The sequence below is a fragment of the Podarcis melisellensis genome (assembly GCF_964234715.1).
Source record: "Podarcis melisellensis genome assembly, chromosome: 4".
Lineage (NCBI taxonomy): Eukaryota > Metazoa > Chordata > Lepidosauria > Squamata > Lacertidae > Podarcis > Podarcis melisellensis.
In genome coordinates this window covers 67,262,133-67,406,311 of record NC_138531.1, presented here as the reverse complement: position 1 = coordinate 67,406,311, position 144,179 = coordinate 67,262,133, and the positions used below count along the sequence as shown (strand labels likewise).

Sequence of the window (144,179 nt, the reverse complement as noted above, 5' to 3'; positions counted from 1 at the left end):
TTTGGCCTAGGACCCTCGTACCTATGGGACCACCTCTCCTGGTATGTGCCACAGAGGACCTTATGGTCTGCAAATAACAACACCCTGAAGATCCCGGGCCCCAAGGAGGTCAGACTGGCCTCGACCAGAGCCAGGGCCTTTTTGGCCTTGGCCGCAGCCTGGTGGAATGCTCTCTCACAAGAGACCAGGGCCCTGCGAGATTTGATATCCTTCTGCAGGGCCTGCAAGACGGAGCTGTTCTGCCAGGCCTTTGGTCACGGTTCAGTCTGACTCATTTTCTCTTTGTGTAAGAACAAGCATGAAGGAGGTTTCCCAGCCTGCTCACAGGTCCTTATAATATCAGTGGAAACAGTTGGTCCTGGCGAGTATTAACCGCTTTCAATTTTAACCTGAGGATTGTCATTTGTCCAGTTTTAATTTAATTTAAATTAATTTGAATTAATTTTGGGGTGCATTTTCATCAATTGATTGCTTGTTTTTATGCATATTGTATTATTTATATGATGTTAGCCACTCTGAGCCTGGCTCCAGCTGGGGAGGGTGGGGTACAAATATCATTATTATTCATTCCTGTACATTGCATATTAGTGGGGCAGGTCCCCATAGATGAGGGGGGCAGCACAGCCACTATCGTGCATCTTTGTATCCTTTGGCCCTCATAGCAGGAGTGCCAATTTAGCCCTGTGAACGTCAGGGCTGTGAGTGTCATGCAGTTTGCATGGCCCTGGCACTAAAATTTGTGGGTGCTGGGTCCCTTCATGTGGAATTTTGTGGGTGTCCGGGCACCCAGAGCCCCAAGGAGTTGGCACCTATGCCTCATAGAATCATAAAGTTGTAGAGTTGGAGGGGACCTTGAGGATCATCTGGTCCAACCCCCTGTGGTGCTGGAATATGCAGCTGTCCCATACGATGATCAAACCTGCAGCCTTGCCATTATCAGCACCATGCTCTAACCAACTGATCAGACCAGTTGTGACCCATCTTCTACTGCAATGGTTTACAGAATACTATTAATTCAGCTACTAACCTTCTTTACCAGACCAAAGTTAAAAGGTAAAGGTAAAGCTAAAGGTACCCCTGCCCGTACAGGCCAGTCTTGATAGACTCTAGGGTTGTGCGCTCATCTCACTCTAGAGGCCGGGAGCCAGCGCTGTCCGCAGACACTTCCAGGTCACGTGGCCAGCGTAACGAAGCTGCTCCGGCGAACCGGCACCAGCGCAGCACACGGAAACGCCATTTACCTTCCCGCTATAAAGCGGTCCCTATTTATCTACTTGCACTTAAGGGTGCTTTCGAACTGCTAGGTGGGCAGGAGCTGGGATCGAGGATAATTGCCCTCTTGAATGATCCTTGAACATCTGAACGTTCCTGACATTGTTAGAGTGAACAGCAGGCATCTGTTTTGAAACTCCATTAGATGGTTCTATGAGGATTTTATTAGCATTATTTATCACCGTTCTTCTGCCTACTAGTAACCTCATGTTTGTTTAAAACTGAGAAACCAGACACAAGGATACAATCAGGCAGCATCCTCAGACAAAAGCCCTTTCAAAGCTAAAAATAGCTGCTCAGAGACTCTGGGGGGTGGATTTTAGCCCAGGTTTACATTTTTTTTTTTACCTCATTTGGTCATACAAAATAGAATCCAGAGGGCTTTGGGGATTCAGCTGTATGGAGGTGGAGTCTCACTGGGATGAAAGGGGATTCTTCTTTCGCTGTAGATACATTGCTAAATATGGCTTGCATTAATAACAAATGAATCAGTTCACTGGCAAAGCTGAGGAAAATTTCTCCAGCGTATCCTAAGACATGTGGCAACAACATTAATACTGCGTGCAACTGGGTAAGCAAGATCGCTGTTTTATACCAGCAAGAATTATGTAGATTGGAGATGAGATTTGTCAAGCTGCTTTTTCAATCTCCTCTTAAAATGGTTGCAGCTAAAATAAAACAAAAAGCCCAGAAAGTTACACTTCTGATATGAACTTTTGCCAGGTTTTCTTCTTACTTTATTGCATTGTTTTATCTCAGAATGCACAAAATAACATGAATTATGCAAATATGAGCTGAAGTAAACAAAACTTCAACCAACAGATAATTGTGGAAGGCAAGAGAAGGTGTTTTCAGCAATGCCAAAAGGGCAAAATAAGGAATCTGGGGTATCAGCACATGATAAAGAATTGAAGGGAACTCAGAGCGAGGGTTGAGTGGTTGTTGGATCCTGTGGATCTCCCTCTCCAGGGGCAGAGAGGGAGATTTGTTTGTGGAGAAGGAGATCTACATGCATCCTGGAGATGCCTTGGTGTGGTAGCAAGCTCTCTCATGGTCCTGCAACACCACCTGCATTGAAGGCCAGAAACATAGTTCTCTGGCAGTGTGTCATGGGAGACTGTGCATTCAGCAGATTCTGTGCTGCCTTATTCGCCCAACATGATACACCCAAACTGGCCAATGCAGGCAATGGGAGGAAAAGATTTTAAACCAGACAACGGAAGGAAAAGTTGCTCCCTCCCACCTTCCACAAGACAAAGGGGCTTGGGAAGTGGTGGTTTCTTCACTATGGATTTTCCCCACTGCCTTATGATCACTCTGCCCATAAAGTATTGACCCTGTCCAATGGAGCTTATCCTGGGATAAGAGTATGGTGGCAACCTTCCGCTAAACAGATTTCTTAGGGAATAAGTTCGTACGGTACTTGCTTCTGAATAAACACACACAGGTTGCACTGATAGTCTGGCTGAAATCTGAGAATGAGGATGCAAAGAGGATTGTGTATGTCATGTCCAAGTCATCTCTGCCCTGGAGAAATGAAACCATGGGCCTGTGAAGGTGCCTTCCATATGATGGGAAACCAGATGACCCATGTTCTTCTTTCGCCTGGTCTTCCTAGCCAGCTGGACTCAATGAGAAAGTTTGTATGATGTTTACTAATTTGTATGTAAGGATTTGTCTTCAGGAACACAGAACCAGAACCAGAAATGAGAAAGAAATAGGACTATTCTGCTTTAGTGACAGGGAAATGGTTTAAGCTGCAAACCTAAACTCACTCACCAGGAAGGAAAAGCAAGTTAGGCTGAGACATCCAAGACTTTGCCCAAGACTTCACAGAAAATTTCATAGCTCAACAAGGTTTTGAACATGAATTTCCCAAATTTATTGCACTTCCTGGTTCTAAACATTTAGATCTTCATTTTTGTGTGTGTACCTGATGCCCACAAGGCTAATGTATGCATGTATGGATCTGTCTATTTCTGATCGATGTAAGATACACATGTCCTGAATCATGGGTCCATTTTCTCCTTTTTGCAGGTTGCACACAAACACAAAGACACACACACACACAAACACACACACACACACACTGCACTGTACTTAAATTGCTCACTTTTTGTACACATTCTTCCCTTAAATGTTCCACATTTTTATGCGTTTTCCAGTGTGTTTTCTTCTAAAACAGCAAATTTTGGTACACATTTTTAAAAATACATATATACATTTTTTTGAACCAAAAGTGCACTGCAGAATTTGGACACAGGCATAATCTTAATGGCGGCTGCATTCTGATCTGCATATAAGTCAAGAACTGGCAAGTTAGACCAGTTCATTTTAAAATGTGGACTGAACAAATTTCTGTATCCCTAGATGAATGCCAGCTGTTAGATACATTATTATATCATTTGTTGAAAGCCAGTGAGCAAAGCACAAGAAGCGCTAAGGATGCTTTTGGAATGTACCAAATACTGTTGATGTGGCTTGCAGTACCGAAGAGGTCAATAAAACTGAAAGCATCTTTTAGTTAACAAAGATTCTTCATTCCAGTTGAAAAAGTCTAGCCAGGAGAAGAAGTAATTTAAGTTGTCTCTTTGAAAAAGGTCTCAGAATTTGTCTCTGTATGTTCTGTTCAGTAAAAATTCTTAAAATAAGTCTCTGGACCAAACTGGCTTCTGTAGCTGAAGTGCCAGAAGTAGAAATGGGCCCTGGGGGATACTAAGAATATACTTACAAGATTTACACTGACGGTTAAAATATTTATTTATTTTGACTGCGCGCTACAAGATAAACACATTACATAGTTGGCACAGGGCTGTAGTGCGGTTCTCATGATGCCAGGTTTCCATATATCCCTTTTCACCCAGGTAAGAAAATGTTAGGAGTAGTATTTGCATCTGGGCTTGCAAGGTAGGTAGAAGTGCACTATCCATTTGAAGAAATAGATGGAGAACTGCTATAGTTTTAATGGGAAGTTTGCCTGGACAAATTTGTAAAAAGGTCCTGTGTTGACCTTTGGAATCCCATTCTTTGTCACTGCTGATTCTGGGAATGCCTCGTTACAAAAATCCCCTCAGAGAGGGCAGCTTGTGGGCAGGTGCTTTGATACAGAATACAGCAGCCTCAAATGTTATACTTGGAAGCTTCTCATGAAAAAAGAGCTTGCAACCCAAAGATGGGACTGTGTTCTACTTGTTCTATAACAACCACCTTATTTTTTAAAAAGTATAGTACCACCACCTAAAATGAATCTTCGGCTTTACTGACATAGTGTTTCTCTTTCCTGTTCTTCTCTACCCCAAGGAACCTGTGTGTCTCAATTTAGACTGGAGACAGGTCTAGAGGAACTGCTAGATTTTGGATCTTTAGTAGTACGGGATCAGCCATTGTGTGTTTCTTCATGCTAGGATCACAACTGTAACCTGAAACCTACATAGTCCAAAGAGAGCCAATCTAGGAATGGCAAATCTGGGTTCTCCAGATTTCCAACTCCAACCACCCCTGGCTGATGGGAGTTGGAGCTCAACAGCAACTGGATTGCCACAGGTTCCTCATCCCAGGTCTAAAATTATTAAGTCTATGGCTTCTTCCTGCACTCCATCTTAAGACTGACTTCAGTGTAGCTGTTGCGGCCTTAACATTATGACACAGTTTTCTCTTCCTTCTCCCACACCTTGTATAATATTGTATAATATTCAGCCAAATGAAGAGTCCTGGAGAAATCAAAATCTTGCTCAATATTTTGTGACTTTTCAGTCAAGCTGCTAATTATTTTGCCCTATTGTGGATTTTGGAACTTTTCTTATGAACCAACACAGTTACCTTTGCTTTCAGGGGGGAAAACTACTGAGAGTTCTATTCTGAAGCTCTCTCTTTGTGTGTTGGACTGTTTGCTTATGACTTTTGCAAAGAGGAGGAAGACACTCCATTCAGATTCATGTTGTGGGAGGCTCAAAACCTGGTAACCATTTCACTATTGGCTAGAGCTATGGACATAATTCATGAGGGCTTCCATTCAGTCTTCTGAATGGCACCACTGGCATTCCTAGCTGTCTGGAGATACACTTAGGCAGTCTTCCTCTCTGAAGCTCAGCCGTGCCCACGCATTGAGATGCTATGAGACAATGCCTGATTTCAGATCTGGAATGTTTTAAGCATGCCATCCCACCCACTCCCACTCCAGACTTGTTTGGAGAAAGCACTTGTAGACCAAAGGGCCATTCCCCGCCTCTGATAAGCATGCAAGCTAATTGTTTCTGGCTAAAATATTCATGAGGTGGAATGCACCTTCCTTTCAACGGCTGATGATAATAATAAAATGTTGGGAGCATTGTTGGATGAAGGAATAGTGTTGCAAGGCTGTGCATAGCCTAGAACACTTAGGAGGGAGCAGTTTCCATGCTCTTTTATAACAACACTGAAGCGGCTTTAAAATATTTATTAATAGAACACTGGATCTGGCTTGCAAAACCTCCCAGAGTTGAATGCCTTATTCATCCACATGCAATGTCCCGTGGAGCCTGAAGCTCAGCACTTTAAAACCACAGTTCCTATTTTGAAGAAGTCCACTGGAAAGAGTCTTCTTTTTCCTTTTCTTTTGGGTCTTTTCCTCCCTGTTGAGAGAAGCGATAAAGTCAGCAATATTCCCTGGAGGCTGTCAGGGACATTTGGCATGAGTCCAGAGACAAGAGCAGCAGGCAAGGTTCTGGTCTTCTCGGACGAGTTGGCCGCCAAGGCAGCGGGTGCTGAAAGTAATACGGTAGTGGCAGGAACAATGCAGTAAGGAAGGGGCAAGGATTGCCAGGGCAACTCTCTCTCTCTCTCTCTCTCTCTCTCTCTCTCTCTCTCTCTCTCTCTCTCTCTCTCAGCAGCACATGGGATTGCCCATAGCCCATAGTCATGAGATCACAGGTCCATTTCTCAATAGCAGAGTATAAGGAGAAGGATTGTCACTTAGTGATAGAGCAATATGCCTTGCAGCCCAAAGGTGCTAGGTTCAGTCCAGGTAGAGTTACGGCTAGTCAGCTGACAATACTGAGCTTCAGCAACCAATGAGCTGACTTGGTGTTTCTTATTTACTTATTTATTACAATTTGATACCACCTTTCTTTCAAAGGAGCTGAAGGGAGGTGTGCATGGTTTTCCTTCTCCTGATTTTATCCTCACAACAACTGTGACGTAGGTTCGGCTGAGGGATGGTGATTTATCCCAAGGTTGCCCTGTAAGCTTCATGGCTGTGTGGGGATTCTAACCCAGGTCTCCTAGGTCCCTAGTTCAACACTGTAACCATTACACTACACTGGTATATAAGGGAGCTTCCTAGGTTTCCATGCATGTTTTTGCATGCAGGACGTCCCAGGTTTAATTCGTGGGATCTTCCGTTAGAAGGATTATCTTAGAAGTGTTGGGAAAGGCTTCTGAACAACCTTTGCCAACCAGAGTAGACCAAACCAAGGCAGATGGAATGATAATCAGACCTAGTATAAAACGGTTTTTTATATACTGGAACCAGCTCTTTCCCTGTGCTCCTATGTCATTTGTCTACAGGTTAGATTACACTAGTGTAGATGGAAGTGAGAGCTGGACCATAAAGAAGGCTGATCGCCGAAGAATTGAAGCTTTTGAATTATGGTTCTGGAGGAGACTCTTGAGAGTCCCATGGACTGCAAGAAGATCAAACCTCTCAATTCTTTAGGAAATCAGCCCTGAGTGCTCACTGGAAGGAGAGACCGTGAAGCTGAGGATCCAATACTATGGCCACCTCATGAGAAGAGAAGACTCCCTGGAAAAGACCCTGATGTTGGGAAAGATTGAGGGCACAAGGAGAAGGGGATGACAGAAGACGAGATGGTTGGACAGTGCTCTCAAAGCTACGAACATGAGTTTGACCAAACTGCAGAAGGCAGTGGAAGACAGGAGTGCCTGGCGTGCTCTGGTCCCTGGGGTCACGAAGAGTCGGACACGGCTAAACGACTAAACAACAAAGTGTAGATGGACCTTTCTTCAAATCAGTACCCGGTAATTCCTTCTGAGCTAGAGCACACGATTGTGCTGTGTGATCATTTGTCTGTGTGTTCCAAGAAATCAATATATGAAATACGGTAAGCAGAAAAGTCCTCTGTGCCCAAAACACCCACTGCTAGAGCTGTTTGCCAATCATATCTCCTAACAATAAACTGCTCAACCACACTTTTTTTTCTGAGGTATGTCTACCTGAGGTGGGACTGCATAATCAGATCCCTACTGATTCAGAGAAGCAGCCGCATTGCCTGCCCTCAGAGGGAATTCCTAGTTGTACTCTGCAACTGTAAGTTACTGTAGTGACCTTGCTTCCTCCTAATCAGGATGCTTAGGCAGAGCAACGATTCACACAGAACAATCCTTACTCTTGCACAATCTGACAGCAAATTTCTATGCTATCTTCTCAGAAGTAAATTTGCACATGCTTGGCATTCCAACCTAAAAGTAAATATGGGTGGAATTCAATGTCTTACTATGGTGTACATCACATCAGTACAACCTCTATAGCTTGCCAGCTGAACAATCCCCCCACCACCCCATGTGTGCTGTTCTGGGGGATCTCCCAATACCCACAATTTGGTGGGGGGTGTAGGAAAGGAGCTGGGGAAGCCCTGTTGTGCAAGCAGAAACCATCCCACAGGGCTTCCACGAATGGGACTTGTTAGATGAATCCCACCCCATGGATGGAAGCCAACACTAGTGCTACTCAGAGTAGACCCACAGAAATTAATGGACATGGCGAACTTTAGCCCATTAATTTCAATAGGTTGACTCTGAATAAAACTTAGTTGAATGCCAGTGTGTCCCCGTCCCCCACAACAAAATGTTGCAGGCTGAGGTGCTTCTGTTTATAGAATGGGTAGGCAAACAAAGGCCCGGGGGCCAGATCTGGCCCAATCGCTTTCTAAATCCGGCCCATGGATGGTCCTGGAATCAGCGTGTTTTTACATGAGTAGAATGTGTCCTTTTATTAAAAATGCATCTCTGGGTTATTTGTGGGGCCTCCCTGGTGTTTTTACATGAGTAGAATGTGTGCTTTGATTTAAAATGCATCTCTGGGTTATTTGAGGGGCATAGGAATTTGTTCATTTTTTTCCCCAAAATATAGTCCGGCCCCCCGCAAGGTCTGAGGGACAGTGGACCAGCCCCCTGCTGAAAAAAGTTTGCTGACCCCTGGTTTATGGTACCGGCTACCCCAGCCCATTCCCCTTTAGCAGTTGCAGTGCACCTTCCCTTCTGCAACTGGTAGCACTGCATACCCAATAAGCATGGGCTGTTTCACAGGATGAAAGTGATGACCAGACACATTGAAATCTTGGATTTCCCCATTGATTTCTATGGGCTGCTCTCTCTTCCATCTCTGGGGACAAATCCTCATTTGCTCCATTCACTCCTCCACATCATTTTCCATAGCCACCCTCTTAGTCAACACTCCATGAGCACTGAGCATGCTCAGTCCCCACTGGGCCATTGGATCTCCCCCACAAGGCTTCAAATCTTGGGGGCACCCCAGGTCTTCTGATACCTCCCATGTGCATGTGATGCCATTTTGACTGTCATATTTTCTTATCTCAATCCCCTCATTGCAGAACCGGGCAGAGAACAGTTGATTCCTCAGAGAGGCCAGGGTCAGAAGCAGACCTCTGCATGCTGCCGAGACAACTGCATGCTTTGGGTGACTTCCAGCCATCATCTGCCACAGTGATCTGACCAGGGTCCTGACACACACTGCCTTGCCTGTTGTGATCCCATGTATCGTATCTTGACTCTCCTGGACATGACCCTGCCCCGCCAGTTAGTGCCAGTGCTGGAAATCAGACTCTCCAGGGTCCTCCAGCTGATTTAGGGCAGGACGTAAACATGCAAAGTCTTGAACCTTTATTAGTATACAAAATAAAGACTGCAAAACACATTCATGTTATTAACTGCACTGTAGACTTTGCAACCCAGGCACCTACTGCTTGAAAGGGCTTTCAAAAGAATTATAAGCATGCCATATGTTTATCTCCAAACACTGATAAAAGTTAGTGAAACTTTTCGGGGGGGGGTTCCCCCATTTAGCATTTGGCCAAGGACAGGATAAATGGGCTAATTCTTTTTGAAAATTAAGGTAGCTGCAGCTAGCAAATCAGATATATCAATGAATAATGCACAGATTTGGCCCATAGCTGTTTATGAAGTTTTTGGGATTGTCAATGAATTACTATTGATTATAGTGATCTATTCCTCACAAACTGTAAAGAAGATTGAAACTGGCCTTGGTGTTAATTCCAATAAAGCTTCAGATTTCAGAATTTCACGGGACAATGTCTTTAAAAATCCCCTAGGAAGAGAAATCAGAAATGGTGGTGCTCCATATTTTAGGGACAAAGGAAGTTTCCTTATTTTATGCCAGACCATTGGTCCATCTAACTGAGTATTGTTTACACTGACTGGCAATGGCTCCAGGGTTTCAGGCAGGAGACCCTGCCAGTCCTATCTGGAGATGCCAGGGATTGAACTTGTGAACTTCTGCAAGGAAAGCAAATTGTCTACCACTGAGCAATGGCCCTTCCCTACATCCTTAAAATGGCAGAAACTGTCCAAGCTGTGATATTGGGCCTTCCTATGCTGATCCAATGGCTTAGGCTGTGGTTCCTGTACTTAACAGACCTTCCGGAGCCATAAGAAATGCTTTGGAGTAGATTAGGAGAGTGGATTAAACTTTGAGGGCCTGAGAAAGGGCATGTTATTCAGGGGAGCATACGCATTAGTCTCTGCTGTATAATCTTGTTTTACGTACCAAATGCTTGACTTGGAGCCAAGCTTCAGCCACCTAAATGCCTTCCATGTTTCACATGCAGTGGTTTTCTTTTAGCTGCACAGATCAATCCAAAGTAAAACTATTTTCCTCAAGGGAAAGTTAGATATGAATAGAAATAATTCTGAAGGCAGTAACATTGTCATTTATCACTGAAATAATTACTTTACTTTAAAGGGGGGGGCAAGGAGTAGCTTAGTCAGTGAAAGTTTCTCACTGCATTGCTGGTAAAACTCCAGCAACAAAAGAAAATACATTGGCCTTAAATGTGCAGAATTTGTAATTTAGAAGAAAGAGCAAGTATAACTCATAGGAATGTACTATATTTAATTACAAGGATGTGTCATTTGTTAATCAGTATGTTCTGGGGATTTAAAAGTCAAGTTTAGCTTCTTTATTTTCTTCTTCCAAATCTAGGCTGTGAGTCAAGAAAAGCATACCTTATATAGGTCTCCTTTCCCACTTTCCCCTCTTGAAATGGAGCCCCTTGCATACCCACACGTTGCACATGGCTTTTGAAATGTGGCGGAATGATTTTCAAAGCAGCTTGCAATGCAGTGTGGAAGGGCAGCTTTCAGGGGGGAAATACGTCAGAAGCTGTAGCATGTGAACCCAAGTTTTTCCCTGCACATGAAGAGGCTCGCTGGAGTGGACACAAATCCTAAACTGCACCACTGCAGTTCCTCAGTTCACAGACAGGAAATAGGGAGAGGAAATAAAAAGAAAACAAAAGGGCAAAGTTCAAAATGTGGGAAATGGAGCACAAAATGCAACATGCCCAGTGCTTTTCAGTGTATCTTCTTTTTCAGGAGAAAATAGATTTTTCTTTCACTTCTTTTATGCTCATTTTATTGTCTTCTAGTTCCAGTATTCAGCCTCATAGAAATTATACCTCAGCTCCTTAGATACTTCAGCAGCCGAACTCCTCTCGTGTCTCCTGCCCCGCCTCTTCTCCAGTCTCTGATTCTGGACCGCTCTCTGTCATAGCCTCTTCCTGCTCACTAAACTCTGTTGCCCCTTCGGTTTTCAACACCTCCTCCTCATTTTCTGCTCCATCTTCTCCCTCTGACCATTTATCTGTCAGTTTGCATTTGTGCTGGTCCAGGGGGGAGGTTACCGTGGGGCGAGGTCCAGGACCTGAGTCAAAGGTTGGCAGACAGTCCTCCACAGGCGAAGCGGGGTCCACAGTGAGGAGCTGGGCAAGGACAGGAACTCTGGGGGAACCGGACTGGGTGCTGGCCAAAACAGCTCTTCAATGACGTTGCTCCCGCAAGCTGGGACCGGGCTGACTAGCCTTTATCTTCTCTGAGGCCAGGGATGGTCCTGGCCCCCAGGAGACCCGCCTCTCCTGGCCTTAAGGCGAGCACTCCTCCTGGGAGAAACCAGTTCCCTCCGCCTCTCTGCCCTGAGCCTCTGCAGTTCAGAGGAGAGGCTGAAGGGTTACTGGACCCAGGGGGAGACTCAGCTGTAGGCACTGAGTCCTCAACCACCTCCGGAGCCAGAGTGGATTCACCTGGTGCAGTGGCGTAGCGTGGGGGGTGCAGGGGGGGCTGGCCGCACCAGGCGCAACATCTTGGGGTTAGGGTTAGGGGGCGCAAATCCACAGGTTAGGGGGCACAAATTACTTGCCTTGCCCCAGGTGCTGACAACCCACGCTACGCCACTGACCTGGTGCCTGCTCCTGAGGATCCGGCACAGGTGCAGGTGCTTCAGAATCAAAGCCCTGCCCCAGTTCAGCCAGCCCTGGAGGCGGGGACTCCTGTGCAAGCTGGGATTCCTCCGGTTCAGCCTCTGAATTGGATTCCCAGGCCATCACAGCATTTCTTAGTGCAAAAAGCATTGTTCTCATGTGTAGAGTTTCCCCCCTGTTCTGATTAGTTCAAGAAAGTGCTAGAAGCTTCTCTGTGTGAAAGAGACAAGCAAGAAGGTTCCTGATGTTTGGGTTATACCTTCTGGGAAGCTGCGTACAGCTGGTTTTAACTGGTTCTGTTATTATAGTCATGCTGACTATAATAGTGAGGCCAAAAGGAGCCTAGGTTTCACACACTTCGTTTCTGTTTCTCTTTTTGTTCTGGTGTGGTGTTCTGTACATGGTATGCTATAATGTTAAAGTTTAGACTTATTATAATTAACTGTAAGTTTGTTAAGTCTCCTGCAACTGGATTTCTTCTGGGCAGTGCCAATCCTGATTGTATTGGATTTGTGACCGTTATGCTCATTTGCCTTCAGTAGCAGTAAAGCTCTGCTGGATGAAATACAATTGCCTCTGGTCTATTTTGAGGGGAATCCTGCTAACTATACATTGGAATCTACTCTGGATCAATATTGAGTAGACTTCCAATGACATTATCATCGTCCCACCACCGATCCCCTGGCTCTGAGCCCTTTTCTCCTGGGGGTTCCACAGTGGTGCCACCCCTGCAGCCAGCCAGTCCATGACACCTGCTGACTGGGGGAAAACTAGGGAATGCATTGTAATACCTGCTTCTATACCCGACTTTCGTTCAGCCCTAAGAATGATGATGATTGAGGAACTGTGAGATTTGTATTGCCACCCTTCAGTTTAGCATCTGTTGACATGTACTAGCTATCTGCTTCATTGGCTGGGTGTACAGGGACTGCATCATTGGCTGGGTGTACAGGGAAATCAGCCCTGAGTGCTCACTGAAAGGACAGATCGTGAAGCTGAAGCTCCAATACTTTGGCCACCTCATGAGAAAAGAAGACTGCCTGGAAAAGACCCTGATGTTGGGAAAGATTGAGGGCACAAGAAGAAAGGGACAACAGAGGACGAGATGGTTGGACAGTGTTCTCGAAGCCACAAACATGAGTCTGACCAAACTGCGGGAGGCAGTGGAAGACAGGAGTGCCTGGTGTGCTCTGGTCCATGGGGTCACAAAGAGTCGGACATGATTAAACGACTAAACAACAACGCAGGGACTATAGTATTCTTTATATAACCCCTTGGTCTCATGAGCAACCTAGACAGGTCAGAGTGCTCCTTTGCCAGTTCAAAACAGTCTATTTTATGAGTTGATCTGTGCGAATATTCAGTCTAACTTGACACCGACAACTCGAGAAGTTTCTGAGAAGCAGGAAAACCCTTTCCAGTATTGGCTATGCAGAGAAGGCAAAGTAACTCCCTCTCTAACTTCTTGATCTGCTTATACCATGAAGTGTGAAATGTGATTACCATTCTCCAGGGCTGGAACTGAAAGGTTGATGTCAGCATTATAAGCTTGGGCTAAAATGTGAAGAGGAACAGACAGGAAACAGACGTGACCACAGTGTGCCGTCTCACAAGGGGTGTTCACATCCTACATTCAACCGGTATACAATTGGCCTTGATCACTACTTCATTTTCTTCTAATGTTGATGAAGTACTAATCAGGCTTAAGCACTGAACCAAAGCCACAAGGAGACAACTAGACAACTCTAGACAACAAGAAACTAAAAATAACCACCTTAAAATTTGCACGGAATTCTGGTTATAATTTATAAAAGTTTCCATTTTGAAGTCATTTATAGAAGTAACTGTATTCACTTTTGCCCTCTCATGGACATGGACATCCATTAAACTAGCTCTAGGAGCTCTGCAGCCTCAAATTCTTTCCTTTGAACTTTAATGTCCATATCACCACTAGATCTGGGATAACAATACACCATAAAAGACCAAACCATGCAAAATTGCACTTGCTACAGAAAGAAGAAAACAGACCCAGCTGCACTGCAGTTGGTTTTCTCTAGACTTTTAATTGGCAAAGTCAAACTGATGCTTTGTAATGGAGTCAGGCTTCAGTGAAGTTCACAGCCATCAGAGTTAATTGGTGGCTGCTTGAAGAACAAAATAATTGAGCCAAGCGAAATAAAAATAGCTAAACAGCAAAATAAAATCCAGTGGAATCTACACGTTCTTCTTGGTTGCTCATATGGTGTGATGTGTTGATCATATTTGCCAAAATACAGCAACACATGCTCATATTAGCATCTAAACACTATAGATAATACCAGAAATTTGGTCGTAAAGTGTGTTTTAGTTGCAGAAGGTTCTATATTTAATCCCTGGCATTTCCATCTTAAAAGGATCGGAAGAGCTCACCTGAGACCCTGAGGACAATACTAGCCTAACAAACAAACAAAAATATGACCTAATTAAAGGCAGATGGTGGGGAGAAACTATTGTCCTTAGCTTATGCAACTTTAAGACATCTGAAGGCAGCCCTTGAAATGGAGCCCTTGCAGCTTTTAATGTTCAATGCATTACTGTATTTTAATATTTTGTTGGAAGCTGCCCAGAATGGCTGGGGAATAATAATAATAATAATAATAATAATAATAATAATAATAATTAGCATTGTTCAAACATTCAGTGGGGAACTATCACCCTGCTGTAACTATTCCAGAACAAAAAATTAATGTCTGCATATCTTCTCAATCTTGCTCTTCTGCTTTCAGCTGACAAGCAATTGCCATTTCCCCCATAACTTCTCCCTGTACAACCTGTGACCATCCAAACCCGTGGCCTTCCAGGTTCTGTTGGACTCTCACTCCCATCAGCCTCAGTGAGCAGGGGTGATGGGAGATGGAGGACCACTGTTTCCCCATCTCTGTGCTAAACCAAGTGTAGGTCAACGGCCATGTGCTGTGACCTGCCATCTACTGTGTGTGCTCAGTAAGACTTCTGCTTGGCAATCCAGTGCAGACACCTAAATCAGTATGGTTGGCAAGCACCAGGGAGGTTGTCCTGCATGGGTAGAGGGTTATATATTTGGTCAGGAGGGTTCCAAGATGCAGCACAGTGCATTTTTAAGCATCATAAAATTGCAAGGTCTGGGTAGAAAATTGAAACTCTGTGCAATTTCCTGGCCAGTGATGAGGTGTGCGGCTGAGTCTATCTGTTGTTGGTCATAAAGATGAATATACCATAGCTCTTATTTTCACCACTAAAATCACTTTGGTCATGGAAATATGGCCAACTCTTTTTGGTTGCTAGTTAGGAATGAGAATTTCAAATGGATTACATTTGATAGGAATTCCTATGCCTTTAGGGAACAAACCAGCAATGAAAGGTTTGGCGTGTGTGGCTTCTGCCACTGTCTTGCTGGACAAAACTCTCCTAGGCAAATAGCAGTGAAAGTTGGATAAGCCCTCTTTGGGTCAAAGATTGGCAAGATGGGTCAAAAACTCTCTACCACTGCATTCATGACGTTGGAACTGTTTCAGTAGCAAATCTTCTCTCTTTTAGGGCACCATCAAATTTGCTAAATGTTTGGCCCAAACGTTCCGGATGACAGCAGGCTTATTTATTTTATGGTTGTAAAAAAAATTGCTGTCTGTGTGACTTCAGATAATAAATCCCTTTGTAGGGGAAAAAATGTTCCTTTAGGGAAACTGGTTATTAACTTCAACCTTCCTAGAAGGTTTAATAATACACTGTGTACAACAGGACAGCTGTGGTTGGAACAGGAAGAGCCAATAGGAGAAATAGCATTCTGTGTTTGCATATTAACCAACATCCCCCAAAGAGCATATGAGGATGGTTGGAGCCCAGAGTTATTTGGCAAGCAAATGGGCCATGTAAATATGAGCTGCCTCTGGTAGGAACAAACATACAATATTCAATTGAATAAAGCTTGATTTTCATACGAATATCTACAAGTTTTTTGTAACAGAATATATACATATACCTATAATATGTACTGTAACTGAGAGATTTGTCTCAGGACAGCCTCAAGGAATATCAGGGTGATATCAAATAGCCACATGTAGCATGGGAGATGCTTTAAAAGCTCCTCCATCAAGGCTCAAACACTGTAATCTTTCCTGAAATTCTTTAATATCAGATCAGTCCCCTCCATGCCTTCCAAAGGATGGAATCTGTATGTGTTAATGCATCTCTCCTTTTCAGCAAGCATACACACACACACACACACACACACAAACACACACACACTGAGAAGTAATTGTTTCCACTCTTAGACTGTGACAAATGACTCATGCTTTCCAGCAGAGCATGGGGGACATTTAAACATCCCTCCCAATGATGTTATGTGGGCTGAGTCCTAAACAGTTACAATTAAAAAGGTTTTCCCTCTTGCAAGCTTATCAGCAAAACATTTGTTTCTGAGCCTTGATAGCAGCAAGGGTGTGTAACCTGTGGTCCTCCAGATGGTGTTGGACTCTAATTCCCACCAGCCTCAGCCAGGATGGCCAGTGGTTAAGGTTGATGGAAACAGCAGTACTCCAACAACTGGAAGGGAAATAAACAGAAAAACACACACAATCAATTTTTAAGAGAAGTCATAAATAGTGGGTGATATCTCATGCAACCTACTCAGAGTGAACCTATTGAAGTGAATGGATGCAACTAACTTAGGTGCATTAATTTCAATTATTATTGAGTTTTATTCAGCTCCCAATCATCATCATCTTCTGCTGTTGTTAGTGTCCTCTCTTCTTATGTCTCACCAACTGTGGCTTCCCACAGATACATGGCAAAAACTATAATGTGTTTGTGCATGTATATATTTTGAAGATTTATACTATACCTTCCAATCAAATCATTCTCAATGTGACTTAGAAACAACAGGTTATTTTTACAACCTCGTCCCTGAAAAAAGGTCATACATATGCACTCCCAGCAGCTATCCCTGATGGATCGGGCCAGAACATCTTTTCTGTCTGTTTTGCAGGCTGAGGAAAATGGTTAGTTGGGAGCAGAGTGTCCTATCTGGCAGGGAGGGGGGGGGGAAGGAAGATCTCTGCAGCTGCTGCTTCTCTAACCAACACTTGGGCCAAGTTGATCTTCCCTTTGCCATGATGTTCTTCCTGGGAGGCAGGGTGCACAGACTCCCAATGGTCCTTGGTCGCCTGACCAGTGGCAAACATCAGTATCTCTACCCTGTGTCTCTTTGAATAACCTTACAATGCACACACATGTTTTATTTCAGATTGACGCCATGCAGACTGAAACAGCTGGATTTCTCTAACATGCACTCCTCTTCCCAAGGGATGCTTACATTCAGTCAAGCAAACAATGGACCTTTTAGTTTTGATTTATATTTCCTTAATGGTTTGGCTTTGTTTTATTAAAAGCAGCGACCGAGCATAGCCATTCTAAGTAGAGTGACTCTTATTTGGAAAGCGCATTTAATATGTACATATCCCGAGCAGTGCACGCTTAAGTAATGTAGCTGAATGTTTGAGGAACAACAGTGTAGTGTTTGTGGGAGAAGTGGGTGGAATCCCTAAGGAGAAGAGTGAAGCTTGTCTAACAGAGAAAGCCATTCTCCACCATGACATCCATCTCATTCAACCTGAAATGGAGAAATCAAACCATTATTGTGGCAAAGTTCTCTGACCTAAATCCGCAGGTCCAGCAACCAGGGAGCAGTCAAACAAGAACCCAAATTGCTCGGAGCAAGGTTTCTGTGGCCTTAGGAGTGCAGGAAGCTGCCTCACACCAAATTAGGCTATTGATCCATCTCAATATGGTTGACACAATATGGTTGATACTCTCAGGGTATCAAACAAGAGTCTTTCCTCCTTGCTCTCTCTGGAGATGCTAGGTTTTGGGTCCAGAACCTTTTGTATGAAAAGCATCAATCTATGGGTAGAGCTGGTGTATCCGTGCAACAGACTCTTCACAATGTAGAACCATGGAGGATGTTGACATTTTGAGCATTGTGTTTTGAAGTGTTTTTCCCACAAACCAGCTTCTATCTGCAACTTCTGTCCAGGTAATTTGTTCTATTTCTCCATGGGTATGCCCTTTAAGGATGAGGTGGTGTGTGTGCAGTTTGGTAACATGACTTATTAGCTTTGAATTTACTCTAGTTCCTTTATTTCGAGCCAGTTGGGTTACAGAGGCAGAAAGCAAGACATATGTATAGCCTGTGGCCAAGCAACTTTAATAGGCTTAAGGTTTATGCCACAAATAAGAAAGTCGAGTTATTATTGTCTGGTGATTGGAATAAATTCACCCCGGAGTGGAAAAACAGTGAAAAGAAGTAATGAGAAAAAGAGAGAGAGATTGGCAAGCAACAAGGTGTGTGTGCAATTAAGAAGCCCAAAGTTTTTTGTTTTGTTTTTAGTTAGGAATATTGTCTTAATCCAGTATTCAGGGAATATTAAACTTCTTAGATCAAAGACATATATCCTGCTAAATTGCAACATGATCAAAGTCTCCCCCTCTCCCCCTCCCCCACAGATATCTCGCCAGGAAAAACCTTTTAGAAATCCATGTTCTACATCCCTTCACTTTGTTCTGATCATTTTATAACTCTTGTGGTTACATCTGCAGAGTCTTGTGTGCCTCTTGTATAGGAAGACACATACGTCCATGAATAATCTATTTTTTAAAGTTACCCCCTCTAACTATGCAGCAAGAGGCCTTGAATTAACAGAGTAAAATAAGAAACATTTTGTGGCCCAGTGGGGCTCAATAACTCTGGAAGTAGTTATTTAAAACCGCAAGACATCTGTACACTTTATTGCTGTGTTTTGACCTTTTCTGCAAATGGTATCTGATACCAGAGAATGCTGGAAGTTGGAAGAGTGTTCCAATCTGATATGGATTAAGCATTCCTGTATAAAAGAGAAACTTGCTGTCTGGTTACTCTTACTCATATTATTCGTTCAGTTCTATACCGTTTTATATTTTAAAGGGAAAAAATCTCAAAGCAGTTTACAACCTACATCAAATTAAAACATCAAATAAAACAATCCAGTATGAAACATAAAACATAATCCAGTAGTCAAACATAAAAAGGATAACATTCAAAGGAACATGATGGTGTTCAAGCGATCTTAGGATCCAGGCCATTTAAAATGGTCTAATTGTTTCTTGTTTGCAACCCCCCCCCCAAAAAAAAAGACCTCACCCACCCTCATTTGTGTGCATTTTGTAATGGTAGTAAATACAAAACGGCTGGAAGACTTCCTGTTTCTAGTATTGCATTTAGTAGTACATGTATAAAATGTACCTTATATGCTAATTGATTCCTTGCAGTGAAAGAGTGTTCTGATTGCCCTCTTGTACATTTGCTGTGGTTGCTGTTTAAACAGCAGTTATGATTGCAAATATAGATCTCAATGAAATTCTTTTTATTTCTTGCTTTCCTCACCTGTGTCTCGGAAATAGGTGACTGAGCACTCCGCAGGAAACAGAGCACCCAGTTTAAATAACCATGTGGATCAATATTCTTCCCATGTTAAAAATGTGTTTCCTGAAGGTGCTCCAAGCTTGCGGGTTTGTGAAATGTTAATTATAGAGGCACTGACCTCATGCCAGAAGTGAAGTTTCTCTTCACTGCGTGAACCGGATTTCCCTTCTCGATTTATAAACTTTATAAATAGCACCTTATTCCCCTGGGAAAGTACTGTCAATGAAACAGTTCAGTTCAGTCAGTTCAGATGTACTGTTTATAAGCAACCGTAAGCCATCACAATGTAAAACAAATACTAGTGAACTAAAAGTCCCAGTTTTTAAAAATCAAGCCAGATTTGGCAACCAGCTGCTTGCTTTGCAACTCAGGATTTTTGCACACTTGGACTACGTGAGGCATAATCACAGATTAAGAGCCCTGCTGGATTGGACTATCTAGCCAAGCATCCTGTTTACTCAGAAGTAAGTTTCAAGACCTCATCACAGAGAAATGCATGCAGCTATACTCATTGTCTTCATGACCTCAGTTCAGGGCCTTATATATGTGACGCAGGGGGTGTCGTGGTCTAAACCACTGAGCCTCTTGGGCTTGCCGATCAGAAGGTTGGCAGTTCAAATCCCACTGACAGGGTGAGCTCCCATTGCTCTGTCCCAGTTCCTGCCAACCTAGCAGTTTGAAAGCACACCAGTGCAAGTAGATAAATAGGTACCACTGAGGTGGTAAGGTAAACAGTGTTTCTGTGTGCTCTGGTTTCTGTCACGGTGTTCCGTTGCACCAGAAGCGGTTTAGTCCTGCTGGCCACATGACCCGGAAAGCTATCTGTGGACAAACGCCGGCTCCCTCGGCCTGAAAGCAAGATGAGCGCTGCAACCCCATAGTCACCTTTGACTAGATTTGACCGTACAGGGGTCCTTCACCTTTACCTTTTTACCTATATGTGACTATTTTATTTATTTGTCTCATAAAATACAATTGGGGAAATCAATAAAAATCCATATAAAACAACAAAAACAATATTCAAATAAGTATCCTTTTAAAGCTAAAAGAAAGCAGGCAAAAGCTATATACGACAGATAAAACTTAGCAGGGCAGAAAAAAGAAAATATTAGGAATTAGGAATCAGAGGCAGAGAGATGTGTCTTTAAAAGGTTGTTTAAAGCTTAAGTTTATGACCAGGATGTGCCTGCCTCCCGTCTTCATTACAACTCTGGCGCTTAAGCATGCAGAACACTTTGAAGTTCTGATCGCACCACCTCTCCAGTTCAACAGTTCGTCCTTCGCTTTGTCACATTCCCAAGTCTTTTTGTGAGAGAGGGTGAAGCGGTCATTTCCTGGAAAGGATTTTCACCACCACCCCAGATATGGAGCTTTGTACTGAAGACATCTAATGATTCAAACGCCACCTTCCCCAAAGTGATGACTTCTTCAGAATCGCCTTCAGAAGTTTCTGCCATCAAGAGATGAGCTAAAAGTATTGATGCATATATGAATAACGACGTTGGCTTTATTTCCTGTAAACTATTGGGCTACAATGCAGTCTGATGCAGTAACCCAAGAAAGTCACGTGTATCATATATCTCGGGGAATGTCTTATTACTTGTTCCATGATTGCTGTTTGAATCTCAGCTTGTTTTGAGCAGAGCCGAGTGTGACAACTGTAGAGGATAAAGAAAAAGCCCTAATGTGAGAGGCATTAATACAGAAAGCAGCAAATCAAACCAGAACTGATGAGAAAGCCGGCATCTTTGCCTTTATGTACAAACAACACCTTAAATGGAGCTCACAAAAGAATTGGCACACCTCTGGGACATTTTTTGTGCGCAGTTTAAAAATCTGCTGACTCAAACAGCAAGGATGCTTCCAGACCACTGCTATTTGGGGGGTGGGATTCAGTCATACATCTGCAAACTTAGGTTGTTCAGTTAAAGCTGCTTTGGAGTTGTTGCACAACAAAGCCACACACACACACACACACACACACACACACTGCAACTTTCACCCGCTGCCTGAGCTTTTGAGATAATTCATATAATGGGAAATGCACAGAAAAGTGTATGATAACTTTTGCTGGAGGCATCATTGTCTAACCCCTCTACAAACAAATTGTACTGAATGGAAGTAAGATAGCTCAGTTGGTAGATCATGAGACTCTTAATCTCAGGGTTTGAGCCCCACATTGGGCAAACGTTTCCTGCCTTGCAAGGGGTTGGACTAGATGAGCCTTGTGGTCTTTTCAGATTCTACAAGTCTATGATTCTATGAACTCAACATGGTTTTTATTATTGTTACACAGAGAGAAATAAGTGCACCCCACCTTTTCTAATGGACGTAATTTAGATGTACAGAATTTGGGGCCCTTAATGCCATAACTCACTGTTCTTTGCAAATTTGTTATTCACCATAGCATAAAATACTGGTAATATTTAAAAAACCTCTCAACTGACATTCAGTATTAATACCCAAACCTGGCAGCTCAATCAGTGACTCCAGAAACCTTAAGGCACCATTTCACAGACTATTATTAAAAATCATAAAATTAAAAATCGCAGCAAATTGCCTTATATCAGGTCTGACCAGTGGTCCATTTAGCCAGTGCTCTTTATCTAGAAAAAGAGGTGCCGGAGCTTTTAGAATGGCAATGGCACCCACCTGAGAAGTGCTGAGCTCTGGTAAACTCTGGCTGAAAAAAAGACCTTGCATTCAGCTCAGGATTGTCAATTACAGTGGTACCTCAGGTTACATACGCTTCAGGTTACAGACTCCGCTAACCCAGAAATATTACCTCGGGTTAAGAACTATGCTTCAGAATGAGAACAGAAATCATGCTCCGACGTCACAGTGGCAGCAGGAGGCCCCATTAGCTAAAGTAGTGCTTCAGGTTAAGAACAGTTTCAGGTTAAGAACAGTTTCAGGTTAAGAACAGACCTCCAGAATGAATTAAGTACTTAACCCAAGGTACCACTGTAATGGCATTGGCTCTCCAGGATTCCAGACACGGAATTTTCCCTTGTCGTACCTGGAGATGCCAAGAACTAATGCTAGAACTTTTTTTCATGCAAATCATGTGCTCTGTCCCTGAGCTACAGACTTCCTTCCAAAAATGAAAAAGACAGTATAACAAATCCCTATTAATGGGGCAAAACTCACAGTTTTTTTCAGTCACTGCAAACTGTAGAAGACAATATCTTTTACTTTCATGTTTGTGTACGTGTGTAGATTTGAAATATGAGTTTCTCTGCTTAGAAACAGAAACTTTGGAAGCCGTACTTGCCTTGCAGCGTTCCAAGATCTGCCTTGGCCAATGTAGAATAAAATGCCTGGAGCTGTTGCTGATTCACTTTTGACTTGAGTCGAGTGCTGTCATCGTACCATAGGAAGGAATTGAGAAAATTTGCATGTGAACCTGTCAGTTATTATTCTTTCGATGCTTTTGCCGAGGCCAAGTTTCCAGTTTATATATATTCAGCATGACTCCATTTTGTTTGGAATTCAGCACCAAGCACATGCCATTTCAATTTTGACCTTAAAAGTCTAATCAGGTTTTGGTACACATTTTCCCCTAGATAAAGTATGTCTTAAAGAAAGTAGTAGAAATGTTATGGGTATCATATGTTCATGCAGGTATATGGCTATCATATACTCCTGCAGGCACACAGACACAAAATTAAGTGATTTGGAATTTTGTACTTGCATTACATACAAGTCAATACTCATTTGCAGGGCTGGGGAGAACTAGTGTAGTGCAAAAAGCAACAACAACTTAAGTAAAGTTATGTTTTCTGAAAGCATCTCCTTATAGTTTGTCGCTGAGAAACACAAACTAGTATTTCTATCTTGCTTTCCACACCAGTGAAGTCCCATAGATAACTGCCACAATATACAGTATGAAGTTTCTAATTTCTGTGTTCATATGTTCATAAAATCACTTTGAAAAAATTCATCCTGACATTGTAGAGCATTGTTGAAGGCCCTATGCATCAATTAAGTTGTAGCACATAAGCCCTCTTCTTGTACTGTTTGTGTGGAGAGGTGTTGACAGAGATTTTGACACAGCGCATTTAGCTCCTCCCCCAAGGCTATGCTCCGCCTCCTGCCCCTGTTGCTGTCATTAGGTTCAGCATTACAGTGGTACCTTGGTTCTCAAACTTCATCCGTTCCAGAAGTCCATTCCAAAACCAAAGTGCTCCAAAACCAAGCTGCACTTTCCTATAAGAAAGTAATGCAAAATGGAGTAATTTGTTCCAGACTTTTAAAAACAAGCCCTAACACAGCAATTTAGCATGAATTTTACTATCTAACGAGACCACTGATCCATAAAATGAAAGCAATATTCAATGTACTGTAAATAAGTAAGATAGTATTGTAGATGATAATTTTTTTTAAAAAAAAAATAACTTACCTGCACTGATGATAATCATTGTTTGGATGGGGTTTTATTTATCCATTTCGACAGTCACACAATCAATCAATCAATCAATCAATCAATAGCTGAACTGCATTCCACACAGTCACAAAAACAAATTAACTGAAAAAGCCTCAAAAAACAAAAATGCAAAATAAATAGCAATATCCGTTCCAGAAGTCCATTTGAAATGTTCGAAAACCAAGGCGCAGCTTCTGATTGGTGCAGGCGCCCCGGAAACAATAGCCGACAACCGCATCAGATGTTCGGCTTCCAAAAAATGTTCAAAAACCAGAACACTTACTTCCAGGTTTTCGGCTTTTGAGAACCAAGGTTTTTGAGAACCAAGGTACCACTGTACATCAGCAGTGGGAGGCCTTCACAGTGACTGGAGGCTCCCTCTGTGATTTTGAACCCTGGCCAATCAGGATTGGGCTTCCCACTGCAAACAAGCTAAACATTAGAGCAATGGTGGGGGCGGGTGGAGAAGCATTAATTCTGGATAAGCACACAGGCTCTACTTTGTGACCACGTGCATGGAAAATTTGCAGAACAAAGTAATTATAGAAGTACTGTAGCTGTGTCACCATGCATCCTACATGGTTAAATAATCTAATAGCTGCCTGAAGAGCAATGCTTGTGTGATAAAGCACTCTGTCTTTTGGAGCAATCCTGTAAATGCATTCTCCCAGGTAAGTGGATATGAGATAGCAGCCTTAATACCTCTTCATGTAGAGGAATACTTTACTTAATGACATGGTAACTGCATTCTTCACGTTAAAAAATAAATTTAAAAAGCACTGGTAACTGTATCTAAACAAGTTTCTGTCTTTATTTTGAATGGAAAAACTCCAGAATTCCTGCCAAATGTGTGTTCCAAGTTTCAGAAACTCCAACAAGTTTGTCATGCCAACTGGGTCACTGAAAGGCTGCCTCCACTGTGGTCCAGGATTGTATCTGGCCTGTGCTTTTGGGTGTGTTTTTTCTTGCAGAACTTTAGATAAATATAAAGATTGTTTGTTTGTTACATTTTTGACAATACTCCATATGTTGAGAGAGAGAGACGAGACAGCACTCTTCAGCTTTAGGAAATGTTTGACAAAGCTGGGCTGGTGTTTGGGGGAATCGGTTTGAAATACATTCTTTTTTGTCATAAACAAGTTCATAAAGAAGTGACTTTTATTTTAAAAATCAACAGTATGTTTTTGGAAAGGGGAAGAAATGTATACAATTATTTCCCATTTCTGTGGTCTCTCTATACGAAGAACAATGGACCAGTTCACATTATCGGACTAGCATGGGACATTGTGTTCAGAGCATATTATGTGATAAAGAGATTATCTCATTTCAGACCCTTATGCTGTTCCTCTTAAGCACACATACATTGTAGGATGTGACCCTAGTCCTGATATAAAGGTAAAGGGACCCCTGACCATTAGGTCCAGTCGTGACCTGATATAGACCTTGATTAAAAATATGTTCCCATTTGCAACATATCCATGCATGTGCACACACCACAGAAATGTGAGAAGCATGCATCCATTTCACTTTGCCACTGTTAGCCAGTTCCTTGCTTGACTTGCTATTTAAATGCTAAGTATTATTGTTATGACAATTATATTATTATTATAATCTTGGAGACTGTGGTTTATTAAGTGTGCTGGGAATTGTAGCTCTGTAAAATGTAAACTACAGCTCTCAGATTCTTAGGGAGAAGCTAAGTGCTTTAAATGTAGGGTGTGGGTGTGTTTGAGGGGGGGAAAGAAACTTGGAATAGCTGTAATCTTTTGGTTTTTTGTGGTGGACAGTCTCTGATTGTGCTCAGGTTTGAAAAAGGAATCGGTGGTAGTGTTGTTCTGCTATTGCATGATGTTGTGTTTTAATTCCATCTCCTGCTGGCAAGTTTTCGTGTGGCCCTAGACCAGCAAGTCTGATGAGTTCTTATGTATAAGCTCCTACCAGCATCTGTCCTGCAGGGCTGGTTTAAGATGGGTAATTACAAAACAACCACAAAATCAAAGATTGAGTAATGGCATAAAGAACATACGGTAAGTAAATAACTGCAATTTGAGGGGTTTCTTTTAAAAAGAAGCCCCAAAGATGTCTTTCCCAGCAGCAAAAAGGCTGCAAAACCAGGGCCTCAGATGTTTCTTCACATAGATGTGCTACCCAGTTTCCTCAGTCAGATCACAAAGCATTCTGCCGACCTAAATAAACTTACCCAAGATGCCCTTTCTTTGCACATAGAGTCTTCTGTAGTTCCAGGACATCAATTGCAGTTTTGGAATCCCCAAAAGAGAATTGTTGAAAGAAAAATAACGTATCTATCCAATTTCTGGTTACTGTCAGGCCCAACTGTAATATTGCAATTGCATTGAGGACAAATTTAAAGCAGACAACCAAAGATTAAATCCAGACGGGGTAGTGATAGAGAATTTCTTCAAGAGATTTCAGATATTTATACCCTATCTGTACTCCAAATGGGTTTGAGTGAAGTTCATGTTCCATTGTGGTCAACAGCAACATTTTTAGATGTTGCTCGCAACCTTTGTATCTGCTGCAGCAAATATTTAAATTATGTCTTTTTCATATCCAAAACGAGCTGAAGTCACAAACTTCCAAGTCAGTGGGAGGATGTGAACTGCGGGCTCCTGCATGTTTATTCAACATCCATTCTGATTTTCTGGCATAAAGCCTATGCAGTGATTAGACTATGTCTGATCTTCACTGAGTGTTCATTCTGATTTGTTTACAGGGAGGTTATATGAGAGTGCACCCTGCATCTGTCCGGATTTGCTTGTGAGGCGTTTACACATCTTCCCAGGAAATGTTCATTTTTTCACAAACTTTTCAATGCATTTCCCAATCACTTTCCAAACTGCAAAAACCTCCAAAGAGCTGAAGACTAACATAAAACTAAAGGATCACACAATGGTGAGACAGCAGGTAGCACACTACCCTAGCATATGCATTTTTGTACATAATACATGGCTGGGGAACTGCATTGCAAAATTCAGAAAAATATGAATTTCAACAGTGTTTGCATATTGGTTTTGAATGTGTGAATTAGTTACGTTCACCTTTAAATGAATCCTAGCTGAATCTTACTTAATTGTTCCAGTCCTCAATAAACAGACTCTGTTTTTCAATACATGCAAATCTCCCAGACTTTTAACTAGTTACTAATCTAGAGGAAGACATGTGACATTTTCCTAGTTTTGGCATATTAACACTCTGGGAGCTGCTAACAAATAAGTTATCATTTCCATTCACTCTGGATCTTGTTGATGATGGTAACGCAGTATTTATTGCTGCTGCTGCTGTTGTCATCATCATTGTCATCATCATCACCATCACCATTTCCGATATAACTAAATCCCAGATTACTTGAATATTAGTGTGTGCCACATAATATGAATTACATTAGCTCCTGGCATGTTGCATCTACAACAGTGGTCTGTATTGTTGCTCACCATCCCAATCTCCGAGCAGTGTGAGATTTCAGGGGTTCCAGGTACGCTTACTTAATGTTCCTGTTTCCTTTGGAATGAGGGACAGCAGAGATCTTTAGGATATATGGTTTATTTACATGCACACACATATAACTGGAACTTGTGATGGAGAGGTTCTTCGTTATTCCAGGAATTGAATCTGTACTGGATTCAGGAATTAGAAGGGGGCTCAGGCATACTGCCTACCCACCCTCCAAACTCACAATAGTATATTCTTAGTATATATTTTTCAATCTAACTGGATTAGTAACTTGTAAAAATTTCCTTAACTTTCATACATATAAACGTGAAACATTATTTTTAAATATTTTGTTGGGTCTAAGTTTTACTTCCTTTTTAAAACCCTACTTTCATCCATGAGATTCTTTTAAAAATTGAGTGCCGTAGATATTGGACATAACATTATGTTTGAGGACTGGGAAAGGTTATGGACCACCGGAATAAAATTCACGGCATGTAATGCCTTGAAGGAGAATATTATGAAAATGATATATAGGTGGTACATGACCCCAGTCAAGCTTGCAAAAATATATCATCTGTCTGACAATAAATGTTGGAAATGTAGAGAGGCTGAGGGGACATTCTTTCACCTCTGGTGGACATGCCCAAAAGTGAGGGCCTTCTGGGAAATGATCTATAATGAACTAAAAAAGGTATTTAAATATACCTTTATTAAGAAACCGGAGGCATTCCTCTTAGGCATTGTTGACCAGAAAGTGCTAAAGAAGGACAGAAGTTTCTTTATGTATGCGACAACAGCAGCAAGAATACTTATTGCAAAGCATTGGAAGACACAAGACTTGCCCACACTGGAAGAGTGGCAGACGCAATTGATGGACTATATGGAATTGGCTGAAATGACTGGCAGAATCCGAGAATTGGGAGAAGAAACAATGGAAGAGGACTGGAAGAAGTTTAAGGACTATTTACAAAAACAATATAAGTTGTATGAATGCTAAATACTTGCACGATTTAGAAAGTAGCAGCCCCAGCAAATTAGATTCTGCAAAATAGAAACAAGGTAATAATTTGCTGATATTTTTATTATAAATAATGCAGGGTAAAGGAGATGTGAGGAAGTCCAGTTAGTTATGTAAAAAAAAAAATTGTGTTGAAGGATTGGTTTTTCTCTTCTTTTTCCTTTCTTTTTCTCTTTACTTGTTATTTCCTTCTTTCTATGTTGATCTGTTTTGGTTTTTTTGTGTGTATTACTTATGGATGAAGGGATTTTTTATGTACACTGTTCATTATGTATCTGAAAACTTAATAAAACATTATAAAAAATAAAAATAAAAATTGAGTGCCGTAATAGCTAAGAACTATGATTAAATAAACACAAAACAATATCAACATCAAAGCAAAGTGTTCAAATAGCCATAGAAATGATGATGATGCCTAGAGGGGAGTGCAAGATGGCAAACATCCGATTTCATCCTCAGAACTCTATGATGTAGTTATCCTGAAAGATCATGATTGGTGCACGGTTAACCAGTGAGCTTCATGGGCAAGAACTGAGGTCTTCTTTGTCCATACCCTTATACTATCTCGCTTACTGGCTCTTTGTGAGCTTCGAAAATGCTCCACAACAGAAGCACAGCAAGAAAGATGTGAGGAGTCTGCACAATAAATGAGAAACAAATGTGCACTTAATATGCTGTAAACCTGATTATGTGAAAAGGCCCTTAATCTTGAACTGATAAATTGAAAAACAGCAATGTGCATTAATGTTCTACTTATGTAAAACTAAATGTAATTTAAAGCATATGTGCTATTTTCTCTTTCTGTGCGTCAGCATATAAGAATCTTGGCTATAGGATAACATGACATGATTGAAACCATATGTTCTCTCACAAACAGGTGGGGGGAAAGCTGATTAAAAATGTGTGAGAAAAAGGATGGAATTGTTAGTTCTTCCAAAAAGGTGAAGAACCGTGGGCCGGCACTGTATTCCAATTAATTCTTTTAAATTATTTAATTTAAAGAATGGTTTACTTACCACTTACAAGAGCAAAAAGCTGGACAGGAGGTTTATTATTCTGCTGCATTTTTGGACCCTACTGGTTGGTCCTTCTTCAGGGCAATAGCATGAAAAGAAGAGAGACAGACAGCACACCTAAATGTTTAATCTTCAATTCTCCAAATTTCCCTGAAGAAGGACTAGCACTGTGTTGACATATTGGAACACTGAAAACAAAGCAGGTACTCCAGATGGATGGAAAGGCAGGCAATCTCACTTTGCTCCTCAAATATTGGCTGGATCAGAACTGTCCAACCCAGAGCCATCACCAAAGCATGATAGAGATGAAGCCTAAGGCTTATGTCCTAGGCACACTTATTTGTGGAGAAGCCCATTTAATTCAGTACACAGTGTAGTTGATGTATCATGTTTTCCTGGGATTGTGACCCAGCAAAAAGTCTAATGGTCACAGCCTGTGTGCACATTATTGTTCTGGGATTAGGGCTTTGCGCAGATGCTAGAGCTGGCGTTTGAGGCAGTAGCCAGCTGTTGCTGAGTTTAATTGTCACCTGTTGTTGGTGACAGCATGACTGCCTAAGTTCCTGCTCACCCGCTTTTCATCACCATTGCATTACCCATTGCACCATTATTTTAAATCTCATATGTATGCATAGACATGTGCATACCTAAAAGGTAGACAAATGCAGAAGTGCTCCTGCCTCCTAGGAAGTGATAGTAAAGGAATGATATACCCTATCCTTGCATGTTGATATGCCACATAGCTTTTTACTGGGCTCACATGAGGTCTCTGACATAGGATTTATGTCATGTGGCGGATCTGAAGGAAATTTCTGGAGCCATTCTTTTTCAAAACCACATCCCTATAGGAGAAAGTGAAGAGAGAAAAAAGATTTGTTTTGCTTCCTGTTGAGTGTGTTCCATTTGTAAATGGAGTCCCCCCGCTGCTATGGGAAAGCACGCCTTGGTTTAAGACCACTTTGGTTTAAGAACGGACTTCCGGAACGGATTAAGTTCGTAAACCAAGGTACCACTGTAATGAGTTTTAGCACATCAAAGGAGGGACTTTCCCCTGAGTTATAACAGAGACCAGAACTTAGGGCAGGGGAGAGGAATGGGGTTAGAGTTGGGACTGATGTGACCAGGAAGCAGAGAGAGAAACTGTTATGCTGTTTTGCTTCTGCTATAGAGTAAGCGAGCACTTTTTGGGGTGCTGCTTCCGTGAGCCCCTACACTGAAAGCTCCAGTAACAGACCATATATCATAAAGACACTAGCCTCTGCTGAGCCTCATTTCCAAAGAAAATACTAACCCTGGGTGAACGCTAACACCAAGTGTACCACTCGGCGATAGATTGGGGTGGTGCGTAACAATATAATGCACGGACCATGAAATGGCTGTGGCAGTGACTCCTATCGGTGGCCTGTCATGTTTCGCCATCTGAGGTAAACAGGAGGTGCCGCTTCGCGCCACTGCTGAACCCTTGGTTGTGTGGCAGTGGCAGCATCCGGATTCTGGTAAGATCTTGTGAGAGAACCCAGAAGCTGATGCCACTTCTGCCCTGGTAGGGTGGCTGCCTCAGTCTATCTCTTGAATAACCCAGTCCTGGTGATTCCTGTTAGCTGCGGTAACACGTAGAAGTAAACCACCAATAGGAATTTAATCTGGAGATAACCTGAAATCAGAAAGGACTATAGCTTATTGCAATAATTTCTCTCCTTCTGTGCAGTTCATGTTATATTTTGCTTAGGTTTCCAAAGTCATATTTTAATGTGCAGATGGAGGAAGTGGGTGGGTGCTATCCTATTATTTTCCCCCTTGTTTTATGATGCTGCCTATGGAGGATACAGTTGCAAATAATCTTGAATATTCTTGAGTAAAACAAATTTTGAAACAGCTACGAAAACAAAAGCCCACAGATAATCATTAGACAAAACTAACATACTGTTACAGTAAGTGTGGCCTTTTAATTTTAAATGTTTACCATTTGATGTTGGTTTTGTAATTTTGCTTAGCAAATGAAGTCCATGATCCATTTCCAGAAGTTAGTTTTGCTTGGTGACTGTGCGGGACTGAATATGCCTTTTGTCTGACCTAGAAGAGCTTGTCTTACAGTCTTGATGCTCTCAACAGTTCTGGTAGATATGTGAATCAGTCTGTGTGTTTGTGATGGGAGTAAAATAACAAATATCTATAGCTGGTAACATTTGCCCTTGCAGACATACGTACAAGGCTGCATACACCACCAATTTTGTTTTTGGTTTTTAATACTTTCTGAAATATAAATTGGTGTGAAATACATCCAGATATTTTTCAAGCATTGTACATGAATAACTCCTGCTAAATATTTTGTAGAGGTAAGTTGTGGGTTCAACAACACATGGGAGTGTTTTTGCATTCCAGGCTGGTTCCGTGTAAGGCAGTTGCTGTGAAATGGTCATGCTTTGTTCATTCATTTTATTAAGGGTGTGGAGAATTAAGTGGCCTTAAAATATTCACATGAACTAGCATAAAATAGAGCAGACAGAAAGAAGGAAAGCAAATAAAATAACCCACTGTTTTTCTCAACGTCGGAGCTTATCCCACATTGAACAATGCCCTTTTCAATACACGACCCCAACACAAAAATGGTATTGCAGTCACAAAATGTGTGCTGGGTTCACTTTACTACAAATAAACTTCTCCAAATAATTTGATAGTATTTATATTCATTTGTCAACAAGGGTTCTCCACTTAAAATATTTATTTAAGGTTTTGTGGAGGAAGGAAGGGGGAATCTAAATATTAAAACGTGGAGCACCAATTATGTTGACTGTCTCTTGGGCAATGCAGATTTTTGAGGGAATATGTCCTGAGATCTTTTGTGGGAACTGTTGGAGGTCCTGACAGGAACACCATTGGCTGTAGGTGCCATATTGGTGACACCTGCCCTTACCTCTGAGCCACACAGCAGCAGCAAACATGAAAGACACATGTTGTAGAACATTTGTCTTGCCACCCAGCTACTAGACTCAGCCATAGATGCCGTCTCAAGGGAAGTAGTAGTAGAAGGAGAAGAGTTTGGATTTGATATCCCGCTTTATCACTACCTGAAGGAGTCTCAAAGTGGCTAACATTCTCCTTTCTCTTCCTCCCTCACAACAAACACTCTGTGAGGTGAGTGGGGCTGAGAGACTTCAGAGAAGTGTGACTGGCCCAAGGTCACCCAGCAGCTGCATGTGGAGGAGCGGAGACACGAACCTGGTTCCCCAGATTACGAGTCTACTGCTCTTAACCACTACACCACACTGGCTCTCAGTGTGTCTTAACTGCCTATTTGTCACTTCCAGGGAGAGGTTAGAAGTTCAAAGCAATGCTTCTGAATACCAAGAACTGGAAACCACAGGAGATGAGAGTGCTCTTGTGCTTGAATCCTGCTTGCAGGTCTCACACAGGCATCTGGTTGGCCACAGTGAGAACAGGATGCTGGACTAGATGGGCCATTGGCCTGATCCAGAAGGCTCTTCTTATGGTCTTAATGCTAGAAGAACAGTGGATTCAGGAGGAGTTCTAGCTGCCTGGAATTGTTCTGCCCGTGTATCTTTTGTGCTGGTCTCATATCGTAAATTCGCCTGGCAAGGTGTGGCTTCTACCAAATCCTTTAGTCCTTCAGCCAGCACACTCTAAATAGAGGTTGACGTGTGACTTGATGAATCACCTTTTTCAGTCTAATATGGTTTTGTGTGGGCTAGTTTGGGTATATCTTTAGGATGTTTTTGCCCAGCTTGTATAAAGCACGTTCACTTACCTGGAATAGTTTTAATATTTGGTTTAGGAGACAGGAAAAAAAATATTTTTATTTCTATGGAACAGCCTCTGTCCACTTATATATTAAAAAAACCACACCAAAAACTTGTCAACATTGGCAAAGGTTCCCACTTGTTTGGGTTGTCTCAAATGTTTTGATGAAGAAGAAAAAAGGTACCTCAAGGTCAGAAATGAAGGTTTGGAGGCTACCAGGCTAATATGTTTTACAACCACATTATTTATATATTCAATATTTATCCATAATATTATAATGCTCTTTTATATTGTAAACTGCTCAGTGATGCTTGAATGAAGGGTAGTATATAAAATGAATGAATGATGATAAGATAAGCATTGTCTCAATTTGAGCCGTAACCATATCTGGTAAGTGGTTGGTGATGGAATACTAGCTATTTGGGGACAATTGTACATATTAAATGTGCATCTGTAAGAATAGTTTTATTGTTTTTAGAGTTTGTATTTTATTTCATTTTTATTGGCCTTTTGTTTTATAGGCCTTTGGTCTGATCCTCTTACACTTTAAGGCTCTTCTTTAAGGCATTTTGCACATGCTCAAAGGTCTGCTTTTTCCCTGGTTACTTCACATGAACCAAGCCGAAGGCTTCTGGAGCAAAGTCTGGGTAAGCCTTGGCCCCAAATAATTCTTGATTTTACAGTTGCAGAGCAGGCTGGCATAAGGAATTCAGAACAGATCTGAATCAGCTGCACCCCTAGAATGGAATGCTATGCTAGGAAAGTATTTTATAAATGTCAAGGACCTCATACTCCACCCCTTCTCAACTGTGAGTGGCTATGTCCAGTAGAAGCAACTTGTAAAACACAAGCATCAGAAATTCAATGCAAAAAGTTTTCTCTTACTAGTTAGGCAAGGACAACCACTGGTGTCTGATACAATGTATCAGTGCTTGGTGCTAATGAACATCACCTACTATTCTAAATAGGTTTTTTAAAAAAATAACATCCTAAGTCAGTGACATTTTTTTTTCCTGAGTCAACATGTTTACCACCAGGTAGTTGGTCATTTACATTAATCAGGAGTCTGATTAAGGGAATGTTTTGACTATTTTCAGGAAGCTCTTAATGGCTTAAGTGAATGGAAAACACATACGATTGCTGTAGCAACAAAGACAACAATTTTGTTGTGGCTGCAGACTGGCTTATGCACTAGCCTACTTAAGCAGTTTCAAGTTATCAGTTACTATGTTCCTTGTCTCACACAACCCCCTCTTTTTCATCCCTTCTCTTTAGACACACACACACACACACACACACACACACAGTCATTGTTGATCACTATCATTTTAATATTTTATGTATTTGTTTGCTTGGCACATTTATGGCCCATCCCTCATTATTGGAGATTTCAGGGCAGGTTACAACAGACAGGGTGCTTATTAACTAAGTTTTACTCTGAGGAAACTCATTGGCATAAATTAACATTGCAAAGTTAGGTCATGTTATTAATTTCAGTGGGTCTTTGATGAGTAAAACTTTGTTGAGTATCATCCACAGTTACACGACTAAGCCACTTCTGGCAAACCAGAGCAGCGCAAGGAAACACCATTTACCTTCCCGCCGGAGCGGTACCTAGTTATCTACTTGCACTTTGACGTACTTTCGAATTGCTAGGTTGGCAGGAGCAGGGACTGAACAACGGGAGCTCACCCGTTGCGGGGATTTGAACCGCCGACCTTCCAATCAGCAAGTCCTAGGCTCAGTGGTTTAACCCACAGCGCCACCCACATCCACCCTAACGCATACCACAGGATAAAATGAGGAAGGAAATTCCTACCTTGAGATTTGTAGAGAGAAAGTGAGGTGCAAATGTTTTTCTTATACTGCTTTAAACAGTTATGGCTTCCCCCAAAGTATCCTGGTGTAAACAGTCTTCACGAAGGCTTCACTCAACTTTATTGAAGTTGGTTAAATCACAGTGCTTGCCTTGCCAGGTCGTAACCATCACACCATGAAAGTATATGTGAAGCATATTGAACTCTCTCAAATCCTACAAGCTAGTAGCACATTCGTAACTTGAACGTGGATCCTTACATAAAGAAAATGGCACGATCTAGGAATTAAGAGGAAGTCTCAGCTGGCTTGAGGGAGCCCCAAAACTGACAGAAGTCCAATATCTCTTGAGAGGAAAATACTAAAGGGGAAACCCAACACAGTGAAGACTAAACGTGTTAAGTAAGCAAGGAATGATGACACTGTGTTGATGGGGGGGGGGGGTCAAATGGAATGGACACTGGCATGCTTGGCTTCAGCACAATTGTCCTGTCATCATCGCTACCATGCTGATGAAATGCCAGCTGGCTAATGGATCTGCCATTTTAAAAATAGTTCTGAGGGGGGGAAACACACAAACAGTTTTCAAAGAGCATTAACATCGGAATCCTATACATGTGAACTCAGAAGTAAGCCACATTGTGTTCAATGGGACTTACTCTGAGCTGCAGCCCAAGTGAAGTTATACATGCCTTGGTAAATGTGGCATCTGTACAGAATAAAGTTTGGAGTGTGCATAATCTGGCATATTTCATCCTAGTTTCTTCGCTGGAGTTCTAAGAGCTGGCAAGACTACTAATGCTTCAGGATTTGCATCATAGCCAAAACCTATTCCCTTCTGAGTATCGCTTTTATTTTATTTTAAAAAGATGAAACAAAGCAGTAGAGAAGGGCATGACAAAATATTTATTTTTGTTCAGCAAAGTAACAACAGTACTTTTAAATATACTAGAGGTGTTGTTGTTTTTTTTTAAAAAAAGAATAAATGTTTGTTTTGTTCTTGTGGATATTAAATAGGTATGCTTCTGTGGAATTGCTATAAAAGAACAAGATATGTGGGCTTTTGCCAGTTAACATTCCATGTCAGGGATCTTTTATAATCTTATTTATATAATTTACAGTAAATATTATGATAACTGTGGTTCTTTTGACTTTTGTCTAGACATTAGGAATTTTATGACTAGTTTTAAACTGCCATGCTACACCATGTTGTTTTGTAGCCACATGAGATATCATCTTGAATTAACAAGTCATTAGCTAACAACTAGACACGATTTACAAGACACTTACCAGAAAATGAAACCTAATTTCCCAGCAGTTACTAGACCTCTTTGCTGGATTCTGCATTTTGCACACAGCACTCAATGGCTTCTGATAAACAGTAATCAGAGTATTGCTTGCATGGCAGATGTTGGTGTGTGGACTAGAATGGGAAATGGGGAGAGAGGAAGGGAAGAGAGTGTATCCGTTGTCCTTGACAAAGCAGGCATTTTAAGCTGATGCTGTTGCTGTGTTCAAAACGCCAGATGGCCACCATGTGGGGCAAGAGGCACAATAACGGTGGGCATAAGACCACTTTCTGGGTGAGAGCCAGGATGGGATGTCTATAGTGCCCTAGTTGAAAGTTGGGGTGGAATCTATGAATGTTTGAAGATGGAGTCTTGGATCCAAACTACAGATACATCATCTGGACCATGGTAGTGCCTTTGTGCAACAATTCTACTTTCATATTGGCATCATTTTCTCCTCTGTTTAAACTTTATATTGATTTTATATTTATTGATAAGATTGTTTATAATTGTTTCTATTTTTTAAAAGCTATTGTTCATTTTATATGTTGTGAGTGAGTCGCTTTGGGCACAATTTGTGGGAGGAAAGCTGCATCTACGGCGATGGTACTTTTCTGAAAACAAAGGGATTTTGTCAAAGCCAGAGGTTGCAGAATGCACCCAAAGCAATAAAACAGCAGCCTGGAGCAGAAGCAAGAGCTACAGGCAACCTCTTGCCTTAGTAATGGAGGAAACTCTGGCCAATGTAGGCACAGACTTAAAAGGATTATGTTGAACTCAACACAACATTGTCTGGGCCAACTAAATGAATAATGACAAAACAGAAAAGGCCCTCAGCGTTTCCTGTGTAAGGTCACACATGACCAAAACAAACCCTCTTTTTTGTGTGGGGTTGCTATAACTGTTTTGCAAGCAATTTGAAATGGCTCTCTGGAGCTCCTTTAGAGAGCAAGAGTTTCAAGGAGGCGAACTTATCCCAATCTTTTTTCTAAGGAAGTGATATTGAAGGGTTGCTGCTTAAACAGTCCAAAGGGTGGATGCTAAGCAGTCCCCCTCTGAAATGTCCTCAAGTCTCTGTGCAAGAGGGGAGAATAAACACAGCTGGATTCCTGAGAGAGTCCGGCTGCAGACATCCTTTTCCTGCGAGTCTGACTCCAGTCCAATCTCTGGACAGGAGGAGGAGAAGGAGAAGGAGAAGGGGGAGTCTTCTGAGACTAGACTCCTTTCCCTTCCCTCCCCTCTTTCTGGCTCTCCTCCTATTTTTCTTGCTGATGTCACAGATAGGAAGCTGACTCATGATGAATAACTATTTGTTGTTCCCCGACAGCCTGCCCTTTTGCAGAAAATCTGTGCAAAGTTTTACAAGAGATTTCTCAACCAGCTCCCCTAAAGCGCTCCAGGCACATTGCTCCTAGCATGATGTCACGGGGAGTAGTCCTGGAAAGGGGAATTGTATTGCCGCAATCCAGGACTTTAGCCTGAAAAGGCTCTATCTGCAATGTGCTCTCCAGCAGCAGTGAGAAACTTGCACCCTACAAGTCAGCCAGGGGAGAGAGTAGGAAGTGTGGCACCAGTAGTGCAATGACATAATTTTGCACTCCAGAGCTAATGCTTTTATGTGGCCTTCCTCTTTAGATGGTAATAGGTCAGATTCAGATTTACACTGCAAGCCTAACCATGCCAATGGGCATTCTTACTCCCAGGTAATTGGGGTTAGAATTGCAGCCTCGTTCAGGTTAAGTGTGCTTAGGACAGCAGACACACTTTCTTGGAAGTAAACCCCACTAATTTAAGCCCCACTGATTTTAATTGGGCTACTCCAAGTATGAATAGGTCTGGATCCAACCCTTATTTTTTAAAAAAGCGACAATCCAGCCCTGCTGCTTTTGGGTGCCTTCCTGCTCATCTTGCTTTCATTGAATTGTAGAGCTGGAAGGGACCCCAAGGGTCATCTAGTCTAACCCCCTGCAATGCCTTGGTTTTCTGCCCCCATCCTGTCCTAAAGTGGGTGTCACTGCAGCATTGGCAGCCACTGAAATCTACTTCCCAAGAGCCTCAAGGGAGGATTTCACTTGTTCCCCAAATACAAGCTTTCTTCTCCAGAACTGGATTCTAGAAGGCCAACCTGAATTTCTTCTCCAAACCGAGTCTTGTAAAGACATAGCGGATTTACAACCGCAGCCAATAAATGTCCATTCAGAAGAAAATCCCACTGACTTCAACGGCCTCCTTCCTAAGTAAGTGTGACCAGCACTGCAGTTTATTACTCGTATTGCATCTTTATTCCAACTTTTCTCCAAGGAGCTCAATATAGCGCAGGTGGTTGCTCCCTCTCCGCTTTATCCTCCCAACAACCCTGCCAGGTAGGATAGGCCGAGAGATAGCCACTGACCCTAAACCTTTGGGGGCCAAAGTGCAATCAGATGCAGAGAAAAGTATTTGGAAGTATCCCCTCCCCACTCCTTTCCCCCTTTCTCCCAGCTCGTTAGCAGTGCTCGGAAAAATCCTCTTTCTTCCTGACTCTGCGCGCGTCTCTCGCACCCCTCCTCTTTCGATCCTTCCCTCTCCCTGTTATCCCGGAGGGAACGAACCATTGTAGCCGGGAGGGGGGGTGAGTTTGTGTGGCGGCGCTCTTTGGCTGGAGCTTGGATACCCTAATGGGCGGGACTGGCTTCGGCTGCGCGGGGAGGAATAGGAGCAGCAGCAGGAGGAGGAGGAGGATCCTGTCGAGCTGAGGAAGAAGGCGGGAGGGGGGTGTCTCTTTTCGTAAGGCGCCCGCGATGGGAGTCTCCGGAGTGGCTGGGGAAAGCGAAGGATGCACAAAAGGCAGCAGCGCCAGGAGGTGAGTGAGGCGCTGCCTGGAGCAACTGCTTTTGTCCCGCGCGCGTTTGGGTATCTGCGCGCCTGAGCGCGCAACGTGCGAGGAGAGGGAGCGCAGAAAGCGCGCAGCAGGCAGCTTGTGTGCCGGGCAGGGAGCGCTGCTTGAGAAAGGCAAGTCCGTCTCTCCGTCCGGAAGCTAAACAAAACCCAAGAGAGGATTGTAAACTTTGCCCTGAAGTTTTGTTTTTGGAGGGAATGAATTTTGGAGGGCATCTCCTGAAAAGGCACCTACTTAACAACCCAAAACCTGTCTCTGTTGCCCACCAGGACTCCCTGCTCTTTTATGCTCCGTGGCAGACAGATTTGTTTTGTCTTTCATGGGGGAAGATTTACTGGTCGCTTTGCATGCATTTTAATCTTGCTGGGCTTTTTGCTTTTGCAAACTGGCGCGTTTGTTTTTCAACTTCTACAAATTTCTGCTAATGGTCTTGCTTAGATTAGGCTAAAAGCCTCTGCTGAGAAGAAACGGGGACAGCACAGCATTTGTTTTGTTTTTTTTGAAAGTCCAGGACACTGTTGACTTAATGTAAACTGTTCCCTTCCGCTGAGAATCATTCAGCAGAGCTTTGGTTAGGAACCCGCTGTAGCTGAAGAATTAGTGCTTGCCTTGAAAGAGACTTTGTACAAACACAGCTAGGCAGTTTCCTCTCACCCACTTGCTGTTTCCTCCTGTAGGGTTTCCCTCTTTTGTATGTTATCCCAGATGATTGTTGCTTTTTAAAAATGTCTCAAAGCTTTTTGTGGTCTGTTCTCTCTTTCTCTTTCTCTTCATAAGCTCAAAGACTTCATCTGTGCATTCACAAATAGGATCTGTTTGGTGATGCTCTCCTCAGTTTTGCGTAGAGTTTTTCTAAGCAAATGAAGATGTGATTTTACTGCTCTTATTCAAGCAAAGTTCATTGGTTGTTGTCAGGAGAGCACAGGACAGAAGTTGAAACATGTGCTTCAGATCACATAATCCAGAATTTGAGCCTGGAAAATGATAGCTGTGTTTGTCTGTTACAGCAAACACGCACACACAAAGAGAGAGAGAGAGAGAGAGACGTCTTGTGGTGTCTTAAAGACTAACAGATTTATTGTGGCATAAGCTTTTGCGGACTCGTCAGACATACAAAGTGCTAGTCATGATAGACTGTTTACGTATTTTAAATCTGTAGGATAATTTACCCAGAAATGCTTATGAAATGCTGAATCAAGTTTTCTCTAAGATGTCACTAGACTGTCATTTTTGTGACCAAAGTGTAACATGCTGAACTCACAATCAGGGTGGTCAAGAGATGGATAGCCCCTTCACCGCAGTTTGGTCCAGTACATAGCCTGAATGGTAGCCAACATAAGGTCTTTCCAATGTTACTGGATTCTATCTCTCGTCAGCCCCAGCCACTATGGGGTGAATGGCCAGGAATGATGTGAGCTGAAGTTCAACACCTGGAGAACAACGTGTTGGCTCTGCCTGGCATAGGTTGCTGAACTGTGATCTTCTGGACTGGAGTTTAAGTCTCAGTTGTGTCAAAAACACAGAATGTCTTTGGATAATACAATCAGTGCTACCCTTATGTCAGGCATGGGGAATCTCTGGCCCACTGGATGTTGTTAGACTCCAGGTAGCATAGCCAGTGTTCTGGGAGGGGACGAGCTGTGTCCCCATTTCTGCCTTAAGTGAGTGCACAGGTTCCTTGCATTGACATTTTTGCTCTTCCACTGAAACTTGTGCAAAACTGGAGGTCACTCATACAGCTTGCACATCTCTGTGCAAGTACTGCAGAGAGAATGTGAGCACAGAGAGTTCATTCACTTGCTAGTTAGCACTTCTGGTATCATCCAAAGTTGCCACAGTGTGTGGTAAATCTCTGATCATCTTTTAAACAGAAATAATGGAAACCCACTTCAAAGCTATTGTGAAGACAAGAAAGACTGCTAAATTCTTTACAGAACATAAAGGCTATGTGCATAGGTTGTATAAATGTAAGCAGTAACTTTCCTTAAGTTATACTCTAGTAGCTGTCTTCTGCAGGTGTGGGATTCGGTGAAGTGTGTCACCTTCAATGAGTAGACCTTGGAATTCAAACATTATCATTGACTGACATGAGAGAACTGGTTGGGACTGGTTGACTATTATGGGAAGCAAGTTACAGTGTAGCACCACCATCTAGATTCTGGTTCTTATGGTGATTAGCTATATGGGAGGTTAAGACTGTGCCTGCACCTCAGAATATTCTAAAGCTCATAATATAGCAGTTGCTTCTTCATAAAATTAGGGAACTGAATAAATGTTTTCAAGTTAGGAAAAACGTCAAGGTATGAATAGCTTTTCCAATTGGAGGGGTAGAATGCTGACTATATTTTAGACAATTTCAGAGGCTGAGCAGAAGGAAAGGAGGCTGTGTGAATCTGAATTTATATTCCAGGACCAGCAGGGATAAAATAATGGGTGGCAGACTGATTGGTTTAGCATAGGATCCCCTATTCCTTTAAGCCTCAACAGTCTGCTGAAACAAAGACATTTGCAGGCTTTCAACCTGTGAAATCGACTTAATGTTTGCATGCTTTCAACTTGCTTTGCTGTACTTCTTCCTTCTTGATAATTATGAGACATAATTAATTCTAATTAGTTTGCACTGATGCATCTTCTATTTGATAAGGGATCTTGTTTGCCCTTCTGGTACAGGCTCCTATATAGTTTAGTTTGACTGGTCTTGCTGTGGTTCCCTGAACCACAAAACCACTGTGGAATGAAACCTCTTGGTGGTGGTTGGCCTCTGTACAGTGCAGCCGAATGCATTTATGACAATGTCACTCAAAAATCAAGGGGGAAATAAAGCATATTCAGCTTGCATTGCTTTTAAAATTGATTTAACTTTAGAAAAAGGCAAAGGGATCACTGACCTTACAAAGAAGGGCGATGTCTGCTGTTGGCACAGGTCTTTTCACAGCTCAGTGTGAGGTTTGGGAGATTCCAGGAAATCTAATGAGAATGAAAAATGCACTTGGTGAGAACACTTAGGAACTTATGATATTTTCACTGGAAATTCTAACCTGGGAACAGGTTGCCTGAAATTGAAAAAGGTAATATAGAACCCATAAAGATTCAGATGTTGCAGCTCTAAACCTCTATTGAAGTGATGTACAGTCGTATCTTGGTTTTCGAACAGCTTAGTTCTCAAATATTTTGACTCTTGAACGTTGCAAACCCAGAAGTGACTGTTCCGGTTTGCAAACTATTTTTGGAAGCCGAACATCTGATGGGCTTCCACGGCTTCTGATTGGCTGCAGGAGCTTCTTGCAGCCAGTCAGAAGCCACACTTTGGTTTCCAAACATTTTGGAAGTCAAATGGAGTTCCAGAATGGATTCCATTCGACTTCCAAGGTACTAGGTTTCCAGAACTCTCTTAAGGTTTTCTCCTCCCACAGGGGTGGAAGATATGTTGACTTGTATTATCTCTGAAGCAAGGGAGCTATGAACTCTTAACTCCTTCTCCCACTGAAGCAGCAGTGGATCTTCCTATGGTAAATGGAAGCCCTGAAGTACAAAATAAATGTCAAAAGCTAAGGTTGCAGAAGACTTCTACCCAATTTGGCATAAAGTTCTTTAGAAGGACCATGTAATGACAGTGGAACGATCTTCATCACCACCATTGCATAGTATCATCCTTCAGTCCTTGGCTGTAATAAAGAGATTGATAATATTACTTTGGCATGTATTGCGTGGACTTCTTTCTTCCCACCTGGGTGTCAAATTATCGGTCGTTTCTGCAACGGATTTGGAAGGCACTATACAGATAAAATTCGCTAATCTCCATTCTGACTTTGATAACATATTTGAACCAAAGTCCTGGGATTATTTTCAGTTTGTTTCCCCTTTGACAGATTTTTTGGTAAGAGGGAGTATCCATACTAAATTCTTGCCCTTCCTGGGTGGTTAAAATACATGGGAAAGACTGGACCTCTTATAACAAGAGTGATTTTTAGTTCATGAAGGGAATGGAAGTTTGCAACTGCTGAACACAGGGTTCATTTAGCTACTGTGTTAGAAATATTTACTTTATGTCAAAAAGCTCATTTTCATTCTGCCTCCTCCTTTGTGGGAAAATTGGGGAAATGGTTACAGCATGTAGTTGGCGTACAGTTCTAGGCATCTAGGCATTCTGCCTTGTCCTTTTTTCAATCCTGCTTCTAGCTTTGGGACACAGTTTGCTTCAATTGTTTCGAGATTAAGTTAGGAAGTTTCTGACCACTCTGGACCATCTCACACTATTGATGTCCAGATATTGATAAACCAAAATCTTGATTTTGTGAGCATACAGGGGTTATCCTTGAATACATGTGTGAGTTTCCTGGTTGATAACCTGTGGGGTTCTTTAGTGATCATATCTGCACTTGTTGTTACCAGCTCTGTTTGTTGAAAGATAGCAAGCAGCCAAAGGTTCGGAGTAGAGTGTGGTAATACCACTCATCTCATTTTCCACTGCTCTAGGGGCACAAACCTCTCTTCTGAACCACTGTCTGGGGTCAAGGTCAAATTATGACCTTGGAACTGAAGCCATACAATACAGAGGCGGTGGCACTGGGGATTTTAAATACTCATTTAACATATGGCAAAGATGTGACCTAACACAGCTATCCTTCTAGATGGATGGGACATGGGTGGCGCTGTGGTCTAAACCACTGAACCTCTTGGGCTTACAGATCAGAAGGTTGGCGGTTCGAATACCCACAATGGAGTGAACTCCTATTGCTGTGTCCCAGCTCCTGCCAACCTAGCAGTTTGAAAGCATGCCTGTGCAAGTAGATAAATAGGTCCCACTGTGGCGGGAAAGGTAAACGGCATTTCCATGCACTCTGGTTTCGGTCACGGTGTTCTGTTGCACCAGAAGTTGTTTAGTCATGCTAGCCACATGACCCAGAAAGCTGTTTGTGGACAAACGCTGGCTCCCTCAACCTGAAAGTGAGATGAGCGCCGCAACCCTATCGTCGCCTTTGACTGGACTTAACCATCCAGGAGTCCTTTACCTTTACCTTACCTTCTAGATACTGTAAGCACTGTAGGAGGACCTTATTATTTGGGTTGGCTTATATCACTGGAACTATTTGTAGTGGTGGAATTTACCTTAAAGCTTTATATGCTTGGTAAATAATACCTGTGTGCTGGTTTTAGATGTGCTCTAAGCCTCTGAGATAGGAAGGAGTACAAGTCATGATTAATAAGAATAAATGTTCTTCAGTTTTAGAAAATGGGTGTGAGTTTGAAAACTGAAGGAAAACTATTTTATAGAAATATATGGCTACTGCCTACGAAGAGCAGTTTGTTCTGGGATTGTCTTATTAACATTCTGTAGCACTCAGACATTCTTGAATAAGTACCTTGATAATTACAGTATGTTATGTTAACTGCTGCTTGCCACTTCCATCGCTGATGAGGTTTACTTCACATTTGGCAACACTGATGCTGTAGTTCTTGCTCTTATTAAAATGCTTTGACCATATGGAGCTATGAAGTAGTCAAACATGTTCTAGTTGTTACCTCGAATACATTGTCAGCATATGAGGGAGCATATTAGGGAGAGAAAAAAGAAGAGGAGGTAGTAGTTGGATCCAAGTATAGATAACTATTATGAGTTAAAAACAAGATGGAATAAGGCTGCAGTCATAGGCACACTTGCATGGATGAACTGAGTAGGGTTTTCTGGGGAAATGTGTAGGATCAGGCTGCATGTTTTGAACAGGTTCTTCAGAGAAAACCAATTACTGAATGTTTTGTGTAGGGAAAGAATAAATTGATAATCATACTAGCATTCGAAACAGGATTGTTTTTAAAACAAGGTGGCAAAAGTAAAAAAGAGGAGATGAGGACGAAGATGTAATAGTTACAAGGACTAAAAGAGCAAGAGCAACTAGAAGCCCCAAATGCATTTTATTATGCTCTTATTCTCCCTGTATGTTTTATTTCCATTGTTGTGCCAGTGAAGTAAATACAGAACTGCATGTGAGTGCGGGTTGTCTCTTTTCTGAGGATCCTGCAGTGACAGGAATGGTGATATATACTACTCTCTGGTACTTCATGTGTTCTTTCAGGGATCAAGAATCTTAAGCCTGCTTCCGGACAGCTTTAATACAGTTCTGTCTGCTTCCCAACATCCAGAGTTAGTTTGCCTTAAGCCAAAAACAACACTTTTATAATGTTCATTGCATGGGGACAGGGTCCACTCATTGAGGTTTGAGGTTTCTTGGACTGAAAGGTCATTGTTCTAAATTTCACTTGAAATGAAATGATTTCCTTGCCATATGGTCAGAGCGTATGGTTTTTAAGCCTCCCCTCCTCCGAGATTATTAACCTTTTAAATGAGGTCCCAGCACTGTGGCTCAGTGATAGTGCATTGGCTTTGCTTGCAGAAGATGCCAGGTTCTTCAGAATATCCTGGTAAGGCTGGGAAGGATTCCATCTGAAAACCAGAAGAAAGAGAACAAAACGAGAATATAAAAGCTAGGTTAATTGGCTTAAACAATCTTGAATTCATTTGTTTCGTTTTTGTTGGAAGTTCCCATTCATCCTCATGCACCCATGAGATCTACAGCTTTGCCTACAAAACCAGCAAAGTGAAAGACTAGCACATTTGCTTTGCTCATATGTATAAAGTATTGTCCTTAGTTAGCATAAACATATATGCATAGATTTAGACAGATGATAGTCAGTGGGTGAAGGATGTTATGCAAACGATAGGTGTGTCCTGTTGCAATTGACAGTCAAATGCAAACAAGGTGATGTGAAAAGGGGAAATGACAAATGAGTAGGAAGCCCTCTCGACTTGTAAGGAACCTTCAAAACAAGATGAGTCATTGACATAAACACTGGATAAGGAAGAATTCCTTTCTGGAGGGAGCTATCTGCTCTCAGGCTCTGTTCACTCCCCGTTTGATAGATGTCAGGTCTGCAAATGAATTCCAGCTCAGCCGTGGCTGGTAGGTGGAAGCCCACTAACGCAGGGGTGGAGAGCCTCAGGGCCACCAAGCCTCTCTTATCTGGCCCTTGGAATCCTCCCCAGGCCAAATCCCCTATTGGTCCTGCTTTGTGTCCTGGTTTTGCCTGGTTGAAATGTGTTCTTGAATTCTGATAAAAACACTGTGATTCTCTAAATGGAGAACAGAGAGGGGCGTGTGAAACTTGGTCTCCTGTACAAAGGTAAAATCTGCAACAGTTGCTCAGCTGCATTTGTCAACTGCTGTTGGCATTTGGCCCTAGAAGGGAATGTGGCCGCCAAGCTGAAGAAGGTCGTATCCCTCAGTTTCTCTGTTGAAAATAAAATAAAAATCAATTCATCTCATCACACCCATACCCTTCAATAAAGTGTTGGATATAGGCTGCAATTTTAAACACTCATCCAAGTGAGATACATTTTATTGGAGCTGGGATTATATATTACTCTTGTATAAACTGCCCTGGGATTGAAAATGTCCTATAACTACCTTAATTAAAATCAAATCAAATCTTTCCATAAAATAGAGGGAGGCTTACTTCCACAAATAATCTGCATGAAATGCAGCACAACTTATTTGCAAGTAAGCATAACAATGATAAATCAGACTGTATGGACTTTGCATTTCAGGTGTATGAGCTTCTTGAAAAGGAGAATGTGAGCCCTAACCTCAGCTGTGGAACTTCTGATTTTTCTCCCAAGAATACTAATAGTAGATTTCTAAACAGACTTAACATCAGAGCTATCTGATGATGACTGTAAACCAAACCAAACAACGATACCATTCCTTTCAATGTAGAATTGATTGGGTTTTGTTTCAAGCCAGCAAAACCTTTCTCATCTGTACGTGTGTATCCTACCTATGTACATCCTGAAGACAGCCTTAAAAAAATATTTTTTCAGTAGATGTGGTCACCAGAAGTGTAGATTATCTAGCAAACTACTGTAATACTACCCGTTTGTTAAAAGATGCTGCTCTTGCAATGTTCCACATGATTTCCTTTGAGGAAAAGAAAAAGTCATAAGAGCTTCCTCTGCCAGTCTTTTCCCACATTTGTAGTGTTACAAGGGCAGTACTTTCCAGTGGTAAATTGTGGTTTATATGTCAGGTTTTTTCTATAACTCTTCTGTGACACTAACCCCTACCAGAAAGTTTAACATGCAACAGTCTGACAGACACCAATATCATCTTACTTCATTAATACATATACCCCAGATGTTACCGAAATACAACCTCAATGAATATTCAGGTTCATTGGATGATACCAATTTCTAGTCTAGTGAGAGAAGAAGAGAAATGTCTTTCTATCCACCTTCTCTACACCATGCCTGATTATATATAGCTGTACATGCCCCCCCTTACTTGTCTTTTCTCTAAACTGAAAAGCTCCAGTTTTTTTTAATGTCACCTCACTGCTTGAGTTGCTGCAGGCCATTGTTCATTGTTGAATATTACTTCATTTGATATAAGTTGCTTATTTTAAAGTTATGTTTTATTATCACATTTCTCTATTGGATTAGATAGTTATAAGGTGTACATTCTTTGTTTCTTCAGCTTGTAAACTGCCTTAGGTATTGTAAAAATAGGAAGACGGTATTCAAATTAAAAGTGATGGTGCTGATGATGATTTTGGGTGCCCTTTCCTGCCCCTTTTCCATCTCTACAATACCCTCTTTGAGGTGCAGTATTCCAAGTGTTCTCACAGCATATATTTGTATAATGGCATTATGGCAATGGCGGTTTTATTTATTTTCAATTCCTTTCCTAATGATCCATGACATGGAAATCTCCATTTTCATAGCAGCTTCCCAGTGGGTCAACACTTTAATCAAACTACCCATCGTTGGCCCTAAAATCTCATTTGTGGTCAGTCACTGCTACTTCAGGCCCCAAGAACATATATAGCCATACCTCGGGTTACATTTGCTTCACATTGCGGCTTTTCAGGTTACGAACATGGCAAACCCGGAGGTGTTTACTTCTGGGTTCGCCGCATGCATAGAAGTGATCTGCATGCTTTGCTCATGCGCAGAAGCACTCTATCGTGCTTCGCGCATGCGCAATAGCAGCACTCTACTTATAGACTTTTTGGGGTGCGAATGGCACCCCAAAACAGATCGCGTTCGTAAGTAGAGGTACCACTGTATGTGAAATTAGAAATTTTTACCCCAATGTGTATTACTTGACACTTCTTTCATTGAGTTTGCCATTTTCATACACCTTAATGCAGTTTGGATACATCCTTCGAAAACTCCCCATGACCCAACCCTCCTTTAACCACCTCAAATAATGTGGTATAATCAGAAAACTTGGGCAGCTTACATCTGACTCCAGGTCATTTTATGAACAAGTTAAAAAGCATAGATCCCAGTCCTGATTCTGGGGGGACTCTGGTTTTTGGTTTTTTGTTAATATTTCCATTGTGAGAACAGTTCATTTCTTCTTCTGCCTCCTTATATCATGACTGCTCTAGCAGTCTTTGGTGTCGTACTGTACCAAAAGCTTTTTGAAAGTCCAGATAACTTCATCCACATGCTTACTGAAAAAGCTAACTCCAAGAGGTTAGTTAGAAATGAGAAATTTTTGGAGGCCATGCTGGCTCTTCATCAATATTTCTTCTTCTATGTGCTTTCCTACCAGTGTTCCTAGAACATACATTAAGTTAAGATAATTTACCATATCCTCCCTGAATCCCTTATTTAAAATTGGTGTTACATTGAACACTTCCTGGTGCTCAGATAAAGGACCCACTCTTAGGGACCAGTTACAGGGGGTCGGGAATTATTTTTGTTTCTTTTTTAAAAAGAGCAGCAATCACATATTTAAGTTCTTTAAGAGCTGTTGGGTGGATGCCATCTGGACCCTGCGATTTGTTCATTTTAAATCTGTGATGTGGCTGCTGTTTGCCTCAGTTCCTCAGACTCCCTCAGAAAGTCCCTTCAGCCACAGGATCTGCCCTCCATCTTCCAAAGCAGAATAAGACCTTAAATGGTAATAGTAGCTTTCAGATGTTTGTGTGTCTCAAACAGCTTTATTTTCACCTGGAATGGTTTTGAAAAGAATAACGGTATTGGGACAATTAAGAAAAAAATGCAGTGTTTTAATAATAAATTGTTTGGCCATGAGAGAAATGCATAAAACAGGATCCACACAGATTTGATGCATTGCTTTGACTTTTTAAATGGCTCTGACAATGTTGTAAGTGTACTTCTCTGGGGGAAGGGTTAATCTGAAACATCTGGATCACCAAGGTTTTTCTTCTTCTTCTTTTTTGCTGAAATACATATTGCTGGATGTGTCCTTAAACTCTCTCACTGCCAAATTTTCTCTTAGTTCAGGATTTCAGAACTTAGTAGCTGTCGAATGTGTCAAAACACAGCCTCTTAGTAAGTGATATGTAGAACAGATGCCACAAATCAGTAGTCCTGAATCAGATTACAGATTTTGTAGTTGCAAATTTGGGACTCTCACCTTTCCCCCGCAACTTTAGAAAAGGGACCTTTGTTCTGCGTTATCATTCTGATTGCATGATTTGATTTTGATGGTAGATATGTGAAAACCTTGCGTGACGTTTCTGTGATCATAAAATTCATTTTGGGAGGCAGAAATGCATATTGCAATTAGACTTGTGAAATGTTCAGATGTGTGCCATATGGGGAATTTTTGGCCTTTTTATCGTCGTCAGCTCTTTCTGGCATCACAGTTGCATTTATTATGTTCTTTGCTTCTAAGGTATAAAACTTGGCTTTCTGCTGTTCGGATGTGAATATGCCGCATTTTGCTTATTAAGTGAAGATAAGGTTCCTTAGGGACGCGGGTTGCGCTGTGGGTAAAACCTCAGCACCTAGGACTTGCTGATCGCATGGTCGGCGGTTCAAATCCCCGTAGCGGGGTGCGCTCCCATCGTTCGGTCCCAGCGTCTGCCAACCTAGCAGTTCGAAAGCACCTCTGGGTGCAAGAAGATAAATAGGGACCGCTTACCAGCGGGAAGGTAAACGGTGTTCCGTGTGCTGCGCTGGCTCGCCAGATGCAGCTTCATCACGCTGGCCACGTGACCCGGAAGTGTCTGCAGACAGCGCTGGCTCCCGGCCTATAGAGTGAGATGAGCGCACAACCCTAGAGTCTGGCAAGACTGGCCCGTACGGGCAGGGGTACCTTTTCCTTTAAGGTTCCTAAGAAAAAGAAGTTTAATGAACTAAAAGTTTTGCAGAATACGGTATCAAATACACCACGATTCAAGGAGGGGCAGTAAATAGACCTGCATTGACACAACTGTTATTTTCACAGAGAAGTTCATTTCCCTTAAGTTCTGTTTTATAAAGCAGGGAGGGAAAACTTTCAGCCCTGCAGAAGTTGTGGGACTCTAAATCCCATCAGCCCCAGCCAGCATGGCCAACAGTCAGAGATGGGAGGAGCTGTTCAACAACACCAGGAGGGTCATACTTTACCATCCCTGTCATGAAATGTTTAGTTTCTCATTGAGGAAGGGTTTTTTTGTGTTGTAATTTTTGAGTCCAAGATCTAAAAGAAAAAGCAAAGAAGGCCCTTCAACATGATTTGTTGCTGCTTGCTTCCTCCAACCAAATTGTTGTCCATTCCCTCTTGACTGCATCTCCTACTCTTGAAAGAAAATAACTTCACAGCTACATATCACTTTCAGTACATATATATGAATTTAGAGTACAACTTAATAGCTTGGATCTTGAATTCCTTTCCATGGACCTAACAGGGCTCTGTTAACAGATTCTACGCATTTCTCTGTGTACCCTGAAAACATGAAACAGGGTTGGGGGAATCTGCTGAACAGAATGACATTATGTTATGGGGGTGCTTCAACAGAAATACGTAATGGGGAGCATTCTCTTTTCACAAACAGAACTAATTCCACTTGCCCAACACTGAACTTCTGATCCTATGATGCTAGTAATAATGTGAATTTCAAAGTTTTAATTTTGATTAAGCGATGTTATCTTTCTCTCATTCTGCGAAGTATTTGTAACGAAACCCTTTCTTTCCCAACAATTCCTTTCCTTTCAGTGCACAAAGGAAATGGGTCGAGTTATGTTAGTTTTGTTCTCAGAGTGTTGTTACTGTACTCACAGGTGTGAAGAGTGGGGAAGCTGAGGGGAGAAAATATGGATTTAACTTGTTTAAAATATTTTAAGCGTAGCTAAACCTTTAATTTAGCATAGCTAAACCTTGAATTATGGTGCTGGAGGAGACTCTTGAGAGTCCCATGGACTGCAAGAAGATCAAACCTCTCCATTCTGAAGGAAATCAGCCCTGAGTGTTCACTGGAAGGACAGATCGTGAAGCTGAGGCTCCAATACTTTGGCCACCTCAGGAGAAGAAAAGACTCCCTGGAAAAGACCCTGATGTTGGGAAAGATGGAGGGCACAAGGAGAAGGGGACGACAGAGGAAGAGATGGTTGGACAGTGTTCCCGAAGCTACCAACATGAGTCTGACCAAACTGCGGGAGGCAGTGGAAGACAGGAGTGCCTGGCGTGCTCTGGTCCATGGGGTCACGAAGAGTCGGACACGATTAAACGACCAAACAACTAAACAACAACAACAACAACAAACATTTAATGAGATTTTAAATCAAGGTTAAAAGCCAGAGTTGATCTGATACTGCAATCCAGACCCGGCTTTACACTCCCGTTGGCGTCTGCCTGCGACTCTGTTTGTGCGGAGCTCCCTATTCTGCATTGCTGCGGCAGGTAGAAGTTTTGTGGGTGGCATCTCACAGATGTGGTGAAATGTGGTCCTGAACAGACAGGCAGTGTCTTATACGGCACGGCGTGGGAAGTCAAACTTGGACTGAAGCACACGTAAGGTCTGCATTAGTGCGTTTTGCTAGGGCTGCTGTATAATCAGTTTTGCAAAAAAAGGAGTTAACATTAATCCAGGGCAGTCCTTGGCATTCATGAAACAGCTGCTGCTGGTGGCCCTGACAGAGGGCATTCCCAGGCGCAGAGAGGCTGTGTTGGCCCAGGATCACATGACTGCATAGGCCTGGGTTCAGTTCCAGAGCCTGCTCTGGAATGGTGCATCAGTTTGCCTGCCCCTTACCTGTGTGAGTTGATGGGTTGTCCGGATTTCAAAATGTGCCCAAAGCAGCTGCTTTTTCTTTCAGACAAATTCTTAGTGAGGCTAAACTACTTCACAGATTTTCTACATTGTACATTTACCTTCTGATTTTTAGTCAGGACAGATTAGGTCTTTTTTTTTTTTTTTTGCATCTCATGCACAGTTAATTTATTATGTGATTGGAATGATTTTGGTTTACTCAGCATGTTAGCATACTTGTCCAAATATAATGATGATTGTCCTTTTCCCTCTCAGATGAAAATGTTAGGGTTGAAAGCTGTCAAATGCTGTGAGGTAAACTGGTGCAGAAGCGATTTTTTAAAATAATTTTTTTTTAAAAGAGTATTTTGTGGCGAGAACCTTGTCAGTCAGAGGAAACATTGATACAAAATGGCAAGAGAGTACAAATAATAAAACCGTTGTATGGAGTTTTCTGCATTTGATTTTTAGAGGGCTCCATTTGGAGAAATATCCAACAATAAATGCTATACAAAATAAGATCCTGCATTTTTAACAGAGGGATGAGTAACATCTGATATCTTGCCTGTTTTCAGCAATATTTCTTTATTTTTTTCATAATAAAATGTTTCAAGAGTAACACATGAAATGATTTAAACAGAAAATGTTACCAGCAGGAGCTAAAACAAAACAAAACAAAACAAAAGGATAATAAAATGTTCCACAAATCTATTGACGAGCTGGAATGTGTTCAGAAGAGGGTGACCAAGATGATCAAGGGTTTGGAAACTAAGCCTTATGAGGAACGGTTGGGAGAGTTGGGTACGTTTAGTGGGCTAAGAGAAGACAGAGAGGACATATTATAGTTGTCTTTGGATACTTGAAGACCACAGGAGTGATGGGGGGGGGGATTTCTGCCTAAGAGCAATGACACATTATCAAGTCCTGTCACTCTGGGGAAGTGGAAGTGTGGAAGGTGGAAGGAACTCCCCAAGTTGGCCATTGTGTGGTATTCAGTATTATTCAGTGTAGATGCAATGAAATTAATGAACATGACTAAGTTAGATACATTGATTTCAGTGAGTCAACTCTTAAGGAAAAACTTAGCTGAAGGTATTTTGAAATACCTTTTCAAAAAGGTAGAGAGAGGGGGGGCACCACTGCAGCCCTTTGGCCACCTTATGTATATTTATTTTATTTTTTTAAAAAAATCTTGCTTTTGTGTTTCCCTACGTATTTTAAGCATATGCCATTAGAAATCTGCATGGAATCAGGAAGAGGAACATTGGACTTTAATGGGTCCATTCATTTCTAGTGCGCAGTGATCACCCCCCCTTTTTTTAGCGGGTGGAGAGCGTTCCACTGAAGCTTTCATACTGGAAACAGTTCCATTGGGCCTCATTGGCTTACTTGTCTGACCCTAAACTTTCTATTTTTGCATGCCACATTTTGAGATTCCTAAATAAGAACACAAGAAGTTGATATTACCTTATAGAGAGCTAGGCCTTCAATCCATGCAGCTCAATCCATTGTCTACCCTGACTTGTAGCAGCTATTCAGGGTTTCAGGCAAGGAAACTGATGAATCTGGGATCTTGAGTTATGGCATCTCCCTATATTAACCTTCTACCAGATTTTTCTCACCTATCAGCTCTCTATAGCAAGCATAATACAGTCGTAAATTGGAAGTCAAACGGAATCCGTTCCAGAAGTTCCAAAACGTTCAGAAACCAAAGCGCGGCTTCTGATTGGCTGCAGCCAATCGGAAGCTGCGGAAGCCCCATCAGATGTTTGGCTTTCAAAAGAACGTTTACAAACTGGAACAATCATTTCAGGGTTTGCGGCATTCAGGAGCCAAAATGTCCGAGTTCCAGGGCATTCGGGATCCAAGGTATACGTTTGAAAAGCAAAAACAAATGTTAAACCTTCAGGGTTTATCCAGAAAGTTATTTGCTGTTTACCAGCTTTATTTTAGCTTGTTTCTAATCCGCTTGTGGGTTAAAATATTTTATTTATTTATTTTTGTTCATAGAAGGCAATAAAAACTGTAAGCTTGGATTAAAAAAAAAATCTTTATTTTATTTTATTTTGGTATTATTTCTTTAGACGCTTCAAAAGTGAATCATTCTCCCACTGTGTTTTCGACAACTTGGCTCATGCCTTCATTTTGATGGAAGATTGTTTGTGAAGGCAGAGCCGTTGGAATTAAAATCCGTTCCCATTTTCTTATACCAATAATATTTGTGCGGCACCTTTGATCTTTCTTGAATGTTCTTCAAACATCCATGTCTTAAGAACCTGCACACAAGGCTGCTTGCCGAGATCAAAATATTTTTTATGCATGTCCTCAAATAGCTTGCCTGTGTGTGGTATGCCAGCGAAATGCAGCGAAGAAAATAAACGAGCTCTTCCTCATTATGATCCTTTCTGATTTTATTAAACATTTTCTTCCCACTATTCTGCTTAATGATGAAATACAAATTACCTTATTTGTGTCGGTTTTAATGAAGTTATCTCCTGTGTGCCTTTTGAATGGGCCAGACTAAACGTGAATAAATATATGTTAAAAAAGAGATCACTTAATGATCTTTGGTGGAAAACGTGCTTAGGCAGTAGCTGCATGAGTTGTGTCTGAGGACCACATTCCCTTTTGAAGCCAGTGTGGTGTAGTGGTTAGGAGCGGTGGACTCGTAATCTGGTGAACCAGGTTCGCTTCCCCGCTCCTCCACATGCAGCTGCTGGGTGACCTTGGGCTAGTCACCCTACTCTGAAGTCTCTCAGCCCCACTCACCTCACAGAGTGTTTGTTGTGGGGGAGGAAGGGAAAGGAGAATGTTAGCCGCTTTGAGACTCCTTAGGGTAATGATAAAGCGGGATATCAAATCCAAACTCTTCTTCAGACACCCGAGGTCCACATGCCAAGGGTAGGAGGGCCAGAGGAAAAAGGGAGCAGAGCAGTGCAAACAACTTTTTGTACAGTTGCCTTGTTTCTACAAAACATAGGGCCATAGAATCTTAGATTTGGAAGGTACCTAAGGGTCATCTAGTCGAGGAATCTCAGCTAAAGCATCCATGACAGTTGGATGAGAGGGGTGTGCAACCTCTGCTTAAAAATCTCTAAGGAAGTTTTTTTTATTTAAAAAAAGAGGTTGCACACCCCTCTCTAGCCTCCATCCAGGCAAGTAAGAGGTATTATCATAGTTCAAGGACACATTTCTACCAGACAAAAACCATTTGGTGGAAAACAGGGCTAGTTCCGGTCTGGAGGTAGGAATGTGGCCTGAGAAGAATTCCAAGGGTGTGTTTGAGAGAGAGGCCTTGGAGGGCTGCTTTTGGCCCCTCAGCCTGAGGTTCCCCACCCCTGATATAACTGAGTGGAAAGCATTGTTGGCATCCATCTGCCTCTAGAGACAATGGAGGGTGCTTCTGGGGGCGAAGTCAAGCTGCTGTGTTAGCAGCACCGAAGTGACCTCCCTGGATGCACAGACCTGTGTATGGAAGTCCTGGGCTGCCCAGATGACAGGACCCCCTCCTCTCGGACTCACTGATGTGGTCCAAAGGAAAGCAGAGCAGTTGGTTTGGCACCAGCTTGGGTGTGGCCACTGTCACATGCTGACAGCTTCTAAGAGCCCCAGGTCAGAGCCCCTCCATTTATGTCACTGAAGGGGACCAAACACCATATGCAAGAGGAATGACTATGTGGATTGACTCTTTCTATCATCATGAATGTGCCTGGTGACACATATGTGTCCTCCGAATGCAGATTGGAGAGAATGGGGAACTTTGGAGGACATTGTTTGAATGTTAAAATCTTTGACACATATCAGCGAAATGTCTATCCAGGGCGTGTGTTTATCCTTTGACCCCACAGAGCTAATCTTTTTCTTGATTTGGCTGTTGCTTTGGGGCCTCTTTCTTTCTGTTCTGCCCCCAGCCCACTCCCAGCTTCTGTTTCTGTCTTATTCAGATTTTTTATGTGTAACTTTTTTTTGGATTTTACGCTTATCAGTTGTGCTGCAGATCTGCTTAGTTTCAAATAGCAGCTATAATGCTTCAACAAGTAAATCAGATTATGTTTTCAAAGCATTTGTGACCATTACAATGGTTGGTTTATTAAAGTAACACTCTTTGTTTTATTTACAGATGTCAATATTTACATGGCTCAGCCTGATGTCTGCTTCTTCTGGCAAATGATATGATGTCAGATAGAAATAATCTCACTTACCAGAATCTTGGGACAGGTATGAGTTGTGTCATTTATATTTAGAGGGATGTTTACTTAACACAGGGGAGGAAGCACTGCAGTGAATGGATTCTTTTTTGGCAGTGTGTGTACCCATGTTTTTTGAATGTGAGAGTCAGAGAGAAAGAGAGAGAATGGGAGGATGAGTGAGATCTGCTTTTGTGTGAGTGGAAATGAATTGATGTACACTTCAGACTCTAGCCAAGCTCAGTTTCGGCTTCAGATCCACCTGCCACTGGCATATGCTTCTGTGAGGAAAATGTTCCCCACCTTGGTCATAACATTTAATGGTTCTGGTACTGTTTAAATGTTCATGCCCAACTCTGCTGTACAATTCTGTCTCCACCCCCATAATTCAGCCTAGACACTGAGGTCCAGCTCCGAGAGCCTTCTGGTGGTTCCCTCCCTGCGAGAATTGAGGTTGCAGGGAACCAGGCAGAAGGCCTTCTCCATGGTGGTATCCGCCCTGTGGAACGCCCTCCCACCAGATGTCAAGGAAATAAACAACTATCTGATTTTTAGAAGACATCTAAAGGCAGCCCTGTTTAGGGAAGTTTTTAATGTTTGATGTTTTTATATTCTCTTGCAAGCCGCCCAGAGTGGCTGGGGAAAACCGGCCAGATGGGCGGGGTAGATATAATAAATTCTTTTTCTTCAGGTTACTTCAGTAATTCACAAAATAAACCTTCACATGCCTTTTCAAAAGCGAGTCCTGTATGCTCTGTGGGGCTTATTCCTCAGTAGATGTGTTTAGTATTGCAGCCTCACATATGCAACTGTGGTCAGCTACAGGAAAACAAGCTTCATTTGGTTAGTCTTTCTGTTCAATAATGCTGAGTCTCCCAATTAGCTACCTATTTTAAGAAACCGGACAAGTAGGAAAAAGACAATGTATCCGTATAGCTTTAACTAGCAAATCCAGCCTATACAGATGAGACAGGCACTCTGTAATGAAAGCTAATCAATTTCAACTCTGGCTGACCTTCAGCTGGAAAAGGTTCTTCTTGCACCTATGAAAACAAACTGTTTTATCTGTGCTACGCTGGAAGTGCCAATAAAACCATCTCAGAAGTCATACTTCAGCAGGGAACTCCATATCAGAAACAGCTTAAATGGAGTCTAAATTTAAAAATAAATGTAGTGTGGTAAGGAGAAATGTGCACTTATTAACAGGAAATATTGCATTAACTTTCTGTGTTCCTAAATCGTCTTGAAAAATACATAGCATTTAGCTGGAACCAAATCTCAGTCCCACAAACCTGTTTTGGCTACCTTAGTTCAGCTCTGGAACAAATGATGTGCTTTTCTGAACATATATTTTACCATCTACCACATTTGAGGTTAAGAGGGAGAGTTTTCCATTTCAGGGCAATTTTCCAGATCTTTATGGGTTTGCTGGCATGTTTGTCAAAGTTAAGTCTGCAGTTGGTCAAGAAGGGAAGTAGCAGAAACTTTCTTAGGCAATGGGCATCTGGTTGTGGATTGCTGGGATATTAAACATCCAGGCTGCAGTCCTTAGGTGGCTGGTATGTGAAGCTGCACATAATAACTCTAGCAGTTGAATCAAATTGTTCTTGTGCGTGTTGGGTGGAGTAATGGAAGATACAGTACTTGCCAATGAATAATTTTTTCCATGTGCTTTGACTCCCTTTCACAGATGGATAGTCGTTTGTATCACCACTGATAAATTTAAACTGTGTTTGACAAAAACTTTCAGGGGTTCAGGGGAAAATGCTGTGTGTTTTGTTAACTTGAAAACCTGGGTCCTTCCATCTAAGATTACAGGCCATGCTTAGGCAAAACAAATAGGTTCCTTCATAGCTGGAAAACAGAAATAAAGAGAAACAAAGCAATTTTATACAAACCGAACTGGAGATTAGTTTTAGGTGGTTTATTAGGTTAAAAAAAAGGTAATAAGCTTCAGCTCTGTTTATACAGAAACTTCTTATACCAAGGAACCTGTCTGCTTTTGCTATTGATGTAGACCGAGACCTGGGGAATAGGAATTTTAAAATATATTTTCAAAATATGTAAAAACGTTCTCAAACTTTAACCGTTCCAAAACCAAAGCGTTTCAAAACCAAAGTGTTCCAAAACCAATTTAACATGAATTTTACTATCTAACAAGACCATTGATTCATAAAATGGAAACAATAAACAATGTACTGCAGTTGCACAATCAATCGATCAGTAGCTGAACTGGGTTCCACACAGTCACACACAAAAAAGAGCCACAAAAAAACCCCCGCAAAATAAATAGCAAAAACAGACAGACCTTGGCGTAACACTCAAAACAGAAGTGTGGCACTCAAAATGGAGCATGTTTGGCTTCCGAAAAAAGTTCACAAACCGGGTTTACTTCCGGGTTTGCAGTGTTTGGGTTCCAAGTTGTTTGCGTACCAAGGCATTTGAGAACCAAAGTACCACTGTATGCATCTTTGTCCCTGCAGTACTTTGTCCCTGCAGCCCTAGATGCATCTGAAATGTGCAAAGCACCTAATCTAAGCCTGTTACCTCCTCACACAGCACATTTAAAACCAAGATGTGTGCCCATCAAATTTTCTGTGGGTTTTTCCACACATACATCCAAGCAGATTTGGGGGTGGTGTGATGGGGGAAGAGAGGGAGGGGAATTCAATCCCTGTGTGGATTTAGTTGGAAAGAGCCCTATATTTTGAAATTAATCTCATGGCTTCCATCAGGATTCTAGACATGAGACTCCTGCCCAGGTAAATGTACTTAGGATCTTAGTCTTAGCCTAATGTGTCTCCTAGAATTGTCTGGGATTCTAACCCTTCTCAGGCGTAACTAATTCTGTGTTTTTCGAGAACTAGCTGCTGCCATCCCTGATAAAGGCAGGATTGCACTACGTAGTTCCTGTTGTACCGTTTATTAGAAATGACATCCCATTAAGTATGAGAAACTTTGAGACTTCAGGTTGGATTGTGCTTCTTGACAGGCAGGGGCAAAATAAAATACTTCTCCATGCTAGTATTTTGATTGGAACTGTATTCATATTATAAAATATGAGTTTTTGTTCAAAGTCAGTTTGCCAGCTTTCTAAAACTGCCAGCTGAATCCAGAGAGCTTTGGAAAAGGAACAGCATAGATTGTGAATCATGCTACTATGACCTTTGCCAGTAATCCCATATAATTGCGCTATCTCGGCAAGATGAGAGACCTCATTAGTGGAGGGTATAAAGTGATTAGAGTGTTGGATTAAAACCTGGAAGACAAGGGTTCAAATCCCACCTCGGCCAGGAAGCTCGCTGGACCAGTCACTTTTTCTCAATCTAACCTACATTTCAGGGTTGTTGTGAGGAAAAAATCGAAGCCGGGAGAGCCCATGCACACTCCCTTTTGCTTTTTGGAGGAAAAGTGGAATATGAATGTAATAAATTTAATAATAATTTAATTTTAAATTTAATAATGTGGTCTGATCACCAAAGAAATTCTGGGTAATCTGGAAGACAGGCCAATGGTACCTGTGACCCAGCAAAGCCTAATGAAACTTACCACCCATATACAGTAGCCAGCCAGATCTTTAACCATCCAGCCCTTGTACCCCATTTTGGCAGGCAGGCAGGCAGCTAAAACAGGTTATTGTGTCCCTGGTGGGTCATTGTACATTGCTGATTTGGTAGAAACACATGCTGGGCAAGTCTGGTGTAGTTATTGCTTCCACTACATTGAGATAACCCTCTTCTCCACCTTGATTTTTCTTACAAGATGGTTATTTGAAACCTCCCCGAATTTTTATAAAGTACTTTGAAACACATTCCCTGAAAGTAACAATCATTATTGGATTATATGACCATATTTACTAGAAAGGCATTATGGATTTCATGTGATGTGAGTTTCTGCACATGAATTGTAACCTGATTGCAGGTTTAATGCCAAATAAATCACTTGCTGAAACTTTTTTCTTTTCCTTCTCTTCCTCCCTCTGCCTTCTTTCAGATGCCAGTAAAATGATGGAAGAGTACGGTCACGTGCAAAACCAGGTGGAATTACAAAATCCCAATTTAGGGAAGGAGGGAGTGATGAATTCCCTTGAAAATGATCTCCAGGATATAATGGACAGGCTTAACCAGAAAAAAAATTCGCCGAGTCTGAGGTTCAAGGCAAACGGTGATTGTGCCGGTTCTTACTTAACACTCTCACAGCCGCTGCCACCCAAATCCAGCCCTGCGTCTAGCGTTAAGAGTATGTCGTCTGCTTCCAAGCTCCAAGGAAGCAAGCCATTGGCTTGTGAGAGCTCTTACCTTTCAGAAAAGAACATCTCTGGGAAACATCTGGGCTCCATTTCAGGCACGTCCCCATCCTTAAGTGGGTACAGCCTAGGGAAGAGAGACTTTGATATTTACGTTGCCAGAGAAAATGAGAAACAGTTTGGACATCTGGATAAGTTTCCCTACTCAAAGTATAGTCAGAAGAATAAATCTTACGATAACGTCTACTTCCCAGGAGTGCTGGATGGGCGGAAAAACGCCGCGTCTCTTCTTGCCATGTGGAATGGAAGCTCAGGGAATGAGATAATTCTTTCGCCACTCGGATGCTCAGGAGCAGCTAGTATGCCCTCCAGCCCGAAGCAAGGCAGGAGGATGAATATTCAAGATCTCCTTTCACTTCAGACCAGAGCAGCTAAACAGAAGGACCCAACCGTGGACATGTTGGGGTCTAGAACCAGGAAGTATTCTGGAGGCTCCCTGAGCCATATGGGAGTTTATAGCCGTTCTTTACCCAGGCTTTACAAATCCTCAGAAAGCCAGCTGGTGCCGCTAAGTTTACCCCCAAGGAGCTCCCTTGGGAACACCAAAAGAAAAAAGGAAAAAGATCTTCTACCTCAGAGTATACTGGATGCTGACAATTACCTTAACTTTTCTTCCTACACCTCAGGGGTTTTGCCGCATACAAACTTTGCATCTGAACCTAATTCCTATGTGAATTCAACTCTCAGTGTTCCTGCCAGCCCCCGCATAGCTCGGAAAATGCTCCTGGCTTCTTCTTCCCCGTACGCGCCCGATGACTTTGACAGACTTGGACTCTCAGGGACCAGCCCAATCAATTCTTTCAGCCCTGTGGATCCCGAGAGAGCGTTCCCTATCAGAAGGAAAGTTTCCAGCAGTTCCGTGGAGTTCGAGGAAATGGAGCTGGAAAGCCTCAGGCAGACCCCTTCCGCCCGGGAGCGAAAGAATAGCATTAGTTCTGTTTCCGGAAGGGATGACCTCATGGATTACCACAGGAGGCAGAGGGAAGAAAGGCTGAAAGAACAGGAGATGGAACGACTGGTAATGATACTTTCTGGTTAATTTTTAACAAGACGTTCTGCTTCCAAGCCTTTGCCCAAGTTAAAATTATTAAGTTGTGTGTTTGTGTGTGTGTGCACGCGCTCACACATTGCTGTTGTGTTTTCAGATTTGGGTGTTTGACCTTGTACATGTGTGAGACAGTGTTTACTCTGTCAAGCTCTGAAGTCAATTGGCCATGTAGTGTCCTGCCTTGAAATCTGGGCGGTCTAATGAAATCATATGTATGATGTAGGAAATTGATAGGAATTTCAGCCATTCATCCCGCGTGTTCTGCCAAAATGACCATATACTTAAAAGCCACAAATTATAGGCTGCAAGGATACAGCACTTAAAGAAAAAAAGTTGATGTCATTGTTTTGTGGTGGCTGGGTAAGTAACTCATGTCTCCAGCCTAAGCTGTTTGGAGGCATTCTTGTGTGCATTTTGTTGAAGGGAGCAAACTGGAAAATTTTGTGACAGCATGCAGACTAGAGTATGGTCTGAAGGCATGTGATAGCACCACCTTGTGGGTAGCACTGTGGTCTAAACCACTGAGCCTCTTGGGCTTGTTGATCAGAAGGTCAACGGTTCAAATCCCCATGATGGGGTGAGCTCCTGTTGCTCTGTCCCAGTTCCTGCCAACCTAGCAGTTTAAAAACACACCAGTGCAAGTAGATAAATAGGTATCACTGTGGCGGAAAGGTAAACGGCATTTCCTTGTGCTCTGGCTTACATCAAGGTGTTCTGCTGCACCACAATCGGTTTAGTCCTGCTGGCCACATGACCTGGAAAGCTGTCTGTGGACAAACGCCTGAAAGTGAGATGAGCGCCGCAACCCCATAGTCGCCTTTGACTGGGTTTAACCGTCCGGGGGGTCCTTTACCTTCAAAGTGCTTTTTTCCCAGGGAGAGTTCACACATGCATGTTCATCACTGCATGACTTGCAGTAAGTATCAAGTGGTGACTTGAATGTATGAACGAGCCATTCCATAGAAAACAGAATACCTCAAATAACAGTGGGCTTCATACATGCAGCTGTAAGTCATCAAGCCCATAAGTGATGAGAAATCTAACAATGTGTGTGCATTCTGCACTGGCTCCAAGCCTCTTGTCATTGGTTTGCAACAGTCAGTAAGTATTCTGGTGGTTCTTGTTCCTAGTGCGTTCTGCTTGAAGGATGGAATGTGCAGAGAAACATGTTTCAGAGGCATAGTGGGACATTAGAGAGTCATACTAGGTGCCCTGTGGCCCCACATGATAGAGGATACTTCAGTGCTGATGTGGGTATACAGAGCTAAAAAGAGAAATCTCTTAATGAGAGATTTGGAGGAATCGGTAATTATACCCTTGTGAAAGCTTGAGGAATAGTACTTATCATAAAGATAAAATGACAAAATATTTGTTTCTGATTCTGTTTGGCTATTGTTTTCCTTACAGCAGCACTTTCTTCTCCCTTTTAACAGCTTTCATCCTGTAATAGGATGTAGGCCTGCTGGTTTGTGACATGTGGAAAGAGCCTCGGTGTTTACATATGAAGGAATTTCCTCCCACTTAATTTAGTTTTCCATTTTTAGCATTCTAGAAGGGTAATTGTCTTTCAGGTTGGCCACTCAGAGGGCTGGGATTGGGGACTTTGTGTTCAAACCTTTGAAGGACGTTAAGAACCAACAATAACAGCTCTGGAAGGAAGCGTGTATTTGTCCGGCAGACCCCTTCCATCCTTGGCTTAATGCTTTTTTCAAAAGGTCAGCTGTTCTGCAGCTGTAATGGTACTATCCTTCAAAGGAGCTTCTTGGTGTTGTGCTTAGTTACAGGGCAAGCTGTGATGCCAGACTCGCTCTGTGTTTCTGCCCCGTGTGTGGAGAATCAAGCAAAGAACAATCTAGATCCATTTCCAGTGGATAAATAAGATGATAGTTTGAGCATCTTCTTCTCCTTACTTTTTTTTTTTTTAAAGTGTTCAGCATTAATTATTCTCAGACCACAATAATTTATTCTGTTTTCCTGAGAACTCATTCAAATGCACTAGTAGGGATGTTACATTTCCAGGAACCTTGTAACTATGCCATGGAGGATTCCCTGCCTCTTCAGGAAAACCAATGAAATAATATGCAATATTAGTGTCTCACTTTGAGGCTACAATCTTAGGTTCAATTTATGTGGGAGTAAGTCCCATTGAAGCAAATGGGAAATACTTCTGAGTTGGTATGTATAGGATTTCTCTGCAAGAACATAAAAAGTCCAACGTCTGGATATAATTCAGGGCTGCTTATTTGATAGTGACAGTGTGGGGTTGCTGGCTTTTTGGGGGGCGCTGTGGTCTAAACCACAGAGCCTAGGGCTTGCCAATCAGAAAGTTGGCGGTTCGAATCCCCCCAATGGGGTGAGCGCCTGTTGTTCGGTCCCAACTCCTGCCAACCTAGCAGTTCGAAAGCACGTCAAAGTGCAAGTAGATAAATAGGTAACACTCCAGCGGGAAGGTAAACGGTGTTTCCATGTACTGCTCTGGTTCGCCAGAAGCAGCTTAGTCATGCTGGCCATATGACCCAGAAGCTGTACGCAGGCTCCCTCGGCCTGTAGAACGAGGTGAGCGCGCAACCCCAGAGTCATCCGCGACTGGACCTAATGGTCAGGGGTACCTTTACCTTTACTTTTACAGCACCAGAGGAGGAATTGTTTGACTCTTTCTCCTGCTGTATATTCCTGATCCAACTTACCCCCAATATAGTACTAGACCCTGTGAGTTCTACTTCCAATGAGGCAGATAAATGACTAGCAAGCAGAGAAAATTCCAGCTTCTGGAATTGTGCATAGATCCTTTGTTTACCAAGCATAGATAGAACATAGATTTAACTCATAAAAAAACGAAGTTCTTTCCATTTTCATAGCATGACTAGTTCCTTTTGAGAGCCAGTGTGGTGTAGTGGTTAAGAGCGGTAGAGTCGTAATCTGATGAACCGGGTTTGATTCCCCACTCCTCGACATGCAGCTGCTGGGTGACCTTGGGCTAGTCACATTTCTCTGAAGTCTCTCAGCCCCACTTACCTCACAGAGTGTTTGCTGTGGGGGAGGAAGGGAAAGGAGATTGTGAGCCGCTTTGAGACTCCTCAGGGTAGTGATAAAGCAGGATATCAAATCCAAACTCTTCTTCTTCTTCTTCCTTGTTGGCACATCAATTCAGGAACAGTAGTCAATATCAGAACAGAATGCTTGATCGTGATACTGACCGCTTTAGCAAGGTAGCATATTTTTAGTAACATGGTTCTTCTGCGTGTCTGACAAGAGGCAGTGCTGAATCTTTTGGGATCTTTCAGCGACACGAGGCCAAATGATTTGGCCCAGTTGGTTAGCCTTTGCTTCTCTGTGTTCAAGCATTGGACTGTGGGATAGCTCAGCTGGTAAAGCAAGAGACTCTGAAAATCAGGGTCATGGCTTTGAACCCCACGTCAAGCAAAAATATTCCCGCATTGCAGGGAAGTTAGACTAGATGACCCTTGTAGTGCCTTTCAACTCTACAATTGTCTGGTTCTATTATTCTGTCTTATGCCTCAGGCTGCTGAGATGTTGAAGTTATGGAATGGACTGCTGTAGAGAAATGGACAGCTCTGCCTCTGGTGTCCAAATTGAGTAAAACCAGTCTGCAGTTTAAGGACGTGCACAGTTTTGCCTCTAGATGGTGCTACTTAATTAAAAATTCTGTAATAGATACGCAAAAGCACACATAGGGTTGGTTTCAGTTGTTTCGCATCCCATCTCAGTGATTAAAATAGCCAAAAAAGGTTATTTATGTATGCCACTACTGCAGCCTGTGTTTTGTTAGCCCCCAAATGGAAAACAAGCGAGGTCCCAACCAAAGAAGAATGGCAACTTAAGTTGACAGAATATGCGCGGCTTGCAGACTTAACATATAGAATAAGAGAACAAGAACATATATTTAGAGAAGATTGGAAAATGTTTATTGAATATATGGGGGGAAATGGTGTACACTTGAAAACATTGGCAGCATTAAGATAAATTCAACATTGTAAATAACTTTTGATAGATGTAACAATAGAATACGGAATGGTTTAGTTTATGTTAAATATGCAGGGGTTTATGGTATGCAAAATGAACCATGGAAAGAGAAGAAGGGAAGTCATTGATATTTTAAGGATGTTTAAATGAGTATTCAAAATTGTAAAACAGAAAATTTAATACAAATTTAATATATACATTCCACTCCAAGTGATCAGGATATGAAGTTCTCTGATGTTTAGAGAGCAATCCAGATCCTGGAGATCTGGAGATGAAATCCACTGCAGCACTAAGATCAGAACATAAATCAGGCATAGGCAAACTCTGGCCCTCCAGATGTTTTGAGACTACAATTCCCATCATCCCTGACCTCTGGTCCTGTTAGCTAGGGATGATGGGAATTGTAGTTCTAAAACATTTGGAGGGTCAGAGTTTGCCTATGCCTGGACATAAATCTTGTAACTAAAGAGCAGCCAGAAGGATCTCAGTGCTCAGCACGGCAGCACTGAGAGGAGAGAGAAAGCCCTCTGCCTGCTCTTTAACAGAGTCAGTATTTCATCTGTACCTCAGGCTGGAGTGGAGGATGTGTGGACATGTTCATTTCATGTTGCACGTAGCTTTCTGGGCAGAGTAAAAGGCACGCTCCCCAAGCATTAGAGTGGAAAGGGTTGGAAATGCTGATTATGTGTTTATGCATCTGCATGTGTGAATGAAGGGGTGCTGTGTTCCTGCATGTTTGGTGAGTGTGCTGTGTGTGTACATGTGCTAGTTCATGTGGCCCACAGAGAGACGTGTGGCCGTCAGTGTGACCTTTGGGCTGAAAAAGGTTCATCGCCCTATCACAGAATCATAGAGTTGGAAAATATAGTGTAAATATTAATTTATTCATTTTATATAAGGAGTATGTTCTGATCTGTGCTACATCTTGATTAGACCCTTGAAGCAAAGCAAAGAGCATAGTAAGGTTTGCTCATCTCCTTGTATCACAAAGTTCTCAGGGCTACTTGCAACAATACAAGAAAGGGGAAAATATAGGAATTCGCACACACCAGCATGTAAGTGGTCACACCCAAACAGGTAAAAAGACTCATTCCCCAAAAAACATCAGAAGGATCACTGTTAAAGCAACCACCACCAAGCAGCCAGAGAAAAAATTAAAATCCAATCCCTGGGAGTAGAGAAAAGTCTTAGCTGCTGGAGAGGCTGTTTCTTCACGCAAAATGGGGTTCTTATTTTGCTCTTTCTAGTGCAGTTTATCACTTTTCCTGCTTGCAAAAGGTCCAATAAGAAAAGTGCCAGAAAATTGCACCGGAAAGTGCAGGATAACAGCTGTTGTCTCCCAGTGCCTCCCAGATACCTTTGCATGAATGTATTGGGATGAATGCTCAGTAACTTTTGTATGAACGCGTTAGCATGAATGCTCAGTTGAAAAGCTGGTTAGGAAGCTCCCTAGCCCTGGCACTAAAAAAGGAAGTAATGCTGCCACCTGGTGGTTTTTTTCTAGGGAGAGCACTCCATAGTCAGGAACCTACAATTGAAAAGGTTCTCTTGTTGCCACCTTACTGCCAGAGAGGGTACTCGGAAGAGGGCCTCTGCTGATGACCTAAGGGTCAAATGGGAAGAGTTTCCTTAGGGTGCTGAGCCACTGAAGTCTTCATAGGTCAAAGCCAGTGCTTCTCAAGGAGACATTGATCACATTACTCTTCTTATTATTGTGCTACTCAGGATGGTCTCAGGGGCCATTGGTTGTGCTGCTCGTGTGTATATAATAATAATAATAATAATAATAATAATAATAATAATAATTCATAAATTAAAATCTTATTGCCATTTCACATAGCAGATGTGGGATTAGCAGATAGTGGTGGAATATAAAAGGCAAAACAATTACACATTACCTAAATGGCCTGGGCCCAGTATACCTGAAAGAGCATCTCCACCCGCATTGTTCAGCCGGGACACTGAGGTCCAGCTCCAAGGGCTTTCTGGCAGTTCCCTCACTGCGAGAAGTGAGGTTACAGGGAACCAGGCAGAGCGCATTCTCGGTAGTGTTGCCCGCCCTGTGGAACACCCTCCTGTCAGATGTCAAGGAAATAAACAACTATCTGACTTTTAGAAGACACCTGAAGGCAGCCCTGTTGGGGAAGTTTTTAATGCTTGATGTTTTATTGTTTTTATTAGTATTCATATTCTGTTGGGAGCCAACCAGAGTGGCTGGAGAAACCCAGACAGATGGGTGGGGTATTAATAATAATAATAATAATACTCTTAAATTAAATCTATATATTGAAATGCAGCCATGGACTAATAGTGTCAAACCATAGGACCAGAACCCCTTTCCTCACCTGAAGGTAGCTCAATCACAGAAAATAGTGTGCGTTTTTCACAGTCTAATGGGAAGTACTTGGAACCTACTGAGATACTTTAACATCTTAGGTGGTATTCAACTGCATTTTACTCAGCTTAGATCTGTTGAAATTAATGAACCTCATTTAGTCATGTTCATTCATTTTAATGGGCCTACACTGAGTTATGCTTAGTTGAATACCACCCTCTCTAATAATCTCATTGTGTTTTTTCTGCTCTACCTAATTTCATGGTGGATTGTGCCCTTTGAATCTCCATAGAATAGGCCAGTGTTTCCCAACCTTTTTTGGGCAAAGGCACACTTGTTTCATGAAAAAAATCTCGAGGCACACCACCATTACAGCCCCGTGACGTCAGCGCGCAGCGTCACGCCGGGAGGGACTCACGAAAGTGTAAGTTTCAATTTTTCCCCCTCCCCCTTGCCTTCCTTCTGTGCCAACCGCCAAAAAGCCAAGAAAAAAGCCAAGACTTTAGGGCAGCAGGTCGACACGGAAGAAGCTCCTACCTAAGGACAGGTGCGACGGCCGTGTCCTCTTCTGCCACACTTGGCAGCCCTGCCTCACGGTCGTGACTCCCACCCTGATTTCTCCCCGCAGGTCGAGCGGCACAGGCAGCCCAATGTGTCCAGCCCAGACACAAGCCCCGCTTCCCCACTCTAGATCCTGAATGCGACCAAGTGCTCTGGACTCCCGAGCAGGGTGGGAAAGAGGACTCGCATCTGGTAGCCTCCGGGCTCCTCGCCTGCTCGAGGGATGGCATTGCAGGCAAGCTGCCGGCTGTCGCCATCGCCGCCCCCTCATGCGAGTGGACCTGCCCGGAGTGGTGGGCCGGGGGAGGCTCGCTCTCTGTGGGGATGTGGCCCGCATGCGCGGCCCCGCTTCCTCCTGCCCAGGGCTGAGCTCCTTACCCGCGATCTCGGTCTCGCACACGCGGATCCCACTTATTCCGAAGCTCGCGCCACTAGCCGGGGCTCTCACACCGTGCCAGGGCGAGGTGGCGCGGCCCACTGACGTCATCGCGGCTCGCCGCCGCCCTCGACTTCCCTGTTCCCTCCCCTCCCTCGGGTCGCCGTGGTTACCGAGGACTGCAGGCTGCTCGGGCGAGCATGGGGCATTAAGTGGGAGAAGGAAAATTAAAATTAAAACTCGCCTGAAGGCCGCCTCTCCAGATATCTTTCGAATTTTTTAATTTTTCCCGCGGCACACCAGGCAACGTCTCGCGGCACACTAGTGTGCCGCGGAACACCGGTTGGGAAACACTGGAATAGGCAGTTGTCTTATAATGCGATGAGTGTCATATTTTGTGAAATATGCTGTGGTAATAAAAAGAAACTACGTGTGCACTGTTAATGCCTGTGAGTCTCCCAGTTGCCTCTCTGTTTTCCCGAGTTGCAAAAAGAAATTAAATTTATGGCATGAACAGAATGCAGGTGCAATGAAACCACGACTAGCTGGCAGCCAATAGGATGATGTGAACAGACAGCACAGAATAGCAGCCGACAGAACTTCCTGTGCATAAGCTTCCTCATACCACGTTGTGCAAGTCAAAATAGAAATGAAGCAACGCAACATAGTCTCCTATTACCTCTGTAGCGAAAGGAAGCTATGCTTGTTAGTTAGGCATAGACACGTTCCTTCTTGCAAATATAGGCATTTAGGGGCTTGTAGTTTCTCGCTGAACCTACCTGTTTTCAGCTTTTCCAGATTTAAAATCCACATCTTGAGTTGTATGTTTGAAGTATCAGCAGTTGCATTCAGAAAGAAGATTTCCTCTGCATTCTCAGTGGTTGAGAATCAGTTCTTAAAATTGTGATATCCTCAAGATTTTTTTCTGCATTTTTTAAATATAAAAAACACCCGTTTATCCTAAAGTTTGCATTCTAGACTGTCTTGTCAGTTCTGGGTTGAGATAAAAAATCACCCTGTTGCATTTGAGAAAGGCTAAGGTGAACGGCAGCCACGCAGGCTTCCATTTGATATGTCCTGTCTTCCCAAGAGTGGGTGAGGAGAGACGCCAGTGCGAACACATCCTGTCGCTCTGTGTGGGGGTGGAGTTTTGTTTATCCCAACCGTTGCCGTGAAGGTGTAGCAAAAGTGCCAGCACAGTAGCCTGTTGCAGCATCAGGGGATGGATAAATGTTCCTGGCCAGCAGTTAGACGATGCTTTCAGAAATGGGTTGGCTACTCAAAGAATACGGGTTTAAGAGGAAGAGAGAAAATACGGGCTAAGCAAATGAAGAGGGAGCTGGAGGCTTGCGGAGAAAATGCATGGAGGGAGCAAAGGAGTTTTGAGGTGCAAGGATTTTGTTGTCATTTTGTCTTTTCAGTTTACTGTCTTGAGAGAGGGGAAGTCAGGTTACAAGATAAATCAAGAATGCATTTGACTAGCTATGCTATACAATATCATTCAAGATTGCATTTGACTAGCTATGCTAGGTCAACTATACTGATATTTTCTCCATGACTAGAAGGTAGAATTCAGAAGCAAGTACAGAATTTTCTCATAATCTTATCTTTTTCGGGATAGCATCGGGCTCTTTTTTCATATACTTGCATGTTTTTCATGGATATGCAGAAAATCTTGATTTCACAAACTCTACTTGCCTTTCCCCCAAGATTTAAAAAAAGGGGGGGAGGAATGAGTCCTTTCTATAACATTGTTAAGCATTCTTATTTACTTTTAAAACTATCTGTATACGACCCACTTGCAAATCACCTAGGGGGTGCAGACACACTTATCCTGGAATAAATTCCATGAGACTTGTTCCTATATAGACATGCATCAGATTGCGCTGTAACATTGCAATCCTGTGCACATTTACTTGGAAGTAAGCTCCCTTGGACTCACAGGCCTTACAATCATAGGCTTGGACTGGATCTTATTTTTTGTGTCTATTCTTATGTTCAGTTTGCAGACAGATTGAAGTTGAGTACTCGGGTAAGGTTAAGGTTAAAGGAGCACTTCTTAACACTGAAAATTAGGTAGCTGGCAGCTGAGACTGTAGTTGCCCTAGTTGTCGTGTACAGTGCTTTTGAATGCAAGGTTAAGGCTACTGTAACATGTTTAACTTGCATCCTGAAGAACCATCCTTTAAAACTGACTTTATACTGTACCTGAAGGTATGTAAAGCTATGTGCTGGTGACAGCTTTCTCAAGCCTATGGTGGTGTAATTCGGCCAAACCCTCAGCCTTGCAGTCACATGAACTGCACAAGTACAGATTACTCATATGTTGAAATGCAAGCATGAAGTGTGGTTTGCAGCGTTTCTCAAGAGGAGATTCAGCAATCACTGATGTTGATGTAGTCGTAATCCTTCATAGTCTGTTTAGATCCTAACATTTGCATGACCACAAATGTTCATTTAGAAGATTTGCCCTTCTGAAGTCCATTGTTTTCTGTGAGTGTTCATAATTTACTGAAAGTTTATGCCTTGCATGACTTTTGCATGTTGCTTGCTTAAATTTATAAAGTATGCATGCTTTGCTTGCTAATTAGAAGAATGTTAGATTGAAATCCATGATGCCTACATTCTAGGATATAGGATTCAGGATCAATGTGCTCGTTTTTAAGTATCTTTTTCATTCAGTTTGACGCTAATATTAATTTCTGCATGTCTCCTAGCCCTCACCTTTAATGGTTTTCATTGCTTCTTTCAAATATTAGGAGCGTCAGCGGCTGGAGACCATTCTTAACCTGTGTGCAGAATATTCCAAGCCAGACAGTGATCCTGCCACTGTCACAACTGTAGCCGATGTTCAGAAAATCAATAAAGAACTTGAAAAGCTTCAGGTATCTGAGGAAGATTCTGTCTTTGACGATTCTCAGATGACTCCCGAAACAAGATTCAGAAATCACTTACAGATGCCAACCGGAGATTCCGACTTCTCTGAGTTCAGTGATCTAGGTCAAAATGCTATGGGATTCTTTACTCCCAGAGGGATGAGAACAAATAAACATTTAGGTGACAACAGGACAACATCACCCTTACCTTCTTCTCCCTTCTTGAAGAGTGCCAATGAATCGTCCTACCTGAGCATCATGTCCAAGGTAATGGCAAATACTTTATAAGACAAATTGACTGGGGATCCCGTTCTGTGTTAGATCAGTTACCATGAGAAATAGTTAAAATCCACAAGTTTCAATCGCAAACCTGCATTTATATATATGTTTAGCTTAGAAATGCCAGATTTGAGGCCACAATCCAGATAAGTGCAAAGTAGCACTTTGTAAGTTCTTTTCTGAACAGCACCAACCTCCTCTTCACGGACAGGTCCCAATGCTGTTTGTTAGTGACTGACTGCCACTGCCAGGGGGAGGACCTACTTGGTTTTCAGCTGCCATCACTGTTGGACAACCAAAGAAAGAGAGCCCAGTTCATATAGTAGTGCAGGCTACATTCAAGGCTGCCACACTGTGGCAGCATACAGGAAGTGCACCAATCAGAGCAACGGATGGGAAGTGAAGCCATTGCAAAATACGCAACCCGATCAATATTCAAAAATAAAAGCTGGTGACTTCTTTTCTTTTCAAGGCTGACATATGGTCCAAATGAAACAACAAGTAGCTGTCAGTTAGACCTTTCTTATGCCTCTGGACGTTACTTTTTTCTAGAGAGAGAGAAAATAAAAAGGGGGCAATAAGTACTCTTGTCTCTCTCAAAGTGGTCTTCGTTGAACTGTCCACAAGTGTGGTGTGATGCTATTTGAAAGAGAGGATTCATGATGTCTGGGTGTGCTCAGTTGCCTCCAGGAAACACAGAATGTTGAATGTCAGCCGGTAAAGGAAAACTAGGATGAGAAAAGTGAATTCGCATCCTCAAGCCCTTTAGACCTTATAGTATCCTGTACTAGAGAATGGCATGGTGCCTGGAACTGTCAACGCAAGCACTGCACATCCCACTGAGCTACGATTAGCAGACTGCGAATGGTTTTGGGAGGGCAGAAAGAGAAGGGAATCCAGGCTGCAGTTTTTTCGACACCCCGAAGAGATCGGAATTGACTTTTTAGAAAAATTGAACCCTGAATCTTTAGGTCTTAGTAGAAGTGTTGTGCTATCATGGGATCAGCATACTAATTTTTCAGAACTTAAAACGCTCTGCACAGAGCTCGCAGGAGGCAGATGCTGCTGTGTATTGTTGGTGAAAAGGGAATCGTATAAGAAAAAATGTATTATTGTTGCAGCAGTGACCAACTGGGTTAGGCTGAGAATGAGGGACAGTCCTGTTAGTTTCTCCCTCTTGGAACATTCTTCATAAGGAGAGAGAAATGTATGGAATTGTTCCATGCCACCTTTATACTTCTTTCCCTGTCAAAGCACATAGTGCTGTTCCTGGGGTGATGTGCTGTACTGCTATATGAACTGGCCCACACCCTGCAGTAATCATCTAGTCCCTTCTTCATGTGCCTCCTCTGCTTGATTATAATGTGCCCCCCTTTATCTTTACAGGATTGTGGTCTTGCATCTCTTCCTTGTGATTATACTTTGCCTCCTATAAGTGAGGAGCCCTGTTGTTAATTCTCCGCTAGGAAGGTGAAACCCAAGCTGCAGTGTTAGAAATAGCTGAGCAGGGATTCTTGTGAAAAGGGGGCTTTCCTGTTAGGATTACTAGTGCTAGTAAGGAGTACAGTTCATTTAAAAAAGAAATCTGTTATATTATGTTAATAGCAATAGCAGTGATCACTTGAATGCAATTCATTATTTGTTCTAAAATGCCAGAGTTGCAGCTCCAAAACTGTATTGCTTAATAGACGTCTGAGAGAAGGACATATGGTTTAGTAATATAAGGCAAAGGACGGAGAATAGGAACTGAGTCCTGGGTGTAGTTCTGATACTGAGAAATACTCTTGTAACCTTATGCAACTAATTTGCCCTCTGAAGACTAACCAGCCCCCCTTGGAACACAAAAGCCATAGTCAGGACACCAGGGATGCAGTCCTAAGCACAGGCAATGTGTGAATAAACCTGAAGAGATTGTTGTGCTATCAGTCTCTGCCTGTGCTAGGGTTTAAAGCAGTTTGATGCAGGCAGCGCTTTTCTTTCTATTAAAAAAAATGTTTAGGGGTACTCTCATTTTGACTCAAGAAAATCACCATTTTATAGTTCAAATCGGGAAAAATAAATACAGTAAGTGGACAAAAGTACAAAGATTCACAAACTGTTTAGGAGTATGTGTACCCCTGCATCCCCCCAGGGAAAAAAGCACAGGATGCAGAAGATTGTTGCTCAGAAAATAGCCTTGACACTAGTTTTTGTATCTTCCTGTATTGTCCAATAGGTAAACGGTTAGGAGTTTTGAAACAGCACCTTTGAGGAATATGAGAAAACAGTATTAACAAAGGAGGGGGGAAATCTGATTTATAAAGTGTAATTTTGCTGCTGTTGTTCTTAAAAATCTGCTGACATAAGCAATGTTTTGGGCCTGGTATTTTTAGACAATACTAAGAGCAGTTGTTGGGGTGGGGGTAGAGCAATGAGAAAACGTACATTTTGGGAACTTGTATTTTTAAAAAGTAACAACACTTCCTTGTTGTTCTTTCAGACACCAGAGTGCATAAGTGATGAACAAAGATCACTGGAGCTTAATCAGATGGAAGAACAGCGCATTATAATACTGAATAACTTGGAAGAACTTGAACAGAAGGTCAAAGATTTAAATGATCAGATGGATGAGTCCTCTAGGGAGGTATAAAAAGTATTTTCTTTGTTTTTATCTGATTAGATTTGAGTCTCTATCTTGCTGCAAGAAGCTGCAGGTATACATAAAACAAGGCTAGAGAACCGCTAGCCCATGGATCAGACCTGGTCTTCTGGTGGGTCCAAATTGGCCCCCTATTTCCCCCCAAGCCATGCTCACCTGCCTATCACCTGATGATTGACAGGTGGCTCTGCCCACCTGTCAAAGTTGGCATATAGCTTGGTGGGGAGATAACCATCTGTTCAACTGGGCCAAAAGGATACCCTGCCCGTGGTACAGTGGTCATCATGCCACCGCATGTATTTTGTGAACACATGAAGGCACCATAGCTGTCAACTTTTCCCTCCCCCCCCCCCTTTTTAAGGGAAATTCCCTTATTCTGAATAGGATTCCTCGAAAGAAAAGGGAAAAGTTGACAGCTATGGAAGGCACAGCAAGAATGTGCCTTTTACAGTAGCTATACTCATGATGCTGATAAACCTACTGGCCACACTCCTTAGCACCAGCACATTGGGTGTTAGCGTTTATTTTTAGTCCCATGCAAATGACAGCCCAATAGCACATCCAAGCGAAGGGTGCTATAGCAGCTTGGGGTGGGGGTTGGTGATCCTCATTGGGACAACAGCTTGGATCTTGGTGCCTAATCTATAAACCACACTATATTCAAGGGGGCTTACCCTCTAGAAAGTGTGTTTAGGATTGCAGAGTCATGTAAGTAATGATGAAAATTTGCAAATATGAACTGCAAAGTATTAATTGGGAGTACTGCAGAGGTATCTGCCATAGCCAAAACATAAGGAAATGAATGGCACCATTAAATTATAAATCCCTTCTGAATTCTGCTTTACTTGGGATCTCACATTGCCAAAAACAACCTGCAAATCACTCAGTTCCTAGTGAATAACCTTAGTAAAGGGGGAGCAGCTGTTGCAAAAGGAATCAACATAACGTGTCATGAGGAAGTGAAAATACTACAAGCAGACAGAAGCAGAAGCACTAGAAAGTTCTTGAAAAATTGCCAACTTTGGATTCCGTTTTCAATAGCATGCTGTTTTTGTACATGTCTTAAACTATCTCAAGAGAAGGTAATGTGGCTTTGCATCACAGTGTGTTTTATAATATGCAGAATGCATGAATAGGCCTTCAAAAAGTGTGTGTCAGTATTTCTTTGTGAGCTGGCTTGAGGCTGAGAAAATTTTTTCGTGTTCTTAGATGGATATGGAATGTGCCCTATTGGATGGGGAGCAGAAATCTGAAACAGCTGAACTTCTCAAGGAGAAGGAAATACTGGATCATTTAAACAGGAAGATAGCCGAGCTGGAGAGAAATGCCATTGGTGAAAAGACCAAGGTAAATAAAGTTATGGTATCCCAGTTTTAATTATATTTTTGTGCAGAACTGGAATTTCAGTAACTGGTATTTTCAAAAGAAAATAGTGTGTCATGGTGCATTGTTTTAAGATGAAATAACAAATTATGTGAACTAATTTAGAAGCCACTTGCTGGCTGCTGGCTAGAGTTGTGGAAATTAAAAAAGAAAGATAACTTGAACTTAGTATGGGTTTTGTTGGGCATTGATGCTATAATTAGTTACTTATTGAAGAAACACACAGTTATTAAGAGAACACACAACGTGTTGAATTAGGAAGAATGAGAACGAACGCTGCAATCATTTGCAGTTACCTGGGAGTAAGTCAAATTAAATTCAGTGAGATTTTCTCTGCATTTTAATGTGGTGTCTACAGTCTTTTTCTTACTGTGTATGTTCAGCAATTTTAATAATGTCATCTGCAATGGGTTTCCTTCATAGTAGTGAAAATCTTGAGAATTTTATTTACCTCACATGGCTACATATTTTTAGCTTAAGTACATTAAATTTTGTATGCCTGAAATTTGCTCTCCTAAACATAATGTTTTGATAACCTGCTACAGAATACTGAAGGGACAAAAGGAAACAAAAATCGAAATTGCAAAAGAGCATTGAACATGGAATTACATTAAATCATTTTTTGTGTAATGTGGAAGTCAATGTGCAAATACTGTAACATTTTAATGAAATGTTGTCACATTCCAGAAATTCAAGATTATGTAAAAATGAGAATCTACATAATCACTAAATTAGGTCCAAAGTTGTGTGCCAGTAAAAAAACATACCCCATGGCCATAGCTTTTAGGAATGTGAGAAGTGATGTGCATACCCTTTCAGCAGTCCTCTTACATCGGTCCTCCTATTGGGAACTCTTGTATAGAACTTACCTCAATGGAGCATGCATTGGGCATCAAATTTAAAAGCTGCTGAATGCAAGCTCTGCTTGCAGAGAAACCATCTAGAGCACATTGCGAGGCTCCTGCTTGTTCATTTGCAGCTGCAGCTTTAGCCATCCCACATCTGTCCTGACGTTCTATGAGGTTCAGTGTGTATGGCTGTGGAAAGACAGTTTCATGGGCCAAATTAGGGTGCCTGTAACTAAAATTCACCCAACAGAGAGAAGATTTACACTGCCTTCACAACCGTTAGCAGTTATAAAAATAATAATATAATTTTATTATATATACATTATTTATACATTATTATATATATTATTGTATTATATTATAGTATATATTTAGAGTTTGACCAAACTGTGGGAGGCAGTGGAAGACAGGAGTGCCTGGCGTGCTCTGGTCCATGGGGCCACGAAGAGTCGGACACGACTAAACGACTAAACAACAACAACAACATATTTAGATTGCAGCTTAATGTATGTAGGAGATGCACTAGTTAGGATTGCTCTGTGAGTTCTGTTTTTTAACATGCTGTTCCTGAAAGAACCATTGGAAGAAATGGTTTTGTATCTTCTAGTTTCTAGTGGTTTACAAATGGTTTGATGATACTGTATTGACGTGAATCTAATGTGCCATCAAACCTAATGCACACCCTAATTTTTGTGACATAATTTGGCCAAAAAAGGTGCGCCTTACACTCGAGTAAATACGGTAGTTGTAAGGAGCAGCTGTAGTTCACACCTGCATCCTTCCCATGTATCATTTTGACTCCTTCAGTATCTTCCTTCAGCCTTAAAGCCCGTGTGGTATCATTTCCCCACTCGTATTCCGTTTTCTGGTATTGCTGTTCACTTCTGAACAGCTGTTCTGATCTCTTCCACCAGTGAATGGAGATCTGTGAATAGTGAAATGATATCTGTGTACAACTTATGAAAGACAAAACCATTTCATTCATAAAAATATATAGCACAAATGATGGCAGGTCTGTTTTGCGGTGGTGATAGCTTGATGTTTATGGAAAGAGTTAAGACTGGAATTAATTGCTGATCTAGGCACCTGTTTGACAGGAAGTCTTATGCAAAGTCATCTGACCGTTTAAGGACACCTGCTTCAGAAGCTTGTGAAATTCTTAAGAGATATCATGAATGAAAACATAATCAGCTTTCCATCTGCATGCTTAAAATAGACTAAAGGGAGAATTTTCATATTACTTGTAATCTTATTCATCTACTTCAAAGACCATAGACACGATACAACACGCTGAAGAATATTGAACCACTTATGCTTTCACAGTAATTTACTGCAAAGCAAATCCCATTGTTCTGCAGCAATTGAAAAGGAAACTGCACATTCACAACCACCTGAGTAGGTTATATTAAGTTAAAATGTTTTGAATAAAATTGAACCTAGTTTACTTGATTTCTTAATTTGCAGGAAGACTAAATTCAACGTCAGCAAAAAAAATAAAATGCCAGCATTATAAGACTACCACTGAATTTAGGCTGTGTACTATTTGCTAATGTGGAATAAAAGATGAAGAATCAGTGGAGCTTGGATAAATGTTCGTAGGACAGACAATTAGTACAAAAGAAGAGCTTTGCTGCTTTAAGCCAAAGGTCCATAGAGCCAACACAATGCCTCTAGGATGCTTCTGGCAACTCCACATCCAAGGCATGAAAGCAACATACATTCCCTGAACATGGAGGTGCCTCACAGCCATATAGACAGGCATATCCTCTTCCATGACTTTCTCTAAACTAGTAGCCATCATCACTGTGGCACCTGTGGCAATGAGTTCCATAAGTTGGGTGGTGGGGCTATATGCACTTTGCTCTGTCTGCCTAGAATCTGTTGTTAATCTCTTTCTTTGGATGACCTTGAGTGTTTAAATCTTCACATTATGGATAATTTTATAATATTTTATCCTAGGTGTGGGGAACCTTTTCCAGGCTGTGGACTGTATTCCTTCATGGGGCAGAGTTGCCACATGCTAGTGGTGGGAAGGGGCTAGAGCAATAGATGCAAATCTTACTTTTGCACATTCTAGCCATGCAAAAGTTGGAAGTTTCTACACAGAGAGATGCATCTCTGCATCCTGACAAACAAGATGCAGTAATCTCAGATCAAGAACACATTCCAGCTAGGCCAAAGCACCCTAGGACAGGTACTGAGCAGTGTTTGTGAAAGGTGTGGCCTGGGAGGAATCTTGAAAGCCAGATGGAGGATCTTGGAGGGCTTCACATGAGGCCTAAGTTAAGCTTATTCTTCTGGTTTGTTATCCTTAATGAAGCTACAGTTTCCCATTTCAAATGCACAGGGAACTCTGGCTTAATGTAAGCCAGTACAGTGGTACCTCTAGTTATGAACCTAATTCGTTCCGGAGGTCCGTTCTTAATCTGAAACTGTTCTTAACTAGAGGTGTGCTTTCACTAATGGGGCCTCTTGCTGCCGCTGCACTGCCAGCACACGATTTCCGTTCTCATCCTGGGGCAAAGTTCTCAACTCGAGGTAACTCTTCCAGATTAGCGGAGTTTGTAACCTGAAACGCCTGTAACCCAAGGCATTTGTAACTCGGGGTACCACTGTATCTTGATATTGAAAGGAGGGGTGAGGGAGGAGCATATGTCTATGGTGCTCATTCTGGCTTTATAAACCATGGTTTATAAACCAGTTTATAAGCCATGGTTTATAAAGTCTTGGCCAACCATCTGACATTGCCAATGGGTAGTAAGCTTATTGAGTGCTTCTGTTATAAATTTAATATCAGTTTATAGAATCATATTGCTAATGGGAATGTAAAACATTACACCTGAATTTCATGTGGTCCAGCCCTAAGGCAGGAGACAGAATGCATTACTTTGCCCAGCCATCTCAGTTATAGCTTATTTGGGGTGACATTTTTTTTGCAGTTCAGAACCGACTTTCATATTTCCTGAACTTTCTTAAAATTATATTTAGGCTCTATGCAATTATACAGGCTGTATTTCTTAGACATGTATAAAATGTCCTTTTCCTATAGTGTAGCTTATATGGAATTATCTTCCCAGTGGAAAATGGCTTTGATATAAGATGAGACTGGTGAAAACAGGTGTACTCAGTGGAATTTCCCCTGTAGGAAAGAAGTTCCTTGCCTTGTTTGTGCATGTGTAGGGAACAGATAGGATTCACAGCTTCCAGCTACAGCTGGGAATCCAAGCAGCGACTCTTGACGGTGATATTTGACACGGTCACAGCTGCCAGAGAGGAAGGGAAGGGTATCCAGGATGGGCTGTGGCTCTTAACTTCCCCCTGCGGCTGGACCTCTGCCGCTTCCATTTCTCTGTTGCTGCTTATCTCCTGGTCAGGATCTCCCAGCTCTTCCTAATAGCAAAGATCTAGTGGAAAGGAAAACAGTGAGCTGCAGTCTCTATCATGCATGTTCACCTGGGTGGAAAAAGACCTCTCGTGACTAGGGGAAGGAAATGGAGGTTGGTGGCGGCAGCGCTAAGAAACAGGAGTTTGATCTGGGCTAGTTCCCAGCTGGATTCTTGGCTAAGCTTGTGGGTTCCTTTCCGGCATCAAAGGGTATGTAGTCAGTATGGGATTGGCTGCTCCACGAGATCCTCTAAACTGCGCATGTGCATGCATTCTAGGACTTCCTGAGTGCCAGAGAAAAATTCTGATTCTTTACTAGCATCACAAACTGCTGTTCAGTGTTTTGTAACTGTCTCGTTTACAACTTCCTGTGTTACTTGCTTATAGCTGCCTGGTGTGTCCCATCAAATCTGAGTCTTTTCCTGCCATTAACAAAATGCCTAAGTTGTGCAAAGGACTGCAGATGTAGTTGTCAGTAAAAAATACCCTACAAAGTCCTGCATAACATAAAGAGGAGATAAAGGAAACTATTGTTCTCTGGTTGAATGCTGGACAAATGTATTAAAGAGGTGTGGAGATTCACCCCTGCTTTAAACAAAAATATTGCAAAAGTCCTAGCCTCCTGTCGAGATCTAATTTGACAGGTTGGGGGATATGGATCATTTTGTTGCTTGTTCCATGTGATAATCATGAAACTGGACGTCAGCCCAGATCATAGCTTACCATGCAGAAGCGGTATGCTAGTCTGCCTCATTGCATCAGTTTTGCACCTTAGCTTGCATGATCAGGAGCAACAGGCCAGGAAGACGGACACTCAGGAAGCCAAGAACAAACCTTGGCTTCGTGATCACGGTTTGAGCAGGAAAAAGTAAAGCATGATTCTGAATTTGTGCATAGTGATAAGCCAAGCTTCATGGCTTGCTCTCCATCCCAGAAGAGGAGCAAAGTGGCAGCAATTTGGATAGTGTGCACTAGCATACTACTTGCTCGTGGTAAGCCACAAACCACAGTTTACTGTGATGTGCAAAGTTGGAACATTATATAGTTCTCTGTCTGGAAATTCTGAAAGGTTTTGGAGGTAAAGGATAGAGCCAGCTGCTGATTATTCATATGTCTTCCACTTGCACTTTTTTGTTCTATAAAGCATAGTTCTTGCACATATCAACATGCATCACATTCATAGCTGAATAGCACAAAACACATTCAGTAGAAATGTTTGCGCTAGTGAATTTTGTGCTTGGTGGGGTTTTTTTAAGAGTCCATAGGAGATGCTGCTTTGGCTTTAAGAAAAAGCATTCCTCTCTTTATTGAGACACCGCATCCTAAAAAGAAAAAGGAAATGGCTCTTCCACTTAGTCTCAGGTTTCCTTCTCCATCCGTAGCATGCAGCTGTTAGCCTCCCAAATTAACTGCTTCCCTTGTAAGATGAGCTCAATAACAGCCTTGTATTTAGCACCACTGTGCAATAAACTATGCTAGCTTTTCTCTGTAGCTTCCCTGTTACCCCAGCAAAGAAGAGTGAAATAGAAGCTCTGGAAATGCAGAAAAAGTATTTAAGGCTATACATAAGACAGAATAGACAGTAGCTGTCCAGAGTGGTATTTAGCTCTGCCATTGCCTATGGTACATGTGTTCATCTTTCCTGCCCCATCACAGTCTTTGCTCAAACCATTTCCCAGGTATTTTAAGCCATAACATATAAAGAACTACCTTCTAGCTTCAGAACTAGCAGTGCTCTCTAATATATATGGGCACCTATTGGACAGTGCCTACTGTGACATCTCTGGTGACATAACGCTTATCCCAGATTTCATTGCAAAGGCATAAAATCTTGTATTTTCTTTCCCAGCATATTCAAGAATCTTTATTATATTTTATGGTTTACTTTGGGAGTACAACTGCCTAGATCAGGAGCTGCAGGAAATCCCATCCAATCAATTTAATCATTCCACTGATCTGCATAATGTAATGGAAATAGCTGCATATAGTAAACAAAAAAGTTTGCCTACACTTGGCTTTCCCTTATTGTATATGCACAGCTGTCAACCTGCTACTGATAGACCAGAGCTGGAAAGTCACTCCTATTGCTGCTATAAACTACTGCTAATATTTAACATCAGCTGGCATTAGAGGAATGCTAGGTAGAAGTGCTTTCATCATGAGTGGTGCTCAGTCCTTTTAATCAAATAGCAAAGCTTAGGTTTGAAAAGCTGTTGACTTGCAAGACTTGTTGCACCAATCTAGTAAATACAGGCACCTTCACTGTACTGTTTTTGATGCCTGCTAAAAAAAATTTTGTTCAGACAAGCCTAGTCAGACATGTAATTTGATTATGTATGTATGTTTTTAAAACTGATAACTTTAGCTACATTTTGATAATTCCTTTATGTCTATATGTGTTTTATGTGTTGACTTTATTGGGATTTTCTTATGAATATGTTATATAAACTGCTTAGAGATTTTTATTTATCTAAGCAGTATATAAATATAGTTAAATAAATTGGAGAACCCATTTTGTACTGAAAAGTTTGTTGACAAAAGTGGCTATACATTACAATAAAAATAGATCAATTGCATTGATTGCTAAATCAGATTTGCGTTTGTAATGTATATTTGTCTGGCTGCCTTTGAAAACTTGCTCCAGAATTGCTTTTTTCTTGTGGGTAAGTATGCTGTTGCAATTTAAGGATAGGACCCAGAAGAGTCCCCACTGACAGTTTAGACAATTCAGCTGCTCAGCAGTTTAGTTTTTGTGCTTCAGTCATCTGTGGGATTGCAGTAATCCAGTTTATAAGGTTATTGGTCTTGTAAATATAAGCCATGCTTCCACGGACCTTTATGATCTCAGATACAAGCTTACTGGAGATCAAAAATAATGCATCTATCTTGCGTAATTGTTGTCCTAGGCACCAAACCAACATGTAGCAAATAGCACTGGTCAAGGTCACTTGACTGTTTGCAGAACGCTTGTCAGCGATAAATGCTTAATATATCAATTTCTGCTGTGGTTAAAAGAGTACTGGTTGTCTTAGATAGCCTCAGTTCCCATGCAGTGAATAGCAAACTGTGGACATCTTCTCACTTTGAGTGATAAATAAGTAGGTTGCTTCTTTCTTGAAATAAGCCATATTCTCTCTGTTGTCTTTTTGCAGTGGGGCAGTTTTGCACTGTGATTGCTGAAGGAGTATCCTCATACTCTCCCTGGCTCCTTTTTTAAATTATCAAATATGCTAGGCTATTTGCTAGGCTGAAAATATCCTTAGAAACCCATTGGCAACCTCAATAAGGATGCTGCAATAAAAGTCTGAAATAGTTCTTCCTTGCTTTGAATTTTTCATCTCAGCCAGGAATTATACTGCACAGGACATCTGATATAAATCAGCATGGCCAACAGTGTGTGCTTATTTATTAACCATGTTCAAATGCCACTCAGTAAGGAAAGTTCTCCAGTTGGCTTACAAAAGCAGTATAGATGTAGACTTGCAAAACTTTCAGAACATAAGAGCCTGTACTCACTGTGGCTGCCAGCCAGATGCCTATGAGAAGCCCGGCAGCGGTACTTCAAAACACAACAGCCCTTTTCCCACTTGTGATTTCCAGCAAGTGACTTATGACTTTGGAGATATAACATAGTTGTTGTGGCTGGTACCATTGCTAGCCTCTTCACTGACAGCCTGGACATTAAAACCTTATGCGGACTTTCAGCATGAGCATAGGGAGAATGGTGCTTGTGTCTCCCTTGGCGCATGGGGAAGAACAGCAACCCAGGGGGCCCTACACATCCATATGAAAATTGTGTAATTGGAACATCGTGTAAAAATGTAGCATACCAAGTACGTGGTTCACATCTATGTGTGGAAGTCCCTGTGTGGAATGCCTAGACTTTGGGGGTTGTGAGGGGGGCTGGAACTGGCATGATCCAACTCCCCCACCCTGACCCTGTATAGGGCTGGCTTCAGTGCCAGGAATAGCACATTCATGGGAAGAAGCAGAATGTGAAGAGGCGTTCAGCTACTGGTATTTACCTTCTTTCTTTTTTGGCCATACACTACTTATCTATTTTTTTTCTTTGCTGAAGCTGTTGTTTGCCCTATAGGACAAACATATAGGATCCTATATAATGCCTGCATGTTTCCTCCTTTGGGACAAAAAACACCCAGGTGGGGTTTAGTCAGAGTGGGGCAAACGCAAGAGGAATGTCTAGAGCATCTGTGTCAATGTTGGGTCTAACAAGTAAAGAAAAAAGGGTATCAAGATTAAAGCAGCCCAGTGTTAGGGTAATTAAGATGACAGCTTTTAATTGTGAAGTGCCTTCTGTGCTTGTTATGGCAGAATGCTCGACTACTAATCTGAAAAATAAAGGAGTAAATGCAGATAGGTAATACCTAGAATTCTTTAAATTATAGAAATCTTGGTGCAAAAAAGAGAGATATCTAGTGGAGAGTGATTCCTGCATGATCATACAGAACTACTGAAGTGTGTGACTTTCCTTCATTTTGTTATTAATTTTTACATGCACCCATATGCTAGCAGGAGCTGGGGCTGAATAACCTAGAATGGTCTGTTGGGAAGAGATGGGACCTAAACACAAAAAAAGTTATGTGCACTGGAAAATCTTAACTGTTCTTACTAGTCCAAGAAATACTTTCCCTGCATGAAACTGAAGTTGTTTGCAGCCGAAAGTACGTGTGACAAAGTATCCTATTGTTGGTCCCTGCTTCCAACTCCTATAAAGTTTCCAGGACATCTGTAGTTTTACAGGATGGATATACCCCTTAATATACAAACACAGTAAGTGAATGAAAAGAGTGGAATCCAGCTGGATGTGCTACAAAGATTGATGTTGCAGCTGTATGAAGCCCAGCAGTTGTTGCAGCAAAACAATGAACAATTAGGTTAATTTTGAACTAATGTGAAAGATTACTGTGCACATTGTATTGTCCACCACAAGTGGAACAGTGTGCCTTTTGTTGTTTCAGAGGAGGCACTCAGGATAAGAACATGTCCTTCTATATATGTGTATATCAATTTTGAACCAGTCATTGTTTAGGCACTGCATGAGGCAATCTGGGCTAGTGGTGCAGCAATAAAATCGCTAGCATATTTACAAGGGGTTGGACGAGATGATCCTGACCGTCCCTTTCCGTCTCTGCAATTCTATGATTCCATGAACCATAAGTATAGGAATTAAACAGCTGGCAGAGCACATGTAAGCTGATACAGCTTGCTTATTGGCAACTTGAGTCATATCTGCAATTCTTTCATTAGTGTGTTTAAAAGCCTTGAATAATTGCAGAACTTTGGTGACTGTACTATTTTTCCAACAAAATGCTGCGGTCTGAAGTATGTTGTTCTTCTGCAGTAAAAGTTCTGTTTTAAAAACTGAAACTGTAACACTTACATGAGTTGTTTACTGAAAATATGGTTTCAGATATAAGACAGGATCTAGTCCTATAACTAGATGCAATGAATGATGTTTTTCTAGATCTGTGTGTCTAAAAGGTTTTGTTCTGGAGAAGTCGAAAAGTCTTATGACATGCTTATCAGAAACACAGAAAGACACAAATTTAACATATTTTAATCTGCATTAAAAGAAAAGTGCATACTATGGAATTCCTTTCATCTTCAAAATAGGGACTGGATGTCTTGAGAGCCAAATTTATATTGGAGGTCATTATAGCATTCCCTTTAGGGCAAATTGAACCAGTCCTGTTCATTCAGCATGTTTGATTTCTGAAACAGAATTTCCTGTTCCAAACCGATACGCTGTGCCTCAGTTCATCCTTTCACTGCTTATAAACTATTAAAAACCATCATTCTTGTCCCCTCTGCCTGTTACTTCTGTGTCATTCTGGGTAGTATTCTATTTAGTTTGCTTTGTAAAATCTCACCCTTTTCTGTCCTTCTCTCATTTGAAGACTAACATGCTACTGATTCAATTTCTAAATTGCTAGTGTCCCATTGATCTTGAAAGTACTAAAGGATGCCATTTCTTGTATATATAAAAAAGCATTGTGACACTGCCTATTGCAGTCAAATTACAAACCCACCTCTTAAGTTGATTAGTTTCTACTAATCAATGTCCTAGATCCAGTACCATGTTCTGAAAAATCTAAATTTAATTAATGAAATTTACTGTGCAGCTGGGATGAGTATACCCACAAATTATATATGTGTAGCACCTGATCTTTCCAAAGTCCAAATTTAACGGAGGCAAAATTCCAGCCTTAATGGAGCTGAACTTTATGGATGGTAGAGAGAAGTATGAAATAATTCGGACAAAGCAAACCTTTATATTTTATTTCAGTTTCCAAGGTTTGAGGGTGGATGCAAATTGCCTCAAGCGAAGTGGTCGTTGCTTAGCAGTTTGCCATGTGGCATCTGTATCCTTCAACCATACAGTTTTTAGCCTAGCATTACCATCCCTCTGCACTTTGAAGTGACTCTTATCCAGCCTTCTGAATCCATCTTCAGAGTCTCTGTTTCGCAATGGAGAACTTGCCTTTGTGCACCTGAGACATAATCAATAAATGTTAACGTATGTCAACTAACCATTCTTTAGCATCTGCCAGGTTTATTAATATTATACCTAGATTCTGCTGTGGCACATGAAAATTAGCCACAGCCTTCCAGCATGTTTAAGCATCCCTGCTACAACCTTTAGGACCGATCCTATCCCCGCCACTCAACCCTGCTCCATGTGCCATCAGAATCACTAACAACTGCTTTGGGTTTGAAGGTAATTCTGTTCTTTATTTTTCTGGTTCAAACTCCAGGAAAAAATAAAGCTTGATGCTCAGAGGGAAAAACTAGAAAAGCTTCAGGAGGTTTATACCGAGCAGAAGACACAGCTTGATAATTGCCCTGAGTCCATGCGGGAACAATTGCAACAGCAGCTAAACAGGGTCAGTAGCATGGATTCCTCTGTTTTTTGTGAAAGCACAAGTGTTGAAAGACGACTTGCTGACTGCCTCTCATCGCAGGGGTTTACTGGTTTTCTGCACTGCTAACAGGATTGTTGCATGGTGATGAATAAACAGAATGTGAAGGGCTGGATTAAAAATTGGTTTGTGATACATACTTTAAAAGTTGCCAACCAGTTAATGTTTAGCACCCCTTGGCTGTTGGCAAATCAGAGTTGTGTGTGCCTGTGTTTGTGTACTTGTGATGTTTAGTTGAGCTTTAGGGTAATTTGCTGTAAGCGTGTTGGATAAATTCTTGAGTCTAATAACTGCACTTAGCTATCTAATTTTAGCCCTCATTATGTTTGCAGTTGCTTTTAAGTTTCCCTTTGCCACCACTATGAAATTGTTTCCTCCTTTAAAGTTGTTTCTTACCTGTTGAACAAAATCTGGTTTTTTTTTTAAAAAATTATTTATTAAATTTCAAGAAAAAAAGAGGGGGGAAATCACTGTTGCCGTAGAAGCTGTTTCAAAATTATAGCTAGGCGACTATGCAGGTTCACCCACCCACATTCAGTGGGCTTTCCTTTGTTTTGTTTTGTGTAAATTAACCCCCCACAATATTGAGACATGGAAGCGTTTTTGGGACAGTGAGAAGGAATAAGCTAGAATACAATGCCAGAAGAAATTCCAGTTCAGACACATTCTTAGTTTACACTTTCACCCCAATGTTGAATAAAAGAATTCTAAATGGAAATTAGCTACATATTCAAGGCATGCTGCTTGGCATATTAAGTGTTAATTAATGGAGTTCTGCTAACACCATAGATTAGAGGTGAAGACATGTGGTCCTACAGATGTTGTTGGACTCCAACATCGACCCCCACTCAGCATGACCAATACTCACAGAAGATGTGAATTGTGGTCCCGCTACAGCCTCCCCATCCCTGCCATAGACAGAGAATTCTGTCCTTCAACAGCTTCGCTTGCCATATTGTTGCAAAAGAACACTCATCTATCCAGGATTTGGCTCACCATTATAAGACACTTGGTGATGACCATCCATAGACCAAAACAAGATTTCTTTCCCAATATTCCATTTAGATCCGTTTCCCCTTTTTATTATGGAAGCTGCTTTCTTGAACTAAGGGAGACCAGAGTTTTAAACAGCATCTCCTGAATTTCCCAGTTCATACTTAAGACACGAATTCCACATTAGGTGGAATTCTGTATAAATTTCACTTCACTTTTTAATGCTAATGTAGCTTTTGGAGGTTACAGTGGTGGAAGGGGATGTGGGGGAGAGCTGCATACTATCTTTCCATTCATTTGCTTTTCATCCATCTTAAATTTGGTCATCAAGAGTCACAGAACTAGCATCCCTGGAGAATGAGGTAAGAGGGAAGTGAGGTCAAGCCTGTTGGGTGTTCCTTTCCTTGCTTCTTAACTCTTTTTATCATTACATCTGCATAGTTCTAGATCATCTCATGGTTGTGCTGAACTGTGACCAAAAGATCATTACACGGGTGGGACACTCAGCCTATTGATCTGCTATTCAATATCACAATTTGATTTAAGGATGTATATAATCCTTTTTAACATCCAGTCAACAGTTCAAAAAACAATATAAAGGTCATAAATAGCTGTTCTTCTTTTTTTAAAAGGTCTTAGAGTGTGATCTTATGCACAATAACTTGAACTTCCTGAGCCTTATTTTTGTTTGGGATGGTGCTGCATGCCTACTTTCGCTAATGATATACAACTTTAAAAAATATATATACCATGACTTTTGTTGTTAAAGGATGCTGACTTGCTGGAGGTAGAAAGCAAACACTTTGAAGATCTGGAGTTTCAGCAGCTTGAAAATGAGAGCAGGTTAGATGAGGAGAAGGAGAACTTAACACAGCAGCTCCTGCGTGAGGTGGCTGAATATCAACGCAACATTGTCAGTAGAAAGGTAAAATTGCTTTAAAAATAAAGTAGGTAATATCATTGCTTTTTGTGGTTTGGTTCCATTTCGTTCTGGCCAATTACTGGCCAGTTCAGTAAATCAGTAATGGATTCATGTTCCAATTCATGTTGAAAAATGTAAATACTATTCATAGGACAGTGAAGATTCACAAAATGTGGTTGAATAAGTTCATCTGTTTACAGAGCAATCCTAAACACATTTACGGAGGCTTACATTCTTGTGGAACTGCTTCTTTCAAGGCCTGAATACTGGGAAATTCATGCAGTCTTTACTTTTTGAAATATGGCAACCTTATCACAAGGTGATCTGATTTGCTTTGGGTTGTTCCAGTTCAGGAAAAAGTAAAGGTTTTCACTAGTTTTCACCTCAGATTAATTTAGATTCTGCAATTAAACCTGGCATCCATCCTCAATGTGCTTTCATTTGTGTTTCTTGATCGAGTACATCTGCACCAGCTAATGTTGTAATCAACACTGCAAGTTCACATTTCTATATATTGTTTGTGAAAATGGCCGTTGTATGAAATATATGCAACAACAAGAACTACAGCCAAGAGTTACTGGTGCAAAAGTGTCTTTAGTTTCCTTCCTGTGAGTGTCTTCCTGATCAACAGGATCAGTAATGCGTACATTATACTCCCAAGCTCATATTGACTATGTTTTGGTGCTATCTTTGCCATAGGAAAAAATTTCTGCCCTCAAAAAACAAGCCAATCATATTGTCCAGCAGGCACAAAGAGAACAAGATCATTTTGTGAAAGAGAAGAATAACCTCCTAATGATGTTGCAGAGGGTAAGCACTTTTCCTTGATTCAAAGACAGCAACATTATTGAAAGAGAAGTTGCTGAATTACAACTTACTACTAAACTGAAAACTATGGAGAGACCTGGTCTGAATAGAAATATTGGATTCTTGTCTCATTACACACGCCAAAGCTATTGTTGGTCATCTGCATACTATCCCTTGCTTTTTCCTGTAGGACTAATTGCAGTCGTTAATAGTCATCAACAGGTTTACCATACCCACTGAGTCAATCACCCATCTCCTACTACCCTTCTGAGAAAAACCCCACCCCACCCTCCCACTATATATAAGGGACTAGTGACTTCTGTTTCAGTGTATCTTGAAGAAGTGTGCATGCACATGAAAGCTTATACCCAGAATTAACTTAGTTGTCTCTAAGGTGCTACTGGAACTGTTTTTTAATTTTTTATTTGACTGTGTCAGACCAACACGGCTACCTACCTGAATCTAGCAACATCATTGTATAGCTACAGTTATCGGAAGATTTTCTTGACAATTGCTCTAAACTGTGCTGTCATTTTGCAGAATGTTTAGTAAACAGAATTGATGCCATTCTGTTGTGGGTGTCATCCCTTTTTGTACAGGTGATTTCACAAGCCCTTGGACATGGCCCACTCAGGATTCCAGGCGCTTAAACACAACACACATGTGCATGTTATCCATCCATGTGCTTGCCATAGGAAATACTGGTCAACACATGCCAAAAACCAAGATGCTTGTCAAGCTATCCTAAACACATGGCAAGATAACTGTATACTGGGATATGATTTGATGATTTGGGGGGGGGGGGGTTGAAAGGAATGAACAGAGATACAATGCAATTTACTTGTGAACAATTCCAAACAGAGGCTGATATCCAATGTGAGTATACTCAAGAGTAGACCCATTGAAATGAATAGCTTCAGTTATTTAAGACATTGGGTTGCAGTCAAAGCTAATCCTATTCTGAGTAATCCTATTAAAATTAATGAAGATGACATAATTGGGTCCATTAATTTCACTGGGTCTCTCCATGACCTACTTGAGTATCACCCAGAAACATCTGTTCATCACTTCATTAATTTTTTTAGTCTCGTTTTGTTATTTCTGAAGTGTACAAACAAAGCCTGAGACTGTTTGTGATCCCCTGTGTGTGTTCTGTCATAGAAGTGACTGCCAACATTTGTATCTGAAATATAACTTATGTCTGCTAACAGGAGAAGGAGAACCTTTGTAATCTAGAAAAGAAATACTCTTCACTATCAGGAGGAAAAGGCTTCCCCCTAAGTCCCAGCAGTCTAAAAGAGGTAAAAATGTGAAACTTGGGAGAAGGAGAGAGAAAGCAGTTACTGTTCTCTGTATTAGATGGTGATTTAGAGCTGCACATTTTATAATATTCAGTGTGAAATGACGTGTGGTCCAGTCTCCTTTGTGTGTAAATGGTTTGCATATATGTTTTTAAAGATAGCTTTGCCGTGCAGGATTTATATAAAATTTGACATAATTGTATCCCTTTTTGTCAGGTTTGGGGGGTTTTTTTGTGTATGTCTGTAAACATGCATCTATTGTGCTTTTCCCAGCTTCCATACAAGCACATGTCCTTGTGTCTACTTTATGGTGGTGTGGTATTCCTGTGTTGAAGATAATTACCAAAACGACTCCTTCCAGTGTGCACATGCAAGCATAGTGGTCTCACCCTTCATACAAAATTAAAATAATGAAAACTACGTCCTACAGATATAATAAGTGTTTTTCTGAAGCCATTCTAATACCTTCCAAAATATAGTTCCTCAAAAACAGAGTTAAATGACCAGATATTTCCATCTGTTCCAGAGTATTTCGCCCCAAATCAAGCATTCATTTCTAGACTATATGAACAATTCTGGCAGTGTTCTTGCAAGAGTACTTTTCAGGGACTAAATTCAGTTAGTATTTTTAGAAAGCACACTCTCTTCCAGTATATCCTCCTGCAGCTTGCTTTTGCCTAAAACCCTTCTGCTGCTTTTGCTACTGCTGCTGCTAATGAAATCTTAGACTTATTTATACTTTTAACAGAGAATTGCAGCTACTCTGATGACCTTAACAAAACCCTAGCTGATGAATGTGTCCCTAAATTATTAAATTGTCAGTAATCTATTTTGATATTAACCAAAAAAAAGTGAAATTTGCAAGGAGGGTGTTGCTTAGGACCAACAAAAACCTGCATCTAATTGCAGTATAGGGACTCGGGTGGAGCTGTGGGTTAAACCACAGAGCCTAGGACTTGCCAATCAGAAGGTCGGCAGTTCGAATCCCTGCGACGGGGTGAGCTCCCGTTGCTCGGTCCCTGCTCCTGCCAACCTAGCAGTTCAAAAGCACATCAAAGTGCAAGTAGATAAATAGGTACCGCTCCAGCGGGAAGGTAAATGGTGTTTCCGTGTGCTGCTCTGGTTCGCCAGAAGCGACTTAGTCATGCTGGCCACATGATCCAGAAGCTGTACGCCGGCTCCCTCGGCCAGTAAAGCGAGATGAGTGCCGCAACCCCAGAGTCGGGCACGGCTGGACCTAATGGTCAGGGTTCCCTTTACCTTTACCTTTACTTGCAGTATAGTAACTCACTGAAATGCACTGGAATAAAGACAGCCTTCCTTTGCCAGAGATTCATGGTCTTAGATGATTTTTACCATTCCTTTGGAATTTTTCTTTTTCTCTCCCCCCCCCCCCCAATCCTCCGGCACACCGATAGTTTGTAAACTGTGCTGGGAGCCAATTTTTCAAAAACATTTTCTGTTGAAGAACTGCCCTCCCATGGTTGTAGATCATAAAGCTACCACATTGTAATAGCCACAAGAGGGGCAATAGTGGGAGCTACCTTGGAAATCTAGCAGTATTTTTACATTTAAACGTATTGAACCAAACGTATTAAGTTATAATGGTTCTACCTCATTATGAAAACCACTTCAGATATAATGATAACAATTTTGTTTACAGTAAGTTAAAGCATTCCGATTTTCAGTGCTTGTAATTTCGATGGTTTTAAAAAAATATTTTAATGAAACTTTTTTGTAATACCACAGAAATTGGCTGGATCACTCTAAACTAACTTTCACAGCACACTGGGAACCTTAATACTCTTGCATGCCGTTTAGCTTGTGCTTCTTCTTATGTTTAATTTCTAAATTCCTCCCTTTAGGGTTATGTGAGTGTAAATGACATTAGTGAGCCGTATGGCAATTCCACGAATATATCCCCTTCCACTCAAGCCCCCACGGCTGCTGAGGCTGTTCCTTCCACAGCTGGCCTGATGAGCCAGACACAAAATAAAGAGGTTTGTTCTGAGAGACATTTCCCGTTTGTATGCATTTTGCTTGCAACGTTCTGTTCCCTTGGTTTTTGCAGGTTCATGGTAAAACTGCATATATCCAATTTAAAAGAGAGCTAAATTTACTTTTATACCTGGAGTCTGTTTTAGGGAGAAAGCTCAGGTTTAATACTTGGGGCCATCTAAACATCTCCACACCTTGGGAAGAATACTGCAACTGAACCAGGAGCTCTATATAGTCGTACCTTGGAAGTTAAACGGAATCTGTTCCGGAAGTCTGTTTGACTTCCAAAACATTCAGAAACTAAAGTGCGGCTTCTTATTGGCTGCAGGAAGCACCTGCAGCCAATCAGAAGCTGCGGAATCCCCATCGGACGTTTGGCTTCCAAAAATAGTTCGCAAACCAGAACAGTCACTTCTGGATTTGTGGGGTTCAGGAGCCAAAATGTTCGAGAACTACCTTATTTTTTGCTCTATAAGACTCACTTTTTCCCTCCTAAAAAGTAAGGGGAAATGTGTGTGCGTCTTATGGAGCAAATACAGGCTGCACAGCTGTCCCAGAAGCCAGAGCAGCAAGAGGGATCGCTACTTTTGCTGCGCAGCGATCCCTCTTGTTGTTCTGGCTTCTGAGATTCAGAATATATTTTTTTCTTGTTTTCCTCCTCCAAAAACTAGGTGAGTCTTATGGTCTGGTGCGTCTTATAGAGCAAAAAATACGGTAAACTGTTCAAAAACCTAGGTACAACTGTACAGTGTTCATTTGCAGATGGCCTTCCATTAACCACACAATACAGTGAAAACACACACACAAACCTTTGTTTCCAGGGATAACAGCAATGTCAGAAAGTTTCAGATTCACATTCACATTCAGATAAGGCCCTGTTAACTAATTACTTTCTCTTCAGTAAGGGGAAAGGATGTTTTAGAGGTATATCAGGCTGAAATAAGGGACAAACCTTTGAAAAGAAGGTATATTAATTATGGATCCCCAAAATTTGGGTTCTCCTCCACACTGCCCAAACTGAGTAACTGATACATCAAACCCTGAAAAGGTACATTGACATTGTAGAGTCAGCCTTTTAGAAAGCTGAAAATCATATGGCAATCGGACAACAGACCAAGTAGTTGGGTATGACTTCTGTGGAATGAGGTTTAAACCACATAAATTTGGTTTTACTGAATTGTGGAGTTCACTCAAGCATCACTTGGTGGAATTTAACATTGTGAGTGTAGAATGTTTTACGCTCTTTATGTCCCATTAATTTATACAAATTTAAGTATATCCCAGGATGCTATTTTTTCCACACTGTTCCCTGGTTGCTTTCCCAGCTGTTTCCTGTGACTGTGTGAGGGGTGGGGGGAAGCACCTTTTTAGCTATGAAAAGAAGTAATTCCATATCCAGAAATATTTAACTGCTGCCATAAATAATACATACATAATGTACATTAGCTGCAGGAATTGAGCCTGGTATATCTAATTTTAATCTAAACACTTCAGCCACAAAAGCAGTTAAATCTGTAAAAACATGTGTTTTTCATTTCACTATCAGCATTCATATATTTTATTGCTTTGGTTTGGATAGCCCCAGATCTGCTTTCACCCAGTAGAATGCTGCAAGCCCTTAAGTAAACTCCTTCCACAGAAAATGCTGCTTGCCTGCTTTCTCTGCACCTGCCTGTTATCACCTGTGGGTTGCATCTCATGCTTCCCATCACGTAGGCTGATGAAGCAAGTCCAGATGTTGTTGAAGCCAGCCCAGATTCCCCAGATGTTGTTGAACTACACCCAACATCATACCCAGGCAGCATGGCTAGTGGTCAAGGATGTTGAGAGTTGGAGTCCAACAACATCTGGGGACACAGGGTTGGAACAGACTGCTTTGTACTACCATAAAATGCTTCTCTCTGTGTGTATTGCTGTCAGCTTGTGTGTCATCCTGTTTAGAAGCCTCTGAACGTAATTTCTCTCTTTCCTATAAAGCTAAGATCGCCTCTCTGTTCTGGATTTGTGTTTCCTCACTCCCTTTCTCCTCGCCCTCTTGCACAACTTTCACCAGCCCAATGGTCTGAGGTCAGGGCTGCAAATGTAGAGCCTTTTCCTTTGCCCGACACACCACCACCTCTTCCAGCTAAGAAAAACCGAAGGCAGTCACAGGTAACCTGCCTGAAGGCTGACTGCCTTGATAACCATGTAATTATTTTTGCACGGACTTTTCTGCATCAGTCTGAAGGAGTGCATGCAAAACAGGCAGTCATAAAATCCTGCCAACCAATCAGGTGTTGGAAGGGAGTGAGGAGGGTGCGCCGGGGGGTGGGGGGCCGCTGAGTTCAACACCACATTCCCTTTCCATTACAGTTGATTGGTGGAATTCTAACATTTTCTAAAGGACTTTGCATGCACAGCACCCCCTGCAGCCTTTTTTTGCACGCGCATAGTGCCCTGAGCTCTGTCACGGTGTTCATCTCAAAGTTTCTAGGTCAAACTAGCAGAGTTCAGTACCTAAGGGGGGAGAGACCCACTTACAATCTGTTCTTGCTTCTGTGGACATCAGTCGTTATTTGAATATCTGTATAAGGTTTTTTAAAAGTTATCTGCATCTTCCTGATGTTTGCCAGCTGATATTTTCTGTTAATGAGAGCTGCACAGAAAAATATATTAACAGTGAAATGTTTTATTCAACAACTTGGTCTTGTATTTATGGCATGTAGAAATACTACAGCTGTTGCTTCAGAAATCTCAACTGAGAGAGGCATTTGCAATCAACAGTTTACAACAGTCGGAATACCAGTGATAGATCAAGTTTAAAGCATTTATTTTAATTATTCCACAAGTGGAACCTTCCTTCATGAGTGGAGCATTGTTCGGATGAAACACATAATATAGGAGATGGAAACCTGTAACATCAAAGTTTTCTTATTTATGAAATTTGGATACCATCCTTGATCCATAGATCTCTGGGCAGTTCGCAGCATAAAAATACAATATAGAAACACAAAATACATAATAAAAACAGTAACAACAACAACAAAACAATCACTACATCCCCCCTCACTTTCCCGCAAACATATTTAAAAGGATATAGGATATAGTCAGCCAAAGGCCTGGTTGAAGAGGAGTGTTTTCACCTGGCACCTAAAGGTGTATAAGGCTGCAGGCAGACCTCCCTTTGTGGGATTAAATCAGATTTGTTTTAAGGAAGCCTGTTGGCCTGTATAAAGCTGTGTATTATTATTATTTTTTTAAAAAACCCTACTATGAATCAACTCACAATGCCACAATTAGACCAAATAACTTTGTCCTTTTGTTCAAACAGTAGTTGGCATTATGTATCATTTCTGCAGCATTGTTTCATGTCCAATGTCTTTTTACTTTAGTGAAAATGTCACAGTAACTTTTGGTGATTTTTAACCATCCTAAAATGGGACAGCTGATTCACGATCAGTAAGATTTGTATCCAGTGTCCTATTCAGAACACAAGAGGGCACAAACTCTGCATAAGAACATAAAAAGAGGCTGCAGGATCAGGTCAATCTAGTCCAGCATCCTGTTCCCACAGTGGCCAACTTGGGGTGGCCATGAGAATGAGGCTGTACATGCTTGTCCTGTCTGCAACACTCTACTGTTCCACCATGAGCAGGAATATCTGATGGACTATTCTAAGTGCCTTCATCTGAAAATAGAATCCTATACACAGCTGGGAGCCTTGATTGTGCAGGGCTCCCAATCACAGGGAAGAGTCTAAGCACTCAGTCAAACACACTTAGAATCCCCCTACAGAGTTTTCATCTCAATGCATGAAGGTTGATGTTAAGGCAGGAGTAGTACACATGGCCCCTTCCTACTCCTTAGTTTCTGCCCTCGCATGTTCTCTTGGATGCCTGAATACTATCCCAAATGATTCAAAATCTCCTTAAGTTTCATTGAAACTTGTCCAGGGAATCTTCCTTGTAATTTAATTAAATTAAATCACCCTTGAATTTTTTTAAGGCACTCTTAGTTTAAATCTGTGAAACTGTATAACATTTCTCTTTTTGGTTTGTGTGTGTGCTGTAATTCCTGTGCACTTAAGAATTTTTAAACAGAGAAACTCTCCCCTACTGGCTTTTCCTTGTCCTGTTTTGGGCTGTGTTTTCAAACAGCATTTAGGTTTGTTTGTGAAATGCACCTTGTTTAATGCCAACATTTACAGCCGGCAGGCTCCCATATGATCACACTGCAATTTCATATTTTTAAGCACTTCCGAAATCTGGAAGAGAGGAAGAAGCAGCATAAAGAAGGCCCATACATGAGTGATACTTTGCCACGCAAGAAACCAGCTCCCTCCGTGTCTCCCCATTTCAGCAGTTCTACTCTTGGAAGGAGTGTTAAGGTGATTATAGATTATAATATCTAGGAACACAAGTATTTAGTTCATCAAAGACAAGCAGGAATGTAATTTCTCAATTTGCTTTAATTTTTGCATCCCGTTGTGTAGTCTGTGATTCCTCTTACTTTATTCCTGTTTTACTTCTTTGTTATTTCTTCCATTAATCTCTTTGTCTTAAATTGAGCAGCCCAGATTCTTTTGATTGTACTGCAGTGTGACTTGGTGTGCTGACTGAAATGAGCAGAAACAGTTTTCAGCTAAGGCAAAGCCACCATTGGACAGCATGGATGGCTGATATTTGTGAATGCTAATCACTATTGTTTTATGCAGGGTCATCCTCCACTTGGACAAAGCAACAGCTGTGGCAGCGTACTTCCTCATTGTTTGGGAACTATGACCAAAGAGTCTGAACCAAGGAGGATGCATAAAGGTAAGGCTGTTCAAAAATTATCCTCATACACTGCAACACAATGCCATTGAAAAGGAAATCCCATTTCACACTAATCAGATTATCTTTGTAATTTGATAAGTGGAAAATGCATTCATTCATCTGCAATACTTTTTTGAGTCTTAGATTAATTAAGTTTTCTTAATATAATTATTGATTGCACACCAAAATGGGAAATGGCATGATTCTATTTGAATTATTTTATACACAAACCACTCTGTTCTTGCGTAAGTGTGTGCATAATACTCTCAACAAGTGGGCAATATCTTTCCCAGTGCAACCTTATTTGTGTCTGCTTAGAAGGAAGCCTCCTTGAATATAGTAGGACTTGAATATGCTTAGGATTGCACTGTGCATAGAATTATAGCTTTAGACTGATTAAAAGCCAGGCACCCTGTTTAGAAAACGGATAATCCCGTGAAACTTCATGGTTCTTGATCCTGAATGTTATTCTGACTGGTCCTTGAGCGTACCAGCCTTCCAGAGCCTGATGCTCTTACCTAAGATGTGTTTGTTCAGTCTATTGTGTGGGAAGATTTGTGCATATCCAGTCCCTGTGCACTACAATGTGCACATTATATAATGCATTTATATTGCATAATATAAAGCAATTTAAAGTGACAGCTTGGACCTTAAATACCTTTTCCTTCATTACGACTGGTCCATTAGATGCCCCAAAATGCCTGTACAGTCGTACCTTGGAAGTCGAACGGAATCCGTTCCGGAAGTCCATTTGACTTCCAAAACGTTTGGAAACCAAAGCGTGGCTTCTGATTGCAGCGTTTGGGAGCCAAAACGTTTGAGAACTAAGCTGTTTGAAAACCAAGGTACGACAGTAGTAACTTCTTCTTTCTTAATGCTTACGATAGCTACTGCAGTACTTGTGTTGAGTCTTAATGAGTCTTCATTTGACATTAATTACCTACTACAGAAACTATTGGCTAAGCAAAGTTTTATGAGTTGGTGATTGATTAATATTTGGACTAACCCAGATGCTGTCGGACTCCAACTCCCATCAGCCTCAGCTGGCACAACCAATGGTCAGGGACGATGGCAGCTGTATTCCAATAGCAACTGGAGCTACTGTTTCCCCATCCCTGAACTAAACTATTAATGGAGAAAACCTGTTTCTTAGCTGTGAATCTTCTGCAACCATTCAGATGATTGCAGCATTACTACTATGCTAATGCACATTAAAGGGACCTACAGTGGTGCCCCGCAAGACGAATGCCTCGCAAAAGGAAAAACGCGCAAGACGAAAGGGTTTTTCGGTTTTTGCGTCGCTTCGCAAGACGAATTTCCCTATGGGCTTGCTTCGCAAGATGAAAACGTCTTGCGAGTTTGTTCGCTTTTTTCCTAAAGCCGCTTGAAGAGGCGCAGTTGTGACAGACCGTGCTTCGCAAGACAAAAAACATCGCAAGACGAAAAGACTCGTGGAACGAATTAATTTCGTCTTGCGAGGCACCACTGTAAAGAGAACTACATAAAGGCAAATGGGACTTCATAACCTTAGAAGCCTTTATTTCTGCAGCTGCCTTTTTGTCTGTGGACTAAGGCAAGGTGAATTGGGCTCTTCATATATGCAGCAGTAATCAAGAAGTGTAATCCTAAACATGGAATTTATTCCTGGTAAAGACCTGTAGGATTGCAACCAAAAAACTGATGCTTAAAATTATTAAAAGTAATTCAGACTTTTAGATTGTGATATGTTCTCCCAAGAGAGCTAGATAACTTTAAAATTATTTCTTATAACTGAAGCACATGTGCATTTATTCGAAATTAAGTTCAAATAGGACTGTAGCCCAGAATAAATTGTGCTAAATAAAATTGTGCCCCGAGACATAGATTAGCCAGCTTATCTTTCCCATGTCTGCATTCTGTGCTTATAGCTCTTTTTAGCCTATCTAATTATTTTATCCTGCTTTTAAATGTCTATAGTGTAACACTTTATTATTTTTTTATGTCTTATTTAAATCAGGAAAAGGCAGAAAAGGTATGAGGAATGTTCTTTGTGTGGCTGTATGTGTTTGCTTTTGTGGTTGTCACTGAAAAAAGGGACACCATCAAGTCATTCAGAACCAGCAAATGTTGAAATTCTAAAGTTCCTTTAATTTTTTTCTGGTGGTTGTGGTGATTTTTGTAGCTCCCTTCAGGCTACATTCATGTGCAAGCAGCCTGGCTTCTCCCATTTTGTCTGCCTATCTATGTGATGGGGAAATGTCTGCAATGGAGAAGTCTGCTGCATGTGTGAAGACTTGCATGATCTAGAACCCTGTGGAGTCAGGGATCCACATCACAGAGAGAGCTTAACTGCATTTTCAGCAAGTTTCCCCATTGCAGTCAATCCCCTAACATGTCAATGGCAGGGGATGAGACAATGGAGACAGCATGGCTCCACGATCCCCATTATAAGATACAATCTCATGCTGGGAAACACCTGAAGAGGGCTTTAAAGAATGAATGTTTGAAAATAAACTTTGGCCACTGCTGCTGCTGCCAGCTTGGATTTGCAAATGAAACTTGAAATGAAACACAATAAAGGTTAACCATCTGATTCCTTCTGTATTGTCTAGTCTCAAATATTTATTTTCATGCAATTCCTCTGCTGCTGACATATAAACCTGATGTTTCTTCAGAGTCAATCTGGTTCATATGTCAGCAAGAGAGGATCTGCATGAAAATAAATAAGAGAATACACAGATTCAAGATTCTGTTCACACACTTGGCAGTACAGCCACGCCAACCAGTTTTAGAAAATGTGCTAACCCACAAAATTGTGTAGCATCCTGCTTTCCTGTAACACACAAGTTTCTGCCCTTCTGTGCTGAAGGATGCAAAAAGATTATCGAGCATAATAAAGCAGCAGCAATGGAACAAAACATTGACAATAAAGTTGGACATCTCCATGTTTTCTGGGTTGGCAACTTCAGAAAGATGTGACAAATTATTTGTGTTTGCAGCACATGGGAGAAGTAGACTGGTCTGTATAACACTGATCCAAAATAATAAAAAGGGGGTATTTTGAAGGATTTATGTTTATTTGACTGTGTTCCTTATTAAAAAAAACACACCTTTGAGATGAATAATTGTTATTGCAACATAGATTGCATTCAAAAAAAGTTATTATAATATCATTTAAATAACTGGCATTGCTTTTTAAAATTTATTTTTGTTTCTTTTCTGTGTACTTCTAGTAATCTTTTTTTCCTGTTTACCTCTAAAAACCTTTAACCCAGTTTGCTTTTCTATCAGATGTAGTCTTGCATGTCTTCCTGGATTAAAGCTAAACTAAACTGAATGCTGTAGTTTTCCTCTGGATTAATAACTTCAGATTTAGTAGAGTATCCTTGGTGCTTAAGTGTCTGCAGCACTCCTAAACAGCTAAATGCTGTTGGAGGTGGAACAAACCTCCAAAATAATTCCTCCCATCCCAAACATGCCCACCCCCGACCAAACACATGCTGCAGTGCTGCGATGCTACATGTTATGAATAACTCTTCCCTCCTGCGCTCAAGACTTTGAATGTTTGCTGAGACAAACAGAAAAGCCAGTTCAGCTGATTGCACCAAATAGTGTTACACATATGTATTACTTTTTCACCAATGCAAAATTAATATATTGAATTTGCGATCACCATGTATGTAATGGTCACTACAACACATAGCTTTTTTAAAGGGATTAGCTGAATTCATAGGGAATAGCCAAATAGGGAAAAGATGTATATCTTTAAATGCCAGATGCTACAAACAAGATAATGGCGTCACTTCCTCGCAAGCTCCAGATGCATTTTCCCCTCCAAAATTTATTTTCCCCAGATCCACTTCATTACATTATCTCTCCTACTACTCAATCTTTCTATCTGCTTTTTCTTGTTTAGTCCCTGTAGCACAACCCTCATTTTTCTCCTTCAATTCATAATGGGCTGCCAGGAGGGCCTTTCCATGCACAACACACAACATGAGTCTATAGGACAGGGGTCAGCAAACTTTTTCAGCATGGGGCCAGTCCACTGTCCCTCAGACCTTGTGAGGGGCTGGACTATATTTTGAACAGAGAGGGAAAAAAAATCCTATGCCCCACAAATAACCCAGAGGTGTATTTTAAATAAAAGGACACATTCTACTCATGTAAAAACACGCTGATTCCCGGACTGTCTGCAGGCCAGATTTAGAAGGCGAGTGGGCTGGATCCATCCCCTGGGCCTTAGTTTGCCTACCCATGCTATAGGAGCTGATGGGATGCACTCTTTTCAGCACCAGACCACATCTCAGAGCCTTTAAAATGTGAAAATTATGGCTATGGCATGTGCAATGGTTTTTAAAGGATTTGTGTGTGTGTGTGCCTTTTTCCAAAATGGTGGTTAGTGTTGGCATGCTGCAACAACAGTGAGCCTCAGTGCTCACCGACTCAGGACTCACGATTCCTTCTAATGTCTTCCCTTTCCACTGAACTCAGAGTTTAATTCAGTTATTTAGGAATGTAGGCACTGAGGAGAAAAAAATTAAGTTGTATGTATTCTTCTGTATGGGAAGAAAAAAATATGTAGAGTTCTAAGGTTTGCCAATAAGAATCTGTAACTCTTCTGTAACTCCAGTACCGAAATAACGATGGTGCGTGGTCTTAAGAGTTGCATTTGTTCTTCGGCAATAATTAAGGAAGGAATAATTTTACCTTATTTTTTCATAGTGAGAACAAATCACATGCTTTAGTTTGTGTTTTGAAAGTGTCCAGAGCTGTCATATGGCAAACTAATTTAAATTGATCCTCAGAGGAATTAAAGTAAGAATGCAACTGATTTGCTAGCTAAAAGCAGTCAGTGCTTAAGTGCTTTTAAATGCTCTCATCTGGATTTTTTAACCCAAATTCCCTAAATGGCAAAATGATAGTAATTTCTCTTTTCTTTTCTTCTCTCTCTCTCTCTCTCTCTCTCTCTCTCTCTCTCTCTCTCTCTTACAAAAAATTTAAGGAGCAATTAATCATTCCAAAAGTGCAAGTATTAAAGGTAATTTTTATCCATTGTTGTAAATTATATCCTCCTAATTTTCTCCAGTGTTCTAACAATGAAAGCTTCTTGCGCATTAATGCTTGCATTTAAGTTACATGTCATACTGGCATTGGCTTTATATAAACTTATGTGTGTTACAAACTATTCCAATGCGATTTATTTATTTCTTATAAAATATTTCTAGGTCACCGTTCCAGACCTATCCAAGGCTGCTTACAACAATAAAAAAAATACAAAAAGAGGAACTCAGCAATACAAAAGCTAAAATTATCAGATCCCATCAGAATAAGGACCAATAAGATATATATGCAGCCAACGAATAAATCATTTTTCAGCCAGTTTCAGCCACTTAAACACAGTGTTCATCTGCTTGCACACCTTTTTCTAGAAAACAATGTTGCAGATGTCATTAGACGTTGGCCAGATGGCCAACCCTGTAATCTGAAATCTCATTTTACAAAAAGAGACAAGGACCAACAAAAGACATATACTAGAATACTGATTAGAAATATGTCAGATACATATTCCAATTAGCTGCTGTTTTCCTAAGAAAGATGGTAGTAAGGAACATTTGCAGTGCTTTGATCACGGTTATAATACAGCAGTGTTCAAAATGCTTCTTTTTTTTTTTTTTAAAAAAAAGTATTTTAAAAAATATAAAAGGTAGGAAAATTAACTCATATTTTTCTGCTTCTCATTCTAGGTTATAACAACCAACATATTTGTGAAGATCAAATCCAGAAATCTCCCCAGTTCTACAGCAGAACTGCTTCTGAATCAAATGTGTATCTGAATGCCTTCCATTATCCTGATCATAATTTCAAGGACCATGCCTTTGATACTCTAAGCTTAGACAGTTCTGACAGTATGGAGACCAGCATTTCTGCCTGCTCCCCAGATAATATCTCCAGGTAAATATTTTTTTCCAGTAAATTTGACACTTTAAAAATATTGTTTTTTTAAAAAAATATGCAGTTTAAGGGCTTATCCAGCCAGCATCCTAACATTATTTCTAAAGGCACCCTTAATCCCCATTTAGTGGATTGCAGAGGGTCATACAGAACAGTATTTTTCAGGCATGTACATGCATAGATAGTTTCACTGATAGAGCAGAAGTTGCACTTATTACCTGTAGTTTTGCTACAGGTAATTTCATAGTCTTACATATATTGTTTGCACTGAGTTTGTGTCTAGTTCTCTGCACATGTTAAGGTAACCAGAGCATACCCAGATCTTGTATCCAAACTTATCAACAAAAAGACTGGAATTACATCTCTAATACGGAACTGTTTTCTGAAAGTCAGACTCTCTTTTTCTCTCTCCTTTACTAGTGCCAGTACTTCAAATGTTGCAAGAATAGAAGAAATGGAAAGACTTTTGAAACAAGCTCATGCTGAAAAGACTCGATTACTTGAATCCAGGGTAATCTAACATTAGTAAACATTGTTATACTACAAATTGACTTTGTATCCCCAGCAGGGGTTTGAAAGGGTTCCGTTTTTGCAGAATTTGTTTTGAGTTATTTCTTTGCTCCTGCTTCAGTCCCTTTTAAAATTACAATTTTATCCACTCGCCACAAATATAAAAATATTTGGTGGTTCTGCCTAAGAAATACGCAGTATAGTACAGAGATTCTGTGCTCTAAATTCAGGGTTATCCCAGAGCAGGCTTCCTTAACCTCAGCCCTCCAGATGTTTTTTGCCTACAACTCCCATGATTCCTAGCTAGCAGGACCAGTGGTCAGGGGAATTGTAGTCTCAAAACATCTGGAGGTCCGAGGTTGAGGAAGCCTGGGCAAGAGGAACAAACAAAACAGGTATTAGGGCCAGTAATAAAGCAGGACATTGTCTAAGATATGCACCCCAAGAAGTCCTTGCAGCATGAAATAGGACATTGCGACCAGGGAATATCAAAATGTATTAGCTGCCTCTGACTCAATTGCACCCTTGCTTGTTCTAAGAGGAACTGGAAGTAGGATTAAAAACTAAGGGGTTAGACAAAAAAGAGATTATTGGACCCTGCTGGTCCTACTTCAAGGAAATTCAAAGAAATACAGATTCAACATTGAATCTTTATATGAAATCCCCTGAAGTACATATGTTCATACGTACCTCCAGTTCTTTTGTAGGATTTCTGCCTATATTTGGAGTTCTGAAAATGATTAACCTTGCAGCTTAGCTTAAATAGACACCAGCTTTGCCCTTTGACTGTAGATGTGTTGTTTTCGGAGCCACTTTATACAGTCGGTTCGTAACTCTCTTTTCAGCATTGGGAACAGGGCTCTGACAGATTTTTGTGTGGAGCCTGAAGCAGAAGCCTTTCATGGATGAAATGCTTTTACTGAGTTTTTAACTAAGTACCATAATATGTAAGCTCTATGACTGAACCATGAACCCACTTTTCAATAAGGTTGACCTTGCACATGAGCAAAAGAAAAACTCTATCCTTAGCGTAATGAATGTAGCCACTGTGGGCGGTAGATGTTTTCATCAGCCTCTGTTTATTATAGCTGAGTGATTGAGAATATGCCACATGTTGTCATTTGCAAACCTCTATACACAGGTGTTAACTGAAATAATTAAAAAGTAAAAACCTTGACACTGAGGCAAAAAATATTTACTTTTCATTTTGTGCCAAGGCCTCATCATTTATATTTATGTTCGGTTCCGGCATTATTTCATAGTCTCATTTTTACGGGTATATCTTAGACTCAGACACAAGGTGGGTGGGTAGTAATAATATATATGTGTAAAGGCCCTGTTTGTGTCATTAGAACAAGAGTTTAGTTACGATTTGCCATCAGGCAGTACAATACTGTAGAACTGGCACGCCGATGAATGAATTGGTAGGGAATGTGTTTGAGCTTAATGTGTATTTAATAGGGTTGGGGTTTTTTTTGTTTTGTTTTTTTACAACAACACATTTATAATACAATGTTGTACGGGGCGGCTTTTAGGAACGAGAAATGGAAGCTAAAAAAAGAGCGCTGGAAGAAGAAAAGCGTCGCAGGGAGCAGCTAGAAAAAAGACTGCAAGAAGAAACTAGCCAGCGACAAAAACTAATCGAAAAAGAAGTTAAGATACGTGAAAAGCAAAGGTCACAGGTAAGAAAATGCAGGCACTGAATGGAAAGACAAATATTAAGAGATGGGAGGGAAGCCCAATTGCAAGCAAGACACTATGGATTCTCACTTGTGACAGGCCTTGTGTCCCAAGGTATAAAGCAGGGGCTGTGCCAACTTTTTTTAGGTCTGTGAAAGCAATTGGGTTATGAGTGACTTCTGTGAGGGCCACCCACTCTGGTCGTGTCTTTCCCTCTCTCCTGGATCAGCCACCTCAAGAGCAGGAAAGAGGGTGTAAGCACAGACTTTGAAATGATATTAAGCAGGCATAGGCAAACTCGGCCCTCCAGATGTTTTGGGACTACAACTCCCATCATCCCTGACCACTGGCCCTGTTAGCTAGGGAGTTGTAGTCCCAAAACATCTGGAGGGCTGAGTTTGCCTATGCCTGATATTAAGCCTTCAAAGGCTTCTAGAATGAGACAGATGCAGTCAACTTAAAACTAGGCTGCTGGTAGTATATAGCCAGCAGAGGTCACTGTGCTACCTGTCATTCCTTTATCCCTCAGGGTAAATACTGAAGACCAAACTAGACAAAGTGACAGAGATCTGTGGTCAGATGTTTCCTTACTCTTTTGTAAAAAGCAGCCACTCTGTCCTCCCTTCCAGTTCTCTTCAGTACGATGGCACTCAGTGGTGGGGTTTATAATTCTTTTACACTTCCACCTAAAGGTTGAGAAAGCATACATTTATCTATTTCAACTTCACATATTTACATGTGCACTTAAAATATGTGAGGGGTATGTATGCCTTCAAAATTTAATGTGTGAAGTTGATGCTTTTGTCAGATAATTAAGACTGAGATTATATATCATGAGGGCTGTTGACATTTGGTTTCTAAGGTTGTGACTAAGCACTCTTGATTGTGTGTAAGCGTGCAATAAAAAGCGTAAGTTTCAGGCTGAGTACTTTATTTCAGGTGTTGAATGCACATGAATATATTTTATCTATAAGTGGAGAAAGGAAAAATACCGATTTTTAAAATTTATTTTTTGCTGTTCCCATTAGTCTCGTCCTTTGACTCGTTATTTACCTGTCAGAAAGGAAGATTTTGATCTACGCAGCCACATAGAGACAGCAGGACACAATATAGAGACCTGTTACCATGTCTCACTCACAGAGAAGACCTGCCGAGGTTTTCTTATTAAGATGGGAGGGAAAATTAAAACCTGGAAGAAGCGATGGTTTGTGTTTGATAGGAACAAGAGAACATTTTCTTATTATGCAGGTAAGTTGTATGGAGCCTTCCTATCGTTTGTCTATTAAGTTACATCAGTGCTGCTACTTGTAATTTAAGTTACTTGTTGCTTGCCTAATCTTACCCGTTTACGGTACATTTTATCTTGTAATAACTCATGGAGTTTCCTAATGCTCTGATGCCTCTAGTCACATGACTCAGATAAAGACATGCAGGTAAATCTCTTCTTAGCAAACTGAGTCATCTTATTTGTTTGGAACTTTCCCCAAGTCCAGTAGGACTTACCTCTTGGTAATACAGTTGTACCTCAGAAATCAAACAGAATCTGTTCCGGAGGTTTGTTTCGACTTCCAAAATGTCCGGAAACCAAGGATTGGCTGCAGGAACAATTGGAACCCGCTGAACCCACATTGGATGTTTGGGTTCCAAAGAACATTCGCAAACCAGAACACTCACTTCTGAGTTTGTGGTGTTCGGGAACCAAAACGTTTGAGTCACAAGGTGTTCAACTTCCAAGGTACAACTGTAATGATTTGGGTTGCTGTCTCCACCACATATAGACTACAATCCTTGTTAGTAATTTCATTCTCTCATTGCTATTGGATCTCGCGATCCACTGTTTACATTCCACAGTGATAGGAGTGTGGGAATGGAACTCAAACAATCTATTTCGTTCTATCTGCTTTTGTACTTTCTCTTTGTTCTCTGCTTTTGGATAGAGAAGACGTGTGTGAAGCTGCTGCTCACACTCAGCCATGTTTGTTTTTTTGATCTGCTGTAAATAAAGAAGCTTTTGCGATGCCAAATACCTACAATCACTTCTTGCTGATACTCTGTTGATGGCTAATAGCGTGCCCACAGCTCCACTGGATGTGAGTCGATGGACACCTGCATACGAAGAAGGAATGTATGCATAATCCTAACCTGTAGCTGGGCTTTATGGAGTGGCACAGCTAGCACCACAGCCACAGCCCAACTGCTTATGCCAACCAGGGCAGATGAGAGAGCAGGAAGAAATGCTCCATCACTGCACCAGCTACCAGGTTGGCACAGCAGAGGCAGATTATGCCCCTTGCTGTCACCTGCTGTCTTTGCCAGGCTCCATGGATACAGTTTTGTATATGTGTATATGTGCCTGCATATGCTTTGTTCTCCTTTACAAAGCACTCAGATAAGAAGTACTGTACCTATATTTTCCTTTCATGTACACTCTGAATTTGTGTGCTACAATAAAGGTAATCTAAGTGAAGAAAGAAGAAGTTTTCCTGGAATAGTTAATAAATAAACTTTTTAAAAACTTTTATTGTTGTTGGCAAAACATGTTGTATAGGTTGATCCTTCAATCCCTATGGAGGGGTATTAGTTTCAACTTTTCTTTTCGTTATTGTAGACAAACACGAAACCAAGTTAAAAGGAGTAATTTATTTTCAAGCCATTGAAGAAGTCTATTATGATCACCTAAAAAATGCTAATAAGGTAAAAAAATGTTTTCCTATAAATATATACTTACTTACTCTTTGAAAGTATCATAGTGCCTAAAGTGGGTTAGAACCTAGTTTTAGTAAAACACTTACAGTGGTACCTCAGGTTACATGCGCTTCAGGTTACATATGCTTCAGATTACAGACTCCACTAACCCAGAAATAGTACCTCAGGTTAAGAACTTTGCTTCAGGATGAGAACAGAAATCATGCTCCAGCGGCGCGGCAGCAGCAGGAGGCCCCATTAGCTAAAGTGGGTATCCATATTTTTGGATTCCGGCTTCCATCAGCATGGCCAGTGGTTAGGGATGATGGCAGTTGTACTCCCTGGACTAATGGAAAACCTACTGGTCTGTATCCTAGCTTGCACGAAAGGTCTCTGTGGACGGCCAAGGGCTCGTTCATATTTCAACTTACTAAGTTAAGATCTGAACTTCTGATGCATGTAAATTTACTCTGCAGCACACAGGTTGTATTATGCTATTGACTTTATGTATTCTTTTTTCTTTCCTTCCAGAGTCCTAATCCGTTGCTTACGTTCAGCGTTAAGACACATGACAGAATATATTACATGGTGGCCCCCACACCAGAAGCTATGCGGATATGGATGGATGTAATAGTTACAGGGGCAGAAGGCTATACCCACTTCATGTTATAGTAAAATGGGGCAAAGTTTCTTTGGCAGGGCATAATGCAATAAACAGCCTCACATTTGGGGAAGGTGGGGAGAAGCCATATTTAATCTCATTGGACAAGTCACACACAAAAACAAGAAGCCACAGGTCAGAAACGGAACACATGCTGTGTACGGGAACATTAATTCTTAGATTTGTTAATCACTGACATAGCAGAAGAAAAGAAAAGCTGCTTAAAAGATTGTAGTGCTCCAAAATGGATAATCAGATCGCCATAAGCCTGGAACAGAGATTCTATGGCAATTTCCTGCAAAATTTCCTAATAAAAAGAAACTTCATAGCATAAAAGTGTTAACATACTCATCAGTATTTCACTATTAAGAAATGAAAGGGAAAAGTATGATGTCTGTATTTAATGCACAAAAATTCTGTATAATTTTAATTTCCTTATAGGTTTTATAACAAATTTTTAAAACTACAGTGTGTGATGTTGTCTTAGTTTACTGCAGAACCAAAGATTCACACTGTATAATGAGATTTAGCTTTCATGTGATGGAAAAGCATTAAAACACTTCATAAATATTATTGGGCCATTTCAAAATATTACCATTATCTTGTTCTTTTGAAAATACTGAGTAGAAATACTGTACATGAATTGAGTAACTTCCAAACATCACTCGTTTCACTAAAAGGACAGTATCAGCTGAAAATCTGTATGTAGAGAGGTTCATGTCCTGCATTTCTTCAGTATCAATGGCTATTATTTAAGTTCTTGCAGCATTCTGCCTGCTAAAACTGAAGAAAGAATTTTGTGGGTAAAGATTATTGATAGAGCTAAGAACTGCAGCTAAAAAGCCAAGACTTTAAAATTATGAGTTGGTGGTTTTAGCATCCCCCAAAGGCAGAAATTTCTCCCAAATGCAAGATTTTGTTGTATATAGCTACAGAGAAATCTTTGTTCAGAATACCCAGGACCTCACATAGGGGATATACAATCAGCCCACAGATGGGTTAGGGAATACCCTGTATTCACATTGGAAAAGTTCACAGATTTCAACTCTTTCGCATAAAGACTGTGACAGATTTCAACGTAACTGAATACCCTCCGAGGGTCGGTTGACAGAAACAAGAAGCTGGGGCAATTTTCTTGGGCACACATGAGACCAGTCATCAACCAGACTCCTTCAGTCTGACCAGAATTTTATATGTACTGGTGGTGAAGAAGGGTAGGAGTATTTCTATCGCATTTCACCAGGACCAGCAGCTATGTTTCAGTGCCTGAATAGAAGCCATGTAAGCTTACTCTGCATGATAAACAACGCAGCTGCTGCTAGTTCCACTGCCCATTTGTCTTACTGCTACACTCCCAATCCAACCCTCCAGGGTGCCATCACAGCCTTATGTCATCAGTTACCACATGCATTTGTACTCACACTTTCATTTGACCTGCATTTTGATCGTATTGTGTACCTATTAATTCTCCCAGGTCCGAGGGCTTTTCTTGCCATTCCGCAGTTTCCCTTGCAAAAATCGGATTTTGCCCGCTGAATCGGAACTACTTACCAGTTGCATGAAAAAGCTGAAGAGAGATTTTGCTCACCAAGCTTCTGATTCAGTGGGTAAGATCGGATTTTCCCAAGGCACAGCCATGAAACAATAAAAGTTCTTGGCCCTGGATGAATCCATCGGTATATAGTTTGATCGAAATACGGGACAAGTGAAAGAGTGAATTAGCCCCAAGACAAGTATTTTATTTTGTGAACCACCCTGAGATCTGCGGATGAAGGACAATATGCAAATGTAACAAATTATTATTCCCCCCCCCGCATACTTGAAACTTTCTTACAAACTAAATATACAAGAAATGTAAAAAATATAATACATTTCCCTTTAGCCCAAATACAGTGAATACAGTATTTTCTGTGCCCTGTGATCTCTAAGCAACTGATATGGGAGATTGTAGATGAGTGGTAGAAAAGATGTTTTGCGTGCCAAAAGCCCCAGTTTCAATCCATGTCCTCTCCAACTAAAAAGGTTCAGGCAGGTGATGTAAAAAGGCTTCTACCTGAGGCCCTAAGGAGCTGCTGTCAGTCAGAATGATAGACAATACTGGACTAGGTGGTCAAATGGTCTTAATTTTCTATAAGACAGCTTCCTATGGTGATATGGAAAACTGTTTTAGACCCAGTGGATCAGTTAAAGTTCAATAGTCTGAAGGTGGCTGCTACACAGCATTCGCCCAAGAAAGTCTGAAGTTTTTGTGTAATTGAAGGGATTACTGTATCTCTCTCATAAAAATTATATATTCCTTGAAGATCTTTTCCATTAAAAGAAAACACATTTTAATCCTTGAATATTGTGTTCAGATGAATGATTGAATTTTTAAGTTCAAGTCTGTGTTTGATATTCTCTTTTAATAATCTGAATTTGTAAGGGCCATATGCTTTTTAATGTAGGAAATGAAAATCATTGTTTCTGTTCAAGAAAAATATAGTTAATAAATCACACTTGCAAAAGTGGTTTAAGTTTAAATATATCCTGCATGAAAAGAGCTGTTTGTCTGTTTTTGTTTAAAAAAATCACACAATATGGTATGGTCAATAATGTGGTTACAATAGTTCACAAATGCCGCAGTCCTGAAAAATTACATCCAAGTGTGCTTGCAGCTGGGTTAGAGAACCTTTCTCAACATGAGGGCCCTATTCCATTGCTCCCCAGCCTACTGGGGACCACATGACAACGGTGGGTGGGGCAGAGGCAAAGTGGGCGGAGCACTGAGTGAGACTGAATGTTTTTCAGTAGGCTACATTACAGCCCTGCAGGAGGTTTCTACAGAAGCAGCCCACACAGCTCACCATCCAGGCAAACAAGAGGCATTAACAGAGGCAAAAACACTCCAGGAAGGTGTGGCACAGGACTGGTGAGGGGCGTGGCCTGTGGAGGGGGCGTGGCCTGCATAGTCCCCTCAAGGGCTTCCTGGCCTGAGTTCCCCCAGCTCTGACTTGCAGCATGACAAGCATGGTTTAAGGCTACAATTGCTTAAGTTTGATTAAAGTTTCAATCTCCTGTGATGTAAGTGATTTTTCAGGAAGGCAGTATAAATAATATTCATTGTGAATAGAAAGAAAGGGTCTCTTATCACAAAGCCTAATTAAAATCCTTTTTTTAAAAAAAGACTTGATAAACTGCTTAGATGGTTTTTGAAAAAAATAAAAATTAAGCAGTATAGAAATTCCCATAAATAAAAACAAATGACGTTTGCAATGTTTGAGGATAAATTCCAGAAATGAGTGGCATTGGGTTATATAATTTTTGTCATGTATTTTGATTTTACTTCTATATCGTTTTACAGGTTTTCTAATCTTTTTGTATCTTCCATGTTGTAATAACATTCAAATAAATGTTTGAAAATACGCAATCTTTTATTTTCAAATAGTATGTCTGGTTTCTTACAGCAGGAAGCTTTAATCAGTGTGCAGCCCTGAAGGTCTTTAGCTCAGTGCTAGGACTTCTGTTTGAATGCACCAGGCATGGTGAGCTCCCCAGCCCTTAGCAGACTAGCAAGATTTGCTGCAGGATACATAACTTTTCTGGCCATGTTTACAAGGCTGATCACACCCTATATGCTCATGCTGCTCACCTCATGCAATCCTAGCCACATTTCCTGCAACAAGAGCAGGGAGCATTTCTTCAGCTTGGGGGCTGTATTCCCTTTGGGGTACACCTTCTGGGGAGCCGCAGTTGGGTGGGAACAGAAGCAAAACTTCGTGGAGTAATAAATACACATTTTACGTTTCTACAGAAGGCTAGTTTCTACACGTCCCACTCTATCTGTCATCCATTAACAGAGTTCAAGGACACACATTGTGACCAGCAAAAAAACTCCACAAAAAATAAACGACAGGGCCAGCCAGATAGTGTGGGTAAGGATAACCTGTAACTTGAGGACTAGACAGGAGAGCTGCATTAAACTCCCAGGTTCTCCACTCCTGTTTTAGGGCACAAGCCCTCTTGAACAGAGTAGGGCGTAAGGTACACATCTGGTTAGAATCAGGCTGAAAACCTTGAATCTATTTTAAATCCCCATTCATTTATTGTGGGTATGGGAACATGGAAAGACTAAGACCGTTCAAGACACAATCAGTTTCTTCAAACACCTAATTCAGTGGTTTTCAACCTGGGGTGCCTTGAAGGATGGTCAGGGATGCCTCTGTCCCTCTTTCCTTCTTCAAATGCCCTCTCTTGTCTCTGCCTCCCAAAGGGGCTGGCCAGGGGGTGCTGGTTGCTGGGAGCTGAGGCAGCCTCGGAGTAAGCAAGCAAGGAGACAACGGGGCCAGCCACCTAATCCACCAGCCCTTGCTGTTGGGAATGGATAGACAAGTGGGATGCCAGGCAGGCAGGAACTGCACTGGCCTTTCTTGTGCTTGCTGTGTGCAAGGCCTGCCTGGGAGCTGAGTGCCCAGTGCTGAAGGGGAGCTTTTCTGCCATGCAAGCCATTGCTGCCACTGCAGCCTCCCAAGGCTGAGCTAGTCCCAAACCTGAGCTAGTCTCCTACAACTTGCAGGATCTAAGGCTAAGGATAAGTTGGATGTCTGAACACGAATGTGGGGGAACTGCATCCTAACTGGGGAGAGGCTGTGTAGTTCACACAGAAGCTCACAGGTTCAATCCCCAGCATCACCACACAGGTCTGGGAATTTTCCCTGCCTAAATCCCTGAAGAGCCTCTCTGAGTCAGTGCAGACTAACTGTACTGCTCTGGGGAAAAGGTGTACTTTTCCCTCCCTAACTCCAAAGCATCTGTCCATAGAGTAGGGAAATGAGTTAAAAATAATTAAACCACCCTCGGGGCACGCATAAGATTCCCCATAGGGAGGTAAGACTGGGAGGGGAAAGCAAAAAAATAAATAAAATAAACACGTTTACATCAGCTTCGTAATAGGCCGGTTATTGTGTTATTATTTGGGAAAATCTAATACACCATAACTAGTGTCACCGGGGTTTGACGGCGAGGAAGCAGCAACGGGCAGTTTCCATAGAACTGGTTTTCATAAGGGCCCTCGAAGGTCATCCAGCCCAACCCCAAACCTCCCTCCCATTCCCTCTCAAGTGTTCATTTTTACCCCGCCCGTAAGGTTCTCACTGCGAGCAGTCATGAAGACGGACAGCAAAATCCTGCCCCCTTCCAAGCCCAGCTTCCACTTCCCAGCGGCTCTCCTCACCTTAGCGCGCCTTTCCCGCGCTTCCCACAGAAACCCCCCGCGGGCTTTCCGAGCATGCGTATTCTAAAACCGACAGGCTCCACCCACCACCAGCTGGCCAGGCGCATGCGCACTCGCTTCCTCGCCGAGCGGCCCGAGGGGAAAGGGCGCTCGCTCGCGTGTCTGAGGGCGATGGCGGGGGCGGCGAGAGTCCTGTGGCGGGAGAGCCGCCGCCGCCGCTGCTGGGGCCCAGAGGCCGCTCGAGCAACGGCGCTGGTGGGCTTCCCTCAGCTGCCGGGTAAGTGCGAGGGGGCGTGGCTCCGCCGGACGGTAGCGCGATGGAAGCGCCAGTCCTCCGTCGCCACCGCCTCTTTTTCTTCTTCCCGTGGGTTCCTGCCGAGGCTTCACGCGGGCGAGGCTCCAGGAGTTGTCGGACTCCATCTCCCCTCAGTCCCGTGGCGAAGGATCATGGGAGTTGTAGTCCGGCAACTGGCGGGCCGCCAATTCCCCCCCCCCCCCACGTCCCCGGAGGGAAGCCAGCGAGCAGGATTCAGAAGCGCCTCTGGCTCCAACCAGTAGCCATCGTTTTTTGTCCCCCCCCCCAAAAAAAAATTATTAAATTTTCCACAATTATAACAAATATAACATAAAAAGGAAAAGAAAACACACAAAAGAAAACACAGTACAATATTAAAAAACAAAAACAAAAAAGAAATCTTAAACACATATCCCTTGAAAACCTAATTTCTCTTACATTGTTAATTGACTTCCTCAAATCCCTCCCTTCTGAATTTCATTATATCTGCATGTAACAGCTCTCCAATATCATTCTTAAACTAAAATCATTTCCAGCAATTAACTATCTTATTCTCTTTTCTTACTGTTCTAAATCCAATTTACAATTAAATCCTAATTTAATCCTAGGCCTATTTGGTGCTTTCAAGTGACTTCTATTTATTTATATTACAATATTTATTCAAATAGTCCTAAAATTTCTTGCAATCTTCTTGATATTCCTATTCTTTCTGGTCGCGGATTCTTCCAGTCCCTAACCCTAACCCTAACTCTGATAAACAGTAGCCATTGTGGCCGCCAGTGGTCATCTCCGCCATGAATTCGGCCTTTTTTTAAAGCCACCCGAATTGCTAGCCATCACTGCCTCATGCCTGCCCAGCCAAGAGGCGGACTACGAAGGCTGCCTTTGTGGTGAGAAAAAGGTGGGAAGAGAAAGAGAAGTGGGTAGCCGTGGGGCTTTAAAGAAAGGCCATTGGGTTCTTCTGTCACTCCGGATTGAAGACTGTTGTGTCATTTCTGTGTGGCCACTCGCGTTGCGCATGGTGTGGACAGGTGGCCACACCCACTTCCTACCGCACTGTTTTGTTTTCGCAGGGACATGCGAGTCCCTGGAAAGAGCAGACTAAGCCTCCCTTCCTCCCACCCAAGAAATCACACTCTACCATAAAGTTGATGCAAGCTTGTTTGAAGTCACAAGGTTCTTCTCAAGTAGTCTCATTTCGAAACACAGGCCAGAAGACCAGGACCTGCTTAACTTCAGAAGATAGCTATAATAATTATAATTTATTATTTGTACCCGGCCCATCTGGCTGGGTTTCCCCAGCCACTCTGGGCTGCTGCCAACGGATGCCGTTCGTATCCAGAGGTACCACTGTATACCAGTAAAAATGAGTCTTTCTGTTAAAAATGATTTAAATTGTCTTACTGACTAGTGATTTAAATCATAATTTAAATCATGATTTAAATCAATTTGATTTAAATCAAATCCACCCTGATGTTGATGGATGTGTGGAAGGTAAATTTAAAAAATAATGGTTTGTTTATTTTCTGTATATACGTTAATTCATTGTATAGTGTTTGTCAAATCAATGCATATAATTTTAAAACATTCATATGATTCTTATTTCTATGAATATCTACCTCAATAGATGACAATGTTTGCATATGATATGTGTGTTGCACATTCTGGTCTCTGGATTTGTTTTTGTTTTTTACTTTGAAAACAATGATAGTGAAAAGTTGCAGATAGGACTGTTTGCCAGCTGACATCAGACCACTTCTAGCTTTTCCAAATGATATGTATCAATACTGTCAACAGGCAAAACATACATGGCTTAGAAATGTCTTCTGTTTAGGTTGCAGACAAAAATCCTCACACAGTTTCCTTAGCCGTCCTGATAATCCAAACCTAGCCTATCACAAGCTAAAAGGCAAGAATCCTGGAGTTGTCTTCCTCTCAGGTTTTCTTTCAAATATGAATGGTAACAAGGCACTTGCGCTCGAAGACTACTGCAAATCAGTGGGCCACGCTTTTGTAAGGTATGTCTTAGAAGTATATGCTAATTAAATGCAAACACCGTTCAATAAATTACATTGATAAATTATTATTATTCTGAACCTTCTGTAAATGTTAATGAAATGTATTCCAGCTCTTTGTATTGTTAATGTTTTCCAGACGTCTCATTTTGTGGCCCTGTTAAGTGTCGTTTGCGCAAAGCTATGCTTTTATTGAGATCCCTCTCTTGCCGAATTTCACAGATTTGACTATAGAGGCTGTGGAAGTTCAGAAGGCGATGTTAAAGAATGTACATTGGGAAAGTGGCGGAAGGATGTACTTGCTGTGTTGGATGAACTCACACAAGGACCACAGGTTGACTATGTCTTTACTTTTAAACCTAGCATAAAAATTTCTCTCAGGTTCAAGTACAGGGGTTGCTAGTGTGGTGTTCTGCTTCCTGAAATTAAGCTCCCCCCCCTTTAAAAAAAGGTTTCTGCTGTAGCCTGTAGAATTGGTTGTGCAGGGTTTGTGGTGCCTAAATATCCCCACAGTTCCGGAAAGGTTGGCAGCCCCTGTGAATGCAGTCCAAGCCCTCTTTCGTGAATAAAAGTTGTTGAATATGTTGCCATTTTCAGCCTGTGTAACTTTCAAAGAAGCAAACATATGCAACTAAACAGTTCCACTAGCGCAAGGAGTTTCCCCTCTCCCTGCATGCCTTATAAATATGTCCCAGGGAGATGAGAGCACCCCTACAACAGATTTAGGGAGCACCCGAGGAGAAAGCGAGAAGTTGCATGGCACAGCTAAAACTCCTTGCACTGGAGGAGTCTAACTCAGGGGTCAGCAAACTTTTTCAGCAGGGGGCCGGTCCACTGTCCCTCAGACCTTGTGGGGGGCCGGACTATATTTTGGGGAAAAAATAAATGAACAAATTCCTATGCCCCACAAATAACCCAGAGATGCATTTTAAATAAAAGGACACATTCTACTCATGTAAAAACACGCTGATTCCCAGACCATCTGCGGGCCGAATTTAGAAGGCAGTTGGGCCAGATCCAGCCCCCAGGCCTTAGTTTCCCTACCCATAGTCCAACTGGATATCGCTCACGTTCCCAGATTTGCACAATGCTGCTGTGAATCTGGCTTCTGGTTGACAACATTTGCTGGGTAATTGTTGTTCATGAGACAATTGAGTAATACTGCTCTTTTAAAAAGTTCATTTGAGAGCATATTTAAGCATGTGTGTTACACAGCTCTAAAATAAAATTTTAAAATATGTTTAGAGCAATAGAGCCAACATATTTAAACCACCCAAGAACTATGCTAAGTAATAACAGCCTCCCGAGGTACTGATAAAGTGCAGAAGGTACAAGACTGCAAATGTGCTTGCCATGTCAACTGGTGTTCATATTCTCTTGGACAGTCCTCATAGCACTTAAAGTGGCTTTATCTCCTGACCCTTTTTGTTTATGGTGGCGCAGTTGATTAATGAGCTCGCAATAAACTAACTAATACTGGTCTCACATTAAGATTTTAGTTGGTTCCAGTTTGGGCGGATGGTTGATGCTTCATGCTGCAATTGCTCGTCCAGAGAAGGTGGCTGCACTAGTTGGAGTAGCTGCAGCGGCAGACTATCTAGTATCAACTTATCAACAGCTTCCTGTAGAGGTAAGGAGGAATAATAAGACTTTCCTGATCGAAATAGGCACTTTTTTCATGTAGAAGTAGTGTTCTGTCTTAAGAGTACACAGTGTATGTCAGACAGAAAAAGCACCACAGAAAACAATTCTTCCAACCTTTGCAAGCCTCTTGAGGATTGTCAAATAAACACTTGACATTTTTAGGATGCCTTCACTAATTTTTTAAGTAGCCCTCTTTTTTGTACGTTTTACTTCACTACTTAAAAGGCTTTTGTTATTATAGACAGCATGTGTGTAGAGAAATGTCACTTACATGACTGGGCAACAGCTGATTGGCCCTGTGGCATTGACAGTACAGGGTCCTACAGGGTTCCATCGTGTCCCCCAGGCTCTTAAATGAGTGCCCGTTGGGGCAGAGCTTCAGCAGTAGCCTCCCTGGCAGGCGCATCACTGGCATTTTCTGTGACGGTGGATTTGACAGTGAGGTTGGGGTTCACAGATATGTCAGCAGCAACATTAGATTGGCTCTGCCAGTGTGTTTGTGTTGCCACAACTTTAGCATCAGCAATGCTGTTTCTGGGAGGTCTATTGTTGTGGCTCCACCCACTGAGCAAGGCTCTCCTAAGCTATTTAACATCTCTATAAAGCTGATGAATAACGTTATCTAAACCCTGTCTAAAAATCTGGGTTTGTTCACTTTCCAACTGTTGCAGATTGTAACTTGTTAACTTTCCCAACTAGATCACAGTGGGAATTATTAAGAATAGATCTGGTCCTTTGCACCTTCACTTGAATATTCTGCTTTGAGTTTTATTTCTTCTGCTGGTGCTTGGTGTGACAAGACCTGAAAATGGTTTTTGAATGTATTGATAACTGAAGAATCTTCATAGTGCATTGACAGCAGGATCAAGCTTTGTCCTTCCTAGTTTTTCGTAGTCCTTTTTCTTAACCAGTACACAACAGCAGGTTGAGCTTGTAACAATTATTTACTTGATAAAATCACTACTTTACATGTGGCCTTTCCCAGCTGTGAAAAAGATTTGTTTTGAAATTCCTCTCCTACTCTTGGTGTTCCTTTGATGATGCAAGTCCATAATTATGTGATGGCGAGGTGCTGATATCAGTTAACACTTGGAGAAACTCACCTTAGGATGGAGAGTGACTTTCAGGTCCCGCCTTGTGAGTTTAGTTTGTAATAGATATATATAGATAGATATATGTTTTTCTTCCTAGTTAAAAAAGGAAATTGAAGAAAAAGGTGAATGGAAGGTGCCAACCAAGCACAACGAAGAAGGGGTTTATTCTGTGCCATATGGACTCATCCAGGAAGCAGAAAATCACTGTGTGTTAACTAGCCCTCTTCCCATAAAATGTCCTGTGAGGCTTATCCATGGCATAAAAGATGAGGATGTTCCGTGGGAGACTTCTATGAAGATTGCAGAACGCGTTGTTAGCACAGATGTGGATATTATTCTCCGCAAAGCTGGTCACCATCGGATGAAAGAGAAGGAAGATATCAAACTTATCATATACACAGTGGAAGACTTAATTGAGGAGCTCAGCACTTAGCGTGAATTCCCTACTGAGAGAAGCAGAGGAAGTTTACATGGGCTCTGTTGCTCAGTCGGGGCAGCAGGACATTTCAGAGGGTAACTGGTCAGCTAGATGCACTTGGAGCCCTACCATGATTTCCTTGCTTAGTTTTCTTCTCTTTCTTGTAAATATTCTTAACGATGCATTTGCACAAATAATAATGTGAAGAAAATGCTGCTGTTTAAACCCTTCTGCTCAATGCAAATCACCACTGACCCTTTTATGCAACATACATTTCCTATATTTTTGTACCCAGGTATTTTTGTGCCAATGATTACTACTTGCAGTATGGTGTGACTTTTTCACCCTTTTGTACACCTTAAAAATAAATATGCATTGTAAAGTTTTCCCACTAGAGTTGTGAAATATAACTTGACAAGTCAAACTTTCTAGAAATGTACCTGAAATATATGTGCAATGTTTGTTATTTCTAGCATGAATGAATGCACCTGGTTTTCATAGTGTAGAGAGAATGTAAGGAGAAAGCATGCTTAATATTGAATTATTTAAAATGGGTTTCAATTATTGATGTACTTCCTATAAAGGATTTACATGCCACTGGAACTGTTCCTTATAATTTTTTAACTCAGTCACCAAAGGAAAAGGAAAAACAATTATCTTTCCACCAAAGAAGGAACATGTGTTGGGGAAATTTCACGTTCAGAAGCCTAAACACAATCGGAAATTACTGTGAATGGGTCTTGATTCCAGCTGTGTGTAGGGCCTAGTATTTAAGTGTGCTTTACATGTAAACAAGTCAAAGATTGCCGTTCCTTTTTGATAAACTTCGGTGGGTAGTCTGCCAAAGAAGATCAGATTTGTAATGTGGACTTTTGTGTAATTTCACAAGCCTGATCTTGTGGTTGTCAATGCTTCCATTTGCCAGTGGTGAGGATCGTCAGGCTTTCCGAAACAGAAGACCTGGTTTGCAAATAAAATTCTGTTATAGGAATTGCTCTGTGCTAGTTATAAGATTGTTACTAGATAATACTGTTAGACATGTAGTCTTGAGGAAGCCATTCACCATTGAATCTTAAGGTTAACATTTCTCACAGTTCTTGGTTTTTGACTACACAACATATCCTTTCTTAGGTGAGGGGAAGCAGGTCTTTTATCATTCATTCCTAATAAAAAAACATTTTATATAAAGTTCATTATAATATTAAAAGATTTATACTTGAAGCCACATTTCTGCAGCAGAAAGGCCGTATTACTAGATCATGCAACTAAAGGTTCAAATGTGGGATGACCTATTCTGTTGTAAGTCTTGGTTATAATAGAAAACCTTAACGGTTGGTTCATGTTGCTGGTTATTGCAGGTAGAATTGCCCTGACCATATGGCATTTCTTCAAAGGATATCCTCCCTGTGCACACGAAGGGCCGCTTCACTGGATTCTAACCAGTGTGTGAAATGCAGAAAAGTAAAACTTACTGAATAATATATGGAAAAAATAAGTTCTAAATTATGGTGTGGTTTTTTTTTGCAGCATTTAACCAGATCTTACATTAAGTTCTTACATGTGGAAACCCTGCCATCTCAGAAGGTGCTATTCCCACTGAGACTCTTCAGCAATTGAGTTCAGTGGTACACCTTAAGGATTCGCAGCACAGCATTTCACATCTCTAGGGAGGAGGATGCCTTTAATTACAAGGTTGCAAACGTAGTTTTTCAACTTGAGAATGTGATGCTACATGTCAACACAAGCCTGGGTGACCTGAGTTTGAACCTGTCGAATAACATAAGCATAAGTTTGTAGTGCACCTGTAGTTTTCTGGTTGACATTGTACCTTCCTGTAATCAAGAATATTGCATAAGTACATCTGAGGACATTTTTTATTATTTCTGAGTACTTGATATGAGAACTGTCGCTGATAATTTCTATATTTGGCTACAGCCAGTTAATACTTCTGAGGTACAAGAAAAAGCCTTTTATCATAGCCTTTTATGCAATTGAAGAGTTGCCTTTTTCAGTTTGGGTAGATTTAGTATCAGCTCTTGGTCTCTTCTATCTTGCTGTTGTGTATCTCCACAGCTACTTGTGCTGGTGAGAGGTTGGAGCATAGAAAATGGTCCCATACTATAGAAAGTCAGTGATAAAACAGTTATCTTAAATTTGTACTAAAATAAATGCCATATATATGGAAGTGCATGTGTAGTAGAAACTTGTTTTAGGTGCTAGAAATTAATCCACCGAATGGGCTTTGAAAGGAATTAAATGACACTGCCTAAATTATAACCTGAATTGAACTGTAGTGACAAAAAGTAGCTCTTTGTTAACATTCTTATGCAATTCAATACGTTTAATAATAAAAAAGAGATGCTGTTCTGAAGTGTGTTTTTATACAATATATGACACTATCCAACAAGACAATTGAATGGCTTATCTATAAAGAGTTTTGAGTGGGATGTTTTACTCCTCAAGCAGCTAAACCACTGCAGGACTTTGTCCTCTGAATTTCTTTCCTCCATGACTTACAACATGCTTACATTTTTCATAGTACTTTTTCTGGATTAGTCGAATAGCCGTACTAAAATTTACTCTGGTGCAGACTGTAAAGGAGTGGAATGTCCTTCGTAGTGTATATGCAGTGCTCATGACTGGACCATTGAACCAATAGTCAGAAAAGGGTCAGCTGATCACTTAGTACGGGCCTGGAGTATGGCTGTGCTTTTCATACTTATCTTGGAAGCAAGTTCAGTGGCAAACTGAGGCAGCACTGGTTGCTTATTCCACTAAAAAATGTTACTGAGTAACCAAATCACCATGTTCCAAAGATGTAGATCTAATCTTATCCTCCTGATAGTATGTTGATTTTTGCTTGCCTATATATCAGTTCCTTCAGAAAATTCAGATCCTAAAGTGGTTTAGATTCTATATGCAGATTATCGGCAATAGTTCTTCCCTGCAGCTTTATAATCCGAATGACTGTGGCAGGGAAAGGGGAGAGGACAGGGAAGCAAAATTGGACAATAATTTTTCATAAAACTACATAAATGTTTGTTGAAAAGGTGCAAGAGACAATTCTAGGAGTGAAGAAACCAGCTGGCATTTCATTCCAGCGAAGATGAGAGTGGACATGGTCAAAGCTTACTGCAGTCAATAACTGCTGAATATATTCTTTTCTTCATTAGAAATAAAGCTTGAAATTCAAAATGCATTTTGAATTAACATGACTTTTAAGAATCCTTGTGTAGAGATCACAGTGTTGTGCAGTAGCTAAAAATGTGATACTTAACATCTATGAGTCAGTCTTTGGAGGAAGCTGCTACCTCAATCATATCCTTATCTAAACTAGTGGCATAATACTAGCTTGCTTTACTTTGTATTAGTGAGAGAGGAATGTGAGATCTCTGTTGGATTTCATCAAAGGCCCATTGAATTCAGCATCCTTTTCTCTACTGTGGCCAACCAGTTGCCTGAGAAATACACATAAACAGGAAATGAGGGCAATGTATATGGAGCATGTAAAAGCTGTTGTGTAAACCCAATTATTACAGCCTTTTGACCCAGGATCAGACATGCTGTGAAACAGTAGTTTCAAGAAGCAGAAGCAAAAAGGAGTGTGATGCCTTCTTTTCAGTCATTAAAACAGCTGGAATGAAACTGATGCTGTTTTGACCTCATCTCAGATATCATGTCCAAAGCTATAGTTCCTTCTGCTGTGCGATTTGAAAAGTTGGCCATTACTGTCTTGTTTTAGAACATCATTACTTAGAATAGAAATGAATTATCTGTTTGAATTTTTTTTCTACATCTGAGCAAAGGAAGATGACTTTAAGGGCAGACATTTCTCTTCTCACAACTGCAGTGTTAAATTTCTTTTAACATTCATGGTCAATAAAGACAATCCTGTTCTAATTGCCAGGTTTCAATTAATTTGAAATGCCTCTTGCTGTGGCAGGTTTGATTAGGTTTGTAGTGCTAAAACTCTTCATTATTGTTCCCCCCTACAGATTTGTCTGGGAAATAAAACAGCCCCAGCTGTCATGAATGAAATAAGCTGGGAACGTGTATGAGGAAATGGGTGAAATTTGATTTGAACAGTTAGAAGGCTGATTGAGATGCAATGGATATTTCATAGATGCTCAGCTCAGTTTCTATATTCTGCCACAACCAACCATGTTCTCATTGTACTGCTTTTATTGTTTTAAAATTTGGAATTTAATAGTTCTTATTTTAAACATAGTATTCTCATATTGATGACACCAAACTCAGCGGAGTAGCCACTGCTGCTGGAGACAGAAACAGGATTCAGGTTGACCCAAACAGATTGGAGAACTGTGCCAAAACTAACAAAATCAATTTCAGTAGTGACAAATGAAAGGTTTTACACTTAGGTAGGACATCTGGCTTTCCAGTAGTACATTTGAAAAGGATCTAGTGATCTTAGTAGACCACAAACTAATGATGCAGCAGCAAAAAAGGAAGCCAATGCTATTCTAGGCTGCATCAGCCTAGTTTCCCAATCAAGGGATGCAATTTTGATGGACTGAGTTGATTTTGTTCTGCTGTTAACATGCTGCCAAAGCTTCCAGTGACACTTATGAGGCATTTGTTTTTTGTTTTGTTTTCTTATTTTTGTGTGTGTGTGGTGTTTGAGAATTTTAGTATTTAATATTAATTTCATTGGTATAATGTACATACACTTATGCTTTTCTATGTAAATTGCTTGTAGACTATGGAAGGTAACAAGCAACTAATAAATCTAAGAAATAAATCTAGGTGCCTGATGAAATCAGTCATGCAGATATTCATAGCTTTGTCTGGTAGCTGAGAGTTCTGCACACGCGAGGGGCATCTGGGCTCCGTCTTTGTTGTTCAACGGCTGTCTGCTGTACCATATGGCAACCCCTTTCTGAAACTGAGGAGACTTGCAAAAGCAGCTCATGATTGGGCATGGATCTGCCTGCTGTTCGAAGAAACAATGGCAGTCAAAAAGCCTTAAAACCATGCCCAGGCCACAGGGTGTATTTAATGGGGCTCTTTGAAGCAAAACCCATATTTTGAATTTACTGTGTTGATTTTAGCAGAGTGTGAAGCAGTAACATTTTTCATTTCCCTTGATTTACACATCCAAGTCCCCACTGGGTTTTTCTCTTTAAGATACTAGATCACTGTAATGCCTGCTCAGTTTCCAAGGGAAGAAGGAGGAATCACCAGCTGGACCACATGACCTCTTACCATGTCCTTTGGAAGTGGGGAGAAGGCTGGTTGCTGACTCATGGTACCACAATCAATATGGGGAAATAGGTGGTGTTCTTTGTTTTTCAGGCATCAGCTTGCAACTGTCTCGTTTTCTTGTCTATGCAGCTTTAGGCTGTAGCAGCTTATATAATCAGGTGGCCCTTGTGAATTTGAGACCAATGCATTTAGGGTTCAAGTGTGCCAGTTTACCTCAGTGTATATTGGCCATGTGTATTTATCAGTGCCATTTTCCACCATATTTTCTCCTACATTTTAAGATGTTCCTCCCGCCCCCCAAAAAATAGGAGTAAAATATTTATCATTTCAAAAGCCTGGTGTTTTTTTGTTTTAACTCACCCTAACCTTAGGAATTGTACAACTGCTATTCATAGCACCTCCGGGGGGTGGGTTCCCAGATCTTGACCTGCTTCCTGCCCTTTAATTTCTATGCTAATTCTGCCTACATAATTTCCTGTGACCTGGTGACATTCACTATTCCATCCTGCCTTTGTATTAAAGAAGACACAGTTCTTGAAAGCGCATGTGATGTGATATCATCAGTGGGTTTCAAAGATGCATATTTGACTGTGGGCACTAAGATGTCTGAACAATCCTTCTGGTCTTACTGAAAAAACTCTTGACATGAACGGCTTGTCTGAAGCCCAATTTTTCAATAAAACTATATTGGACTATATTGCATCTGTTGTTTGCGCTGTCTCCATCTGTCTACTAAGCAGAAAATAGTGCCCATTGTGTACCCATGGAAACAGTTTTCAATGGCTGATTTTGATTATGCACTGCATGAGGAAAAAGTGACTATGAAATAAGCACATGCTAACTGTAAAACATACCGTGCTTATCTACATTAGAGTACCATTTTTTGTGTGCATTGCCAGAATCGTTTAATTTTTATTCAAGTAGAATAAAAATAAAAATAGAGAAAGCCAGTGTGGTGTAGTGGTTAAGAGCGGTAGTTTCGTAATCTGGGGAACCGGGTTCGCGTCTCCGCTCCTCCACATGCAGCTGCTGGGTGACCTTGGGCCAGTCACACTTCTCTGAAGTCTCTCAGCCGCACTCACCTCACAGAGTGTTTGTTGTGCGGGATGAAGGGAAAGGAGAATGTTGGCTGCTTTGAGACTTCTTCGGGTAGTGATAAAGCGGGATATCAAATCCAAGTATGCCAGAATTCAGAATTCTGCTTTTCTGCCCCTGTCACCAATATACAGCCACATATATAAAAGTCACGTTCTGTTTCCTTCTTCTTTTTTAAAGTACGCATTCAGTATGTCTGGCCTTGGGAGGAAATGAAACTAGCATTTCAGCTTGGAACATTGATTTGCAGAGGCGCCACACTCCACTTAGCATTGGCACTGGTTAAAGAACTACAAATCTCATCATCCCTGGCTATTGGCCCTGCTTCCTGCAGCTGCCTGGAGTTAATAATTCAGAACTTTTGGAGGGCCAAAGGTCCTCCACACCTGCTATAGAGCCCTCCCCACCAAGAGAGAGAGTGCTCTTTCCTTGAACATACGAAACTGTCTTACACTGAGTCTGACCACTGGTCCATCTAGCCCAGTATTGTCTATACAGAGAGCAAGTGGCTTTCTAGTGTTTTAGGCCCTACCTGGACATGGCAAGGATTGAACTTGGGACTTATTGCATGCAAGGAACTCTACCACTGAGGTGTGGCCCTTCCAAATGCTTATAGTAAGTATTTTTATTTATCTGTTAAATTTGTATACCGCCCTTCACCCAAAGATCACAGGGCAGTTCACAACATAAAAGATAAGGTAATGACTATTCATTTGTTGACTACAATCCTTACAGTGTGACTCATCCTGTTGGAAGTGGATCTGAAGTGACAAATAACCTTCCACTGCCATGTTATAGAGTTGTATGAATTAATTCAAAGGAAATGCAGTGCATTAAAATCCCTTTTGTATTACAGGGATACTAGAATAATAGACCCTCTTCATAGCTTTCTTTTCCAGAACAAAAAAATTGAATTTTATCAGTATATGCTACCTTGCTGTTTGTACACAATTGAGGCAGTACTTAAAAAAAAACATTTTCCACAGATGCCTCATTTCTTTATCATGAACAGCATGCTGTGTGTGCAGTAGGGTGAGCTCTAAGAGAGCTAAGTTACATAAGAAATTTTTTCAGGCGACTTATTTAAAAATAAATGCATACCAGTACACAATATGAAAATCTTGCAGGGAAATGAGGTCACCCACTGAATTTTTCATGTATTCAAGTCAAGCCAGGAGAGTCTGAGAATTATATAAGCCAGAGAGCTCACGTCTTGAGTATCTGAACAATCGGGAATGTATGGAACAGGCTTGGCTGCAAATCTGAAAAGATGAAACATAGAATGACTATATATGAAATACATGACAGCAGTTCTCTCAAGCGGCATGGAAAGGAGGGAGAAGGAAACATGATCAGCATACTCATGTGACGAACCTTTTGCTGGACTCAGGACCAGCCCTACCATTAGGCAGAGTGAGACAGCTGAGTCATCTCAATGGCAAATACTGTATTTGTGTAGAAGCAGAAACCCCCAACCATTTCTCCTGAAGATGCTGACGTTTTCCTTCTGTTGAAGGACAGAGTTTCAGTTGCCAAGTTGGTGGGCTTCTGTAATTGAAAAGGAGGTGCTGCCTTGTCCTTCGCTTCAGGACTGGATATCTGAATGCTTTCCCCATATGCAAGGGAGGAAAACACACATACCTACAAAATGGATGTTGTGGGGAAGAGTTCTCCCTTTGCTAATTTTGCACGGCGGGAGCTTTCAAAACATATATAGGAGCCTTCAAAGCATCATTCCCCAAGCTTTAGTCTGAACCAGTAAAAGCAAACATTTTGATGTGAAGTTGGTGTAATGCTTGCAATGCAAGCAATAGAATGAGATCCTCTGGTCTAAGTTAAGCAGGCACAACCCATGGTGGTGTCAAAGGCCATTGAATAATGAGCTGGTACTATAGATAAGCTAAAAGGGATGCGGGTGGCACTGGGGGTTAAACCACAGAGCCTAGGACTTGCTGATCAGAAGGTCGGCGGTTCGAATCCCTGCAACGGGGTGAGCTCCCATTGCTCGGTCTCTGCTCCTGCCAACCTAGCAGTTCGAAAGCTCCTGCCAACCTAGCAGTTCGAAAGCACGTCAAAGTGCAAGTAGATAAATAGGTACCGCTCCGGCGGGAAGGTAAACGGCATTTCCGTGCGTTGCTCTGGTTAATCAGAAGTGGCTTAGTCATGCTGGCCACATGACCCGGAAGCTGTACACCAGCTCCCTCGGCCAATAACGCGAGATGAGCGCCGCAACCCCAGAGTCAGCCACAACTGGACCTAATGGTCAGGGATCTCTTTACCTTTACTATAGATAAGCAGGACTGAGGTGGTCACCTCAGGTTAGGTATAATGAAAGGCGAAGAAATTGCTAGCTATTTAATTTACTATTATCATACCATTACATTTGCAGACAGAGATGCTGGTGGGCTTTTCTTCCTCAGCTGCCAAGACAACTTGTCCATTTGATGTCCTGGCCTTCAGTGCAGTGCATCTTGCCTTCAGGGTTGGAGTGCCATTTGCTGTCTCAGCTCAGGCAGCAAAGCATCTTGGGCTGGTTCTGAACAGCTGCTGTTGCAACCCACCATGCACCTTTGCTTGCTTCCCACAGCTCTGCATATGACAAAGCTTGCTTAGTCAGAACTGGAAAAGTTATAGACTTTTGAAGAATGTGGAATATTCTGTCCGGCACTGCATTGCAGGGAATTGGGGAGGAGAATGGGGAACTCTGTCCTCCTCTGAGATGGCATTTAGCGGCTTAGCTTTCTTATTTCCATTCAAGCAGATTAAAACAGTCATTTTCTTTGAATTTACACTGGTGATTCTTGCTGTTTATTGACAATACGTCTTTGCTGCTGTTTTACGGGCTCCGTTCCATGCATTTTCTGCAGGTTTCTCTTGGGTTTAAAGAAGCCAACACCGAACGGATGTAATCAGGAGAGTATTTTTAATAGCAATCTTCCTGGGCACCATGACAACGGCTGCAGCATAAGAACGTAGAAATGAGTACCAAAGCCTAGAATACAAGGAGTGATCACAGCAGAAGTGTGCGCAGAGGAGCAGGCTGCAGAGGATTGAGATGAATAGGGATCCTTTTCTGGCCATGACAGAGTAGGAGGGCCTCTTTAATAGCTCTTAGCAACGCCCCTGCTTTGACCCTCCTCATCTGTGAGGAAAATCAAATCAATACAGCCTTCTTCAGATCACGATGCTCCCACAGCAGCAGTTCCAGAAGCAGCAGAGCATCGCAGCAGCCTTCGACTCTTCATAAATTTTACCAACATTTCTTGCTTCGATGGTCTCCGCATTTCTGGACCCAGATCACTGCTGAAAATCACCAGATCACCTGCGTCACCGAAAGGCTATTCCAAGTTGTCCTGTAATAGACCCCTTTTTTTGGCCTTCTTTTTGCTTTTAATTCCTTTGGATTTGCTGGCAATTGCAATGTTAATATGAAATGCTTCCATCTCTTCCTAGCAACGACAGAAATTTCACTTGCAGCCGAAATGTCAGCTTTGATGATTTCATGCAAGCACACACAAACCCTTTACTGGCATCACAATTTATGAGGCTTTTGATGTTGATTTTTTTGTAATGCATTTGGGATTGTGTAGTAATCCCTTTCCAGGATGTTCAGAATAGATGCTGGGTCATAGATGCTCAGCACTTTGCACCTCTTGCAAATTAAATAAAGTGGTTTTTCTTCTTCCTAGAGATGGCCAACAGAGGACCCAGCTATGGTTTAAGCCGAGAAGTCCAGGAAAAGATCGAACAGAAATATGACACAGAACTGGAGAGTCGGCTGGTGGACTGGATTATCATACAGTGTGGTGAAAACACAGAGCATCCCCCTCCCGGAAGGCAACATTTCCAGAAATGGTTAATGGATGGAACAGTAAGTAATAGTCTTGATGTTGCATCAATAATAATAACGTGTGCTTTAAGATTTGTTCCTTAACTTTTGCCCTCCGCAGCTCCTTTGGAGAAAGCTAATCAATTACCTTGGACAGTGTTTCCCCTCCCCCCACCCCCGGCAACAACCCTACTTCCATATAAACCCTGTAGAAATCATTAGGTAACAAAGTAATATTTTGGGATTGGAATTTAACTTTACATTTTACCAAGAGTATCAATTTCATTTCTAAACTGTTTTTCTCTTTTAGGACAATTAAAATATATAAAACAATTCCTTATTATGATCAGGAGGTTTTAGAAACAATAGCCAGTATATGTGCATAGAGACAGATGGGCAGATTATATAATTCGGTAACTATTTCTCTGACAATTAGAAGAACAGATTTGCTTTTCTTTTCTTTTTTTTTTAGCTGAGCTTTTAATACCAGGTTTATCTTCTTTAGAAACCAGTCAGTGTTGGTTTTTAAAAAGAAAAGAAAAAGTAAAATGTGCTATGCTACATTCCTGATCTGTTTTTGTAAACATCCTGAAGACTTTAAATGACATGTTGGATTTTTAAAAAAAACCAAATAAGCACAAAGATGCTGTCCTTTGCCCTGGAGATATAAGACATGGCAAATTATTGAGCCTCTGTCATTGTGTTTTTAACAGTATACCAAATGGAAGCACTTACAGTTGGACTCCAGCTACCGTTTTGCTCTCCCACACAACTGTCAATTGTTATGTAACCTTTAGCGAATGATTTGATTTTGTCCACCTGAGTACATCCATGCATGTTTGGTCCAGCTGCAGAAATGGAAGCTTTGGCTTGCATTTTATTTTTAAAAAAACTTATTTGCTTCTAACACATTCAGAATTATTCTCAGTGGTTATTTGATTTGATTTTTGAGAAGATTTCCTTCCGTGAGTGGCACCAGAGCACCCACACCATAAACTCAATAGCGTGTACATGTTGTCTTTAGTCAGCTGGAACTAATTGATTTTTCCCCCTCTTCATTTCTGCTTCTATCTTTAATCTCCCAGCTGCTGTGCAAGTTAATAAACAGTTTACATCCCAAGGGGAAAGAACCCATTCCAAAGATCACAGAATCAAAGATGGCTTTCAAGCAAATGGAGCAAATTTCCCAATTCTTGAAAGCGGCAGAAATCTATGGAATACGAACAACAGATATTTTCCAGACAGTGGATTTATGGGAAGGTACCAATATCCATTTATATGAGCTTTTCTTGAAGGGACAATTGCCTTCTTTATATTACACTACTTAGACTGATGCTAATCATGCGCGTCTCTAGGGTGAAAATTCCCTGATGTCATTATCTTTCTCTTCTGTTTCTGTTGTGTCACAACCATGTTTTTCCCAGCTTGTTATCTTCTCTGAGAGATTTTATATTTTTTCCAGGAGGTTATGGCATCTTTTGTACTAATCCATAACTGAAAAATATATCAATTTGATGGAAACCAATCAAATCTAAGAGAAAGGGTAGTATCTATAGAAGGTTCAGCAGAATCTGTGGTAATATCCAATTTTCAATATGAACAGTATTCCCACAACAGTGTCCATTTTCATGCTTGAGTGAGGCAGAGGAGGCTTTCTAAAGTAACCCAGTCAGGGCAAACTGTTGGATTGGGCCGGGCCTGGACCAGGACCTGGACTGGAACTCCAAATTTACATGGTCTTACTCCATTGCTGGAAGATGGGGCAATTCCCAGCTAGCATTTAGGCCAAAGATAGGGAGACTATGGCCCTCCATTATTGAATTCCAATTCCCATCAGCCCCAGTCAGCATGGTCCACAATAAGGTTTCTGAAATAAGGAACACTGTCTCATTTCTATGCTGCTGTTATGCTCTGGAATTAAAGCATGCTCCTAAATGCCAGGGGACATCTAGTAACCTTGAATGTTCATACTCACACGGGAAATATCCACTAGCAAAGTACAGGACTTCTTTTAACAACTTATAGATCAACCACTAATCCTCTTCTGGCCAATAGCAAGCCCAAACTGTTAAGCATGTTGTCCATTACTTTCTGGAAGGCCCACAGCTCTGTTGTAGAGCAACTGCTTTGCATGTAGTAAGTTCTGAGTTCAGTCCTCAGCATGTTCAGATATGAGCTGGGAAAGACTTCTTGTCTGAAACCCTGGAGAGCTGCTGCCAGTCAGTGCAGCCAATATTAAGCAAGATGGGTCAGTGGATCTGACTCAATAGAAGACAGCATCATGTGTTCCTACCATGAACAACATGTGCGCATTTTGAAGATGTTTGCCCAACTGTCTGATCATATTATAACTCAGAAACTCAAAGGAAGAGAGGTGTACGTAGTCATGTACAGCATACAGAGAATTCTTGAACTAAATTTTGCTAACACTTCAAGCTTTGGTCAGAATTTTGGGTTAGAAGATAGGATTCAGAGTCATTTGCGATTTAGGCTGCATTCCAAACCTCCCTCCCCTTTGCCGGTGGGGTTGTATGGAGCAGCGAAACCACCACCACACCTGTAGTTGTACTCCTGCAATGCACAGTGGGTGGGGAGCAGGCAGATCACTGAAGCAGTCTGGGAGTTGGTGCAGCGATCAGATCCTAAGCCATTGCACGACAGCAGTGAAATCAGCTCAGGGTCCAACCCACCCAGGGTCCACACTGGCTCAGTCTCTCTCAGTCACCCGTGGAATGCCTTCTTTTAAGGCTTTCCACTGGCTCCCAAGAGCAGGAATTTTGCCAGCGGCCAACCATCAGCTGACACATCCAGCAGGTGATAGGAGGCTGGCTTAGCTGGGCAGAGGGACATCTCTGTTCATTTCAACCCCAGTCAGTGGGACGCAAGGAGGGGGTGCAGTGATTTGGCCACTAGTGTTTTGCTTGTTTTCTGAGCTCAAGACTGCAACATCTTTCATTTTCACAATCTAATTCAACAGTTTCTTTGATTTGTTTTCCCTTCCTAAAACTCTCTCTCTCTATGGAGGACTAGAGTTACCGTCAACCCATGTGATGATTTGAATCCACTTTACACAATGAGTTGTTTCCCAGAACCTCTACTCGGTGTCTACGTATGTACACCTTCCAGAAAAGTAGCCATGTTAAAATCTTTTCACGCATGACATTTTTCTCACATGGAGCTAATCCCTGTGTAAGAAAAAGCATGCATGCAGCAGCTGTCTAATCTGTGTACATGATTCAAGACAAAAACACAAATCAGTTTTCACAACCAACTCATTCTTCCATTTCCTTTGGTTTTGATTATTTTCTATTTCTTAGTCCTATGTAGCAATCAACAAATCATCCACTTCCCCTCCTTTCTGTCCATTCTGTGTTTTAAATTAGATTATGAGCCTGCAGGCTTGTCTAACCCATTTACTGTGACTTTTGCATCCATGGCCCTTTTATAGATATGTAATGATGATAATGGCCAGGAAGGCTTGAGACAGCGTCAGCTGAAACCCCTGAAGAATGTGGCTACTAGCTCTCAGGGGAGAAGGCTGAAGCAAGCTCTTCTTCCTGTGGCTGAAGTCCTTTCTTGGGCTTACTTACAGATTGCCAAAAAATTGCATGTGCTAATTTATATATAATTGCAAATAATGACTATAATTTACACAGAAATACAATACGAAAATAGGGTAAATAGGTGATCCGTTTGCCTGCTTGGTCCAGGTGCTAAATCTTGATGAGAAACTTCAAGGACGCTGCTCTCCTCCCTTCGTGTAGGATCTTTATCTGTAAGCTGAACTTGGACCAAACCTGGATCTCCTCAAAGAGAGGATTGTGTTCTGTAAAGTAAGACATATGGCCCACCCTCTCATTTCCCTTTTGCCTCCATGGGGCAAGATAGGGAGTAATCCTACAGGAAGCTGGTGAATAACATGCAGGTGTAAAATAAGCTCACATAAATTAGCACCATATCCAAACTACATTCAGCAATGGGGCTGCTGCTGCTACTCTGCCAAACCCTGGCAGAGGGGAGCCATTAAAACTGTGTTCTGTGCCAGGTTGCCTGATTACATGACTGAGTGGAACAGGCTTAGGATCCAGCCTAGGTCTGCTCTCTCTGGTGCTTCCTCTACCATGACCTTGGAGTGTCCCTTTTTGGGGACTTACACTGGCCTCAGATCAGTGAGCTTCACCTCATTTGGGGCGGGCAAGTTACGCCCGCATATCTTTGACTGAGCCAAGGTTGGAAACTTAATGTCGGCTGAGCCTGGCTGAGCAAATAGACACAGAATGTAGAGAGCTGAATTTAAGATTCAGAAAATGGGTAAATGGGAGAGCTAAAATTGATGGATTTGCCTATCCCTAATTATAATTATTATAAGGGACGTGGGTGGTGTTGTGGTCTAAACTACTGAGCCTTGGGCTTGCCGATCAGAAGGTCGGCGGTTCGAATCCCTGCAACGGGGTGAGCTCCCGTTGCTCTGTCCCATCCTGCCCACCTAGCAATTCGAAAGCACATCAAAGTGCAAGTAAATAAATAGGTACTGCTCTGGTGGGAAGGTAAATGGTGTTTCCGTGCGCTGCTCTGGTTCACCAGAAGCGGCTTAGTCATGCTGGCCACATGACCTGGACGCTGTACGCCAGCTCCCTTAGCCTATAGAGCGAGATGAGCGTCGCAACCCCAGAGTCGTCCATGACTGGACCTAACGGTCAGGGGTCCCTTTACCTTTACCTAATTATAGAACGGGGTAGGGAACCTGTAGCCCTCCATATAGTGGTGGGTGCCAACTCCCATAAGCCCCAGTCAGCATGGCCAAGCATCAGCAGATGATGAAAGCTGCAGTCTAGCCATGTCTGGCAAGTCACAGGTCCCCCAGCCCCTGTAAGAAAAGCTTAGAACAGAACTTGAAGATCCTGGGTGTATTTATTCATCATTTGTTGATCTGTTGTTCTGAGTTCCTGAACTGTACTGAGATCAACTACTTGGGACAGCCATTTTCAAGCCATGACTTGCAGTGTGCTATAGCAGAATGCAGGGCTGGAAAAGGCTTCTGCTTGGGCCCTTTGCAGGAGTTTAAAATATGTCTATGTTTGTGGAACATTGTGGGTGCAGGCTCCACCCTGTGTGTTCATTAAAGGATCTGTGCTCCTGTTCATTCAACAATAGAAGATGTGTTGGATGGAATGAGGAGCTTGTTGCTATGATGCTCTCCCCTCCACATTTCTGGTACGTGTTTTGTGTTTGTGATTTATGTTTATTACATTTATACACCACACTTTCTTCCAAGGAGCTCAAGGTGGTCTACATGGGTCTCCTCCTCCCCATTTCATCCCCACAACCCTGTGAGGTAGGTTAGGCTGAGAGACGGTGACCGGCCCAAGCTCACCCAGCGAGCGTCATGGCTGAGTGGGGATTCAGTTTGGGGCTGAGATTAAGAAATCACTTAGGAATTTACGGTTGGGGTGAGATTTGATCTAAGACACCTTCCCAGTTTAAAGCTCAGGCTCCTGGCTCCCACACCAGCCTAATTGATCAATTGATTGTATTTCTATGCTGTTTTAAAGGTAAAGGTAAAGGGACCCCTGACCAACTCTGGGGTTGCGGCACTCATCTCGTTTTATTGGCCAAGGGAGCCGGCGTACAGCTTCCGGGTCATGTGGCCAGCATGACTAAGCCGCTTCTGGCGAACCAGAGCAGCGCACGGAAACGCCGTTTACCTTCCCACCAGAGCAGTACCTATTTATCTACTTGCACTTGACGTGCTTTCGAACTGCTAGGTTGCAGGGGCTGAGCAATGGGAGCTCACCCCGTCGCGGGGATTCGAACTGCCGACCTTCTGATCGGCAAGACCTAGGCTCTGTGGTTTAACCCACAGCGCCACCCACGTCCTGTTTTATATTCAAACAAATCCTCAAACTGCTTGCAAACAATAAATAACAATAACAGAACAGAACCTCACAAGTACAGCATAAATCATATAATATAATTAACTAATTATTGGTAAAATGACTTCCAATCTGGTGCTCTGGCGATCGTCAACAGGGTTGCACCTGAGCGTCCTTATGCCTGAGCGCTGGACCAAAAAATGAGACATTCCAGGATCCAAACTGAAGCCAGGATGGGCTTCTGTGATCCAGGATAGCCTGCTTAAAATGGAACACTGATATCTGGAAGCATTGTGTGGCTGCAGAATATAGCCATCAATGGCCCTCACCTCCCACTTTAATGCTACCTCTTTCCATGCCCCAGACCATCACCCTGCCTTTGTTAAATGAAGATAGCAAAGCTGATTTACTTTGGGACTGCTGTGAAGATTAATGAGTCGAATGATTTTTCTAACAAGGATTGGTATGAAATCAGTGGCAGCCCATTTGCACAGTAAACACAGTCACTTTCCTCTGCAGTAGCTCCAGCAGTGATTTCTCTTTCCACACGCTGCGCTCCATGGTTTTCAATATTGTTGTGCCACTTTAGATTTGAGGTTAAGTGGGGTCACGCATCAGACTCTCTGCAATTAGGTCAATTTAAGGCCCCATCTGCACTATACAGAGTTCCTTGGGAAGAGGGTTTGACTCTTAAACCTCTTCGGGAATCTTAGCTCTGTGAAGGGAACAAAGGTCTCCTAACCACTCTCAACACCTTTAAAAAAATACAGGATCCAAGATTCTTTGGGAGAGGCACAATTGTTAAAAGAGATATGATACAGCTTGAGATGTATGGGAGAGATGCGGACTAAGACCAAGCTTTGCAAAGGGAAGCATTTTTATGTGGAAGGATCGGCTTGGTAAAATGGGGAGACTGAGGGATCAGTGTAGGGTCTGGTCTTGACACAAGGAAGGGATCTGACTGGTAGTGGAAAGGCAATGAGTTTACTGGACATGGAGCAAAATGTGAGGCATAAGCAGAGAAGGCTTAGGACTGGTCCTAAGTTAAGCGTGCTGTATACAGAGATATACACAGAATGGGCAGGCCCAGACTTCAGTATTCATAGCTTTGGGAATTAGGGATGAAGGAGAAATTTGATTCAATTCACCTTTAAAGGCAAACTTATCTAATTCCAAAAACAATTCATCCTCCAAAATTCACACTTCTCCAAATTTTACAATGTCAAGTAGCATGCACAGAAATGTGCACACTAGTTTAAAGTGTTGGGGGGGATGTATATATTGGTGAAAATAACACCCCAAACTGCACTGTATTGGGGGGAATTGCAGAACTACCCCAGTGTCAACTGCAAACCATGCCACAGTTTGCAAGGTGAAAGAAGCAGCGGTTCTGGGTGAGGGAAACCCTGATGGTGCCCATGAGACCAGAAGAGAAACAGAAAACATAATGGGATAACAAAGCCTTGGGGATTTCTGGGATTGAACTGGTGTCTATACAGTACTGCCAAAACTACAACCGAACAACATAGCAGTAAAGAATCTCTCTCTTCTTCTGCCTTTCTAGGGAAGGACATGGCTGCTGTACAAAGAACTTTAATGGCTTTGGGCAGCGAAGCCGTCACAAGGGATGACGGATGCTATAGAGGGGATCCAGCATGGTTTCACAGGTAAGGATCTATAGCTCTTCCCTGGACCCCCTGGGGGCCATGTTTTGGGTGTAGACTAAATGTGTCAATCAGCACCAAATTCACCATTTTCTGAATTCATATTGTCAATCTTTGAGCGGGGTGGTTCCCAAACCTCTGTCCCCCACCCACCCCAATGGGTCACATGAAAATCGTTGAGAGTTTTGGTGGACCTCTTAAAAACTTTTCTGTTGTTATAGGAATTCTAATGCTCTGAGAGGTATGGCTTTAAATTGTATTTTTACTAGGGTTGCTATATGTCCAGAATTTGCTGGACCCTCTTTTTTTTTTTTTTGAGATTTTGCTAAAAGAAACCTCCACAACTTTCACCATTTTTTTTGAAATATGGCAACCCTAGTTTATGGGCTAACCAGAAGGTTAAAAAAACTGGCCAAAGTTGTGGAGCTTTTTTTTCTTTCTTTTTTGTTTTTTTAGCAAAATCTCAAAAAAGAGAAGTTTTTGAGGTATTTTTAGGGAAATTCACCAAAATCTATACTTCCAACATGGATTTTCTGGACATTTAAGTGATTTCCGCCTGGGCACTGTAACAGTCTGCTGAATTCCGGCTACATCTGGTCAATTCTCGACATATGGCAAGCCTACATTAACTGACCCATTGCACCACATAATATAGTCATCTAATTGTCCACAGATGATTTTAAACTTCTAAATAAATTTCTAAATAATTTCCCACTGTATTTATATGTGAAACCAGCAGGAGGAGGCAATACTCCAGAGGCTGACTGACTGAATATTGGGGGTGGGATGAGGGAAGAGTGCTATGAAAGATTGTCATGAAAAGGCTGCTGGAATTACGGCACACGAGGCCCCTTTTCAAATTCTGATAAGCAGTTTCATCCCCCTAGGATAATTCCAAAGACATTTGTATTCATAATCAAATAAATGTATTGCATGCTGTGTGCTTTTAAAAATGGAGTCTCTCCTCAAAGTTTTGTTGTATAACTCTATTATCCGATTTGTGCAAATTAATCGGCAGCTGTGACTAAATCATCCAGAACCTGCAATGAAACATTTTTTAAAAAATAAAAAAGCAAGTATACACCAGTGTAAGAGAGCCAACTTTTCTGGACAACTCATTGCAGAGTTGGCATTTTATGCATTTTGTAACACCAGCTCCTGGGACAATGGTGCTCAGTCTTCAACATTCTTGCCTTAATCTAGCAGATCATTTGGGCATCCACTTAAGTGTTTTGCTGGATGGTGGCCAGATTACTTAAGACCTCAGCCATTGGGAAAGCGTTATATTGATTTGGCCATGCTAAAAGATTCCCCCCTCTATTTTGTGGGCATAGCTAATGCATCAACAGCAGCAAACCCAGGAGATCTAGTTTTCTGATCTTTAGGGTGGATGGGAACCTTTCTAAGAAGGATCAGAAGCTGTCGAAATTCTAGAACAGCCTTCCCCAGCCTGCTGCCTTCCAGATACGTTGGGACTCAGCAGTGGCCCATTAGTCAGGGACGATGGGAGTTGTAGTCCAATTGAAAACATCTGGAGGACACCAGGCAGGAGGAAGGCTGCTCTAGTAGGAGTCTTTCTCTGATCATGCCCCACTTGCTTTGCCCTTTGCTGTCCTCTGGATGAGAGCTACAGCACTTACTGTACCTGTGTTCCTTTTTAAGGAAAATGAATGCCAGGAATTAAAGCCCAGAACATGTACCACTTTAGATCTGCTTCACCAATCCACCTAAGTGCTCAAAGCGATGTGCAAATGAGAACTAATTTCAGGCTTGTCACATGTACAAATTCTTCTTCACAGGAAAGCACAAAAGAACCGGCGAGGGTTTTCGGAAGAGCAACTTCGCCAAGGACAGAACGTCATCGGTCTCCAAATGGGGAGCAACAAGGGAGCGTCTCAGTCTGGGATGACGGGATACGGCATGCCAAGACAGATCATATAGGTCACATTCTCCACCTTTAAACACACACTCACACAATCTACAGCATGGCCTGACTGGGGGAAAAAATATAGCTAGTTAATGTTCATGCTAAAAAGAAAAAAAAATCTGCTTCTAAGTTTTCCCTTCTAAGATTTTTGGATTTCTTTTTCCAGCTGCAACCTTTCAACCTGAAATGTGGACCTGTGTGCTTGATGTGTACCACTTCGCACAGCACATTGATGCCCTGTGATGTTCATTTCTGAACTATGCAAAGACTGTTTTTCTGTATTTATTTGCAGTTTGTTACCTTCTGTACTTGTGTCTTATTGAACTTGCTCTCTTGCACCTCGGCAATCTTCTTCTCCACTCTACTGGTGAAATAATTTGCTCTTCTAAAAATAAAAATAAATCAGGGGAAAAAACAATCTGGAAAAAGACTTGCTCTGTAAAGAGAGAAACACAAGGCTTTCTGTAGAGCAAAGCCAGGGTCTGATTTAATTGTTCCAAGAGCCAAGGAGGGAGAATATGTTTTGCAGTGTTTGATACCAATGAGAAGAATGTGCCTAACTTTGAGCTCTAACATGGTCTGTGATGCTGTGATGCTGATGAGGATGATCCCACAAACCATCAGCTTCAACCAGGTGCTATATGTCCAGATTCGCTATACCAGGTATGGCCAACAGGTAGATTGCAATCTACTGGTAGATTGTGGGGTGCCTGTGGTAGATCACGGTAGATCGGGGGGCTGCTTCCACTCCCCCCCCAAAAAAACAACTTTGAGCTCCCCCAAAAAGCTCAACAACTTTGACTTTCTAAGAAAAGCCCAACAACTTTGGTCAATCCAGTGGGTAGATCACCGCCAGCTTTTTTTATAGCGGGAGTAGATCGCAGTCTCTTGGAAGTTGGACAAGCCTGTGCTATACCTAGAAGAAATGAATGGGCTGACCTAACACAGGAAAGGTTGAATGAGCCAAACAATCCTATATTTATTTTAGGCTTGGTGTGAATGTTTGCTGTTGCTAAACTGGCTTAATGGGTGCTTCATCCAATATATTCTTAGCTCTGGAAAGGAAGGAGAAACACAGAAGAAATATTTATTTAAAGAATCCCAGGCCAGCCACACACCCAGCAGGCACAGCCCAAGCAGGCTCACCACACACCCAGTTTTTAATTTTGTTTTTTGGAAATACACCAACAGCATCCTTGAGAACCTTGCTGGGTATGGTGGATCCATGGAATCCAAGGGCATGGTGGAAGTGATGCCTTCATGGCCAGAGGCAGTAATGCTTCTGATGCCAGTTGCTGGATGCCCCATGAGGGTGGGGATGCTGTTGTCTTGCTTGTGGGTTTCCTGACAGCATCTGGTTGGCCACTGTGAGAACAGGATGCTGGAACAGGATCCTGCTCTAGAGGGTAGGACTAGAACCAATGGCTTCAAGTTACAAGAAAGGAGATTCCGACTAAACATACAGGAAAACTTTCTCACAGTAAGAGCTGTTTGACAGTGGAAAAGTCTCTCTCGGGAGGTGGTGGGCTCTCCTTCTTTGGAGGTATTTAAGGAAAGGCTTGGTGGCCATTGGTCATGGATGCTTTAGCTGGGATTCCTGCATTGCAGGGGATTGGACTAGATAGGGTCCCTTCCAATTCTACAATTCTGTGATTCGATGATTCTGTGACTGGATAGGCCATAATGTTCTTTTCATTGAATTGTAGAGTTGGAAGGGACCCTGAGAATCATCTGGTCCAACCCCCTGTAATGCAGGAATCACAACTAAAGCATCCATGGCAGATGACCATCCAACCTCTGCTTAAAAAGCTCCAGGGGAGGAGAACCCACCACCTTTCATGGGAGTCTGTTCCACTCTTGAACAGCTCTTACTGTGAGAAAGCTCTTCCTGATGTTCAGTCAGAATCTCTTTTCTTGTAACTTGAAGCTGTTGGTTCGGATCCTACCCTCCACAGCTGGAGAAAACAAGCTTGCTCCATGTGACAGCCCTTTAGATATTTGAAGGTGGCTATCATATCTCCTCTCAGTCTCATCTTAGGCTAAACATATGGAGCTCCTTCAACCATTCTTCATAAGGCTTGGTCTCCAGACCCTTGATCATCTTGGTTGTTGTCCTCTGCACATGTTCCAGGCTGTAAATATCCTTCTTAAATTGTAATGCCCAGAACTGGACACAGTACTCCGAGTGTGGTCTGATAGAGCAGGAATATATCTCCACATTGCCCAGAAACAGAGGGCTTCTTGCTGGCCAGCCTGATGATATGGTCAGATAACATGCAGAACACTAACAGTGACACCAAATTATCCTGAACATAAGAGTCCCAGGCTGCTCTGACCATGGGCACTTACTATGAAACCAACTCTATTGGTTTATGACTTACCTTTCTAATTCATTCTCTCCTCCTCCCTTCCCATTACATCAGAAAGTAGGCAGGAGTGGGAGTCCTACAAGGCTTAGAGGGAGTATTTAAACATTTCTCTACACCCAATGGTCTCAAGGAAAATTGTCCCCCAACGTCTGGGGTTGGAAGGAGAATAGCTATTCAATTTCTAAAAGCATGCTTGTAAATTGTCTACATCTGGAAGTGCCCTTCTCCCAAATAATATAGAGAGTAAACACACAGCTCCTGTGTGATTCCCAATAGGCCTGCAGGAAGGCATCTGAGACCCAAATACTGCACTGTGCACACACAAGCATCCCTGGCCTTAGCATTAATCAGTCTAAATTTGGCACCATTCAGCCTGTTCCATTTTTAGAGAAATGTGATGCTATCTTCTTCCTCTATATACTGATTCTATGATGAATTTTGGTTCAATAAAACCAAGCACAACTAAGATAATAAAGACTGCAATAGACAACAGGATCCTAAAACATCATCCGTCATACCCATATCCTGCTATATTTCAAAGAACACTTTTTGAAATGGCAAACGCTGAAAAGGTTTAACTATTATAGGGTAAGACACATCATAAGCTATTCTGGACCTGCATTGTTCAGGGGTTTGTGCACTAGCAAAAGAACCTTGAACCTGGCACATGCAGCATTGCTGCCTGAGGCAGTCACCTCACTCTGCCTAATGGTAGGAATGGCCGCAGTGATAATCCGTAAAGCTGCATGCTTTGCCTGCTAGATGATGGCACATACTAAACAGAAGCTGCTCAAAGTCACATGATCATAGCAGTCCTCCAGTTTAGTTTTGGTCAGACAATGGCCTCCCACAAAAGCAAGAACTAGTATGCTTCTCTCTTCCTACACCCAGCCTGGTCTGCTCTGCTCTGAATGCGTCAGCCCAAGCAAAGCTTATTACAACAGACAGGAAACACAATAAATCCTAGGATATCCAGTTAGCCAGTTCAATCAAATCAAGGCTTGGGAACATTACAGTAATACAATACAAGTAAGCTTTAATTGACAAAGGAGGGGGAAAGATGGAAGGAAGGATTCCGCCCCCGCCGCTGCCGCCACACACACACTGTGGGAGTTTGCTCATTAGCAAATGTGGCTGGTTTATTGTGAAACATTTCAGTTGTTCCTGTCACCCACTGTTACTAAGTAAGTGAGAGAAATGGTGTTGAAATGATCTCCTACAGGCCTTTCCACACACCCCTTCCATTTACTGCTCATCTGCTCCCTCTTCTTCAAATCCCCACCTTTCAAGCCGGGTTGTAGCCATGGGAGGTTTTTGGGGACCTGGCCATTGAAGTGATTCAAGTTTCCTCCCTTAAATGCCCAGCTTTCACTAAAAATAAAAGTTCCCATGGAGATATAAAGATATATCCCCATATAAGTCTGGCACTGTTTTACTTTAATCTTTTTTTTTTTAATCATCCAGCAAAAGAGAAAGATAATCTTTGTGCTGATAATATTTTAGTATCCTATTGTTGGCTGCAGTTTTTATTATCTTAAAAGATGACTGGTTTTATTGTGTTTTATTTATCAATTTTATTTATTCATCATGGGTCCAATATATATTGAAAAAACGAAGTATTTTTTGTCTGAATTTAGCACCTTTTTTAAAAAAAGGAAAAGGCTCATGTGTTCAGGTACCACTAGATTCATGCCTATATCCTCAAGCTGCAGTAACAAACTCATCCAAGCAATAGCAGCTAGCTGGGAATCATTGATGGCTATACTATATTCAGAGTGACATCTCAGTCAGAACAGATGTGAAGGATGTTATCTTAGAAGCGATTAGTAAACATTCTCAGTGTACAGTTTTCTGAGAGAATCTGCATCAGGGATGGGAAACCTGTGGCCCTTCAGACAGGGCTAGTCCTATCATTAGGCAATGTGAGACAGCTGCCTCAGGCAGTCTATAATCAGTTCTGTATGCACAATGGGAAAGGGAGCACCATCTAGTCCTTAATCTCAGGCAGTGAAATGTTTTGAGCCAGCCCTGCCTCCAGATGCTGGGGGACTCCTAACACCCAGCAGTGCCAGCCAGCCAGCATGGGCAGAGATGTTGGGAACTGGCATGCAGCGATATCTGCAGAGTCATGGATTAGCCCTG

General features: G+C 41.6%; 3 protein-coding genes and 4 long non-coding RNA genes across 12 annotated transcripts; 3 read left to right on the top strand and 4 right to left on the bottom strand.

Annotated features, from left to right (window-relative positions):
* The first annotated feature begins 38,775 nt into the window (after nucleotides 1–38,775).
* Nucleotides 38,776–112,534, top strand: PHLDB2 (pleckstrin homology like domain family B member 2). Of its 5 annotated transcripts, XM_081908367.1 has the most exons (21): nucleotides 38,776–38,872; nucleotides 56,073–56,170; nucleotides 60,133–61,463; nucleotides 71,509–71,892; nucleotides 74,384–74,527; nucleotides 75,752–75,889; nucleotides 86,934–87,062; nucleotides 88,861–89,016; nucleotides 89,713–89,823; nucleotides 91,032–91,121; nucleotides 92,987–93,121; nucleotides 95,097–95,270; nucleotides 97,351–97,485; nucleotides 97,813–97,912; nucleotides 102,897–102,932; nucleotides 103,639–103,846; nucleotides 104,267–104,357; nucleotides 105,892–106,038; nucleotides 107,065–107,284; nucleotides 108,645–108,730; nucleotides 109,253–112,534. In XM_081908367.1, exons 2-21 carry the CDS (start codon nucleotides 56,125–56,127, stop codon nucleotides 109,391–109,393), a joined length of 4,002 nt encoding a protein of 1,333 aa, XP_081764493.1. In that variant the 5' UTR covers nucleotides 38,776–38,872; nucleotides 56,073–56,124; the 3' UTR covers nucleotides 109,394–112,534. The 5 variants fall into 5 exon arrangements, with proteins under 5 accessions (XP_081764493.1, XP_081764494.1, XP_081764496.1 ...); XM_081908368.1 differs by lacking the exon at nucleotides 95,097–95,270 and having other exon boundaries at nucleotides 38,778–38,872; XM_081908370.1 differs by lacking the exons at nucleotides 92,987–93,121; nucleotides 95,097–95,270 and having other exon boundaries at nucleotides 38,778–38,872.
* On the bottom strand, nucleotides 44,535–69,896 carry LOC309368498. Of its 2 annotated transcripts, none has more exons than XR_014167790.1 (3): nucleotides 69,529–69,896; nucleotides 60,438–60,512; nucleotides 44,535–45,350 (listed from the first exon to the last, which is right to left on the bottom strand). It is a non-coding gene; the product is annotated as an uncharacterized lncRNA (long non-coding RNA). The 2 variants fall into 2 exon arrangements; XR_014167791.1 differs by lacking the exon at nucleotides 44,535–45,350 and adding an exon at nucleotides 51,463–51,703.
* Nucleotides 82,697–111,086, bottom strand: LOC309368484. The gene is made up of 3 exons (XR_014167775.1): nucleotides 110,971–111,086; nucleotides 95,640–95,741; nucleotides 82,697–86,669 (listed from the first exon to the last, which is right to left on the bottom strand). It is a non-coding gene; the product is annotated as an uncharacterized lncRNA (long non-coding RNA).
* A 2,177-nt stretch (nucleotides 112,535–114,711) lies between the features above and the next one.
* Nucleotides 114,712–120,444, top strand: ABHD10 (abhydrolase domain containing 10, depalmitoylase). Its single transcript, XM_081908556.1, has 5 exons — nucleotides 114,712–114,868; nucleotides 116,721–116,904; nucleotides 117,124–117,235; nucleotides 118,394–118,531; nucleotides 119,737–120,444. Exons 1-5 carry the CDS (start codon nucleotides 114,763–114,765, stop codon nucleotides 120,070–120,072), a joined length of 876 nt encoding a protein of 291 aa, XP_081764682.1. The 5' UTR covers nucleotides 114,712–114,762; the 3' UTR covers nucleotides 120,073–120,444.
* Nucleotides 120,445–121,234: 790 nt separating this feature from the next.
* On the bottom strand, nucleotides 121,235–126,188 carry LOC309368476. The gene is made up of 2 exons (XR_014167767.1): nucleotides 125,461–126,188; nucleotides 121,235–125,409 (listed from the first exon to the last, which is right to left on the bottom strand). It is a non-coding gene; the product is annotated as an uncharacterized lncRNA (long non-coding RNA).
* Nucleotides 126,189–126,433: 245 nt separating this feature from the next.
* Nucleotides 126,434–129,246, bottom strand: LOC309368500. Its single transcript, XR_014167793.1, has 3 exons — nucleotides 128,751–129,246; nucleotides 127,477–127,637; nucleotides 126,434–126,576 (listed from the first exon to the last, which is right to left on the bottom strand). It is a non-coding gene; the product is annotated as an uncharacterized lncRNA (long non-coding RNA).
* Nucleotides 129,247–129,594: 348 nt separating this feature from the next.
* TAGLN3 (transgelin 3) lies at nucleotides 129,595–140,083 on the top strand. Its single transcript, XM_081908574.1, has 5 exons — nucleotides 129,595–129,730; nucleotides 130,065–130,246; nucleotides 131,290–131,464; nucleotides 137,642–137,744; nucleotides 139,541–140,083. The coding sequence occupies exons 2-5, from the start codon at nucleotides 130,067–130,069 to the stop codon at nucleotides 139,680–139,682; spliced, it is 600 nt and encodes a 199-aa protein (XP_081764700.1). The 5' UTR covers nucleotides 129,595–129,730; nucleotides 130,065–130,066; the 3' UTR covers nucleotides 139,683–140,083.
* The last annotated feature ends 4,096 nt before the right edge of the window (nucleotides 140,084–144,179 follow it).

Bases quoted from the DNA above. Each gene is read 5' to 3' on its own strand.
- PHLDB2 (XM_081908367.1), top strand. From the start codon at position 56,125: ATGATGTCAGATAGAAATAATCTCACTTACCAGAATCTTGGGACAG. The intron at 61,464-71,508 runs GTAATGATACTT...TTCAAATATTAG, and splicing joins AACAGGAGATGGAACGACTG to GAGCGTCAGCGGCTGGAGAC. The intron at 97,486-97,812 runs GTGATTATAGAT...TGTTTTATGCAG, and splicing joins CTCTTGGAAGGAGTGTTAAG to GGTCATCCTCCACTTGGACA.
- ABHD10 (XM_081908556.1), top strand. From the start codon at position 114,763: ATGGCGGGGGCGGCGAGAGTCCTGTGGCGGGAGAGCCGCCGCCGCCGC. The intron at 114,869-116,720 runs GTAAGTGCGAGG...TCTTCTGTTTAG, and splicing joins GGGCTTCCCTCAGCTGCCGG to GTTGCAGACAAAAATCCTCA. The intron at 117,236-118,393 runs GTTGACTATGTC...TCTCACATTAAG, and splicing joins AACTCACACAAGGACCACAG to ATTTTAGTTGGTTCCAGTTT.
- TAGLN3 (XM_081908574.1), top strand. From the start codon at position 130,067: ATGGCCAACAGAGGACCCAGCTATGGTTTAAGCCGAGAAGTCCAGGAA. The intron at 131,465-137,641 runs GTACCAATATCC...CTGCCTTTCTAG, and splicing joins GACAGTGGATTTATGGGAAG to GGAAGGACATGGCTGCTGTA. The intron at 137,745-139,540 runs GTAAGGATCTAT...TCTTCTTCACAG, and splicing joins GATCCAGCATGGTTTCACAG to GAAAGCACAAAAGAACCGGC.